This window comes from Dendrobates tinctorius, unplaced genomic scaffold (genome assembly GCF_039654945.1).
Source record: "Dendrobates tinctorius isolate UK_male_01 unplaced genomic scaffold, ASM3965494v1 ptg000140l, whole genome shotgun sequence".
NCBI lineage: Eukaryota > Metazoa > Chordata > Amphibia > Anura > Dendrobatidae > Dendrobates > Dendrobates tinctorius.
The window spans coordinates 14,094,870-14,239,048 of NW_027361808.1; the positions used below are offsets into that span (position 1 = coordinate 14,094,870).

At 45.9% G+C, this 144,179-nt stretch overlaps 2 protein-coding genes across 2 annotated transcripts; one reads left to right on the forward strand and one right to left on the reverse strand.

Moving 5' to 3' along the window:
- The first annotated feature begins 22,466 nt into the window (after nucleotides 1-22,466).
- HNRNPU (heterogeneous nuclear ribonucleoprotein U) lies at nucleotides 22,467-41,457 on the forward strand. The gene is made up of 14 exons (XM_073545151.1): nucleotides 22,467-23,160; nucleotides 27,192-27,291; nucleotides 27,377-27,450; nucleotides 34,213-34,352; nucleotides 34,443-34,542; nucleotides 35,575-35,687; nucleotides 35,794-36,057; nucleotides 36,148-36,267; nucleotides 36,435-36,557; nucleotides 37,236-37,404; nucleotides 37,533-37,799; nucleotides 38,074-38,270; nucleotides 39,421-39,495; nucleotides 39,766-41,457. The coding sequence occupies exons 1-14, from the start codon at nucleotides 22,629-22,631 to the stop codon at nucleotides 39,817-39,819; spliced, it is 2,328 nt and encodes a 775-aa protein (XP_073401252.1). The 5' UTR covers nucleotides 22,467-22,628; the 3' UTR covers nucleotides 39,820-41,457.
- Nucleotides 41,458-61,818: 20,361 nt separating this feature from the next.
- On the reverse strand, nucleotides 61,819-81,679 carry COX20 (cytochrome c oxidase assembly factor COX20). The gene is made up of 4 exons (XM_073545152.1): nucleotides 81,414-81,679; nucleotides 78,654-78,768; nucleotides 67,040-67,103; nucleotides 61,819-62,253 (listed from the first exon to the last, which is right to left on the reverse strand). Exons 1-4 carry the CDS (start codon nucleotides 81,447-81,449, stop codon nucleotides 62,118-62,120), a joined length of 351 nt encoding a protein of 116 aa, XP_073401253.1. The 5' UTR covers nucleotides 81,450-81,679; the 3' UTR covers nucleotides 61,819-62,117.
- Nucleotides 81,680-144,179: the final 62,500 nt, after the last annotated feature.

Below are 144,179 nucleotides of genomic sequence, written 5' to 3' on the forward strand. Positions count from 1 at the left end.
CCAGACCCCTCCATGTTCAGCCGGGCCCTGAGTCCTGGGTCCCCCAGACCCCCCCATGTTCAGCCGGGCCCTGAGTCCTGGGTCCCCCAGACCCCCCCATGTTCAGCCGGGCCCTGAGTCCTGGGTCGCCAGACTCCCCATGTTCAGCCTGGCCCCAGGCGCCCCTCAGCCCCTTGCTCCCCCCCAAGACTCCCCATGATCAGCCGGGCCCCAACAGAGACATAAAGACACTTATTACTTGCTCGCTCGCCGCAGCCGCTCCCAGTCCCACACTAACACCACGTGGCACGACATGCACTCCGCTCTCTTCTTCCTGCTCAGCCGCCCTGGAATGAGGAAGTGGAGAGCAGCAGAGGCCAGCGTGTGACGTCACGTGAGAGGGCGGCGCCGGACCATGGTGCACTGCAGCCCTGGGGAGGGGCCCGGCGGTGCTGCGGACCAGACCAGACCAGGCCAGTCTACCAGGGTCTGGATCACTGGATGTGTCAGGGCAGCAACCAGTAGGGCAGGGCTGAGGGGGGGCCCGACCGGGTCCCGCCGAGCAGGCCTGCCAGCGTGCTCGGGCGCCACCGGGCCCGGGCGGGCCCCCCTAATCACTGGGGCCCCATACACCTGTAAGGCCTGTCATGCCCTGATGGCGGCCCTGCTTAATGGTGTCGGCCACACAGGTTCCCAGATGCCTCTTATCCTCAGAGGTATCCCACAAATATTTCTCACTGACCCCGCTCAGTTTCACTCAAGGTTTTCAGTCCGTCCACTGCTAAACACACCTCCATTACATAACTTGTAACCACACCCACAGGTGAGGTATGGATCACATGGCCTGGTCACATGGACATGACCTCACTGCAGGTCCTGAAACTCACAACCACACACACAGGGAAAAAGGGGTACAGTGAGCACCCTCACCCAGAGGTGAGGTAATATAGGTAACCAGACCCTCCCATCTCTCATAGCTACCCGCAACCCAGACCCAGGTGCACGAAACGACATATTAGTGCTCATGTGCACTGATGACAAAATACTCCTGGTTGCATCGCAGGGAGCATCCATCTGTGTGACATATACCTCCCATTAATATATTGTACAGATAAATAAATATTTTTATGAAAAAAGTACACATATTTGGTATCACTGCTTCTGGAACGGCCCGACCTATGAAACTGTCCTACCAGTTAACCCCTTCAGCAAACACCGTAAAAAATAAATGATGATTTTTCATCATAGTGCTGAACAAAAAATGGAATAAAATGCAATCAAAAAGACAAATGTAAAAAACATGGTACTGCTGAAAACGTCATCTTGTCCTGCAAAAACCAAGCTGCCATATAGCTCTATCAGCGGGAAAAAAAAAAGTTATAGCTCTCACAATAAAGCAATGCAAAAATATTTATTTTTTCTATAAAATAGGTTTTTTGTGTAAAAGCACCAAAACGCAAAAAAAGATATAAATATGGAATCGCTGTAATTGTACTGCCCTGCAGAATAAAGCTGCCTTATCAATTTTACCACACACAGAACAACATAACAAAATTCAAAAAACAATTCCTGAGTTGCTGGTGTTTTTTCATTATGCCTCCCAAAAATTGGAATAGAAAGTGATAAAAAAAAGTCATGTGCCTGAAAATTGTAACAATAAACACATCAACTCGTCCCGCAAAAAAACAAGCCCTCATATGACTGTAAGCAGAAATATTAAAAAATAATAGCTCTCAAAATATGGCAATGCAAAAACTTGATTTTGCAAATAAAAACGCGTTTTTTAGTGATACTAGCAAAACAGTGTAAAATATAAATAAAAACAATTATTCATGAACTGTTGATTTGTTCATTCTGCCTCCCAATGATCATAATAATGTTCAGCGCACATTTATCCTACGCTCTGCGCTGAGCTCTTACACAAGGATTTAAATGTAAATCTCTGAAACACTTGATTCAGAAGACTTAAGGCCCCTTTACATTTAGCGATGCACCAGCGATCTCAACCACGATACAACCCGGTTAGGATTCCTGGTGCATCGCTAAATGGTCGCTAGTGAGCTGCCACCCAGGCAGATCTCACAGCGATGCAGCAGCGATACAGCGGTTATTACTTACCTTTCAGACACGCCGATCCTGACGTCCTCCCGTCCGCGTCCACGCGTCGCTCGTCGGCGCGAGCAGGAAGCGCCCGCCCGATGAGCAATGGAGCTGCGCGATCTCGCGCAATCAGCGACAGACAGCGGGGGAGCCGGTAGGAGGTAAGTATCACACATAGCAATATCGCTAGCAATATCGCTGCTGCGTCACCAAATCGGTGATGCTTTAGCGATATTGCTAGCGATATCGCTATGTGTAAAACTCCCTTAAGCCTAGAGTAACTAATTATAGTGAATGGATCCCTGGGGGGTTTCATCGAATCATGTCACTCAGAGATTTAGATGAAAACCCTGATGAAGTGGTCAGTGTAGAGCACCCGATAAATGTGATCCCAAACGTTATGTAAAATGTTTTTATCAAAAGCTTCAATTCAATCCACAAAATAAAGCAAATCCCCACACAGGTATGTCATCTGTCAATGGAAATATAGGGGGCTTCCAATGGTAGTACAAAAGGCTCTGGAAAAGAAAAAAGCAAAATGGCTCCTCACCCTCCAAAAGAAATCAGGCGGATTCTGCGTTCTCAAATCCAAATGCACCCCCTCCTTTCTGAGTCCCACAGTGTGGCTAAACCACATTTACTGTCCATACGATTGGCATTTCTGTAGCTGTGACAGCCTGCAGCACCTACAATTTAGCCTCTGCCCGCTGGTGCTGCAGTAGCGAGCAGAGGATTGTAATTCATGAGGTCACATGAGGGAAGGAGTCAGGGCCCCCTGATCATGTGACCCCTCCCCTCCTGTGACCTCATCACAGGTCCTGTGGCACAGCCCTCAGTGTGTGCAGGACTCTGCTGTGCTGGTTGCCATGGTGCTGGATGAGTAAGTTTATGTGTGTGTGTGTGTGTGTGTGTGTGGGGGGGGGTTACAGGGTGGATGTAGCAGGCCGCGCATGTGCGAGGTGTATGGAGCAGAGCATGTGTGTACGAGGTGTACAGAGCAGAGACACGTGTGTGCGAGGTGTACGGAGCAGAGACACATGTGTGCGAGGTGTACGGAGCAGAGAGGTGTGTACAAGGTGTACAGAGCGGAGCCGTGTGTGTACAGAGTGTACGGAGCGGAGCCGCGCGTGTAAGAGGTGTACGGAGCAGAGACACATGTGTGCGAGGTGTACGGAGCAGAGAGGTGTGTACAAGGTGTAAAGAGCGGAGCCATGTGTGTACAAGGTGAAAGGAGCGGAGCCGCGTGTGTACGAGGTGTACGGAGCAGAGCCATGTGTGTACGAGGTGTACAGAGCAGAGACACATGTGTGCGAGGTGTACGGAGCAGAGACGTGTGTACAAGGTGTACAGAGCGGAGCCGCGTGTGTACAGGGTGTACGGAGCGGAGCCGCGCGTGTAAGAGGTGTACGGAGCGGAGCCGCATGTGTGAGGTGTACGGAGCGGAGCCATGTGTGTACAAGGTGAAAGGAGCGGAGCCGCGCGTGTACGAGGTGTACGGAGCAGAGCCATGTGTGTACAAGGTGTACGGAGCAGAGCCGTGCGTATACAGGGTGTACGGAGCGGAGCCGCGCGTGTACGGAGCAGAGCCATGTGTGTACAAGGTGTACGGAGCAGAGCCGTGCATGTACAGGGTGTACGGAGCGGAGCCGCGCGTGTACAGGGTGTACGGAGCAGAGCCATGTGTGTACAAGGTGTACAGAGCGGAGCCGCTTGTGTGTGAGGTGTACGGAGCGGAGCCATGTGTGTACAAGGCGTAAGGAGCAGAGCCATGCGTGTCCAGGGTGTACGGAGCGGAGCCGCGTGTGTACGAGGTGTACGGAGCAGAGCCATGTGTGTACGGAGCAGAGCCGCGCGTGTACAGGGTGTACGGAGCGGAGCAGCGCGTGTGTGAGGTGTACGGAGCAGAGCAATGTGTGTACAAGGTGTACGGAACGGAGCCGTGTGTGTACAGAGTGTATGGAGCGGTGCTGCATGTGTGTGAGGTGTACGGAGCAGAGCCATGTGTGTACAAGGTGTACGGAGCCACGCATGTGCGAGGTGTACGGAGCAGAGATGTGTATGAGGTGTACGGAGCGGATATGTGTACGAGCCACGTGTACGAGGTGTACGGAACAGAGTCACGTGTGTACGAGGTGTACGGAGCGGAGCCACGGGTGTATGGGGCGTACAAAATGGAGCCCTGTGTGTACGAAGTGTACGGAGCTGAGCCGTGTGGACGGAGCGGAGCCGTGTGTATACAGAGCGGAGCCGCGTGTGTACGAGGTGTATTGAGCAAAGCCACCTGTGTACAAAGTTTACGGAGTGGAGTCATGTGTGTACAAGATATTCAGAGTGTGACCACGTGTGTAAAAGGTGTACGGAGCAGAGCCACATGTGTACGAGGTTTACGGAGTGGAGCCATGTGTGTACTGAGTGGAACCGTGTGTGTGCGAGGTGTACTGAGCGGAGCCATGTGTGTACGAGGCATAAAAAGCGGAACCGTGTGTGTATGAGGTGTGCAGAGCCATACGTGTACAAGGTGTATGGTGGGGAGCATTCATACCTCCCAGCGGGACATTCCCGATTTTGATAGAGAGTCTGCCCCACTGTCCCAGCCGGGAGCTTACTTTTCCGATGGACACAGGAGTACACGGCGGAGCCCCGAGGAGCACTTTAAAATTTGCACGTGGCGTTCCACCGGAAGTGACGTGCTAGAAGCTGACCGGAAATGAGGTAATTTCGGGAGGAGATTGTGACAGAAGCATGGAGGCACTTCAGGGAATGCTTCAGATCCATCACCGTGTCCTCCTCCAACAGCGCTGACAGTGGGATCGCCTTGGACTCGGGGATGCCAGCCATGTGAGCAGATCATGATATGTCCTGCATCGGGAGGCTCAGGTAGGCATTACAATGGGAGCTGGGCTACTATAGTATCTTTATAGAATCTTTCTCGCTGTTCAGCACAAGTGAAAAAGACTTGGGTATACTAATAGATCACAGACTGAATATGAGTCAACAGTGTGATGCAGCAGCAAAAAAGGCAAATGCAATTCTAGGATGTATTAACAGAAGCATACAGTCTAGATCACGTGAAGTCATTATTTCCCTCTACTCCTCTTTGGTCAGACCTCATCTGGAATATTGTGTCCAATTTTGGGCACCACATTTTAAAAAAGACATCAACAAACTGGAGCAAGTTCAGAAAAGAGCGACCAGAATGGTGACCGGTCTGCAAACCCTGTCTTATGAGGAAAGGTTGCAGGATTTGGGAATGTTTAGTTTGCAAAAGAGAAGACTGAGAGGAGACTTAATAGCTGTCTACAAATATCTAAAGGGCTGTCACATTGTAGAAGGATCAACTTTATTCTCATTTGCACAAGGAAAGACTAGAAGCAATGGGATGAAACTGAATGGGAGGAGACACAGATTAGATATTAGAAAAAACTTTTTGACAGTTAGAGTGATCAATGTGTGGAACAGGCTGCCACGAGAAGTGGTGAGTTCTCCTTCAATGGAAGTCTTCAAACAGAGGCTGGACAGACATCTGACTGGGATGATTTAGCGAATCCTGCTTTGAGCAGGGGGTTGGACCACATGGCCCAGGAGGTCCCTTCCAACTGTACGATTCTATGATTCTTTCTTTCCCTCTCTAATCTTTCTTTTTTCTTTCTCTCTCGCTGTGTTCTTTCTTTCCTCTTTCTCCCTGCTTTCTTTCTTTCGCTCTGTTCTTTCTTTCTTTCCCCTCTTTATTTCTCTCTAATCTTTCTTTCTTTCCCCTCTTTCTTTCTCTGTTTTCTTTTTTCTCTCTCTGTTCTCTTTCTTTTCCTCAGTACCAGTCAGTGTGCCCACAGTACCAGTAGAATAAGAGGGGTAGGAAACTAGGTGGCACTGGTCACATTGAGCCTCTCATACTTTTTACTGGTGTATAATCATATGCCCTGAGCACCCCGATAAAGTGGGTCAGCCTCAGACAACAGGGTACAAACAAATCACTATTACAATCAGTCCAAGTGGACAATTATATACGTAAAGTTAATGATGTCCCTGTGCCAAGCACTGCGGAGGATCACAATACACTGAGGAGGCCAGAGCAGCGGGGTATGCAGAGAATTATATGGGGCCCATTATGCTGTATGAAGTAATATATGGTGCCCATTATACTGTATGAAGTAATATATGGGGCCCATTATGCTGTATGAAGTAATATACGGGGTCCATTATGCTGTATGAAGGTAAAATATGGTGCCCATTATACTGTATGAAGTAATATATGGGGTCCATTATGCTGTATGAAGTAATATATGGTGCCCATTATACTGTATGAATATATGGGGCCCTTTATACTGTATGAAGTAATATATGGGGCCCATTATACTGTATGAAGTGATATATGGGGCCCATTATACTGTATGAAGTAATATATGGGGCCCATTATGCTGTATGAAGTAATATATGGGGCCCATTATGCTGTATGAAGTAATATATTGGGCTCATTATTCTGTATGAAGTAATATATGGGGCCCATTATACTGTATGGAGCATTATATGGGGCCCATAATACTGTATGCAGTAAGATATGGGGCCCATAATACAGTATGGAGCATTATGTGGGATAGGGGATGACTTTCTGTTTGTTGTGGATCTGACCGCTGGGACCCCCATGATCCTGGGAAACGTAGCTTTGAAGAGCACCATGTAAATGGAGCGGTGGTCAATCATGCACACTGTGGTGCCATTCACATGTGGCTCTTCAAATAACTTTAGAGAGTGATGAGGGGATGACAAAGTATAGCAAAAATTCACTGATCGGGGTGAGGAGTGTTATAGTTTGTGGGCTGGTGGGATTTGTGTCGCAGGGCTGCATTTTTGTCCCAGTCCGGCCCTGTGCCAGGCCTACCATTGCCATTAATGACCCTTGTTCTGGATACTTCTGTAATGTTCTTGTATGTGTGTGTGATGGCGCTGACATCCTTGTGTTTGGACTCCTTCTTTTTTTTCTGTTTATCTAAATCAAAGTGGCCACTATTGTACTCAGTTTTACAGGATAGATATAAAAATCTACTTTTTGTGCGGGGGGGCGTCATTTTGCTGTTCGCCTCAGGCAGCAGAGAGGCTAGGTTCACCCCTGGTAAAACCTCATGTTAAAATCGCATTGCATACGCATGTCATACGGAAAAATCGAGCAGAAATCGCATTACACTCTCATGACAATCGCACAGCACTCATCCGAATTTTTGATCCTGAAATCTGACCTTTTTTATTGCAAATGGGGATGAGCCCTCTGCAATGGATCCGACGGATTGTGCCTGCTGGCAAAAACCTGATGTGAGAAAGGGGCCTCAGGCTAAGTGCACACGTAGATTTTCCTCCTGCGGATTTTTCCGCGCAGATTTGAAGAAATCCGCAGGTCAAATGACCTGCATTTTTCCTGCGGATTTCTTCCTTTTTTATTGCGGTTTTTGTGCGGTTTTCCACTGCGGTTTTCCCCCTGCGGATTTGGAGAATGGAGCAGGTGGAAAACCGCACAAAAGAAGAGACATGCTGCATTTTTTTGTACCGCACAAAAACCGCGCGGAAAAAAACACAGCGTCTGCACAGCGTTTTTTTTGCATTGATTTACATTGTACTGTAAATCACTTTGCGGATCTGCGTTTCTGCGCGGTAAAATCCGCTGCAGATCCGCAGGAAAAATGCATCGTGTGCACATGGCCTCAGGCTATGTGCACACGCTGTGGATCCGCAGCAGTTCTGCAGTGTACAGTACAATGTAAGTCTATGTGATTTACATTCCGCTATGGACATGCTGCGATTTTTCAACTGCGGAAAAGCTGTGGTTTTGAATCCGCAGAAAGAATTGACATGTCAATTCTTTCTGCGGATTCTGCTGCGGCTTGCCACCTATTCCTTTGTCCAGGTGGCAAACCGCAAGGGAAAACCGCCCTTACCCCCCCACTTACGTCACTGGCTGGGGGCTAGTGATGTGTCGTTCGTGAACGATCCTATTCAAAGAGCCGGCTCCCTGCTGTCAATGAAATGAGCCGGCTCTGAAGGGTGAACGAGCCGTTTTTTTTTTTTTTTCTTCTGGCGCCTGGCAGCTGATAAGATTCAGCTGAAGCCTGACTGTGAGGCTAAGTGCACACGTAGCATAAAATGTCTGCTCAAAAACCTGACTCCCTTCCCAGAAACCGCTCCTTTTTTGTCTGCGCGTTTTCGTCGCGGTTTTTGCGGCGCGTTATCAAAACGCATAGAACTAGCCAGAAACGCGGAAGAATCCACGAAATTAATGAGCATGCTGCGCTTTTTACCGCGATGCGTTTTTTGTGTGGTAAAAAACGCATCAATATGCACAAAAAGTGCAAAATGCATAGAAATTAATGGGAAGCTTATTTTTAGCGGTTTTATTGGCAATACCGCTAAAAATACCGCTAAAAAAACGCTGTGTGTGAACACAGCCTCACTCATCTGGGGGGGAGGAGCAGTCAGGAGAGGAGATGTGGACTGTGAATAAATGCAGGGGAGTTAATCCTTCAGTCCCAAATATATATTGCCAGTTTATGGCATGTGACTATGTGTAGGAGGAGAGTCTCAGCAAATTATCATCATCATCATCTGCAATGACCTGTGTGTTACCTTTAAGGCCCCGTCTCACTAAGCAATCTCGGTAGCGAGATCGCTGCTGAGTCACAACTTTTGTGACGTAACAGCGATCTCACCAGCGAGATCGCTGTGTGTGACAGCGATCAGCGAGCGGCCCCCCTGCCGGTATCGCTGATCGCTGCAAGAAACCTCTGCACATTTCTTTGGTCGCTGGTCTCCCGCTGGCCAGCACGCATCGCTGCGTGTGACAGGCAGGAGACCAGCGATCAGGTGTAAAAAAATAATAAAAAAAAATAAAAAATATAGTTATTCTCACCTTCCGATGTCCCGTTCAGCCATCCTGCCTCTCTCCACGCTCCGGTCCCAGGGATCCTTTGCATGAATGACCGCGAGACTTTGTTATCCCGCGAAACCGTGACATCTCGCGGTCATTCGTGCAAAGGATCACTGGGACCGGAGCGTGGAGAGAGGCAGGATGGCTGAACGGGACGTCGGAAGGTGAGAATAACCATATTTTTTATTTTGATACTATTTTCTACAGCGATAGCCAGCGATGCCGGGCGCTCGGCATCGCTGTGCTGATCGCTGGTGAAGCTGTCTGTGTGACAGCTCACCAGCGATCACATAGCGACTTACCAGCGATCCTGACACCTTCATATCGGTGTCGGGATCGCTGGTGAGTCGCTTAGTGTGACGGGGCCTTTAGTCCCGAATAAAGATCTACTTTACTGGCCCCTCATCCATGGCGTATACATACAGTATATGGTATGTGTAGGAGGAGAGACTCAGCACTTTGGTATATCATCTCATAATATTAGGCCAGGTTCACATTGCATTAATGGCCCTGCGTTTAACGGGATCTGTTAGGCCGGGGTCACACTGGCGAGGAATACGGACGAGTGAGAGGCGCTAAAAGCATGCATTACACACGGACAAATTATTCTCTATGGGTTTGCTCCCAACAGCCGTATATTTCTCGTCTGTATTCTACGGTCCGTGCCAATCGCTGCATTCTGCGATTGTCAGCGTACTACGCCCGTAGTACGCCAATGCAAGTCTATGGGTGCGCTAAAAATACGCATTACACACGGACCACACATGTGACTTGCGAGAAATACGCACCCGGTGTCTTTTAGAAAAGCCGGCAATTCAGTGCGCTATACAGTAAAATCACACTGACAGGTTTAATAAAGAAACGAAAGAATAGATATATACACATAGAATACATAGAATGTATATATATATATATATATATATATATATACACACATACATGTCATTGTGACAAACATATATATATATTTATATTTCACAGAGTTCTTCATAGCAGAATAGCCGCTAATTAAATTGCCGGCTTCTATGAAATCATTCCCCAACCCGACATGAAATGACGCATGGTTTACATTCAGTAAAGCATTTAATTTCATGTTTTTTTATATGTCCCTGACTAATAATTAGATGAGGGTTTGTGTGCAAAATTTAGTTTTTATTTTAAGGGGTTAATTCGTTGATAAAAAATGCGTGGGCTTCCCATTGCCCTATAGTGGTGGCGAGTGGGTTAATCTAACAAAGGGTTAATGTCACCATTCGACTGTACGGTGACATTAACCCTTTGTTAGATTAACCCATTCGCCACCGCTACAGGGCAATGGGAAGCCCACGCATTTTTTATCAACGAATTAACCCCTTAAAATAACAACTACAACTCCCTAATTTTGCACACAAACCCTCATCTAATTATTAGTCAGGGACATATAAAAAAACATGAAATTAAATGCTGTGGAGTCGGTAAGCCAAACCTGCGGCTCCGACTCCTCAATTTCCCTTACACCGACTCCTACATATATTGCTTATATTTAAGTGAAAAATTTATTGTAGTACAATGTGAACATCAGACATTGAATCATTTCTATGATCCAATAATCAAGATATTTAGATAGAACATAAGATATATTTATTGGAATACAACTTTAGAACACAAAAAACTGTAATAAATTGTAAATATGTAATACACTGTATACATGTACATGTATACGGTACAGACCAAAGTTTGGACACACCTTCTCATTCAAAGAGTTTTCTTTATTTTCATGACTATGAAAATTGTAGATTCATTCTGAAGGCATCAAAACAATGAATTAACACATGTGGAATTAAATAATTAAAGTGTGAAACAACTGAAAATATGTCTTATGTTCTAGATTCTTCAAAGTAGCCACCTTTTGCTTTCATTACTGCTTTGCACACTCTTGACAGAGCAATGCCTGTCCTGGGCGTCCTTTTGGGCAGCTATGAGGTGTACCTGACTGGTGCTAAAAAAAAGGAGTGTTAGTGTGCTATCTGGCTTTCATTCTTTTTGGTACAGATATGATATGGATAGACAGATATGGATAAATGGATATATAGATAGATAGAGCAGATTTCTAACCTGCTTTTGCTATTGAAAACATTATCTATGAGCTCAAAAACCTTTCAGGTGATGCGGTTTTTTAAAAAGCTGATCTGGTTTTGCAACTGAAAAACGTATCCTCAAAAAACGCAGGAAAAACGCTGTGTGTGAATGTAGCCTTAGATCAGGAATAGAACAGTCATTTATAGGACATTTCATAACTTTCCCAAATTCCTATGAAAAAATATTCAGCACATTCTGCATTGAACTACTGTACCCAATTTATTATATATTTTAGGAGTCGGAGTCGGTCCATTTCATACCGACTCCAACTGAACCAAAATGAGCACCGACTCCACGACTCCGACACCACAGCCCTGTCAGGGACATATAAAATAACATGAAATGAACTGCTTTAGGGTAAGTGCACACGTACCGGAACTCTCGCGGAAATTACCGCGAGAATTCCGGAATTCCAGTCCGCGGGAAAATCGCATTTTAAATTCCCGCGATTTTCCCGCGGAAAAACTAGCATTTTGCAAGCGTATTTAGCTTGCAAAATGCTAGCGTTCTCCAAGCGATCTGTAGCATCGCTTGGAGAACTGATTGACAGGTTGGTCACACTCGTCAAACATAGTGTTTGACGAGTGTGACCAACTTTTTACTACTGAGGCCGCCTATGCGGCATCAATAGTAAAAGATAGAATGTAAAAAAAAAAAAAAAAATGGTGTTATTCTTACCCTCCGACATCCCGCGCATCCGTTCCCAGTAATCCTTTGCGAAAATGCCCGCGATGACGTCAGTTCTCGCGGGATTGCGACGTCTCGCGGTAATTCGCGATGACGTCGCGCGAATGACCGCGAGACTTCGCGATCCCGCGAGAACAGACGCCATCGCGGGCATTTTCGCAAAGGACTACTGGGAACGAGAGCGTGAAGAGAAGCAGGAAGGCTGCGCGGGACGTCGGAGGGTGAGAATAACAATATTTTTTATTTTTAAATTCTATTTTTTACAGGGATCTGGTACCCAAAGCCCGGAGGACAGTCTCCTCCTCCGGACCGTGGGTACCATCCGCAAATGTTCTGCTTACTTTCCGCATGGTGTGCACAGCCACATGCGGAAAGTAAGCGGAACAATGCATTCCTATGGGTGCGGGATCTCCGCGATTCCGCAAATTAATGAGCATGCTGCGGTTTTTACCGCGAAGCGATTCCGCCGCGGTAAAAACCGCAGCATTAGTACAGCATTGCGGAATCCCATAGGAATGCATGGGATGCTTATTTTTCGCGGTTAAAACCGCCGCGGAAATGCGAAAAAAACGCCACGCGTGAACTCAGCCTTACTGAATGTAAACCATGTGTCATTTCATGTCGGGTTGGGGAATGATTTCATAGAAGCCGGCAATTTAATTAGCGGCTATTCTGCTATGAAGAACTCTGTGAAATATAAATATATACACTCACTGGCCACTTTATTAGGTACACCTGTCCAACTGTGTGTTAAGACTTAATTTCTAATCAGCCAATCACATGGCGGCAACTCAGTGCATTTAGGCATGTAGACATGGTCAAGACAATCTCCTGCATTTCAAACCGAGCATCAGTATGGGGAAGAAAGGTGATTTGAGTGCCTTTGAACGTGGCATGATTGTTGGTGCCAGAAGGGCTGGTCTGAGAATTTCAGAAACTGCTGATCTACTGGGATTTTCACGCACAACCATCTCTAGGGTTTACAGAGAATGGTCCGAAAAAGAAAAAAAATCCAGTGAGCGGCAGTTCTGTGGCCGGAAATGCCATGTTGATGCCAGAGGTCAGAGGAGAATGGGCAGACTGGTTCGAGCTGATAGAAAGGCAACAGTGACTCAAATTGCCACCCGTTACAACCAAGGTAGGCAGAAGAGCATCTCTGAACGCACAGTGCGTCGAACTTTGAGGCAGATGGGCTACAGCAGCAGAAGACCACACTGGGTACCACTCCTCTCAGCTAAGAACAGGAAACTGAGGCTACAATTTGCACAAGCTCATCGAAATTGGACAGTAGAAGATTGGAAAAACGTTGCCTGGTCTGATGAGTCTCGATTTCTGCTGCGACATTCGGATGGTAGGGTCAGAATTTGGCGTAAACAACATGAAAGCATGGATCCATCCTGCCTTGTATCAACGGTTCAGGCTGGTGGTGGTGGTGTCATGGTGTGGGGAATTTTTTCTGGGCACTCTTTGGGCCCCTTGGTACCAATTGAGCATCGTTGCAACGCCACAGCCTACCTGAGTATTGTTGCTGACCATGTCCATCCCTTTATGACCACAATGTACCCAACATCTGATGGCTACTTTCAGCAGGATAATGCGCCATGTCATAAAGCTCGAATCATCTCAGATTGGTTTCTTGAACATGACAATGAGTTCACTGTACTCAAATGGCCTCCTCAGTCACCAGATCTCAATCCAATAGAGCATCTTTGGGATGAGGTGGAACGGGAGATTCGCATCAGGGATGTGCAGCCGACAAATCTGCGCCAACTGTGTGATGCCATCATGTCAATATGGTCCAAAATCTCTGAGGAATGCTTCCAGCACCTTGTTGAATCTCTGCCACGAAGAATTGAGGCAGTTCTGAAGGCAAAAGGGGGTCCAACCCCTTACTAGCATGGTGTACCTAATAAAGTGGCCAGTGAGTGTATATATGTTTGTCACAATGACATGTATGTATATATATATATACACACAGTATATATATATATATATATATATATATATATATATATATATTCTATGTGTCTATATCTATTATTTCGTTTCTGTTAGAAACCCTGTCATAGGGCTCCATTATATGTCCATTTTGCAAGGCGACGAGAAAATCTCGCCATATGGATGCCATACGGATTACATATGGATGCTGACATGCGCAAAATACGCGACCACACCTTGCTTACGGATGACATACAGAGCACTGTTTAGGGGTCATTCATCCGTATTACGCCTGTAAACTACGGACCGTATTTTGCGTCGGTTAGTATGACCCCAGCCTTACATAGCGGCACTATCGCTATGTAGCGGATGCGTTAACGCACCCTATGGCCGCAATGCTACTAACGCATGCCAAAATCGGCATGATGTGTTACTTCATGACGCACCCCCGAATGCTGCAGACCGCGTTCAAGGGTACGTCATGAAGTAACGCATCATGCCGATTTTGGATGCGTTAGTATCATTGTGGCCATAGGGTGCGCTAACGCATCCGCTACATAGCGTTAGTGCCGCTATGTAACAGATCCTGTTGAATGCAGGGCCAGGAGGATTCAGGACAACACTACAGGGAGGATAGACGACGTCAGTTGTTGCTGCTAAGGGCTCACTAGCGAGAGACTCGGACGATTCTCGTGCGAGTCTCGCATGAAAACCTGGCACTGTCGCCGGCACTCGGACCGGAGCATGCAGATACATGTATTTCTATGCAGTCGCATTCTCCAGTCCCAGTGCTGGCGGCAGAGCCAGGTTTCCATGCGAGAGACTCGCACGAGAATCACGCGAGTCTCTCGCAAGTGAGTATGAGCCCTAAGGGTAAGTAATATAAAGTGATTTTAGGCAAAACCTGTGGAGAGATCAGGTCCAGCTCCAATCATTATATAGGGTAAGCTGGTTTCACACTTGCATATTTTGCAATCCATGTGAAAATGGCTGCACACGGATCCATTTTCGTCTCCATTAACTTTCAGTGGTGACGGATGGGACTTGCGTGTGCATCCAGTTGTCACCGTTTTCCCACAGATCCGCATATTTTATCAGATGCACAAAAACGCAACTTGTTGCAGTTTTGTGTCATCTGAAAAACACACAGGCACAGGGAGACGCACGGATCCACAGCTATACGTCTGGAATTAACATGGAGCTCTATGGAGCACGGATCCAGGACAACACGGATCCATGTGCTTCCGTGTGCAGGGATCCATTTTGCGGCACTGAGCATGCTCGGAAGCAAGGGATGTGCTGTATGGGACCAGTATGCAGATATAATATAGACTATGTCCGCATGCTGCTCTGTCATACAGTGATCTTTCCCGCCTCACTAGAAGGGTTTGTGCCTTATGATACAGTGTGGTAATAATAAAATGTATTGGGAGCATGTATATAACATGGGGGCACCTGGCTAGGGGCTGCACGAGTGGGGCTGCGTTCACACTAGCGTTGTGGTACGGTGTGTTGTGATGTGTAGCAATCCTGATGCATCCTGATCAAGATTACATCCCTATACTTAACATAGGGACTCACGGACCTGCGTTTGCATCAGGATCAGGATGCATCATGTGCACCGACACATATCACAGCATTTACTAATTCACAAAGCACATGAACAAGAAATGCCACAATACATGGTAAGGCTACAACTGAGGAGCCGGGGCCTGATCACAAGAGCTGACAATCTGAGGAAACAGCAATGCTGAATAACAGTCTACACTGCGTCACTAGATCCTTATACAGGGGAATAATGAGGCCTCACTGTACAGGAGAGACCAGAGCGAGTAGCCGGGGCCTGATCACAAGAGCTGACAATCTGAGGAAACAGCAATGCTGAATAACAGTCTACACTGTGTCTCTAGATCCTTATACAGGGGTATAATGAGGCCTCCCTGTACAGGAGAGACCGGAGCGAGGAGCGGGGGCCTAATCACAAGAAACAGCAATGCTGAATAACAGTCTACACTGCATCACTAGATCCTTATACAGGGGAATAATGAGGCCTCACTGTACAGGAGAGACCGAAGCGAGGAGCCGGGGCCTGATCACAAGAGCTGATAATCTGAGGAGACAGCAATGCTGAATAACAGTCTACACTGTGTCACTAGATCCTTATACAGGGGAATAATGAGGCCTCACTGTACAGGAGAGACCAGAGCGAGGAGCCGGAGCCTGATCACAAGAGCTGACAATCTGAGGAAACAGCAATGCTGAATAACAGTCTACACTGTGTCACTAGATCCTTATACAGGGGTATAATGAGGCCTCACTGTACAGGAGAGACTGGAGCGAGGAGCCGGAGCCTGATTACAAGAGCTGACAATCTGAGGAAACAGCAATGCTGAGTAAGTCTACACTGTGTCACTAGATCCTTATACAGGGGTATAATGAGGCCTCACTGTACAGGAGAGACTGGAGCGAGGAGCAGGGGCCTGATCACAAGAGCTGACAATCTGAGGAAATAGCAATGCTGAATAATAGTCTACACTATGTCACTAGATCCTTATACAGGGGTATAATGAGGCCTCACTTTACAGGAGAGACTGGAGCGAGGAGCCGGAGCCTGATCACAAGAGCTGATAATCTGAGGACACAGCAATGCTGAATAACAGTCTACACTGCGTCACTACATCCTTATACAGGGGAATAATGAGGCCTCACTGTACAGGAGAGACCGGAGCGAGGAGCAGGGGCCTGATCACAAGAGCTCACAATCTGAGGACACAGCAATGCTGAATAACAGTCTACACTGCATCACTAGATCCTTATACAGGGGTATAATGAGGCCTCACTGTACAGGAGAGACTGGAGCGAGGAGCCGGAGCCTGATTACAAGAGCTGACAATCTGAGGAAACAGCAATGCTGAATAATAGTCTACACTATGTCACTAGATCCTTATACAGGGGTATAATGAGGCCTCACTGTACAGGAGAGACTGGAGCGAGGAGCAGGGGCCTGATCAAAGAGCTGACAATCTGAGGACACAGCAATGCTGAATAACAGTCTACAGTGCATCACTAGATCCTTATACAGGGGTATAATGAGGCCTCACTGTACAGGAGAGACTGGAGCGAGGAACCGGAGCCTGATTACAAGAGCTGACAATCTGAGGAAACAGCAATGCTGAATATTAGTCTACACTATGTCACTAGATCCTTATACAGGGGTATAATGAGGCCTCACTGTACAGGAGAGACTGGAGCGAGGAGTCGGGGCCTGATCACAAGAGCTGACAATCTGAGGAAACAGCAATGCTGAATAACAGTCTACACTGCGTCACTAGATCCTTATACAGGGGTATAATGAGGTCTCACTGTACAGGAGAGACTGGAGCGAGGAGCCGGGGCCTGATCACAAGAAACAGCAATGCTGAATAACAGTCTACACTGCATCACTAGATCCTTATACAGGGGAATAATGAGGCCTCAGTGTACAGGAGAGACTGGAGCGAGGAGCAGGGGCCTGATCACAAGAGCTGACAATCTGAGGAAACAGCAATGCTGAATAACAGTCTACACTGCGTCACTAGATCCTTATACAGGGGTATAATGAGGTCTCACTGTACAGGAGAGACAGGAGCGAGGAGCCGGGGCCTGATCACAAGAAACAGCAATGCTGAATAACAGTCTACACTGCCTCACTAGATCCTTATACAGGGGAATAACGAGGCCTCACTGTACAGGAGAGACCGGAGCGAGGAGCAGGGGCCTGATCACAAGAGTTGACAATCTGAGGACACAGCAATGCTGAATAATAGTCTACACTGCATCACTAGATCCTTATACAGGGGTATAATGAGGCCTCACTGTACAGGAGAGACCGGAGCGAGGAGCAGGGGCCTGATCACAAGAGTTGATAATCTGAGGAAACAGAAATGCTGAATAATAGTCTACACTGCGTCACTAGATCCTTATACAGGGGAATAATGAGGCCTCACTGTACAGGAGAGACCGGAGCGAGGAGCAGGGGCCTGATCACAAGAGCCGACAATCTGAGGAAACAGCAATGCTGAATAACAGTCTACACTGCCTCACTAGATCCTTATACAGGGGTATAATGAGGCCTCACTGTACAGGAGAGACCGGAGCGAGGAGCAGGGGCCTGATCACAAGAGCTGACAATCTGAGGACACAGCAATGCTGAATAACAGTCTACACTGCGTCACTAGATCCTTATACAGGGGTATAATGAGGCCTCACTGTACAGGAGAGACCGGAGCGAGGAGCAGGGGCCTGATCACAAGAGTTGATAATCTGAGGAAACAGCAATGCTGAATAATAGTCTACACTGCGTCACTAGATCCTTATACAGGGGTATAATGAGGCCTCACTGTACAGGAGAGACCGGAGCGAGGAGCAGGGGCCTGATCACAAGAGCTGACAATCTGAGGACACAGCAATGCTGAATAATAGTCTACACTGCGTCACTAGATCCTTATACAGGGATATAATGAGGCCTCACTGTACAGGAGAGACCGGAGCGAGGAGCAGGGGCCTGATCACAAGAGCTGACAATCTGAGGACACAGCAATGCTGAATAATAGTCTACACTGCATCACTAGATCCTTATACAGGGGTATAATGAGGCCTCACTGCACAGGAGAGACCGGAGCGAGGAGCCGGGGCCTGATCACAAGAGCCGACAATCTGAAGAAACAGCAATGCTGAATAACAGTCTACACTGCCTCACTAGATCCTTATACAGGGGTATAATGAGGCCTCACTGTACAGGAGAGACCGGAGCGAGGAGCAGGGGCCTGATCACAAGAGCTGACAATCTGAGGACACAGCAATGCTGAATAACAGTCTACACTGCGTCACTAGATCCTTATACAGGGGTATAATGAGGTCTCACTGTACAGGAGAGACTGGAGCGAGGAGTCGGGGCCTGATCACAAGAGCTGACAATCTGAGGAAACAGCAATGCTGAATAACAGTCTACACTGCGTCACTAGATCCTTATACAGGGGTATAATGAGGTCTCACTGTACAGGAGAGACTGGAGCGAGGAGCCGGGGCCTGATCACAAGAAACAGCAATGCTGAATAACAGTCTACACTGCATCACTAGATCCTTATACAGGGGAATAATGAGGCCTCAGTGTACAGGAGAGACTGGAGCGAGGAGCCGGGGCCTGATCACAAGAGCTGACAATCTGAGGAAACAGCAATGCTGAATAACAGTCTACACTGCGTCACTAGATCCTTATACAGGGGTATAATGAGGTCTCACTGTACAGGAGAGACAGGAGCGAGGAGCCGGGGCCTGATCACAAGAAACAGCAATGCTGAATAACAGTCTACACTGCCTCACTAGATCCTTATACAGGGGAATAACGAGGCCTCACTGTACAGGAGAGACCGGAGCGAGGAGCAGGGGCCTGATCACAAGAGTTGACAATCTGAGGACACAGCAATGCTGAATAATAGTCTACACTGCATCACTAGATCCTTATACAGGGGTATAATGAGGCCTCACTGTACAGGAGAGACCGGAGCGAGGAGCAGGGGCCTGATCACAAGAGTTGATAATCTGAGGAAACAGCAATGCTGAATAATAGTCTACACTGCGTCACTAGATCCTTATACAGGGGAATAATGAGGCCTCACTGTACAGGAGAGACCGGAGCGAGGAGCAGGGGCCTGATCACAAGAGCCGACAATCTGAGGAAACAGCAATGCTGAATAACAGTCTACACTGCCTCACTAGATCCTTATACAGGGGTATAATGAGGCCTCACTGTACAGGAGAGACTGGAGCGAGGAGCAGGGGCCTGATCACAAGAGCTGACAATCTGAGGACACAGCAATGCTGAATAACAGTCTACACTGCGTCACTAGATCCTTATACAGGGGTATAATGAGGTCTCACTGTACAGGAGAGACTGGAGCGAGGAGCCGGGGCCTGATCACAAGAAACAGCAATGCTGAATAACAGTCTACACTGCATCACTAGATCCTTATACAGGGGAATAATGAGGCCTCAGTGTACAGGAGAGACTGGAGCGAGGAGCAGGGGCCTGATCACAAGAGCTGACAATCTGAGGAAACAGCAATGCTGAATAACAGTCTACACTGCGTCACTAGATCCTTATACAGGGGTATAATGAGGTCTCACTGTACAGGAGAGACCGGAGCGAGGAGCAGGGGCCTGATCACAAGAGTTGATAATCTGAGGAAACAGCAATGCTGAATAATAGTCTACACTGCGTCACTAGATCCTTATACAGGGGAATAATGAGGCCTCACTGTACAGGAGAGACCGGAGCGAGGAGCAGGGGCCTGATCACAAGAGTTGACAATCTGAGGACACAGCAATGCTGAATAATAGTCTACACTGCGTCACTAGATCCTTATACAGGGGTATAATGAGGCCTCACTGTACAGGAGAGACCGGAGCGAGGAGCAGGGGCCTGATCACAAGAGTTGATAATCTGAGGAAACAGCAATGCTGAATAATAGTCTACACTGCGTCACTAGATCCTTATACAGGGGTATAATGAGGCCTCACTGTACAGGAGAGACCGGAGCGAGGAGCAGGGGCCTGATCACAAGAGCTGACAATCTGAGGACACAGCAATGCTGAATAATAGTCTACACTGCGTCACTAGATCCTTATACAGGGATATAATGAGGCCTCACTGTACAGGAGAGACCGGAGCGAGGAGCAGGGGCCTGATCACAAGAGCTGACAATCTGAGGACACAGCAATGCTGAATAATAGTCTACACTGCATCACTAGATCCTTATACAGGGGTATAATGAGGCCTCACTGCACAGGAGAGACCGGAGCGAGGAGCCGGGGCCTGATCACAAGAGCCGACAATCTGAAGAAACAGCAATGCTGAATAACAGTCTACACTGCCTCACTAGATCCTTATACAGGGGTATAATGAGGCCTCACTGTACAGGAGAGACCGGAGCGAGGAGCAGGGGCCTGATCACAAGAGCTGACAATCTGAGGACACAGCAATGCTGAATAACAGTCTACACTGCGTCACTAGATCCTTATACAGGGGTATAATGAGGCCTCACTGTACAGGAGAGACCGGAGCGAGGAGCAGGGGCCTGATCACAAGAGTTGATAATCTGAGGAAACAGCAATGCTGAATAATAGTCTACACTGCGTCACTAGATCCTTATACAGGGGTATAATGAGGTCTCACTGTACAGGAGAGACCGGAGCGAGGAGCAGGGGCCTGATCACAAGAGCTGACAATCTGAGGACACAGCAATGCTGAATAATAGTCTACACTGCGTCACTAGATCCTTATACAGGGATATAATGAGGCCTCACTGTACAGGAGAGACCGGAGCGAGGAGCAGGGGCCTGATCACAAGAGCTGACAATCTGAGGACACAGCAATGCTGAATAATAGTCTACACTGCATCACTAGATCCTTATACAGGGGTATAATGAGGCCTCACTGCACAGGAGAGACCGGAGCGAGGAGCCGGGGCCTGATCACAAGAGCTGACAATCTGAGGACACAGCAATGCTGAATAACAGTCTACACTGCGTCACTAGATCCTTATACAGGGGTATAATGAGGCCTCACTGTACAGGAGAGACAGGAGCGAGGAGCCGGGGCCTGATCACAAGAAACAGCAATGCTGAATAACAGTCTACACTGCCTCACTAGATCCTTATACAGGGGAATAACGAGGCCTCACTGTACAGGAGAGACCGGAGCGAGGAGCAGGGGCCTGATCACAAGAGTTGACAATCTGAGGACACAGCAATGCTGAATAATAGTCTACACTGCGTCACTAGATCCTTATACAGGTGTATAATGAGGCCTCACTGTACAGGATTGACCGGAGCGAGGAGTCGGGGCCTGATCACAAGAGCTGACAATCTGAGGACACAGCAATGCTGAATAACAGTCTACACTGCGTCACTAGATCCTTATACAGGGGAATAATGAGGCCTCACTGTACAGGAGAGACCGGAGCGAGGAGACGGGGCCTGATCACAAGAGTTGACAATCTGAGGACACAGCAATGCTGAATAATAGTCTACACTGCGTCACTAGATCCTTATACAGGTGTATAATGAGGCCTCACTGTACAGGATTGACCGGAGCGAGGAGTCGGGGCCTGATCACAAGAGCTGACAATCTGAGGAAACAGCAATGCTGAATAATAGTCTACACTGCGTCACTAGATCCTTATACAGGTGTATAATGAGGCCTCACAGTACAGGAGAGACAGGAGCGAGGAGTCGGGGCCTGATCACAAGAGCTGACAATCTGAGGACACAGCAATGCTGAATAACAGTCTACACTGCGTCACTAGATCCTTATACAGGGGTATAATGAGGCCCTAACTTTACAGGCAAAGACCTAGAATGAGGACTGTGGAAAACGGATTTCTATTTAAAAAAGAGCCGTTTAAAGAGCCAAAAGAGCCGGCTCTTTATGACGTGCAGAGCCGAATCACCAAAAAGAGCCGAACTTCCCTTCACTACTGGGGGCTGAATGTATGTGAGGCGCGCTGACAGACTGCTAATGGCGCGGTTGTAGACTGCGCATGCGCAGTCACTAATGCTGGTTTATTTCGCGCCACATCGCTTCTATTAGGAACTTTGGCTAGGTGGCGCTATAGAGCGGCTTACATTGAATGGAAGGCGGTGCTGGGAGAGCGCGCTGCACTATACCACGCCCTTTCCAGGGGCGGAGTCAGTAAACCCTCGGCGATTCCCTCACACAGACGCTCATTCTCTTCCACCCCCAGAGGGCAGCGCGCTCCGTCCTTGTTTTCTCCGCCATTTTGAAGGAGTCGCACGCAGAGAGAAAGAGCAGTCTAATCAGCCAGTGGCAGAGCAGGACTCCAATACCGCCGCGAATATGAGCTCCCCGGTCAACGTGAAGAAGCTGAAGGTGTCAGAGCTGAAGGAGGAGCTGAAGAAGAGGCGTCTGAGTGATAAGGGCCTGAAGGCCGACCTGATGGAGAGGCTGCAGGCCGCGCTGGACGACGAGAGCGCCTCTGGCGGCGGCGCCGTGGGCGGGGGAGTCTCCGGAGAAGGGATGGATGTCGGGGACGAAGCCGAGCCGGGAGTCGGAGAGGAGGAAGACGACGAGGATGAGGAAGGCATGGAGGTGGGCGGCGAGAATGGCGGAGAGGCGAGCCAGGATGAAGGCGCCGAGGAAAGCAGTGCCGTGTGCCCGGAAGACGAGAATGGGGACGACCAGGGCTTCCAGGAGGGAGAGGACGACGATGAGGAGGAGGAGGACGAGGGCATCCCGGTAGGCCTGGAGGAGGAAGAAGAGGCGGACGAGAATGGCGGCGACAAGAAGGAGGAGGAGGGGGCGCAGCCCAGCGGTCCGCGGCCCCTCATGGCCATCAAGTGCGAGGAGGCGGGAGCGTCCGCCCGGGGCGGTGAGTGCTCGGTGTGCGCGGTCGGGAGCGTGTGACGTCAGTTCCGGGGCCCCGTGTGCGATGTCTGCACGCCTGCTCCGGCGTCAGCCATTCTGCCCCATCTGTGCCCGGGGTGGGGGAGGGGCGCGGCGTACAGAGCATGGGGCTGGCTGGAGAGATGGCGGCCAGCCTCCCCCCAGTGTGCAGGGATCTGGCCGATCCATTGTCCGTCTCTCCCATTCATCTTCTCAGACATCCATGAAGGGGCTTCGGTACAGTGGTCTGCTGTGTATGGGGCCATCAGAGGGATTGGCCTGTAATACACTGGCTCCCTCCTGCTGGCTTTGATGGGTCACTGGGAAGGTTTGGGCCTACTCCCAATGGTTAATGAGCTGCTGTCTTGGGAATCTGTGTCCTCTGGCAGTGGTGAGGAGGGATGTGTCATTCTGTGTGGTGATTATCTCACATCCCAGATTATAATCCACATGTGGAGCTGTGACAATGTGGACGCATTACTGCAAGTTGTGGCTGCTTCTTACAAAAGCTGAGTCCCATAGTGGCACTGGGTGTCTGCCCTCGCCTGAAATGCTGGTCCCTTATCTGGATGTAACCGGGGTGGTCTCGAGTGTTAGGCTGGGTTCACACGTAGCGGAACTCTCGCGGAAATTACCACGAGAATTCCATTCCGCGGGAAAATCGCATTTTAAATTCCCACAATTTTCCCGTGGAAAAACTAGCGTTTTCCAAGCGATCTGGAGCATCGCTTGGAGAACTGATAAGTTGGTCACACTCGTCAAACATAGTGTTTGACGAGTGTGACCAACCTATTACTATTGAGGCTGCCTATGCAGCTTCAATAGTAAAAGATAGAATGTAAAAAAAAAAAAAATTGTTCTCACCTTCCGACGTCCCGCGCAGCCTTCCCGCCTCTCTCCACGCTCCCGATTCCAGTAATCCTTTGTGACAATTACCGTGATGACGTCTGTTCTCACAGGATCGTGACGTCTCGCGGTCATTCGCGATGACCGCGAGACTTCACGATCCCGCGAGAACGGACGTCATCGCTCGCAAAGGCTTACTGGGACCGGAGCGGGGAGAGAGGCGGGAAGGCTGCACGGGACGTCGGAAGGTGAGAATAACATTATTTTTTATTTTAAATTCTATTTTTTTACAGGGATATGGTACCCAAAGCCCGGCGGACAGTCTCCTCTCCTCCGGACAGTGGGTACCATCCGCAAATGTTCTGCTTGCTTTTCGCATGGTGTGCACAGCCACATGCGGGGGAAGTAAGCGGAACAATGCATTCCTATGGGTGTGGGATCGCCACAATTCGGCGAAATTATGGGATTCCGCAATGCTGTGCTAATGCTGCGGTTTTTACCGCGACGGGATTGCTTCGCGGTAAACGCAGCATGCTCATTAATTTCGCTGAATTGCGGCAATCCCGCACCCATAGGAATGCATTCTTCTGCTTACTTTCCGTGTGTGGCTGTGCACACCATGCGAAAAAGTAAGCAGAACTATGTTTGACGAGTGTGACCACCTGTCAATCAGTTCTCCAAGCGATGCTCCAGATCGCTTGGAAAACGCTAGCAATTCTGCAAGCTAATTACGCTTGCGAAATGCTAGTTTTTCCGCGGGAATTTAAAATGCGATTTTCCCGCGGAATGGAATTCCGTGAGTTCCGCTATGTGTGAACCCAGCCTTACTGGCTGATATACTTTGTCCATTTCAGCTGCTTGTCAGGAAATGTCTTATGTCAAGATCTGGGAATCCTGCCCTAATGTCACACACGGCTCATTACTGCAGTGCTGCTTTGCTGTATCTTTTGAAGGGTTTACCCACAGGTGACAACACCGGTCTGCATGGTAGGCGGTACTGTCCGCCCCCTGGGGGCCCACCATGAAGCACCACTGATCTGATGGGGTCCCACTCTCATACAATTTATTCAGCATTTCTCTTACAATCTTGTATATGCTGCTCATCTGTAGTAAATGTTGGAACTAAGTGTTGTGATAATTGTTTGGGTTTACCCACTACTTGAGAAATCTTCAAGGGGTTTTCCCATGAACAAAAGTTCATTGTAATCAAAAGATCTTGGAATAATTTCCACAACTGGATGTGTTTAAATAAAATGTACATGTAAAATGCCCATACTGTGTAATGGCTGTATATGACCGTACAGGGACATGGTCTGATCATACTAAAGCTCCTGAGCAGGGGAGGAAGGAAAAGAGGGTATACAGACAGGAGAGTATGGGATCACAGCTGATTCTTACTGTGAGGTAAAATATTGTTTAAAAACAGTGAAATGTTTTACCTCACAGAAAAAGAATCAGCTGTGATCCTGAGCTTTCCTGTCTGTATACTCTTTTGCTTCCTCCCCTGCCCAGGAGCTGTGATGTGATCAGACCATGTTCCTGTAGGGTCAGACACAGCCATTACACAGCAGGGGCACATTTATAGGATTCTCGGCATTGGAACATTTAATCCTGTCCAGTTGTGGAAGTGATTACTATTCCAAGATCTGTTGATTAAAATGAACTTGTTTGTGGGAAAACCCCTTTAAGATTTCTCACCCCATGTAAAGTAATTATTAGATAAACTTAGCTGCTCCCCTCATGCAGTGCATTTACTGGAGATGTAGGCCGTTGGTCTTTGCTTGCACAATGTTATGCCCCGTGAGTGCTGCAGCCAGTCAGCAGCTGCTGATAGTGCTTGTAAGTGTGGTATCTTGGGATCTGCCAGTAGGATCAACCCTCCTAAGCCATGTATATTGGCATATATGTCATTGGAAGTTGAATAAAATGATACATTCATATCTGCAGTATGGTGTTTTATTCCAGAGAAAGCCACCTTTTTCTTATATGCAAATGAAGTGTTTCTAGGTCTGTGGGCCTAAGGCCTCTTTCACACTTTAGTTTTTTGCATCAGTTCAAATCCGCCAAAAAGACAGACAAGCGGATCCGTTCTCAACTGATGTGAACGGATGGCACAGGATCCGTTTTCAGACGGATCCTGAAAATGAGGAAATTTAAAGGAAACGCTGGCCGGGAAAAGGGGAGAGAGAGAGAGAGAATTTTTTTTTTTTTTTTGTCCGGCACCCAGAAAGAATTTCGGGTTAAATTAGTGTCTGGAGGATCCGCCAGAAAAAAAAACGTTACAAGCTCCGTTTTCAAATCTTTGAGGATGGTGACGGACAGCAACTTTTGGCGGATCCGCAAAAAAAACGGATGCAACGGACGGCAATCCGTCACAATCCGCCAGTAATGGAAGTCAATGGGGAAAAAAAACTGATCCTCAAAAGAAAATTGAGGATCCGTTTTTTTCAAAACCTGGCGGATTGTGACTGATTGTAAAAAACTGAAGTGTGAAAGAGGCCTAACACTGATCTATATGAGAATCTGCAAGCAGAGATATAACTGAAAGCAGGCGTTACCAGTGTCTTGATATGTAGATCAGGAGAGCAGACATTACAAGTTTCACTCTGCAGCCCCCTTCATTTATAATAAGATCTGGAGGCCGATTCTCATGCAGATCAGTGTCCAGCCCATAGAGCTTAACAGCTCATTTACATATAAGAAAAACGTGGATTTCTCTTGAATAAGACGTCAGATCACAGATATCAAGATATCAGTCATTTTATTCAGCTTCCTATGACTTGTTCTCATAATGACTGAGTAGGGTTGATCCTACTGGCTACATTAACACTGGACATTTGTTGCATATCTTGAACAAACAATGTATTAAAAGTGTTTTCTGGGCAAAATAAAAAAAATACCTGTTGCTTGGTATACTTGACATACAAAGCCTTATAAAATTTTAATTTTTCCCAGACAATCCCATCAATAAACCAGACTTGTACTTTATGCTACATATGAACTTGCAGTTTAAGTATGACTGCTGAAGCTCATTTACACGAACTGGGAAATATGGGTACATCAATCACTGCAGCAACTTAAATAGTCAATTATACAATGTCTATCAGCGAACAATGGGAAAAATGGTGTAGATGCTGGGGAATAAAGCTTTTGTTTGTTTTCTCCCCTTAGAAGGCAAAGATCAAAAGGATAAGAAACGGGGAGTGAAAAGACCACGCGAGGATCATGGTCGGGGCTACTTTGAATATATAGAAGAAAACAAATATAGCAGGTTTGCAGAGTACCTTCATCTAATGTGATACTTTCTATCTCCATACATCCAGTGGTCTTGTAACTAATGATGCCAAATTCTGTAGGTCTAAGTCCCCACAACCTCCAGTAGAAGAGGAAGATGAAAAACTGGATGAAACAAAGGTCCTTCTTGACACCTGTAAGTAGCAACGTCCATTTCAAAATCAGTATGTGGGCAATTAGTTGGGTTAATGCTTGTTGGACCTTGTCTCACAGGGTTTTTTTTTTTTGTTTTTTTTTTTTTTTTTTAGTAGTGCAAACATACTGCAATTTTAGTTGATCCCAAAACCATAGCTGCCATCATCTCCCAAGGTTAGGTTTTTCTCGAGGCGAAGCTTCCTTGAGAATGCCTCCTGTCTTCTGCTTTGCCATGCTGCCCTTTAAGCATGGGAGAGGCGCAGGGGGACCAAGGATGGCCGAATTCATTAATTTCTCCACCTGTATAGCGGCTCTTGCAGGTTGTAAAGCGGGATTTCCCAAATCCAGTCCTAGCAGCTCTCGCAACAGATCTGGGTTTCAGGATTTTCTTGGTAGTTCTATGACCTGTACAATATTATCAAGGCATCAGAAATTGCCTCAGATACATGCACCTGTGCAATACTAAGGAAATCCTGAAAACCTGATTTGCTGGGGGCTGCAAGGGACTGGATTTGGAAATGCTGGCATAGAACCTGCTTGTGGTGTGCTCTCCTTGCCTAGGTAACTAGCCACTTCAACATAATGGCCCGTAATACAAACTTTGAGCTGTACACTATGCCCCTGTTATTGACAATGGAGACTATTTATATTAAGCTTTTAAATGTGCTTTTTATTTTGAAACAACCTCTTTTAAACCTGGTTTTTATGCATCTTATATGTCCAGGAATTTTGATTTTTCAAGATCTACAACTTGTAATCCACTCCGTTTTTCTGTGGGATTCCTCTGACAGTTTTCTGTCAGTACTATAGGGAATGGACCATTCTTTCACCCAACCTTGTGCCTTCCATTATCCAGTGGCTTGCTTACACTGAACTAGAAGCTTGCTTCATTGTCATGGGCATCAGGAGCAGAGACAGACAATCCACAATCACCTGAAATCCTTTAGTGTCTCTGTTGCTAAAGACTGATTACCTTTAAAAAGAACCTGTCAGGTGCCCCATGCCCTCCAATCCATCAGCATTCAGCTGTGTGTGATTAAACTACCTCTGTAACCAGCCCTGTATAACATAATTCAGTTAAATGCTTTTAAAAAAGCTTTCATAAACTCTACTTTTCCCTATGCTAATGAGGGCTTTGACTTGTCAATAAGGCGTTAGTGTCACCAGATTAGTCAGCCCTCTTTCCAGGATGTCCCTCCTGACAGCAGCAGGGAAGACGTCCTTCGCCTCCTTGCAGGGACAGAAAGAGCACACGAGGTTAAAAAGTCTCCACCCACATTCCCTCAGTGTTTCTTCCTGTCCCTGCACGGAGGGACGCACAAGAGGATTCATATTGGGCAGAACGGTGGCTCAGTGGATAGCACTGCAGCCTTGCAGCGCTGGAGTCCTGGGTTCGAATCCCACCAAGGACAACATCTGCAAGGAGTTTGTATGTTCTCCCTGTGTTTGCGTGGGTTTCCTCTGGGTACTCCGGTTTCCAAAGACATACTGATAGGGAATTTAGATCGGGGACAGTGATGAAAATGTGTGCAAACTGTAAAGCGCTGCGGAATATGTTAGCGTTATATAAAAATAAAGCTTATCTTACCGGAGGGGTCCAGGGGGATCAGGCGGCCCAGCCAAACCTTCCTCCTGTGAAGCGGCCCCGGTGCTGAAACCCTCCTGGGTGGAGGTCCCTCAGCTGCAGAGACCAGGGGAGGGACGAGCCCCCTGGGTAGAGCTGCTTCCTCCCGCCTGCAGCACGGGGACTGGAAGTCGCGTGGAGGGAGACAGTGACGTCAGAGAGCCGGAAACACGGGCGCTCTGAAGAAGCAGAGCATTCCTGACCTCGCAGAGGCTCACAGCATGGAATGGAGACCCGGACGGGGTAAGTGCGCTCAGCGCAAACCGACCGAGACCCGGACTGCCCAGACCAGAGCCTGACTGTCCATCTCTTGCACTATGCAGGAAAAGGCACATCCGACAGTGCCCACTCCCACGACCCAATAAGTGTCCCGTATGCAGGGTTAAGCTCCCCAGCATGCACAAGAAGTTGTTGTGCGACACCTTTACGGCCAAAGTAATGAAGGGCGAACAGCCGTCCCTCCTATCGGAGATGAGATTGCTGATTCGAGAGGAGGCCCCCTTTTCCCAGCCAGTCCAGGTCCCAGTGCCAAGCGGACCAGTCAGGAGATGGAGCTTAGGAAGCTCCTTGGATTCGGATCAGGAAGAAGGTGAGGTGTGCGCTAATGAACCGGAGTATGAGAAAAGATGCCTCTTTTCCTCGGACGATGCGGACAATCTGATACAGGCGGTCAGAGACAATGCAGATTGAGGAGGTCCAGAAACCTCAGTCCAGACAGGACATGATGTTCGGGGGCCTTAGGGTGCAGAGGAAATTAGTATTTCCAGTGACCGACCATGTGCGAGCTATGGTCCTGGAGGAATGAGAGGAATCGGAAAAGCGTCTCGTGATGTCTCCCATTCGACTTCGAGGACATTAAAGTGTGGGATGAAGTTCCCAAGATTGATGTCCCTGTGGCAAAAGTGGCCAAGAAAACAGCTATCCTCCTTCGAGGACGCCTCTAGCCTGAAGGACCCCTTGGATAGGAAGTGGATAACCTACTAAGGCGGGTGTTGTGAGCTCATTTTCTTGTTCACCTTTGATGTCCGATTAACTCCCTCTGCTGGTGAAAGGAGGTGGTGAAACTGATTTGGATGGGAGAAACCTGTCACCTGAACAGGTGGATTGCGATTGGACATCCGGAATCTCTGAGTGGATATAAGGCAGCCGACGCCCTGTAGGGTTGCTGGTGATTTCTCTGCTCTGAGCTCTGGCCTCCAGTTCAGTTCCTGTCTTCTAAAGCTAAGTTTTGCTCTGTTATTGTTCCATGAGATTTTGTCTGATTTGCTTAGTTTTGTGTTCTGCCAGCCCCGGCTGGGGCTCTGCTGAATTTCCATTTTTGTCCTTGATCGGTTAAATCTCTTTTGCTCTGTCTTCAGAATATATCGGAGTGCTGATGTAGGGATTTTGAAGTCTAGTGACTTCAGGGCCGGTTTTCATATCAGACGTGTTGGGACATTTTTGGTAGGGTTTTTGCGGATTGCAGCCAGCATCTTTTCTGTCCTTTCCTATCTAGTTAGTTGGGCCCCATCGTTTGCTCTGCCTGTCTTTCTGTCTGTTTGTGTTTTCATCTGTTTTCACCGACAATACATGTTGGGGGCTGTCTTTTGCTTTGGGGTCTGCTCTGGGGCAGCTTAGATTTCCCCTTTCTTTCTTTAGGCTTATTTAGTTCTCCGACTGTGAAGAGGCGTCTAGGACCACCATAGGAACGCGCCACGGCTACTGTTAGTTGTTGTGAATATGATCAGGGGTCTGCAATCTGCTAGCTACCAACCTCTCCGGTTTTCTGGACTTGGCTTGCATTTTTGTTTTTTCCTCCTCCGGCGACTCATTCATAACAGGCGGGCCTGGGAAACGTCAGCAGCCTTTATTAAAACAAACGTAGCAGCTACTTCGGTAGCAAGATCTATTTTTTTTATGGTTGGGGCAGTTAGAGAAACACTCGTCTAATAAAACCCCAAGGGTGGAAATTATAGATTCACTCCCAATTATGAAGTCAGTCACAGCTTTCCTAGCTGATGCATCGGCGGAATCCGTGAGATTTTCTGCCCGGAATGGCTTTGTCAAATTCTGCTCGCAGAGCCATCTGGTTAAAGACCTGGACAGGTGACTGAGCCTCTAAAAACAAGCTCTGTGTCCTTCCCTTCTCCGGGTTAAAAGTTTTTGGCCCAGTTTTAGACAACATATTAGAAAAAGCATCCGATATAAAAAAGGGGTTCCCAGAGGAAAAGAAACCTATGGACCAGCCCTTTCGTAGACCCGGTGGCTATAGAAGACATCAGTACTATAGATACCAGGGGAGTTCTCAGAGGGGTTCCTACGGTAGCACCCACTCCAGCTGGAAAACCAACACGTCAAGATTCTATCTGACAATGTGACGGCGGTGTCCTTCCTGCGGCATCAAGGGGGAACCAGGCATCGGAGACTCCAGGACCTAGCAAAGAAGATTTTTTTTTTTCCTGGGCAGAGAAGACAGTTCTATCAGTAACAGCCGTCCATCTCGAAGGATCCCAAAATACAGTGGCAGATTATTTAAGCAGGCAGAAGATCTGTCCCACGGAGTGGGAGCTGAACACAAAGATCTTCCAGAACCTATGCCAGCGCTGGGGAAGACTGCACATAGACCTCTTCGCAACTAGGAAAAATACTAAGACGTACAGGTTTTTTTCTCTGAATCCGTTGGACAACCCAGAAGGGGTTAGATGCTCTAAGCCAGAAGTGGGGGCAAGCTCTCTCCTACGCATTTCCCCCTATAGCTCTCATTCCAAACATCCTCAGAAAGATTCAGGAAAATCAGGCAAGAGTGCTACTGATAGCACCTTATTGGCCAAAAAGGAGCTGGTTTCCACTCCTGGGGATTATGGCAGATCGACCTGTCCTGCTTTCACAGAGGGAAGATCTCATTCACCAAGGGCCGGTCTTTTACCAAGACACGGGAAGACTTCACCTGTCAGCCGTAACTTCTGCGATATACCACAAAATATAGAAAAGATTGTCTAGATTGTGGCAGGCCCGAATCAGTGGAAGGAAAACCAGACATCCCAAAAATACTCATTTCCTTCAGGCAGGCTTTAATAAAGGACTTAGGCCTAGCACGCTGAAGGTCCAGATCTCAGCATTAAGCTCCTTTTTCAATTACCCCTTGGATTCCCATCCCTGGGTAATAAGATTTATCAGGGCAATTCACAAGTTACATCCCACATTCAGGAGGTCAGTCCCCCCATGGGATCTTAGTCTTGTCCTGCGGTCTCTTTGCTTAGATCCCTTTATCCAGAGCCAGGAGATGCCCACTTCACATCGAACCGTGAAGGTAGCATTCTTAGTGGCGATCACCACAGCAAAACGGATAAGCGAGATACAGGCGCTATCTATCCGAGATCCATATCTCCGAATCTGGGAGGATCGAATAATCATGAGACTAGACCCCATCTTTTCGCCCAAAACCTAAACCAGGAGATAATCTTGCCTTTCTTTTGCAAGAACCCCTCAAATGATAAAGAAAGGGCCCTGCACGAATTGGACGTACGCCAGGCAGTTATTGATCAAGGCCACGCAGGGTTGGAGATGGGACCATAACCTATTTTTACTCTTTGGAGGGAAAAATAAAGGGAGGAAGGCCTCAAAAGCCTCCATCGCGAGGATAACCTCACTAATTAGTTTGGCCTATGTCTCGGGGTCCCCCCCAAGAATGGTTGAAAGCCCACACACGAGCATTATCAGTTTCCTGAGCAGAAAGGGCAGGGGCTTTGGTAAACCAAATCTGTAAGGCCGCAACCTGGTCCAGGTTGGACACATTCTGTAAACTTTACAAACTAGACGTATTGTAAAGTAGACTGCTTTTGGGAGAATGGTCCTCCAAGCAGTCATCCCACCCTAAGGGGATACTTTGCTATTCTCCCTGGTGCTGTCAGGAGGGACGTCCTGGAAAATGGGCATTAGACCTACCGGTAATTATGTTTCCAGGAGTCCATCCTGACAGCACGGATAGTTCCTTTCCCGAATTGTCATATGTTGTAATATGATTCTGTAAACAAAGTGTTCAGTTGCATCATCCACGGTGTGGTACTTCGAAAAACACTGACGGAATGTGGGTGGAGACTGTTTTTAACCTTTTGTGTGCTCTTCCTGTCCCTGCAAGGAGGCGAAGGACATCCTCCCTGGTGCTGTCAGGATGGACTCCTGGGAACATAATTACCGGTAGGTCTAATGCCTATTTTCCATGTCATCACGCCCCTGTGGACGTGATAACATTTACATGAGCGGGCCTAATCGTCAGCTCATTCAAATCTGTGCATGCGTTCCACTCATTCCAGCTGGGTCTCTGAAGCCGGGTGTATGCTTCCCGGTTTCAGAGATGCCCACTGTGCATGTTCGGAAGTTTAGACGATGGCTTCCGGTCATATGCAGTGCCCGTCTCTGAAGCCGGGAAGTGTACACCTGGTTTCAGAGACGCAGTGTCACTGCTAGAATGAGCGGCACGCAGATTTGCAGGGACTGTCGATGTGAGCGGCTTGTGTAAATTTGTTATCATGCCCACAAAGGTGCCATAACATGGAAAGAGGACTGACTAATATGGGAACTAGCGCCCCGTTGACCAATCAAAGCCCTCATTCGCATAGGGAAAGCAGATGTCATACGTCCTTCTTTTTTTTTTTTTTTTTTTTTTTTTAAATCCTTCAATTACGTTATACAGGGCTGGTTAGGGAAGTTGTTTAATCACACATAGCTGAATGCTGAAGGATTGGAGGGCATGGGGCACCTGACAGGTTCTCTTTAACATGCAGTGAACAGTAAGTTAAGCAGCGGGGAGTAGACTAGTGGTTGGGGCGACATATCTAAGCTACATTTTGCAACTGAGCCAGCTGCAAACTGGTTATTGGGTGTCTAAATGAAGAATGTATGGTTACTTTGAAATAAAAATTAAGCTAACATGGCAGTAAGTAATTGTCCTTATGACAGGGCCTCTTAAGGCTTCTTCAGATTAACAGATGATGCAGTACATTTTCATCAACAATCTGCCTGTAATAGGGCAAGGGTGTCAGATCCGGGATGACTGACCAAGGACGTCCTCAATTTCTTTAGCAAATGTCGTTTTATATACACTTATAAATTAAATTACATAATTCTGAAGTAATATTTTTTTAATTTTTTTTTCAACAGATAACTGTGATCTCCACTTCAAGATCTCACGAGATCGTTTAAGTGCCACTTCACTTACAATGGAGAGTTTTGCTTTCCTGTGGGCTGGTGGCAGAGCCTCTTACGGTGTCTCAAGTGGCAAAGTCTGCTTTGAGATGAAAGTAAGTTATGTTATAGAGAGGTCATGTAAGTCAGTTTATTTTTTTGGCATCTATACTAAATGTCTTCCCCCCCCCCCCCCCCCCCCTCAGGTGACAGAAAAGGTTCCTGTGAAACATCTGTACTCCAAAGATATTGATGTACATGAGGTGCGCATTGGTTGGTCCTTGAGCTCCTGTGGATTTATGCTGGGTATGTAAAATCTGAACAGGTTTTCGGGGTTTTTTTATAAATGATGCCTAATTTCTGTATAATGCAACAAACTCTCTAATATACTTTTTTTTTTAATACTAATTTGTGAGTGAATGTAAACACTAGTTGGAGGCAGCAGTCCTGTGTACACCTAGTCCTGCTCTCTGCTGTGAAGTGTATATATTGGTTCCCAGGCTAAACTACCTGGCCTGCAGGACGTAACAAGAGGTACTGGTGATGGACTCAGGATGGTGTGCCTGCATTGCTCAGTTAACTGCAGGAGTAGGTGGATACTAGTTTGCTGCCTATGCATGTAAGGTGTTCTGTCACTATAAGCAAACCAAAGGGACGGAAACCCCTTTAAAGGGACTCTATCACCCCATGTGACGCTTTTAAGCTATTACTATGGGCATTCACGTAATACAATGGTTAAACCAGTATTACCTGTATGCCTTATAGCTGTGGTTTAGGTGTTGAGAAATGCACTTGCCTGTGCAGAAGCAGGATGGAGATGCTTCCATGAAAATGGCGGATAAGGCACCCATAACTGCATGGGCACATGCACGGGAATACGGCGCCACAACTGCACGTAACGGAAGTGTGATGTGCATAGGAGGGGGGTGATATTGTAATGAAGAGAGTAGGCAGGGATTTCTTCCAGGCATCGCACGCCCCTGGAAGAAATCATTAGCATAAAACTGCATTTCTCAACATGTTGACCGCAGCTATGAGGCATACAGGTAAGACTGGTTATAGTAACTATTGTTACCTGTATACTCATAGTAATAGCTTAAAAGTGGCTGGGGGCTGACAGATTCCCTTTAATTCTGCATGTTCATCTTCAAATCTGTATGACTTTATAATCAAGAGAGGAGTGTTTTGGTTTTTTTTTTTTTTTTAATCGAATGAAAAGTATAGGAATCTTGGTGACTGATTAACTGACCATATGTTACTCTGCGTCTAACAGTTTTATCTATTTCTGATTTGTCTGTCTTGTCATTTGTCCCAAATTGATTTATATAATTTCCATAGGTGAAGATGAAGACTCTTATGGCTATTCACTAAAAGGAACCAAGTCGTGCAATGCGGTGACTGAAGAGTACGGTGAGAAGTATGATGAGAATGATGTCATCGCCTGTATGGCGGTAAGTTTCTTTGCCCTTTTGTATGAAGATCAGATATGCATACTTTTAGCATTCAGGATGTATGTATTCTTATGCATTTTATATTCTACTTTTTTGTGTCTTGTAGAATTTTGAAGGTGAAGAAATAGAGCTTTCATTTGCGAAAAATGGGCAGGACCTAGGAGTCGCTTTTAAAGTGGATAAAGATATGCTATCTGAGAGACCACTTTTCCCACATGTCCTTTGTCACAATTGTGCTGTTGAGTTTAACTTCGGCCAACAAGCTGAACCATTCTTCCCCGTTCCTGAAGGTTTTACGTTTATTCAGAATGTCTCCCTTGATGATCGTTTAAGAGGTCCTGTAGGGCCTGAACAAAAGAAGGATTGTGAGGTGCGAACATTACCTGTATTTCTCATTCATTTGTGTGGTAATTGGCCCTCTACAATGCAGTTCTCATCTTACTGTTTTTCCTATTCTTAGGTTATCATGATGATTGGTTTGCCAGGAGCTGGGAAAACTACTTGGGCCAATAAACACGTTTCTGAGAATCCTGGAAAATACAATGTACTTGGAACAAACAATATTATGGAAAGAATGATGGTAAGATTAATGTGCTTCACTCCTAATTCATTAAATGGTGTATGACTTCATGAATTAGGAGCATCTGACTCCAACATGCCCTCAAGACTGGCGAGAAAATTGAGTCTATATGAATCTGGGCATTACCTGCAGTATAACATACTTTTTTTTTTTTTTTCCTCTCTCAGGTTGGTAACAAAAACATGACTGACACAGGAAAACTAAATGCTTTGCTGCAGAGGGCCCCTCAATGCCTTAGCAAATTCATTGAGATTGCTGCTCGGAAGAAGAGGAACTTTATTCTAGATCAAGTAATATTTCTTAAAATCGCACTATTATGATACAAAGATGACAGCATGGTGTCTATCTGCGGAGCTAGAGCAAAGAGCTTCCCAAGTATCTGATGGTCCCAGCCCATTCTTTTATTTCATGGACTGCTTCACATATGAATGGCTGCCTCTACAGCTATTACTTTCCACCCATTCCTGTGTGCATTTCTGAGGGTTAAGCAGTCATAATGGACCATTCTTACCTGTCATGGCCTTTATAGGGTAATTGTGGCTAGAGTCTATAAAATCTAATAATTAAATCAGACTTGGTGTATTTGATCGGCTTTAATAAGAGCCTAATCTCTAACAGACATCCAGCAGATGGTCACAGAAGACTGCTGGTTATAGTGGCACAAGTAGCACCTACAGCAGAGCTGCAGCATAATGGTGACCTTGACCTGGCTAATCGGGCATGCAATGTGATCAGTCCTATTACTGTCACACAAACATTTAATGTTTCTATTGACTATTTTGCATGCTACATAGCTTGAATTTTTAGGCCTTCTAATGGTGTTTTGACTGAAAGATTGTAACTGGTTTTGCTGCTTTTTCTTCTTCCTCCTTTCCCCCCCCCCCCCCTAAATGGGAGGACATGGAGGAATGTCCCCCATCCTTGCACAAAAAAAGTTGGCTAAATGTATTTTTTTTCTATTGTTATAGACAAATGTATCTGCTGCTGCCCAGAGGAGAAAAATGTGCCTGTTTGCTGGATTTCAGCGGAAAGCTGTTGTTGTGTGTCCAAGTGATGAGATTTATAAAGAGAGAACTCAAAAGAAAGCAGAAGTTGAAGGAAAGGACCTTCCTGAGCACGCTGTGCTGAAAATGAAAGGTGGGTATACAAATCCTTAGTCTCATCACGTCAAACATGACACACAACATATCTACTGATGTCAAACTCTGCCTGTAATGTTAGTCTCATGGTGAAAAATACATTCCATACTTTGGCCTTTTTTACAGGGAACTACTCACTACCAGAATCCAGTGAGTGCTTTGATGAAATTGTTTATGTGGAACTGCAAAAAGAAGAAGCGGACAAACTTATAGAGCAGTATAAAGAGGAGAGCAAAAAATCTCTTCCACCTGAAAAGAAGCAAAATGTGGGAGCTAAAAAAGTAAACAAGAACAAAAACAAGTCCAGAGGTGGAGTGGGGCATGGTCATGGTGGACATAGAGGCCGTGGAGGTGTAGGCTATAATATGCGTGGAGGAAACTACCGTGGTGGAGGTTTGTAAAAATTCTACTCTACTTGTTCCATAGAGTAAGTCGAGATAGCCACTTCATAATAATCTGTGGAAAATATAAAAACAAAATTAAATCAGAAGACAAGGCAAAACTCTTAACAAAAGATTATAAAAAAAATATGGGGCATCTTCTGAGTTACTAATGTATGTATTGAATTTTTGTTTCTAAAATTCTAATCCTCTTTAATGGAAATGACTTGTGTAAAATGAACTTTTTAAAAAAAAAAAAAAAAAAAATTACTTTTTTTAATGTATAGCTCCAGTGAATCGTGGCGGATATAACAGGAGGGGTAACATGCCACAGCGCGGAGGCGGTGGTGGAGGTGGAGGAGCAGTTGGCTATCCATATCCTCGTGCACCAGTCTATCATAACAGGGGTGGTTACAATAACCGTGGAAACTATGGCCGTGGAGGTGGTGGTGGTTCTATGCCCAGTCGTGGAAACTACAATCAGGTATATTTTTATTTGCTTGACGTGAGTTAAAATTTTCTATCAGGATTAGCCCCATTACAAATGTTTGTTTATATATCATAAAGCCATAGTTCATATTAATTAAATTAAACTACATTCAGATGACTTTAAAGCCTACCTTCTCTGTATTTGTGTAGCAGTTTTCTTATCCACTTGAAATCATTCTTTTCCATTAAATAAATTGCTTTCCTTTGACTTAACTGAACGTTTCATACAGGGCTATACAGTGCAACTACTCTAGAGTAATAAATCTTCTCACCTCATGTAGAATTGATAAAAGGTGGTATAAGCTAAAAATAATGTATTTTTCGGACTATAAGATGCACCCAAGATTTATACAGTTGAAAATGGGAAAAAATATTTCCTACAAACCAAAACTTCCCTGGCGGTTTAAGGTGTAGTAGAGGTCAATATTCATAATTTTATTTCCCTAGGATAGACTATGGAGGTAATTGTTTGTCTCTCTGCATTATTTTATTTTACTCATTTATATAGCACCATTAATTCCACAGCGCTTTACAGACATTATTGACTTTGTCCCCCTGATGGGGCTCATAATCTAAATTCCCCATCAGTATGTCTTTGGAATGTGGGAGGAAACTGGAGAATCCGGAGGAAACCCCAGCAAACACGGGAAGAACATAAACTCCTTGCAGATGTCCTTGGTGGGATTTGAACCCAGGACCCCAGCGCTGCAAGGCTGCAGTGCTAACCACTGTGCTGCCTTATGTGCATTATGCACAAATCTTTACAGCATGCATGTTATGTAAGCTCTGCAGCGCACACACATGCACAACTCTGCTGAACATGCAAGCTCTGCCATACCCACACATGCCCAGCTCTGCTTTATTTTGAAAATCCTTCCTGGTATGTGGTTGACTGTGCGGTCCTTCACTGATAATTGTCTTGTAGGAGAGAGCTGGTCCCACACTTTAGCAAGAGAAAAATGGATTTTTTTTATTTTTTTTTTTTAAGTTTCTTATAGTCCAAAAAAACTATGTAAATGAGTTATACTAAAACTGTTTCTATGCTGACTAGATGTCTGTTTTAACTCACTATTTTCCCTCTAGATATTACATTTCTTATTGTATCTAACTTTATTTTTAATGCCTGGCTTTTGTTACATCCGCAGAACTTTAGAGGACGTGGAAACAACCGTGGCTTCAAAAACCATTCTCAGGGTTACAACCAGTGGCAGCAGCAGGGCGTAAGTATTGTCTGTGCAAACCTAGGAGAGTCCTCAACAGTGACCTGCTACAGCCTCACCCAAAGACGCACCTGACTCTAGATTTAGATGATATTCCACTTACTGCAGGATACATTAAAGGATCTTTCGGTATCTAGTCACAATTAGGCTCCTAGTTAAATGAGTAAAGAGATGAAATTCAAATGTTACACATAACCAAGCAGTTCTTGTTGGCATCTAAGCTTACAAGCTTGTTAACATGTTAATATTTACCCCTTTTTCTAATTGCAGCAATACTGGGGTCAAAAGCCATGGAGCCAGCAGTACCACCAAGGATATTATTGAATACCCAAATAAAAATGAACTGATACACATTTCTCTTCAAAACCTTCACAAGAAGTCGACTGTTTTCTTTAGGCTAACTTTAAAACAAAACAAACATTCCACAAGAGGAAGTGCCTGCGGGTTCTTTACTGCTTTTGGTTCATTTTAGTTGCTTTTTGGGTTGAGTTTTGTTTTTGTACATTTTTATTGCAGTTTTAAAGTGATTGGATTGCTAAGAACCTCAGCATTGTGCACGATAAGAGAATGTGACAGTATTTCAGGGTTTTACATTTTATCTGTACATTTATTTTTTTTTTTTCCTTTTTTTTACCATATAAAAAGTAAAGAGATTGCTTTGTAACTGGCGTTTTTTTTATTAAGCAAAAATGACTCCATTCAGCACTAGGAAAGGAAGTCAGCAGTCAGGTGTAGCTGTCAAACATTAACATGAAGACATAAAGGTTTTAGGCTTGTTTAGTGGTCCCTTGATGACCCTCATTTACTATACATCGTGTTAGTTCTGGGAGTGAACATCCTGATCTGTGAGGGCATGAAGGCTGTTTGACAAGTAAACAGTATAGTCTTAGAAAATTAGAAATTAAATAAAAAAAAAAAAAAAAAAAAAATTGCAATCAAGTTGATGAGGTTGGAGTGTATGTCAATAGCTTTTACATTTTCTGCTTTACCTGTGGAAACCGTAGAGACTTTAACTTGTGAAGGTTTAAAACTGTCTTTGCCATTTGTTAAATTTTGATTCTTCAAAGAAAAGGCGAATGCCTGTTTCTTATTAAACTAAACTTGTAAATCTAGTTGTCTGGGATCTGTATGAAGTTAGCTGTGTTTGTATCTCCACCTCCCCTTCCCTTGCAGTTCTTTGCCTAGTATGCTTGTAGTTGCACCATCCTTGTAAACTAATGATATTGTGAGTTATATTACTATAGCATTTTTTTGGAAAAATGTCAGTTCTTTCCATTTTGCCTGCTAACCTCTAACGAGGGTGAGCTGGAATCCATCCATAGAACACTTGCAATAAATAAAAAGTGAATTACACTCTTGTGTTTGGGATTGTCACCAACTTCTGAGAAACCTAATCCCTGCCCCATACAACTGCCATGTCTGTGATATGCTTAGACTTGACTGCAATTAAAGAGATGGAAGGAATGTGCTGATCTCCACACTCTCTCCACTATAACCTAGTGGATTGGGATGCCGTCCATTTTACAGCAGTTGGCCTTGATCCATATGCACATCTCAAAGGCCATGGCATGGCAGTCGCCTCAGATATACACCAGCTGCTTTATGCTCCCCAAGACCCGTGCAAAGCAGTTCTGCGGTGTCCCAACCCTGCGATGAGAAGCATGGTATAAAGTATACCGTTACATGGAGGGATTTTCACCTATGTCCCAGCTGAATGGTGCAAAATACTATGGAGCAACTGACGTTCTGTGGCTTAATGCCCGTAAGGTAAAGTTTGTCAAGCCTGACTCCCGTCTTTTAACTTTGGATGGGAGCCTCTCCAATGAACTGACTTTGTAAATACATGCTTGATTTACTATTCTAATTAACAAGTTTTTGGTAAGTTGTATAACTCCGTTAATCCCTTTTACACAAAGGGATTGTCCCCACTTTTAGTCTGAAATAAAGTACTCCTATCATTTCTCTGGTGCCTTATTAATTTCCTGTGTGGTCATTTTAAGAAAATGGCAACGTTTACAAATACGTTGTCATGGTTCCAAATGTAAACTTTGTATAACCATATCAGGGTCTGGTGTAAAGATTCAGAAGTGTTGGCTTACATAACTAGGTTTGTAATTTGCCTTTGTTTGCAATAAGACTGAAGAATAAAAGCAGTAAGCAACCACTATAGGCAGGACAAAATCAGAAAATACAAATAGTGGCAGCCTCTTCCAGAATGGTGGGCTTTGCCTGAAGAACTGCTCGAGAGGTATAACCTAACTTTAGAGAGTTTGCTGGCGTGTCATGCTGTACACAGTGCTAGGAAGAAAATCTGCAAAGGCTGTGTCTAGGGGCTGCATTGTTATATTGAGCTCCAATGGATTCAATGGTTTTCCGTCTGAAGTATTTATTACTTCCAGTCCCATTGGCAGTACTGCATTTATGCTTGAGAAAGCTCTATACTTGTGGAAGTCTACACAGTTTGAATTATTTTAGTTTTGCAAACCATCTTCCCCATCCCCTTGCTATAAATGAGAAAACGGGACATTGTAGCTTCTGATTCTTTCATTGAAGTCACACTTGAATTTATATGCTGCAGTGCAAACATTTGGATATTTGGTATTAGCATGGCACAGGTCATACCAACAGCTAGTCAATCTGCATGTTTTTGTACTTACAGGTACTCAAGCTGTTCGTTTTTTGTTTGTTTATAGGTGTGTGAATATCTTGTTTTTGTGTTTTTCAGAAATCCTTTACATGAATTCACTGTCAAATGTGAGTAACTTCCCACCAGACTTTTACATGCACAGTATATTTACTTTTTTCTTAAAAGAAGCAATCCTATTAATCTTACTTGCCAATCCTGTGTAAACGTGTACTGTAAATGCAATCACTTACTTATTGCCGTGTTCCCCGGTTTCCAGCACAGCTGTGGTCCTTTTTCATGCTAGTTACTGCAATTTCAACCAGGCAGCTCACACTGGGTTCTGCATGAGCCAGGAGTCACCTTTAAAGTGTAATTCTATGGCGCCTTGTTATGACACTCCATAGACTTGCCTTGTATTGGTGACTTCTAGCTCACACACAACCCAGTGTGAGCACTGGCGACCGGGCAAGACTGTGATCGTTGAGTACTTGATTGCACTTAATGTAAATGGTGCGCATGTTTACACTGATTTAGCTAATAAAGAAGCGCTCCAGATTTTTATTTATTTTTAAGTCCTGGAGTGGTGCTACTAATGTAAGTTCCCTAGTCTTATAAGTACCAGCCGCTGTCTTCAGCTTTCTGGTCATGCGCTGTCATCTTGTGACAGCAACTTTTGACTGACCAGTAGTCAAAAGGTTTAACCGTCACAATCTCAATGAAACTCTGAGCATTGTTCTGACTCTCATAGACTTTCATTGATTTGTGACCTCCCGCTCGCCCAGCGAACAATCGAGCTATCAGGCAGGTTACAAACTGCTGGAGACTGGAGTGATGTAGTTAAAAGATGAAGACAACAGCTGGAAAGTATAAGACAGTGCTGCAATGAAGAGGGGGGAAAAAAACCCCTCAAGTTGTGCTTTTAATAGTGGCATCCCGTGACTAGATTTGCCCAGAAGATGAAGCACCAAGATCATGACTTCTCTTGTATATCAAATTTATAGCCGGATGGGAGCCTCCAAAAAAAAAAAAAAAAAAAAAAAAATATGGTGTCTTTCCATTTAACTTTTAAGTTTATATACTGGATAGAATCCAGCCTCTTCCCATTTAAAAAAAAAATAATAACTTAAGGCCCCGTCACACACAGTGATCTCGCTAGCGAGATCGCTGATTTTGTGACACATCAGCGATCTCTCCAGCGAGATCGCTGTTTGTGACAGGGATCAGCGACCGCCCCCCCCCCCCCCCTGCCGGGTATCGCTGATCGTCCTCGAGCGTCCCGGGCTGTTTTTTTGATCGCTGGTCTCCCGCTGCCCAGCGTGCATCGCTGCGTGTGGCAGTGGGAGACCAGCTATCAGCGACTCTGGTTTCTAATGTAAACGTCGGGTATCTAGGAGCCGCACGGCTCTTGGAAACTAGCGTGCACGCTGGTTTCCAGGGTAAACGTCGGGTATCTAGGAGCCGCAGGCTCTTAGATACCCGACGTTTACCCTGGAAACCAGCGTGTACGCTGGTTTCCATGGTAAACAGCGGGTATCCAAGAGCTGCGCGGCTCCTAGATACCCGACGTTTACATTAGAAACCAGCGTCGCTGATCGCTGGTTCCTGTTCGCTGGAGGGGCTGTCTAACGATGTCCCAGCGATCCAATCATGTCGGATCGTTGGTGGGATCGCTGGGACATCGTTATGTGTAACGGGCCCTTTATATTCCATTCAAAGGAGGAGAAAAAGAAATGGACCAGTGAGTGCATAGCAAAAGACTTGTATTTGCACAGTGCTTTGAACGAAATCTCTGGTGTACATTTTAGTGATATTCACAATGGTCTTTCTTTGTATTGCATCATACAGTTCTTGGCCTGTGTAACGCTGTCATTCTATTTCTTTCTTTCAGTAGTTGGTTTGTATCGTTAAACATACTAGGTGAGTACTAAATACATTGGTAAGTATATACTTCTCTACAAACTGCTTCCTGATGTAATTTGTTCTAGTGAAACTAGAGAAATTATTTGGCCTGTCTCACCCATCTAAACCTTATGATATCTCTTAGGAGTTAGGGCCTAGCATGTTACAAACCATGATTAATTATACCTTTGGTACTGCACTGTTAATGTTCTAAAGTTGCCATTTGGTTATTATACCAAAGTATTATATGCAGCAGATCCTTTGATTAGTACCTTCAATTTCCTGTATATTTTTCTGCCATAATTGACAATTAGTGGAAAAAAAAATGTATTTGGACACCTACCCTCTACATGTATATGAACATTTGACTTCCCATTCTAAAAAGATTTACATTTAATATGAAGTTGCTTAATCCATCTCATTCCCGTACATATCTAACCCTATGTAACAAACCGTTTTGACTAGAGTTAAGCGACTTTGGTCGGATCGGGTTTCATGAAACAAAATTTGTGTCTGATGAAAGTGGTCCGACTAGGGCAAAAAAAGTCGGAGTTTCATCCGAAACCCGACCCCAATGCAAGTCAATGGGAAATAAAAGTCGGCATTGAGCGGATGACATTCATCCACTCAACGCCGACTTTTATTCCCCATTGACTTGCATTGGGGTCGGGTTTCGGACGAAACTCCGACTTTTTTTGCCCTAGTCGGACCAGTTTCATCCGACTCAAATTTTGTTTCGTGAAACCCGATCCGACCAAAGTCGTTCAACTCTAGTTTTGACCCTTTTAGGGAAGGCTTTCTGTAATATTTTGGAGTGTTTGGGAATTGATGCCCATTAATTCAGAAAAGCTTTTGCGAGGTCATACACTGATGTGAGATGAGTGCCTTGCAATCTCCCATCTAGTTAATCTCAAAGGTAATCAATGGGGTTGAGGACAGGGCTGTGTGGGCCAGTCAAGTGTTTTTGTTTTTTTTTTTTGTTTGTTTTTTACCCCAAACTCTCCCAACCATGCCTTGTATAGATCTTGCCTTGTGCACTGGGTAAGTCATGCTAGAACAGAAAAGGGCCTACCCCATATTGTCACACATAGTTGAAAGCAAACAATTGTCCAAAATGTCATGGTATATAACAGCATTAGGACTTGAACTATGTGGTCTAGACCAACTCCATAGCATTATTCCCTCTTCCACCAACCTTTAAAGATGGTACGGTGCAGTCAGGCAGATGATAATCTGGCATTCAGCAAACCCCAACTTGACCATCAGAGAAACATGGTTGGTCACAATACAGAACATGTTTCTACTGCTCCAGTGTTGGCGTGTTTTACCACACTATCCAACACTTTGTGTTGTGCTCAGTGATGTAAGGCTTGCATGCTGCTGCTTGGCCATGGAAACCCATGTCATTAAGGTCCTGAGGACCAGTTTTTGTACTGATGTTAATGCCAGAGGAATCTTGATACTCTGCAGTTATTGAGTCAGCAGAGTGTTGGCATCTGCTGTGCACCATACACCCTCAACAGCTTGCGAACCTGATCTGTAACTTTGAGGTCACAGTTTGTGGCTGAGTAGTGCTTGGGTTCCAAAAAGCTTACACTTTTTAGTTGATAGAATATTTTTAGGAGAGAAGAGATGTCACAATCTGACTTCTTATAATCGTGACTCCAAAGAACAAAACTAGCATTTTGTGACCTCTTTAGAACGACCCAGTCACTCACAAATATTTGTAAAGGCAGACTGCATGGCTAGGAGGCTTCATTTTATACATCTGTTGCAATTGGACTGAATGTAGAACCTGAATTCACTGATTAAGACGTATCCAAATACATCTGTCCATATGCTGTGAAATTCTGAACGTTGTCAGCACAGAACTGCTCATAGAAAGTACGGGCGCTCAGTGCACCATGATGTTGCCAAACCTTTAACTACACCTTCCCACATGATAGGTCAGCTATGCACAACTCCAGTCCTCAAGGACCACCAACAAGGCATGTTTTCAGGATTAACTTGGCATTGCTTACTGTGTTGTAATTATCACCTGTGCAATGCTAGAGAAATCCTGAAAATGTGCGCTGTTGGTGGCCCTTGAGGACTGAAGTTGTGCACCTGTGTGATAGATGGAGGACAAATTCTGCTCTGTATATCAAAGAAAGGGGGTTGGAAATGGAGGAAAAACCAGCAGGTGGGAAGGTGAACTTAAGGGAGTTGCCCATAACTACAACATCCCTTTCTTGATCAAAATGTTTGGCCCCAATAACATAAAGCCTATACTCTCCTGCGGGGTTGTCAGTCGCTCTCCCCAGGGCTCTCGTGCGGTGTTATGACACTTGATGCCGGCACCCAATCAGCACTGGGTCACTCTCTGCCTTCAAATGTTTTGAACATGAAGAGTAAGTTCGGGCTACAGCTGATCTCTGCACGGAAGGCAAGTATAGGTGTATGTTATCAAGGCCAAGAGAAGAGTATAAGAGTTGTCCAAGTAGTGGACAACTTCTTTAAATGTTTGGCCCTGCAATCATGCACTTATCACCTATGTTTGGTTTGAACAGTCATTCTGTGCTGACAGTCCATTTAACTCCCTTTAAAGACCAACTCTAGATATGTCACAAACATTCCTCCCCATGTATACCGCTCATCTTCAGAATAAATGCCAAATTATATCGGACCGGTTTCAGACTGTTTCGCATACTGAGTGTTCAGGATGGGTTCTATCAAACAGCTTAAACTGACTTAGATTTCAATTATTTCCTTAAACATCAGGAAATATAGCTGCTGCACATGTTTTAAAGGGAACCTGTCAGCAGGATTGTGCACTACCTACAGACACTGTCAGGTTGGCACCAGTATGCTGATTAAAATGGTGCCTTGGTTGATAAATCTGTCTTGTTAAATCTTTATTTTCAGTTTTGAGTTAATGATATGCATTTGCTTCGGGGGGGTCTTCATGTGGTGCTCTGAATAGGTATTCACCAGAATGGCTCCTGACAGGTCACTGATCCCTCAGTGACCTGCCCTCTAGTTTACATTCTGTATATACTCGAGAAAAAGCCGACCCAAGTATGAGCCGACCCCCCCCCTCCTCTAATTTTGCCACAAAAAACTGGGAAAACTTACTCGAGTATAAGCTTAGGGTGGAAAATGCAGCAGCTACTGGTGAATTTAAAAAAAATAAAAATAGATACCAATAAAAGTAAAATTAATTGAGACATCAGTAGGTTAAATGTTTTTGCATATCCATATTGAATCAGGAGCCCCACATAATGTTCCATACAGTTCATGATAGCCCCATAAGATGCTCCATACAATATACACCCCATATAATGCTGCATAAAGGTTAATAATGGCCCCATAAGATGCTCCATAGAATAATATGCCCCATATGCTGCTCCATAAAGGTTATGGCCCCATAAGATGCTTCATAGATTATGCCCCCATATGCTGCCCCCATAAGATGCTCCATAGATTATAGCCCCATGTGCTGCCGCTGCTGCATTTAAAAATAAAGACATACTCACCTCTGTCGCTGGGGCCAGGTGCCGGTGTCACTGCTGGCACCTGAGATATTCACCTGTCCCCCGGTCCATCGCTGCTTGCTGCTGTCTGACACGTCATCTGTCGGTGACGTTCAGACTGCAGGGGTTGCGGCGCGCACTAACCACGTCACCACACCCTCTGCTGTCTGAACGTCACTGACAGATGACGTGCCAGACAACAGCAAGCAGCCATGGACGCAGGACAGGTGAGTATCGCTATACTTACCCGTCCTGGCGCTGTCTCTTCAGCCCCCAGCTTCTCCGCGATCTCCATTCCTCCCTTCAGCGGTCACATGGTACCACTCATTAAAACTCATGAATATGCGCATATTCATGAGGTTAATAAGCGGTACCATGTGGCCGCTGAAGGAAGGGAGATCGCGGAGAAGCTGGGGGCTGAAGAGACAGTGCCAGGACGAGTAAGTATGACCAGACACCCCCGCCCCCCCTCCCCTCTGACCCCCTGGAGTATATGACGCGAATATAAGCAGAGAGGGGGACTTTCAGCCCCAAAAAATGGGCTGAAAATCTCGGCTTATATTCGAGTATATACGGTAATATACAGGTGTTGGACAAAATAATGGAAACACCTGGAAACCAACAAAAGTTAAATATGGTGTAGGTCCACCTTTTGCGGTGATTACAGCCTCAATTCTCCGAGGTATGGATTCGTACAAGGTGTGAATTGTTTCCAAAGGAATTTTAGCCCATTCTTCAGTTAAAACACCCTCCAGGTCTTTGAGCGACGATGGCGGTGGAAATTGACGTCTAAACTTGAATCTCTAAAATCGACCTTAAGTGCTCAATAATGTTGAGGTCTGGGGATTGTGGCGGCCAGATGAGATGCTCAACTTCTTTAGAATGTTCCTCGTGCCATGCTGCTTTAACGATTCTAGCTGTATGAATTGGTGCTTTATCATCCTGAAAGATGGCGTTCCCCTCCGGGAACAGTGCATGAACCATAGGATGCACTTGGTCGCCCAAAATGCCTAATCTCTGCTGTTAATTCTTCCATGAAGGGATATTATTGGCCCGGGGAATCTCCACAAAATAGCACCCCAGATCATCACAGAACCTCCGCCATGTTTTATGGTTGGGAGAAGGCAGTCTGGATGGAATGCTTCTTTCGGCTGTCTCCAAACGTACACTCGGCCGGAGGTTGGAAATAGGGTAAACGGTGATTCGTCTGAGAATATCACATGTTTCCACTGCTCGAGGGACCAATTCTGGAGGTTTATACACCACTCTAAACGCTTGGAAACCTTTGTCATTGAGAGCAGCGGTTTTCTAATTGCAGTTCTTCCGTGGAATCCAGATTTGTGCAGCTCCCGACGAACAGTTTTCGTGGAAACTGGGTTCTGTAGGTGTTCATTGAGCTCAGCAGTGATTTTTGGAGCCGTGGTCTTGCGATCCTCTCTCACAACTCTCTTTAGAGTCCGACGGTCTCTCAGTCAACTTTGACTTTCGGCCGGACCTGTGCTTTGCTGCGGATGTTTTTCCTTCTCTTTCAAACGCAGTCATTACTTTGGAGACAGTACCTCTTGACACGCCAAGCATTTGGGCACTTTCTGTTACACTAGCGCCTGCCATACGAGCAACAACAATTTGGCCTCTTTGAAAATCCGAGAGGTCGCCATTGGTATCAGGTTCTCATCAGTGTTCTTACAATTCTGCAAAACAAACAGTTAATTTACGTACACATATCACGTAACACAAATAATCAACTACAAAACATTACCATATGTCACAGTTTGCATGTTTATAACACGTTCGAAGATTATGATGCCAAAAGTTAAGTGTTTCCATTATTTTGTCCAACCCCTGTATATACATACTAGGAAAAAAAACCCCTTCTGCAGGTAACCATCGCTCTACAGCACTTATATATTTTTAACACTGTACTTGTGTCCCTTTTTTATCTAGCATGAGTACTAGTAGTCTAGTATTGCAACTAGTGACATTGCTTCCCTTATGAGTCTGGTCATACCAATTTTGTTGAGATAAAGGTAATGGTAATGCAAGTGCTATCTATTCCTCATCTTTGACCATGTATTCACTTTATACTTTGCCAGAACTAGATATACTTGCCTTCATCAATTATAAATCACAAGGGATTTCTGGGGTTCACCTACAGTTCTCATACTCTCAACTCCCAAGAGATCGAGCATTAACCATCTGGCTGCATCTGCACATGTATAAGCTCTCAGGTGTGAGCAATATCTTGCTTTTGACCTATTTTATACTGATTTTTAGGAAGGCCAACTGGAAATGAGGGAGGCAGGTGCCTTTATCTTTAAGACTGTACATAAAATGTAAATGTTTTTTCCATACTGCAGAATTCTGTTCAGTAATTTGGTAGTGATACACTGCACTTTGATGCACATTTAACGTGTGATTTATCATACTTTATCAGTTGGATTCTGTGTGTTTCCATTTGCGCACACAGGTTGAACATATACCAGAAAGATACCAGTGCAAACCAGTAATATCGTAGACATTAATTTTGCATGTAGTATGCCATGCACAATAGTTGCCAGTGTACATATGCGCTACTATTGGATTTTGTGCATTAATGTGAACAGAAGCCCTGTGTCCAACATGCAATGTATTACTATGGTCTGGAACTTGATGGTATAAAACTTGTGCCTCTTTAGAAATATTTCACGATTTCTTTGCTAAATAGGAAAAGTTTAAAGGTATGGGTAATAAAGCTAAATCTACATTTTCAAAGATTTGTATACAATGCAGTTAGTATTTATGGCCACCAAGCTTCCAGTGTATTGCCATCCCGAACTGGAAGAAATGCAAGTCTGGAACAGTATTAATATGAATATTGGCAATTGGATCTTGGGTTAGGTCATTTTCATTGACCTACTATTTTCACTGTTATGCATCCTGGAGTGTACCATTATATCTTTGTAGTCCCAAGAGGCTCAAGGACCATCTGTGGAGAGATCAGAGCCATTTACTAGACAAAGATGCAGCAGAATATTTTATACCTAGTTTGCTTTGTGCCCTTATCTATCTTTTGTATTGAATAAAAATCTGTTTTGTAAAAAAAAAAAAAAATTGTTGCCTCATTTATTGAAAGTTGCCTTTTAATATGAATGTGGATGGGTATATACTACTGCTGGAAACAAAGGGGAAAAAAAACAAGTTAAAGTAGATTTCTCAGTATATCTAGAAAGGAAACAAAAACAATAAAACCCAGGAGAGTGCTCATAGCGACCCCCTTCCCAGGTTCCTAGGTTGATATACAGGTGCTTCTCACAAAATTAGAGCATCATCAAAAAGTTAACTTTATTTCAGTTGAACACAAAAAGTGAATCTCATCTATTATATATAGTCAATACAAATAGAGTGATTATTTCAAGTGGTTTTTCTGTTAATGTTGATGATTATGGCTTACAGCCAATGAAAACCCAAAAGTCATTATCTCAGTAAATTAGAAAACTTTATAACACCAGCTTGAAAAATGATTTTAAAATCCGAAACGTTGGCCTACTGAAATGTATGTTCAGTAAATGCACTCAATACTTGGTTGGGGATCCTTTTGCATCAATTACTACATCAATGCAGTGTGGCATGGAGGCGGGTCAGCCTGTGGTGCTGCTGAGGTGTTATGGAAGCCCAGGTTTCTTTGATTGTAGCCTTCAGCTCGTCTGCATTGTTGAGTCTGGTGTCTCCCCTTCCTCTTGACAAAACTCTATAGATTCTCTATGGTCAGGTGAGTTTGCTGGCCAATCAAGCACAGTGATACTGTTGTTTTTAAACCAGGTTACTAGTACTTTTGGCAGTGTGGACAGATGCCAAGTCCTGCTGGAGAATGAAGTTTCCATCTCCAAAAAGCTTGTCAGCAGAGGGAAGTATGAAGTGCTCTTAAATTTCCTGGTAGACAATGCTCTTGATAAAACACAATGAACTTACACCAGCAGATGACATGGCTCCCCAAACCATCACTGATTGAGGTCTAGTGTGAAGTTTCCACAAGCAGCTTGGATTGTGGCCTCCACTCCCTCCAGAATCTGGGACCTGAAAACAACACTGTGGTCCACTGAGCAATAGTTCATTTTTTTTTTTCTTTCTCCTTGGCCCAGGTAAGGCTTCTGCCTACTAGTCTAGTTACTAGATTTCTATACATAGATATATTACATTTTGTGAGGAAAAAAACACTTTGATAAATAAAATATTTAAACATTTTCATTGGTTGTTTGGTCCCTATGAATTATTAAAAAAAAAAAACTTCGGCCCTTTTTTTTCTTTTTTTTTTTTTTACCCAGCGTTCCCTACGGTATTACTGCTTTATATTTCATGTGCTTTTTTTATCTTGGGTGTTTTTATTATTTCTTAAAATTTATACATTCTAACCCCTTAACAACCGCCGATACGCCTTTTAACGGCAGTAGTTAAGCGTACTTAAACCACAGCGCCGTGAACTCAGCGCTGTGGAAAAAGTGTATAGCGCCAACCAGTCGGTAGCAGAGACCCCAGAGAACATGACTCGGGTTGGTTTTCACCTGCCCCGCTTTTGCGATCGCCGTTATCAAACGTATAACTGCGACCGCAAAAAAAAACAAAACACAATTTTGCATTAATAGTGCGCCTGCCAAATCAGCTGGCAGATTTCATTCGTTCATTGAACGTACATTTTGATCACTGTGAAACTATCACAGATGAGGTTTAAGGTTATAGCACCACACCACAACCCCCCCCCCCCTTCCCGTCGGAATTTCTGTCTCTGCTACCCCCAGAGAACATGATTCGGGTCAGTTTATACTGACCCGGTGTTGCGATCACCGTTAACTGTATAACAGCGACCGCAAAAAGTCTGATTTTTTTTCCATTTAATTTCTCTCTCCTCTGATGTGACTGCGCATCAGAGAAGAGAGAAATGGGCTCCCCCAATCACCCCACCCGTACCTCTGGTGTCCGTGCATGCCCGTCCCCCGGGCGTCCGGCATCTTTCAGGAGAAAATGGAGGGCACAGTGCGCCTACTGAGATCTGCCAGCCGGCAACAATAGATTTTTCCTATTGGTTCATTTTAATCACTGTGATAGACCCTAAAAAAAAATAACTCAAACCCCCCCTTTATCATACCCTTAGTAAGGTAAAAATAATAAAGTGAAAAAAATATTTCCATTTTCCCATTGGGGTTAGTTAGGCTAAAGTTAGGGTTGTGGTTGGGATTAGGGTTAGGGGTGTGTTGAGGTTGGAGTTAGGATTGGGGGGTTTCCACTGTTTAGGCACATCAGGGGGTCTCCAATTGCAACATGGCATCTGATCTCCATTACAGCCAATTCTGCATTGAAAAAGTAAAACGGCGCTCCTTCCCTTCTGCCGTGCATCCAAACAGTGGTTTACCCCCACATATGGGGAATCTGCATAGTCAGGAGAAATTGCACAGCAAGTTTTGTGGTTCATTTTCTCTTTTTACACTTGTGAAAATAAAAAAAAAAAGGTTCTGAAGTAAAATGTTCATGAAAAAAGTTAAATGTTCATTTTTTTCCTTAGACATTGCTTCAGTTCTTGTGAAGCACCTAAAGGGTTAATAAATTTCTTGAATGTGGTTTTGAACACCTTGAGGGGTGCTGTTTTTAGAATGGTGTCAATTTTGGGTAGTGACTTCAAATGTGAGGTGGTCCCTAGCAAAATGGTTTTGTAAATTTTGTTGTAGAAATTGCTGGTCAAATGTTAACCCTTATAATATCCTAACCAAAAAAAAATTGTTTCCAAAATTGTGCTGATGTAAAGTAGGCATGTGGGAAATATTCAGGGCATAAAAATTAAGTTTCCATAAATAATCGCAAATCATATCGAAGAAATTCTACCACTAACATGAAGTACAATATGTTGTGAAAAAAACACTCAATCATCGGGATCCATTTGTGTTCCAGAGTTATTACCTCAAAGTGACAGTGGTCAGAATTGTAATTGGCCTGGTCATTAAGTATCAAATTGGCTCTAACTAAGGGGTTACAGTGCTTAGTGCATTGTTTACATCAAAAGATGTGATGTGCATTTGGTGTTGCCCAAAATACACAGTAGGGTACGTCATATAACAGTTCAGCATGAGCAGCAGAACCATAATGAGTTATCTGTGATATCACATTAGAAAAACACCTTTACACTCAATAGAACAGAAATACATGCAGCCGCATGCTCCGCTCCCGAGTGCTGGCGGCAGTCCCGGGTATTGAGACGCGAGAAGCTTGTGAGTTTCTCGTGTGAACCTGGCCATAGAGGTTCATCTGGAGTGAGATGATAGTGTAAATACTGAAAACTTACCTGATATTAGATGATGTAGAGATGAATGGCATAAAGTCCATACGATACAGGATGCCTAAGGTCAGTCTCCTCTGATAGCGTGCCTCTGTGAAACACCACTCTGCCTCAGGCTATACCATTTGCACAGTGCACGGAAATGTGAATATCATGCTGTCGCCATGTTCAGCAGCTGCAGCATCACTGTTCTGTGCAGGTGGCAGGGACATCACACACCAGCCTTGCTATCTGTGCACTCATGGCTCCTGGTGCCAGAAGGGGAAGCCAGACTGAGTGGGGTGACTGGTGGAGCCATGACGGAGGTTATTGCTCTGTGGACTGTTCTGCATCATGCACACTACTAACTTGGTGCAGGAATAGAGCTCCAAGGTCCATGAGGAGTCTAAACATGGAAGAAAGGGGCCCAGGACCTTGTGACTGATGTCCTGCAGTAGAGGGGGGGTGTTCTTGGATGTCGCCTTATAGTGAATGTATTTTTTTTTTTTGTGTGTGTGTGTATAAACATTGTCTTTATATAAATTGTGTATATTTGGATGTGTGTGTTTCGGGGCCATAGTGTTTTTTTCTGTAAATATATACATTTGGTGTACGGGTGGTACAATTAATATACTTATGACAATGTGTACAAGTTCCCATATAAACCAAATGTATGATATTACAATTAATGTATGATTTGATTGAATATGTATTGTCATTGCTTGGAATTGTAGTAGTCTTGTGTATAAACTGCATAATATATCTTGGCTTAATATGGGCAAATATTCAATAGTTTAATGATGTTATGATCCACATGATATGGATTGGGAAAAGTAACAATCCATTTTATAGGATTGTTTGCACTTAAAAGGTTAGTCCAAAGTAATTTTCCTCCTAAATCCTTCTCTTAGTGCATAATCTAAACTATTTTCTAATATACTTGAATGAAAAATTCCATATCCTTCCCCAACTATACTTTTTTTTTTTATTTTTCTCTCCCTCCCTCTCCCCCATAGAGAGGATCTGGAAATCCACAGAATTAGAAGGCACAGCCTCTCTACCCGCTTCAGTGGTTTCCTGTCCTTGGAGGGAGACCTACAGTCCCTGGTGCTGCCAAGGGATAGTTGGTGCTTACTTGGCTCCCGGTCCAAGCAAGTGGATACCAGAGGTAGGCTTGTAGCAGTCATGAATGGTCTTGTCGGGAATCCCAGCTGAGACACGGCTCGGAACAGAAATACCGGCATGAGCGATCCCTTACTCTCCCAACAGTCACGGTGGTGAGCTTCCGGAGCAGTGTGTGCACAGGAAGGGAAAATATAGTGACCCAGAGCATCTGATGTCACTTCCAGGTGACATGGTTGTGCCAAAAGCTGGATCACTACTCAGTGGTATACTGGATGCAGCCGTAATGTGTTTTTTTTTTTTTTTTTTAAATGAGTTTTTATATAGTACTTTTGTTTTAGCCACAATTATTGAATCCATTTAGTTTTTCCATCTCAACGGGGAGTACCCTTTTATCTGGTTTGTTTCACTTCTATCAGCTCTGTTGGAACTCCAAATTAAGGAAATTTCCACAGTATACCAGGTTGGCGGCACCCTCTGGAATCCATTATCTTGCAAACAAGTTGTATAGCACAACTTTTGCCAGGTGAGAATATCTTTCAATATTAGTTTTATACACTGCTCAAAAAAATAAAGGGAACACTTAAACAACAGATTATAACTCCAAGTATATCAAACTTCTGTGAAATCAAACTGTCCACTTAGGAAGCAACACTGATTGACAATCAATTTCACATGCTGTTGTGCAAATGGAATAGACAACAGATGGAAATTATTGCCAATTATCAAGACACCCTCAATAAAGGAGTGGTTCTGCAGGTGGGTACCACAGACCACATCTCGGTACCAATGCTTTCTGGCTGATGTTTTGGTCACTTTTGAATGTTGGTTGTGCTTTCACACTCTTGGTAGCATGAGAGGGACTCTACAACCACACAAGTAGCTCAGGTAGTGCAGCTCATCCAGGATGGCACATCAATGCGAGGTGTGGCAAGGTTTGCTGTGTGCGTCAGCGTAGTGTCCAGAGGCTGGAGGCGCTACCAGGAGACAGGCCAGTACACCAGGAGACATGGAGGGGGCTGTAGGAGGGCAACAACCCAGCAGCAGGACCGCTACCTTCGCCTTTGTGCAAGGAGGAACAGGAGGTGCACTGCCAGAAATGACCTCCAGCAGGCCACAAATGTGCATGTCTGCACAAACGGATAGAAACCGACGCCATGAGGATGGTCTGAGTGCCTGACGTCCACAGATGGGGGTTGTGCTCACAGCCCAACACCGTGCGGCCCTCCAAAGAAATGCCACCCCACACCATTACTTAACCACTGCCAAACCGGTCATGCTGAAGGATGTTGCAGGCAGATCTCTCCATGGCATCTCCAGACTGTCACATCTTGACACGTGCTCAGTGTGAACCTGCTTTCATCTGTGAAGCACAGGGTGCCAGTGGCGAATTTGCCAATCCTGATGTTCTGTGGCAAATGCCAAGCGGTCTGCACGGTGTTAGGCTGTGAGCACAACCCCCATCTGTGTACTCAGACCATCCTCATTGAGTCACTTTCTAACCGTTTGTGCAGACACATGCACATTTGTGGCCTGCTGGAGGTCTTTTTGCATGGCTCTGGCAGTGCACCTCCTGTTCCTTCTTGCAAAGGCGGAGGTAGCGGTCCTGCTGCTGGGTTGCCCTCCTACGGCCCCCTCCACATCTTCTGGTGTACTGGTCTGTCTCCTGGTAGCGCCTCCAGCCTCTGGACACTACGCTGACGCACACAGCAAACCTTGCCACAGCTCACATTGATGTGCCATCCTGGATGAGCTGCACTACCTGAGCCACTTGTGTGAGTTGTAGAATCCGTCTCATGCTACCACGAGTGTGAAAGCACAACCAACATTCAAAAGTGACCAAAACATTAGCCAGAAAGCATTGCTAATGAGATGTGGTCTGTGGTCCTCACCTGCAGGACCAGTCCTTTGATGGTGTCTTGATAATTGCCAATAATTTCCATCTGTTGTCTATTCCATTTGCACAACAGCATGTGAAATTGATTGTCAATCAGTGTTGCTTCCTAAGTGGACAGTTTGATTTACTTGGCGTTATGTTCTGTTGTTTAAGTGTTCCCATTATTTTTTTGAGCAGTGTATTTTTAACTTGCCACTCTCAGAAAGCGCTCCTCTCTCTCCCTTTTCCGTCAATTAAAATCCACAATTGGTGTCTCTTCTGATCAGTAGGGTAGGTCCAGTGTGTCGTGCCATATCGGCAGATCGGGGGGGGGGGGGGGGATGCAGAGCTCCATGGCCTATTAATGTGTCTGCCGGACCAGGGGCCTTCAAATCTATTTGCTTAACTCTACTTGAGAAAATACTCTCTAATCTCCATAAAGCTAGAGTAGAGCACTTGCCTTGACACCTATGCAGATGCAGTGGCATGTTAAAGTTTGGGCACCCTGGTCAAAATTACAGTTACTGTGAACAGTTAGGCAAGTTAAAGATGAAATGATCTCTAAAAGGCATAAAGTTAAAGATGACACATTTCCTTTGTATTTTAGGTAAATATATATTTTCATCTTTTACATATGAAAAAATGGGCTGATGCAAACGTTTGGGCACCCTGCATGGTTAGTACCCCCTTTTTGAAAGTATCGCATCATGAAAACACTTTTTGTAGCCAGCCAAGAGTCTGTCCATTCTTGTTTGAGGGATTTTCATCCATTGTTCCTTGGAAAATTCTTCCAGGTCTGTGAGATTCTTCGGTTAACTAGCATGCACTGCTGTTTTGAGGTCTAGCCACAGATTTTCAATGATGATCAGATCAGGGGACTGTGAGGGCCATTGTAAAACCTTCTTCAGCTTGCAGCTTTTGAGGTAGTCTGTTGTGGATTTTGAAGTGTGTTTAGGATCATTATCCATTTTTAGAAGCCATCCTCTTTTCAACTTTTTTACAGATGGTGTTATGTTTGCATCATCAATTTTTTGAAATTTAATTGAATTCATTCTTCCCTCTACCTGTGAAAGGTTTCCCATGCCATTTGGCTGCAACACAACCCCAAAGCATGAATGATTCACACCCATGCTTATTGGTTGGTGAGATGTTCTTTCCCTAAAACTTTGCCAGTTTTTCTCCACAAATACCTTTGATCATTGGGCCAAAGAGTTCTATTTTAACCTAATCGGTCCATAGGACTTGTTTCCAAAATGCAACAGGATTGTTTAGATGTTCTTTTGCTTCTGATGCTGAATTTTATAGTGACAATGCAGGAGAGGTTTTCTTATGATGACTCTTCCATGAAGGCTATATTTGTGCAGGTGTCTCTGAACAGTATAACAATGTACCACATCTCCAGAGCCTAATAAATCTTTCTGAAGGTTTTTTGTTGTCAAGCAGGTGTTCTGATTTGCCACTCTAGCAATCCTAGGAGCAGCTCTCACTGAAATTTTGCTTGGTTTTCCAGACCTTATCTTGACCTCCACTGTTCCTATTAACTGCCATTTCTTAATTACATTTCTAACTGAGGAAAGGACAGCTTGAAAACACTTTTCTATCTTATAGCCTTCTCCTGCAAATCCCATAGCTGCTGTTTTTTTGGCATAAGGTTAGAGGAGACTGGGTTTTTATAAAGGTTGGAAATCTGCATCACTTGCCCCTTCATAATGATAGTGAACAAGCCACAACCCTAACAGACTAATTAAGGTCTGACACCCTGATCACAGTTATCTGAGCACAGAAATCTCCAAAGGTGCCCAAACTTGCATTGGACAATTTTCCTTTTTGTAATTTTTAAAAATGTAAAAAAGCATTTATTTTTTCCTAAAATACAAAAGGACATGAGACATCTTTAACTAGGCCTTTTAGAGATCAATTCATCTTAAACTTGCTTAACAATTCACAATAACAGTAATTTTGACCAGGGATGCCCACATTTTTACATACCCTTGTAAGACCTTTTTGACCGTATCTACTGAATTTTTAAGAAAGCAACAATACAGAACATTAACCTGAAAGACATGAGGAAATGAATCACTGTCTATTCTGCTCTGTTGGAACAGATCCAGCGAGTGGTCTCTTATGAATATTTTAGTGTTCTAATCTTCACTCAACAAGTCTTTCCTTTTAATTTTTAGCCTGGAACTGTATCATGGACACATGCAACCTAAACTAATTCTTCCATTGCGAGTCAAGCCTATCAAATAACAGAAATGAACATTAAGAACTGGTTATTGCAAGTTGCTTTTTTGTAGTTGGTTCTCAGTTTCAAAAAAACTATATGTCATCATTTTAGCACACAATAGCAAGATCATTTTGATTCGATTGGACTTCCTCAGCCAGTGTCAGACGGTTGTTCAACTTTGATGGGGATTTCAATGCTCTGGCCAATGGCTTTCACACAGAGTGTGACCGCTGCTTAGAAACACATGATGTCACACTTCGGTCAGGAGAGTCGCTGGCCAGGCCCAAGCACTGTGGTGCACTCCTCGTCACCCCAACTACAGACTTCTGAATCGTTAAACCGTGAACGCTGGACAATGTCAGAAATCTCCAGCATTACCAATGTGAGCAGGCGGTCATGTGAAGGCAAGTATGCGATTTTCATACTTATGGCCACATTCCAACTAGATGTGTTTGGCCTCACTCCGTACAAGTGAGCTGAGCAAGACCAAGCACGTCTAGTCGGAATGTGTATGAAAGTCAGCAACTTGTGTACTCGTGGTTACTTGACTGCTGTCAGTACCGGAGAATCCTGACAGCATGCGGTACGCACACAGTAAGGATTTCGAAGACTTGCCAAAATCCACACAACCCCTTTAATGAGAACCTATGGCCAGATCAAAAATTCTCAGTTTTATCTCCTATTTTATTCCACCTACTTTCCTATTTTTTTTTTTCTTACATCCACCACACGGTTCCAAAGATATGGCCTTTTTATGTAACGCTAATTTTTTTAATTGTCATAAAAGGGGGTGTTGCTCAGTAGATAATTATGCAGAGAATCCAGAAGGCACTGTCCCCTTAATACAGCGGCATCACGCTCTCTCCCGCACCTGAAATCCGCTGCCTCGAAGTAACTCTCGACTCTGCCTTGTCCTTCAAACCACACGTCCAAAGTCTTGCCACCCTCCTGTCACCTCCAACTCAAAAATATTTCCAGAATCCGTCCCTTCCTCAGCCCTCAATCTACTAAAACGATTGTGCATGCCCTCATCTCCCATCTTGATTACTGCAACACCCTCCTCTGTGGCCTCCCTGCTAACTCTCTTGCACCACTCCATTCTGTCCTCAACTCTGCTGCTCAACTAATCCACCTCTTTCCTTCTGTTTCTCCCCTCTGCAAATCCCTCCACTGGCTCCCAATTCCCCAATGAATCCAGTTCAAACTACTAAGACTGACCTACAAAGTCATCCACAACCTGTCCCCTCCCTATAGCTCTGAACTAATCTCCCAATATCTTCCCTCGCGTAATCTTAGATCCTCCCAAGACCTCCTACTCTCCTCCACACTTATTCATTCCTCACACAACCGCCTCCAAGATTTCTCTCAAATATCCCCCATCCTCTGGAATTCTACGCCTCAACACGTCTGATTATCCACCACCCTCAGATCCTTCAGACGGAACGTGAAAACCCATCTCTTCAGGAAAGCTTACAGCCTGCAATAACCATTCTGCCGCCGCCTCATCACCACCCGAGCTGCTGCACCCCTGACCTTCTGTCTCTTCCCCATTATCCCGTAGAATGTAAGTCCTCAAGGACAGGGTCCTCTCCCCTCTGTACCAGTCTGTCATTGTAAATTTGTTTACTGTAAACGATATCTAACTTTGTATGTAACCCCCCTTCTCATGTACAGCACCATGGAATTAATGGCGCAATATAAAAATACAGACTACAAAAATTACAATAAAAATACATCATTGTAAATACACACCTGTACTTTGTATCTCCCCCACCTCATGGTAGATTGTAAGCTCTCACGAACAGGGTCGTCTTATTTTACTTTAGTTACTGTATTGTTAACGTTGTTACTTATGACTTGTGTTTTGAAACTGTTAACTGTAAAGCGCAGCGGAATATGTTGGCGCTATATAAATACTATTAATAAATAAGAAGGCCCATATCTAAAACCATATAGCAGAATTAAAAAAAAGCGGGAGCAACAGCAATAAAATAAGAGCTAATTAACCACTTTTTACATGGTGACAGGTCTTCTAACTTCCATAGATAGTATTACTGGATAGAATCCCAACAATGTAATCCACTGGTCTTTTTAGTACAGCCTGATTGGTCCCGGCCTGGGTAACATTTCATCGTCTCATAGCTCCCTTTTTTTTTTTTTTTCGCCCCTTCATTCTTCACCTCGTCTATCTCATGCTTCCTTCCTCTCCTACACCCTCTGTACTTTCTTCCTCAGTACTAGTTTGCCCTTCTCACCCATTCACAGCTTCTGTTTGAGTAAATAGTTGTATCCCATAATGCTGTACTTTTTTTTTTTCTTATAACCCTGTGCTGTAATGTCATTTCTCCTTGAATTTTACAAATTGATTTTTGTACCAGTTTGGGAGTATCTACCTAAACATTCACACTGTCCATTCAGTGCTACACAATGACAACAAACATTTCTAGTAGATAGCATTCTAAAAAATGTAATTCAGAATTATTTGATGGGGTATAGAAGTATCAACAAAAACATGTCAGGAATAGTGACAGATCCTCTAATTCCCAAATGTGTTCTTTCCAAAAAGAAACCCAGAGGGCTGATCTGGACATGGAGCTCTATGGCAATCTCTATTTGGATCCCGTACTTACAGTTTGTCACTTATTAGCCTTGTAATTCCCTTTCACTTGTCTGTCCCATCTGTTACATTATACGGCTTTCTAATATCTTGATACCTCTGATTATATTTTGTGCAGGCAAGTTGCTCATTTTCTGAGTAAAATAATCAAAAACACACAAATGTAACTGGCTGTAACATACAAAGAAAACACAAGGCATTTATTATTTCCGTATGACAAAATATAACAATGTTAAAATATCCAGAAAAGATGGCAACAAGTTCCCAATGTACACTAGTATACATACTAGCTGGATGCCAAATCCAACAAAGCGGATATTGCATTAATGTTGCCAAAAGCATTATTAGACTGCTCCTCTTTATTCCCAGCACTTTGTAAGGTTATCTCTACAAGCAGATGAAGCCGTCGTTGCCATTTGTAAAACAACCTTTAGCGCCTTCAGGCCATGGTTAGGATTCTGGATTATGAGCCATTGTTGCGGCTGTCTTTAACTGTTGGATCAATATTGCTGCCTTCATATATCACCTTATTTTTAATACCATCTTGTACTATTCTTTGCTGAATCCTCAGTTTTGCATAATTATATCTACAGTATAACCTAAAATAAAACACAAGGACAAATAAGGTCAAATTGGTATTTCCATTAACATAGTTCTAGTGTGAACTTGCTAGGATTTTAACAAACTGCATTAAACAGCTATTCATATAGTAATTTACAAGGTGGTGACATAATAATCTTTATTTTTTTTTTAATAATCTTTATTTTTATATAGCGCTAACATATTCCGCAGCGCTTTACAATTTGCACATATTATCATCACTGTCCCCGATGGGGCTCACAATCTAAATTCCCTATCAGTATGTCTTTAGAATGTGGGAGGAAACCGGAGTGCCCGGAGGAAACCCACGCAAACACGGGGAGAACATTATTAGAGTTGGGCAGGTTTCTCACGAAAGTCTGCAATAAAGTCACTCTATAGCAGCGATGGCGAACCTTTCTGAGACCGAGTGCCCAAACTGCAACCTAAAACCCAATTATTTATGGCGAAGTGCCAAATGCCCCCATCATGATCCCCTTCTTGTAGTAATATGCCCCATCATAATCCCCTTCATGCAGAAATATGCCCCATCATGATTCCCTTCATGCAGAAATATGCCCCATCATGATCCCCCTTCATGTAGAATTATGCCCCATCATAATCCCCTTCATGCAGAAATATGCCCCATCATGATTCCCTTCATGCAGAAATATGCCCCATCATGATCCCCCTCATGTAGAAATGTGCCCCATCATGATCCCCTTCATGCAGAAATATGCCCCATCATGATCCCCCTTCATGTAGAAATGCCCCATCATGATCCCCTTCATGCAGAAATATGCCCCATCATGATCCCCTTCATGCAGAAATATGCCCCATCATGATCCCTTCATGTAGAAATATGCCCCATCATGATCCCCTTCATGCAGAAATATGCCCCATCATGATCCCTTCATGCAGAAATATGCCCCATCATGATCCCCTTCATGCAGAAATATGCCCCATCATGATCCCCTTCATGCAGAAATATGCCCCATCATGATCCCCTTCATGCAGAAATATGCCCCATCAAGATCCCCTTCATGCAGAAATATGCCCCATCATGATCCCCTTCATGTAGACATGCCCCATCATACTCCCCTTCATGCAGAAATATGCCCCATCATGATCCCCTTCATGCAGAAGTATGCCCCATCATGATCCCCTTCTTGTAGAAATTGCCCATTCCACCACCTCCATCATTTCCTCCTCCCCATCATTCCTATCATTGTCCCTCTCCCCATCACAGCCATCATTGTCCCTCTCCCCATCACTCCCATCATTGTCCCTCTCCCCACACACCAGCGGACACACACACACACACATACATACATACACACACCAGCGGCCACACTCACCCCTCCGCGTGCCGACAGCGTCCTTCCTGTCACTTCCTCAAACACAGTGAGAGGCGCGGCCGGATGACATCATTCAGCTCCGCGGCCGCGCCGCTCAGTGTGTGTGAGGAAGCTGCAGCTCTGAACAGTGAGGTGAGGCCTTGGCCGCATGCCCTGTCTGGCCATCACTGCTCTATAGTATACACAAACTCCATAAAATAAATGGAGAAAAAGGATGATACGATGCAAAATAGTGCAAAAGATAATCTTTATTAGATATAAAATAAAAAGTGGATTGAAAAAAAAAAAAAAAAAAAACCACATCAAGAATACTGGAACCACAATCAAACGACACGAATCAGGGGACATGATGTAAGTACCTGAAATTTATGCACAAGGTATTTCACAAAAAATACATTTTTATGGGGGCGTCGAGGAAGCAATGGTGAAACGGCACTGTCGGGGTGAGGACTCGTTTCTGTGGGACCGGTACTTTACAGCACTTCAGGTCTTCATGCGCACCATTTTCTCCTTGTGGTTGCCTTGCTTTCATGTCCTCAGCTTTTTGAATATTGCAGTGATCAGTACACTGTTTTCCTTAGTATTTGTGTGTAGCATGCTTCAGGGTTTACTTCATGCACTATTGCACTTTACTTTTGATACGTTATGATCACTTTTGTAGTGATTTTTACCCTGTACAGTCTGAGTTTAGCTGCAGCACTATATTGTCATACTAATTGGACATCTAATAGGCTCCTTTTGCTTTTTTGGTAGTTTTACTTTTTTTAACCCCCATCTGTGAAATTTGCACTTTATACTAATATCAGTAACAACACTAATATCCTTGTGGGTTATATAATGTATTTTTTGTGAAACACCTTGTGCATAAATTTCAGGTACTTAGGCTAGTTTAAGACTAGCGTTTTTGCCAGCAGCGCACGGCTCCTCTAAGCCCCGCCCCCTCCGGTTATCTCCACCTAGTATCGCACATTGCTGCATGCGATCTGCACACCCTATCTTTAGCATAGGGTGCGCAGACCGTGCGCTAGTAGGATTTTGTGTGCGCTGCGCCCTTTTGACAGTGCTCCAAGCAAACCAAAATGCTACATGGTGCGTTCGGCGCACCATCAAAAGGGCGCAGCGCACGCAAAATCCTACTAGCGCACGGCCAGTGCATGGTCTGCGCACGCTATGCTAAAGATAGGGTGTGCAGATCGCATGCAGCGATGTGCGATACTAGGCGGAGATGACCGAAGGGGGCGGGGCTTAGCGGCGCCATGCGCTGCTGGCAAAAGCGCTAGTCTGAAACTAGCCTTACTTCATGTCCCCTGATTCATGTCCTTTGATTGTGGTTCCAGTATTCTTGATGTGATTTTTTATCCACTTATTATTTTAGATCTAATAGATTATCTTTTGCACTATTTTGCATCGCATCATCCTTTTTCTCCTTTTATTTTATGGAGTTTGTGTATACTATATGTATTTCGGATGTTTTGTTGCCATCATCATTAGACTGTGTTAACGTAAGAAAGTCACTCTGCAATTAGACTTATGAATCCTTACAATGGGCACATTGCACGCTGCAAGGATTCTCTGGTGCCAACAGCAAGACCAAACAATCATATGACTGCAAGCATGCAATATGCATACTTCTGGTCACATCCTGACGACCTACGCAGTCACGCTCATTGCAGGTGAGTTAAGTAAGGCCACACACATTTAGTAGGAATGTGGCCAGTAGTATGCACAGCTCTGGCAAAAATTAAGAGACCACTGCACAGTTTTATAAAAATCAGCTTCTCTACATGTCTGACTTTCCAGTGTCAGTTGAATTCCAACCAGAGTACACCTCATTCTACTTAATGTGCTTATGATTAGGTGATCACCTGAACCAAACTTATTTAACGAAGGCAAGTATAAAAAACCCTGCTGTGGTGTTCACAATCCTCTTGCAATAGGATAACATCCCAAAAGTAATAGGAATGAAAATAACCATGTCAAAGGAGTTGAAAAGAAAAGTCTTGAGTGAGGAAAAGAAGGGCTCAATTCTGGCTTTACTAGCGGAGGGATACAGTGAGCGTCATGTTGCCTCCATCCTTAAAATTTCTAAGACGGCAGTCCATTACAAAAAGGTCAAGCAGCAGACATTGGGGACAACAAAGCTACAGATCTGCAGAGGGTGAAAATGACTCTCCACTGACCGGAATGACCATCATTTTATTTGAATGGCACTCAGCAATCACAGGATGACATCAAGTGACCTACAAAGGAAATGGCAAATGGCAGCTGGGTTGAAGTGCACGGCAAGAACAGTTCGTAACAGGCTCCTAGAGGCAAGGCTCAGGTCATGTAAAGCTAGAAAAAAGCCTTTCATCAATGAGAAGCAAAGGAGAGCTAGGCTGAAGTTTGCCAAAGACCATAAGGATTGGACCATAGAGGACTGGAGTAAGGCAATCTCTCATGAGTCTAATTTTCACCTTTGCCCAACACCTGGTCATCTAAAAGTTAGACGGAGACCAGGAGAGGCGTACAAGGCAGTGTCCTGCACCCACTGTGAAGTTTGGTGGAGAATTGGTGATCATCTGGGAATGCTTCAGCAAGGCTGGAATTGGGCAGATTAATCTTTGCGAAGGACGTATGAATCAAACCGCATATAAGGTTATCCTTTGAAAAACAGTTGATTCCTTCTGCTCAGGCATCATTCCCCAACTCTGAGGACTGTTTTTTCCAGCAGGACAAGGCACCATGCCACACAGCTAGGTCAATCAATGTGTGGATGAAGGACCACCACATCAAATCTCTGTCATGGCCAGCCCAATCTCCAGACCTGAACCCCATTGGAAACCTGGAATGTAATCAAGAGGAAGATGGATAGTCACAAGCCATCTAACAAAGAACTGCTTAAATTTGTGTACCAGGAGTGGCATAAGGTCACGCAAAAGCAGTGTGAAAGACTGGTGGAAAGCATGCCAAGACGCATGAAAGCTGTGATTAAAAATCATGGTTCTTCCACAAAATATTGATTTCTGAACTCTTCCTGAGTTAAAACATTAGTATTGTTGTTTCTAAATGATTATAAACTTGTTTTCTTAGCATTATTTGAGGTCTGCATTTTCTGAAAATAAATACAAAATTTATTGCTTGGAAATTCGAAGACATGTTGTCAGTAGTTTACAGAATAGCAATTTACATTTTACTCAAAAATATACCTATAAAGCGAAAAACCAGACAAACTGAAAATTTTGCAGTGGTCTCTTAATTTTTTGCCAGAGCTGTATATCAAGTGAGGATTCACAAGTCTGCAGTCACCGAGACTGCAGCATTTTTTTGATGAACCTGGAAAACCCCTTATATCTAAGCTGCACCTCCGAGAGCTCTGCAATGTCCCTACCCACCTATTATGCCAATAGTACATACATTCCTGCTAACATTTTAGCCACTACAAATTGTGAAGAAAGTAAAAACTTACCAAGAGCCTAAGGTACTAAGAATGAACCCACCAGCAGCTAAGTCACAAGAACGTTTAACTCTGCCTGCAAGTAGAAAGGAAAAACGTGAAAAGGGCAGTCCAATACAGAAATTTTTTAAGGCATTAGAAATGCTTTTAAAAAAAAATATATGGAGAAATACAGTACAGACCAAAAGTTTGGACAGACCTCATTCAAAGAGTTTTCTTTATTTTCATGACTATGAAAATTGTAGATTCACTCTGAAGGCATCAAAACTATGAATTAACACATGTAGAATTATATAATTAACAAAAGTGTGAAATAACTGAAAATACAGTCATATGTTAAAGTTTGGGCACCCCTATTAATGTTAACCTTTTTTCTTTATAACAATTTTGGTTTTTGCAACAGCTATTTCAGTTTTATATATCTAATAAGGCCTCTTTCACACATCAGGTTTTCGCCGTCAGGCGCGATCCGGCGCTTTTGACAGAAACCGGATCCGGCGAAATGCAATGCCGGATCCGGTTTCCCCCCAATTGACTTGCATTTGCGCCGGATCGCGCCGGATGGCCATGCGTTTCATCCGGTTTTCGCCGGATCCGGCAATGTGTCACGATCCGGCGTCTGGAAAAAACGGCTACTGTAACGTTTTTTGTCTCCGGCGAAAAAGCCGGACACGCCGGATCCGGCGCGTCCGGCTTTTTCACACAATGAAAGCCTATGAGCGCCGCAATGCGCCGGATCCGGCGGTTTTTTGGTCTGAGCATGCTCAGTAGCTCTGCCCACAGGAGATATATAAAAGCAAGACAATGGGACCCTCAGCCACACCCAACATGCCACCCAAGCCAAGAACCAGGAGCAGGAGAAGGCAGCAGACATCTGCAGCAGCAGCACCATCAGCACCACCACAAATGGAGCAGCAAATGGAACATGCTGAGGAGGGGAGTCCAGCAGCAGATGAGAGACGGTAATTATCAAATCCCCCATTCCTCCAAACTAGGGCCATGGAATATCAAGATATTCATTGGCCCTTTGTTTCTCTTTATTCAACAGCCGCCAAAGAGATGCAGCAGCAGCAGAAATGGCATCACTGGCAGCAGCAACAGCAATACCCACAGCCATGGAGTCTGGCCATCAACAGCACAGCACATCTTCTTCTGGGAGCCCTCCCTCGCATCGTCAGCGTTTGACGGTAAGTTTTTATTTCCAAAATCCATCATCTCTGTAACATATGTCTATTCATTGCCTTTTATTTCAAAACAGGAATCACAAGATGAAGAGGAGCTCCCAGAAGAAGAAGGAAGGGGTGGACAGACACCTGGAGTGGGCTCACAATTGGTAAGTTTTTTGCATCAAACACAGAAACACAACATCACACTACACACAACACATAGAAAACAACGTTCTGCAGACCACACACAGCAAACAAATGCCTACATCCAAAGACATAACATTTTTTGTTTTTTTCTCTAGTCTTCCCAATCTGGTGCTCGGCCAAGAGGTCCTCGCAGTGCCTCCCAGGGTCGTCGGCGACAGCAACGCGGCGGTCACCAGCGTGTAAGTATAAATATTTTTGCACTTTTTATTTCATTTCTTTTGTGGAGGCTAATTATGTTATTTTTGTCTTTTTCTTTAACAGCCTTCACAGCGTGCTCCCGACTCTGACGGTGAGGATGGAGGGATTGATGTGGACCGCCTCATCGATCTCGTCAGAGAAAGGGAGCCGCTCTGGAATATGGCTGACCGCCGCCACGCTGACCTGATCGTTACCCGACGACTCTGGGAGGAAATCTGTTCGCTCCTTGTGGGCCGCTGGGAGGACCTCGATGTTCGGGCCCAGATTAAAGAGCGTAAGTATATACAGTACCGGTTGCTTGATGTAAACCAGTGTTTCCCGAACTCCAGTCCTCGTGGTCCCCACGGATCGTGTTCAGGATTTCTATTTACTATGGAAATCCTGAAAACATGACCCCTGGGGACCATGAGGACTGGAGTTTGTGAAACACTGATGTTGTATACTAACCACTCCTTTCTCGTTTCAGGGAACAGAATTGTGAATCGGTGGCGGTCTGTGAGGGATCGTTTCAAGAAGGAGTTCAATAAAGAGATGCGGGCCCCGAGTGGATCTGGAGGACGCAGGAGCAAGTACAAGTACGCACAAGCCCTGTCGTTCCTCCGGGAAACAATGCTCACCAGAAGGTAAATATTACACACCACATGTGAAAAAAAATGTTAGATGTAACTTTTTTTTTTCAGCCAAGGCCATACCATGTCAGTATTTTAATTGTTTTTTTTTCTCTTTATTCCACAGCACGGTGAGCAGCACTCGGGAGCCTGCACGATTGGACCCTTCTGAGGCGATCCCTGAGGAGACCGGCACCGAGGGACACTTCGACCGCCCCGGTACATCTGCACCTTCCCAGCCTTCCCACACATTCGACCCATCTGTCCCATCCACCAGCACAGGAGCATCGTGGCCGCCTACATTACATGAAGCTGCTGGTGAGGAGATCGCTTTCCCTTTACCCCACCCTTCTGCCCCTGCCACCTCTAGTACACCTGCGGGTACTGGGCGGCAGCGGCAGAGGGGTCAGGAAAAGAGTTATGCGCAAGAGTTCTTGCATCTGAATGCATCTTTCCAGAACTGTCTAAAAGTCTTGTCAGAGCAAATCTCCGCAGGCTTTCAGCAGATCAACTCCAGCATTCTGGAGGTGAAGACACTTCTGCAAACCATGCATTCAGAAGCAAGATCTTCGCCAAACCACACCTTTTTCAGGTCTGTTGTGGAGCGCATGGCAACACTATCTCCTACCCAGCAGATGCATGTAATGCATTCGTGCCACGGTGCTCTACAGCAGGTTACCTCCCAACCTCCACCTCCCACCACTGTAGTTCCTCCACCTGCACCCCCTCCAGCCACTTTCCATCCTCCCCCTCCTATTACATCTGCACCCCCTCCAGCCACTTTCCATCCTCCCCCTCCTATTACATACCAGCAACCTCACCAGTACCAGCAACCTCCCCAGCACCAGACATCTCCCCACTTCCAGCAACCTGCCCCGTACCAAACTCCTTCCCCGTACCAAACTCCTTCCCCATACAACTTTCCATCAACATCATCTGCTCCTACAGTCCCTGCCCAACCCTCCACTCCACCGCCCACCACCTCTTCTGCCTCCAACATGTCCACCCATTCTGTAGCTTTTTCCACACCTTCACCTCTAACTGTTCCTTCCCCACCACGATCCTAGTCCTCTCTCCACACACCCAGTGTCGAAGTGTCCCGCAGCCCCTCCAGCAGTATTTCCACCCCACACTACACAGATTTGTAATTTTTTTTAATAAAAATGCCCATTGGGTTTAAAACCTTTATTAAAAAAGTTTTTTGCACTTTAAAAACATTTTACAAAAAAAAAAAAATTTTAAATAAAAGTTAAATTATCGTTTCACAATGGTTGTCTGTCTTTTCTTTCTGCGGCGAACTATGTTTAAAAAAAAGGTTAAATACAGGGTATTTCAAAGGTAAAAAGGTATTCAAAACCAGGTATATAACTGTGGGTAAATTTTAGCTTTTTGCCACAGTTGTGTTCCTGGTTGTGTTTGAAGCAAAGTATTTCACCTAAAAAGTTGTGTTTATTGTTGGTGATTTCCTAACAATGTACACAACTTTTGTTAAAAGGTGAAATACTTTGCATAAAACACAACCAGGTACACACCTGTGGCCTAAAGCTAAAAATAGTAGACCATGACAAGATAGCCAACTTTGGTTGGCAAAGGTATATACTGTTGGTCCAGAAGGTACACAAGTTTGGTTAGGGCACAAATCTTTCACACTCTGTCATCCTGCCAGTGTACTCTGCCTTGAGGGTCAATTTTAAAAACCGGATCCGACGTAATCCGTCGAAAAACGGATAGAAAAACGGATGAGACGGATCCGGTTTTGTCTGTCAAGAACAAGACGGATCCGGCAGAAAACCGGATCCGGCACATCAGGTTTTACAAAACATTTGCCGGATCCGGCATTCCGGATCGCGCCTGACGCCGAAAACCTGATGTGTGAAAGTAGCCTAACTGATGGACTCCGTTATATTTCTGGATTCAAATGAGGTTTATTGTACTAACAGAAAATGTGCAATCTGCATTTAAACAAAATTTAACCGGTGCAAAAGTATGGGCACCCTTATCATTTTCTTGATTTGAACACTCCTAACTACTTTTTACTGACTTCCTGAAGCACTAAATTGGCTTTGTAACCTCACTGAGCTTTGAACTTCATAGCCAGGTGTATCAAATCATGAGAAAAGGTATTTAAGGTGGCCACTTGCAAGTAGTTCTCCTATTTGATTCTCCTATGAAGAGTGGCATCATGGGCTCCTCAAAACAACTCTCAAATGATCTGAAAACAAAGATTCTTCAACATAGCTTTTCAGGGGAAGGATACAAAAAGTTGTCTCAGAGATTTAACCTGTCAGTTTCCACTGTGAGGAACATAGTAAGGAAATGGAAGAACACAGGTACAGTTCTTGTTAAGCCCAGAAGTGGCAGGCCAAGAAAAATATCAGAAAGGCAGAGAAGAAGAATGGCATCGGTCAACAATACAGCACACTTTGCACAAGGAGAGGCTGTATGGGAGAGTGATGCGAAAGAAGCTGTTTCTGCAAGCACGCCACAGTCGCCTGAGGTATGCAAAAGCACATTTGGACAAGCCAGTTACATTTTGGAAGAAGGTCCTGTGGACTGATGAAACAAAGATTGAGTTGTTTGGTCATGCAAAAAGGCGTTATGCATGGAGGCTAAAAAACACAGCATTCCAAGAAAAACACTTGCTACCCACAGTAAAATTTGGTGGAGGTTCCATCATGCTTTGGGGCTGTGTGGCCAATGCCGGCACCAGGAATCTTGTTAAAGTTGAGGGTCGCATGGATTCAACTCAGTATCAGCAGATTCTTGACAATAATGTGCAAGAATCAGTGACAAAGTTGAAGTTACGCAGGGAATGGATATTTCAGCAAGACAATGATCCAAAACACCGCTCCAAATCTACTCAGGCATTCATGCAGAGGAACAATTACAATGTTCTGGAATGGCCATCCCAGTCCCCAGACCTGAATATCATTGAACATCTGTGGGATGATTTGAAGCGGGCTGTCCATGCTCGGCGACCATCAAACTTAACTGAACTGGAATTGTTTTGTAAACAGGAATGGTCACAAATACCTTCATCCAGGAACTCATTAATAGCTACAGGAAGCGACTAGAGGCTGTTATTTTTGCAAAAGGAGGATCTACGAAATATTAATGTCACTTTTATGTTGAGGTGCCCATACTTTTGCATCGGTCAAAATTTGTTTAAATGCAGATTGCACATTTTCTGTTAGTAAAATAAACCTCATTTGAATCCATAAATATAACTGAGTCCATCAGTTATTAGATATACGAAACTGAAATAGCTGTTGCAAAAAACAAAATTGTTATAAAGAAAAAAGGTTAACATTAATAGGGGTGCCCAAACTTTAACATATGACTGTATGTCTTATATTCTAGGTTCTTCATAGTAACCACCTTTTGCTTTGATTACTGCTTTGCACACTCTTGGCATTCTTTTGATGATCTTCAAGAGGTAGTCAACGGAAATGGTCTTCCAACAGTCTTGAAGGAGTCCCAGAGATGCTTAACTCTTGTTGTCCCTTTTGCCTTCACTCTTCGGTCCAGCTCACCCCAAACCATCTCGACTGGGTTCAGGTCTGGTGACTGTGAAGGTCAGGTCATCTGGCGTAGCACCCCATCACTCTCCTTCTTGGTCAAATAGCCCTTACACAGCCTGGACGTGTGTTTGGGGTCATTGTCCTGTTGAAAAATAAATGATGGTCCAATTAAACGCAAACAGGATGGAATAGCATGCCGCTGCAAGATGCTGTGGTAGCCATGCTGGTTCAGTATGCCTTCAATTTTGAATAAATACCCAACAGTGTCACCAGCAAAGCACACCCACACCATCACACCTCCTCCTCCATGCTTCACGGTGGGAAATAGGCATGTAAAGTCCATCCATTTACCTTTTCTGCGTCGCACAAAGACACGGTGGTTGGAACCAAAGATCTCAAATTTGGATTTGTCAGACCAAAGCACAGATTTCCACTGGTCTAATGTCCATTCCTTGTGTTCTCTAGCCCAATCAAGTCTCTTCTGCTTGTGGCCTGTCCTTAGCAGTTGTTTCCTAGCAGCTATTTTACCATGAAGGCATGCTGCACAAAGTCTACTCTTAACAGTTGTTGTAGAGATGTGTCTGCTGCTAGAACTCTGTGTGGCATTGACCTGGTCTCTAATCTGAGCTGCTGTTAACCTTCGATTTCTGAGGCTGGTGACTCGGATTAACTTATCCTCCGCAGCAGAGGTGACTCTTGGTCTTCCTTTCCTGGGATGGTCCTCATGTGAGCCAGTTTCTTTGTAGCGCTTGATGGTTTTTTCCACTGCACTTGGGGACACTTTCAAAGTTTTCCCAATTTTTCGGACTGACTGACCTTCATTTCTTAAAGTAATTATGACCACTCGTTTTTCTTTACTTTGCTGCTTTTTTCTTGCCATAATACAAATTCTAACAGTCTATTCAGTAGGACTATCAGCTGTGTATCCACCAGACCTCTGCACAATACAATTGATGGTCCCAACCCCATTTATAAAGCAAGAAATCCCACTTATTAAACCTGACAGGGCACACCTGTGAAGTGAAAACCATTTCCGGTGACTACTTCTTGAAGCTCATCAAGAGAATGCCAAGAGGGTGCAAAGCAGTAATCAAAGCAAAAGGTGGCTACTTTGAAGAACCTAGAATATAAGACATACAGTATTTTCAGTTGTTTCCCACTTTTTTGTTAATTATATAATTCCACATGTGTTAATTCATAGTTTGATGCCTTCAGAGTGAATCTTCAATTTTCATAGTCATGAAAATAAAGAAACCTCTTTGAATGAGAAGGTGTGTCCAAACTTTTGGTCTGTACTGTACTTCCCTACTAGCAGCTCTGTGGATCTACCACAAGCTGCTCTGGCTCAGGAAGCAGTGTCTGTTCACTAGATATACAGGACCGCAGAAGCCTGTGATTGGCTGCAGTGGTCTGGTAACTAGAGGGGCGTGTCATTTAAATGCTTCTCTGATGACACGCTTCTCATCACGTGACCGCTGCAGAAAATGACATGCTTCATTGGTCTTGTGGCTTTCCGTCAGGAAAATGACTTATTATTCGTGATTTTGATTACACATACCGTGCTTTCTGCTGCATCTCCTTGGTTTGTAAAAGGACATGCTGCCCTTTCGTTTCTCCAGGCACATAGCTGCACTGTGTATTTCTACCCCACTCTTTCCCCCTCCCTCTGGAATGTGGCTTCTGACCAACAAAATCCAATCTGCCTGTAGCACATGTTCTTTTGCCTAAGCAAACTAGAACATAACGCAGGAGGCAGGAAACTTATTTCTGGAATCTACATCATTAAAGCTATTCACCACAACATTTGGCGACTTCTGCGACCACCAGAATCCAAGAAACAGATTTCTACCCGACCGTGCCAGACAGGCATGGCCTGTTTGGACTTAAATGAAAGATAATTTGGTAGGAAAACATATGATACTTCTGTCAACATGCTGTGAGCCCTGCAGCCAGAGTTATGGCTCTCATAAGTTTTTAGTATCTTTCAAAAGGGGAGTGCATTATATAGCTCTGCCCACCCAGTGAGGTCACCCAGGGAAAAGTATAAGGCTAGAATGCCTGATTAGGAATTTGTCTTTTGCCCAGCAAACCAGCTATGGAAAGCGCTGCATTTTGACCTGTTGCTCTGGGAAGGTCACCCCCTCCACATGGCGTGCCATTGACTGAAAAGTTTCTTATTTACGCTACCGTGTGGGTTGGCTCCTGACCCAATATTGATTTTATGTAGAAAGAGGAGCTGTTGGCAGCACAGTGTTCTGGTGATTTGGGAGACTCTGTCAGTGACGGAATGGAGGTTTTATGTGTGTATTACCCACCCAGGGTCTGGGGACATACATACCGCCTTCAATGCAGATTGCCCAATAGCCAGTACACGGCAAGGCAGCCTTTCAGGCAAGTACTTATCCTAGCTGTAGTTCCCTGACTGACCTGAGCGTAAGGGGGGTGCCACAGAGCTGCAAGTTCCAAAACTGGATCTGAAGGTGGAAACAAAAGTTGTGGGTGGTTATAGGACCCACAACCACTAATAAATAGTAAATTTGTGACCATTGGTGGGATATAATAAATCCCTGACAACTGGGGAGGGGGTGGCAACCTCATACCCCCCAGTTCATGACGCTTGCAAATTGAGCTAAGCTCCAGAGCAGTCTGTGCTGTATCCAGTGAACTGCTGGCAAGTGAATATGCCTATGGGCTGGGGTGTTTGTTTTTATTTTAAAACCATTCAAACCTTAAAAAACAAATTCTGTGTCAAATAAGCTCCAAGAGTGAACTCGCCCAATGCCTATTTGGTGCAGATTTTAGTATGTTTTCAGTGTATTTTCTCTTTTTGCTGCTCAACCTTTTGGTTTCAATAAACAAAGATACAAGGCAAATGAGATTTTAGTAACCTTTTGCCACTACTGTAAAATGCAAGAAATTTACCTACCCGAAAAAATGCTGGTGTGTGTGTAAAGAAATGATTATTTGCCCATTTATCTGTCACTTCTCTCTTTTACTGATAATCTATTCTCAACTTTTCAAATCTGCTGTTGCAGTTTTAGTAAATGACAGAACAACTATAAAGGGAATCTGTGACCAGGTTTGTGATACTGAGAGCAACATAATGTGGAGACCCTGATTCCAGCGCTGTGTCACTTGCTGGGCTGCTTACTGCAGTTTTGATAAAATCTCTTTTCTCTGCTGCAGATCTGAAGTTCTCTGCATGCTGTATAACCCCGCCCACACCACCGATTGTATGCTCTCTGTGTACACTGTACATAGGCAGAAAGACTCCAATCAGTGGTGAAGGCGGGCGAACTATACGGCACGAGACAAGTAGGCCTCTAGTGATGATAATCTGCCGATAAACTGGTGATTTTATCAAAACTACAGTAAGCAGCTCAAGAAGTGACATCACAGGAATTGGGGTCTCTGCCCCGATATTATGCTGCTCTATAAGGAAGCATAAACATGGTGACAGATTCACTTTAAGGCTTAAACAAGTAGCATGGCCAAAATATTTTGGGCAACAAAAAGACATGTAAGTTTTAGTCGATAGGATAGAAGTGAGGTACAGGAGCCTAACATTATGTCTATGATGTCAAAGGCGCCTACAGATGGCACCCCACACTCCAGCAGGTCAGACTTTTGGTGATAGTCATGGCTAGTGCTTTTCTAGTGATCATGTAGCCCTAACATAAAGGCGTTATTCCCCAAAGACATCCTCTTACCATACGCCCTAGTCAGGGCTGTGGAGTCGGTAAGCCAAACCTGCGACTGACTCCTCAATTTCCCTTACACGGACTAAACGACGCCCACATATATTGCTTATATTTAAGTGAAAAATTTATTGTAGTACAATGTGAACATCGGACATTTAATCATTTTTATGATACAATAATCAAGATATTTAGATAGAACATAAGATATATTTATTGGAATACAACTTTAGAACACAAAAAAACTAATAAATTGTAAATATGTAATACACTATGTAATATCGATTACATATATATATATATATATATATATAAAACTATGTAATAAACTATGTAAGTGGCAAAAAACAGTTTTCAACAAAAACATACTAAATAACATTTGTTCAGTCTATTATTTTGTTCTAAGAAATAGAATTGCCTCCATCAGATCCTCCTTCATAGATGACCTCAAATTTGACCTAAAAATTTTAAGGCCAGAGAACAACCTCTCTACACTAACTTGGGTTGGAGGCAAAGCCGTAACCACACGGGCAACATCTCCAACAATTTCCAGGTATAAAGGAATTGCCTCATGCACAGTCAGTTTTGATGAGCGGTTGAATTTTTCTTTTTCTTTGAGAGCAAGTGAAACATTTTTCTGAAATATGGTCAATCTGCTTGTTATAGGAGACGGAGTGAAATCTTTTTCCTTGCGGCAACGCTTTGCCTGCTCCATGTCATCCTAATACTTGTCAAAGTCAAACGCCTCATCTGATGAGGATGAAGATATGGCAGCAGTAGCACTGTCAGGACCCAAGTCCTCTTGCGCCTGGCAGTTCTCTTGTAGGCCACTCATCCTAACTGCTACCTCAGTCAGAGATTCTTTTCTTTTAGTGAGCTGTTGATCATCAAGCAGTATACGATGACTTGGGTCCACATAAACTGCTGCCAGAAAAATTTTATTTTCCAATAGCTGTGTCTCTCCGTTTCATTGAAGGAGAAATGCCATGTGCGATTAAACCTCCTCTTTGGGACAGCCAAAATAGCAAGTTCTTCCACTCCCTTATGAAAATGCCAGGAGTTAAATCCTCAGCTTGCAATTTTTAAGTCACGGTAAATGGGTGATTAAGCAATTCCTTCAATTCAGCCACCTGTGTCCATTGACCTTCATTTAGGGTTACCTGAGGGTTAGCCATATCTATAAGAAACTGTTTTAGTTCAAGCAATCACTCAATCATTAAATAAGTGCTGCCCCACCGAGTGGCTTGATCGACAATTGCCCCTTTCCCAGCACGTCTCTTCAAGATGGAATCAATTTTAGGGGTTCTGGCGGCAATAACCAATTTCCTCACTTTTCCAATCAGATTCCCAGCATGTCCCTCTTGCAGACTATCTCTTATTGCCAGCTGCAGCCTGTGCACAACTTTCTTACTTTCTCCAGCTCGGGGCCCAGGAATCGGATCCTGTGCAGGGAAGGCACCCCTCCACTCTCTGGTGAAAACGGCAGAAGACAGGACAGAGGAGGGGAGATTGCCCCCTGTAGTCTGGAGCCTGTGCAGGACAGGAGCACTGCAGCACACAAGTGAGTTTTGATAGGTGCATGCCCTTGCTTCCGGGGGGGGGGGGGGGGGGGGGGCAGCTGCCCCCCCTGCCCCTCACTGGCTACGGCCATGATTCACACACACAGCGCTTTTGCAGATCCGTTTTTTTTTTTGCAGTGACTCTGGGCATCCCAGCAAAGTCAATGGGTTTCAAGATATGACATTTAGACACATTGTTTTGTGAGGATCCGTTTTTGGGCTGAATGAGCATGGCAATTTGTGTGGCGTTTTTCTAATCTGTTTTTGCTATTGAAAACATCTATGAGCTCAAAAACCTTTCAGGTGATGCGGTTTTTTAAAAAGCTGATCTGCTTTTGCAGCTGAAAAATGTATCCTCAAAACGCAGCAAAAACGCTGTGTGTGAATGTAGCCTTAGGTCAGGAATAGAACAGTCATTTATAGGACATTTCATAACTTTCCCAAATTCCTATGAAAAAATATTCAGCATATTCTGTATTGAACTACTGTACCCAATTTATTATATATTTTAGGAGTCAGTCCATTTTATACCGACTCCAACTCAGACTCCACCAAAATGAGCTCCGACTCCACAGCCTTGGCCCTAGTAGAGCATATTAATGGCATAGAGGAGACCCTGCTCTGGACATCCCCTATCTGGTAAAGATTTTGCTTCCTAATGTCACTTACTTGTTGCTAGAAAATTTCCAACACCAATTAGCAACGAGCCAACAGATCCGAAGAGCACAGATTCCCGGGCACAAGGCGTCTTTTGCACATCAATGATCCATAGCAACTTGAAGGACTAATAGGGGGAAAAGAAAACATCTTATATAATGAAAAGGGCAGCCGGGTAGAGCAATAATGCTGGCACCTCTGCATCCAGAGGCCAAGATTAGGATCTGTTACAATATAACTCCTAACAATAGAAGCCATGGTGACAATATGAACAGAGCCAAGGACGGTGCGCACATTTGTGTTCTCTTTAGCGCCCCGCCTCATTGTAATAAATGTTCAGATTTTGCATGTATGTATGCACCCCCTAAGGCACAGCTTACTGCACTAAGAAAAATACAGATACTACAGGTCACTGCACCAGACGGCTACAGGTCACTGCACCAGACGGCTACAGGTCACTGCAACAGAAGGCTACAGGTCACTGCAACAGAAGGCTACAGGTCACTGCAACAGAAGGCTACAGGTCACTGCAACAGAAGGCTACAGGTCACTGCAACAGAAGGCTACAGGTCACTGCAACAGAAGGCTACAGGTCACTGCAACAGAAGGCTACAGGTCACTGCAACAGACGGCTAAATATCACTGCACCGACATCTACTGGTCACTGCATCAGACAGCTAGAAATCACTGCACCAACATCTACAGGTCACTGCACCGACAACTACAGTGCACAGGAAGGGCCAAAGTGCCCACTGCAAGTGTAGACATAATGGTGCATGACGGTTGTATGTGTCCGTGTTCCAGCTGCAGCTTATACCTGTAATACCACCAGGATATGCCCAAGCGTAGATATACTGGTCCGTGCTGACTGTATATGTCCGTCCTGCTGTGCATTGGCTATACATGTCATCAAACCTAGTGTGTGCACTGATCTGATGTGTCTGCACTGGTGCATGCAAGTGCGGTGTCTTCTGTCCTGGTGCATGCATCGTCTAAACAAGTAATCAACATTAGTGTGCATGAGGCTGCGGTATGTGTCGTATGCCCTGGTGAGTCGGCCTACTGTATCGTCCCCCTGGTATTGATTGTGCATGTCATCAACCCTAGTGGGGGCGCCAGCTGTACGTGCCATTCTCCCTGGTGCGCGCGCCGGCTGTACGTGCCATTCTCCCTCGTGCGCGCGCCGGCTGTACGTGCCATTCTCCCTCGTGCGCGCGCCGGCTGTACGTGCCATTCTCCCTCGTGCGCGCGCCGGCTGTACGTGCCATTCTCCCTCGTGCGCGCGCCGGCTGTACGTGCCATTCTCCCTCGTGCGCGCGCCGGCTGTACGTGCCATTCTCCCTCGTGCGCGCGCCGGCTGTACGTGCCACTCTCCCTCGTGCGCGCTCCGGCTGTACGTGCCATTCTCCCTTGTGCGCGCGCCGGCTGTACGTGCCATTCTCCCTCGTGCGTGTACGTGCCATTCTCCCTCGTGCGCGTACGTGCCATTCTCCATTCTCCCTCGTGCGCGCGCCGGCTGTACGTGCCATTCTCCCTCGTGCGCGCGCCGGCTGTACGTGCCATTCTCCCTCGTGCGCGCGCCGGCTGTACGTGCCATTCTCCCTCGTGCGCGCTCCGGCTGTACGTGCCATTCTCCCTCGTGCGCGCTCCGGCTGTACGTGCCATTCTCCCTTGTGCGCGCGCCGGCTGTACGTGCCATTCTCCCTCGTGCGTGTACGTGCCATTCTCCCTCGTGCGCGTACGTGCCATTCTCCATTCTCCCTCGTGCGCGCGCCGGCTGTACGTGCCATTCTCCCTCGTGCGCGCGCCGGCTGTACGTGCCATTCTCCCTCGTGCGCGCGCCGGCTGTACGTGCCATTCTCCCTCGTGCGCGCGCCGGCTGTACGTGCCATTCTCCCTCGTGCGCGCGCCGGCTGTACGTGCCATTCTCCCTCGTGCGCGCGCCGGCTGTACGTGCCATTCTCCCTCGTGCACGCGCCGGCTGTACGTGCCATTCTCCCTCGTGCGCGCGCCGGCTGTACGTGCCATTCTCCCTCGTGCGCGCGCCGGCTGTACGTGCCATTCTCCCTCGTGCGCGCGCCGGCTGTACGTGCCATTCTCCCTCGTGCGCGCGCCGGCTGTACGTGCCATTCTCCCTCGTGCGCGCGCCGGCTGTACGTGCCATTCTCCCTCGTGCGCGCGCCGGCTGTACGTGCCATTCTCCCTCGTGCGCGCGCCGGCTGTACGTGCCATTCTCCCTCGTGCGCGCGCCGGCTGTACGTGCCATTCTCCCTCGTGCGCGCGCCGGCTGTACGTGCCATTCTCCCTCGTGCGCGCGCCGGCTGTACGTGCCATTCTCCCTCGTGCGCGCGCCGGCTGTACGTGCCATTCTCCCTCGTGCGCGCGCCGGCTGTACGTGCCATTCTCCCTCGTGCGCGCGCCGGCTGTACGTGCCATTCTCCCTCGTGCGCGCGCCGGCTGTACGTGCCATTCTCCCTCGTGCGCGCGCCGGCTGTACGTGCCATTCTCCCTCGTGCGCGCGCCGGCTGTACGTGCCATTCTCCCTCGTGCGTGCGCCGGCTGTACGTGCCATTCTCCCTGCCGTTTGGTGCAGTGACCCGTAGATGTCGGTGCAGTGATCAGTGTCGGATACATGTGCAGGTATGGGCACCTGGTACATCACACAAATACCGATGGTCACGTATTATTGTACCCCGTTCTCGGAACATACAGTAAAGGTATCCACAGTTCTCACATAACGACACTTTACCACACGACAATGAATGACTTCACCTTATCTTTGGCTACTTCACCTTCCTCGTCCGCCATATTGGTTCGCACGCTAGAGCCGACCTTCACCCTCCCAACCCGCCAAACAGTAGAGCTGAAGTGAAGAAGTACAGAGCGTCTCAGCGTCCAGTCCGCTCCAGGCTTCGCGCTCGCTGGTTATGGAGTTCCGCCATGTTACGCCGGTTATTGCGGATTAGGGGATCTAAAATGGGAGAAAAGAGAATTGGTGGAAAGTGAAGCAGCAGATGATACTATCGGGACTGACTACGAGAGGCGGCGGCACAGCTAGAGGCCGCGCTGTGTAGTCAGTGTCCGACAGACAGACACAGCAGTAGAGCAGCTCACTGATAGGGGCGGTATCTCAGGGACGCTATCGGCCTGGACCAAACACGGGGACACCGGACAGACGGCTTGCATGGTCTTTGGTGTGGCTGTGACCCCAGCGCTGCAAGGCTGCCGTGCACAGGGTAGTCTGATTAATGACCGATATGCTGTTTTTCTATATACAGAATGAATCATCTGAATTATGCCAAATACTGCCCATACTGTGGCCCTGGGGGCCCAGATCTGCTCAGGGGCCGGGGGATGTTACCCTATGGGCCAGTCCGAGCCTGCACACATCAATGTAGCACATGAATGTTGAATGCACACACGTATAAGGCCTCTTTCACACTTCAGTATCAGTCACAATCCGCCAGGTTTTGAAAAAAACGGATCCTCAATTTTCTTTTGAGGATCCGTTTTTTCCCCCATTGACTTTCATTACTGGCGGATTGTGACGGATTGCCGTCCGTTGCATCCTTTTTTGTGAGGATCCGCCAAAAGTTGCTGTCCGTCACCATCCTCAAAGATTTCAAAATGGAGCTTGCAACGTTTTTTTCTGTGGCGGATCCTCCAGACACTTATTTAACCCGAAATTCTTCCTGGGTGCCGGACAAAATCTCTCTCTCTCTCTCTCTCGCAGTTCCATTATATTTCCTCATTTTCAGGATCCGTCTGAAAACGGATCCTGTGCCATCCGTTCGCATCAGTTGAGAACGGATACGCTTGTCTGACTTTTTGGCGGATTTGAACTGATGCTAAAAAACTGAAGTGTGAAAGAGGCCTAACACAAACACATCAGTAGATAACACATTTTATGGTGCCGGATATGTACACACAATACATGTATTAGGCCTCTTTCACAATTCAGTTTTTTGCATCAGTTCAAATCCGCCCAAAAGGCAGACAAGCGGATCCGTTCTCAACTGATGTGAACGGATGGCACAGGATCCGTTTTTAGACGGATCCTGAAAATGAGGAAATTTAAAGGAAACGCTGGGGGAGAGAGAGCGAGAGATCTGGAGGATCCGCCAGAGAAAAAAACGTTACAAGCTCCGTTTTGAAATCTTTGAGGATGGTGACGGACAGCAACTTTTGGCGGATCCTCAAAAAAAACGGATGCAACGGACAGCAATCTGTCACAATCCGCCATTAATGCAAGTCAATGGGGAAAAAAAACGGATCCTCAAAAAAAAATTGAGGATCCGTTTTTTCCAAAACCTGGCGGATTGTGACTGATTGTAAAAAACTGAAGTGTGAAAGAGGCCTTACTGTATTACAAGGTGAGACCGGTAACCAGTGACAGGATGAGTGAGGGTCCTGCTGCTCGCGAGCCTACAATCTACAAGGAAATAGGGGCCACAACAGGTAGAACATGCTGTCATGTATGGTCCAGCCATCGAGCCGTACTATCCTGTCCATGTGCCTGGGCCCCTATAACCATGGACTGGACAGTACGTCTCGGCGATCGGCCATGCACACGAGGGTGCACAGCCGGGTGTCAGCTGATTCTCTCAGCTGACACTTTAACCCTCGGAATACTGCGATCGAACAAGAACGCATCAATCCAAGATTAGGCAGAGGACTGACAGCCCCTCTGCCTTTGGATCAGAGACCCCGCGGCATGACACAGGGTCCTAGTCGCTGACCTTCCGGGTTACCAGAGCTGAGAAAATTCCTGTCATGCGCAGTGCATGTCAGGAAGTCTCTCAGGTCAGTGTGCACGGATTGCAGAGCCGACAGCTTCTATAGCATGCAGATGTGTGGCGCCCCTGAGGCTCAGTCGCCACAGAGGTACTGCACCTTCTAAGGTGTAGTGCCCCACCGTCCAGGTAAGGTGGGAACTCCTTTCCACACTCCAACACTCGCACCCCACACAACAGGGTAGTTCTGCACAACCACATTGCGGCTCTGCTTAGGGAGTAGCAGAGCACCTTTGGTGGTTCCCTGTTTGAAACACTGGATGTGCTGGGAGGTGGGTGGAGTTAGGATATAGAAAAGAGTGGGAAAGTGTAGGATTACATGTCAGTCAGTGAGTCAGGTCCGTCTGACAGGAGGTCAGCGAGGAAGGAAGCCACTCGGGAGGAGTGGGGATCCCTGGAAGAAGGGATGGAGGAAGGAGTGCTGCAGCTGCCTCAGTGATCTGAGCCAGCTGGCACGGGAAAGGAACAGAAGGAGAAAGACGTAGAACTGCAACCTAAGCTTCCATAAGAGAGAGAAGGATCAGTACAGAACGAAGGAGTAGGAGAAAAGAGAGGAGTTGTGGGTTCGAAGAGGAACCCTGCCTATAGGTTCTCAGCGCAAGGCCGGGGCCCGGTCCCCGAGGTTGTATGGACACTTATGGTTCTGCAGCAGACACCGGTGGAGTAGTTGGCTGTAAATGCATTACTCCCATCTAAGACTTGGGGCACAACAGCAACCGATTAGAGAGCCGGGACTCAGGAGAAGGGAGTCCCCGAACAGGCTACAGCTGTCTGCCATACAAGTAGAGTTCTTGGGAACATCTGTAAAGAGGAACTCCAGGGTACCACGGTACTGGAGATCTTCACACCTTAAGGTGCAATAGAGGAGTCGTTCAGGAAAGGCACATGTTGGGGGAGTGTTGGAGAGGAGCTTTCCATCTGGCCTGGAGGTTGGCTGGGTCTCTGACCCGGAGGACACGGCCCGAAGGCAGGCACCCTTGTGTACCGCAGACTGTGAGTAAAGCCTTGGAACTACAAGCCTCGGTGTCCTCCATTCATTCTTTCCCCAACCCGCTCGGCACTGCTACATCTGGGTATCATCCCTTACACTGCCTGCGCCTCCCCACAACCATTACAACTACACTGCCCTGGGACATCAACCCTGCCTGTGGAGGGCTATACCATCTCTGCTGCACCACACTATCTGTCCCAGCGGAGCTGTCTGCAGCGTCGGCTTAACACCTCCCTTGCAGAACACCACAGGTGGCGTCACGAACCATTACATTACAAACTTCCACTGATTGCTTGGGCGCCGAGGGCCACGGACCGAGTCACCGCCACTGTGACACATCCCCCTGACGCCGGCCCGGTGCCGAGTACCCCACAGTCCTGGGAGGGCGACCCAGATGATGCATGCTGTAGAAGCGACCAGCCTGAAAAAAATGAGTGTCCCATAGTGGGACTAAGTGGAAAAATTAGAAATAAGTATAAAATTTTTTTTAAATAATTGTAAAAATATTTAAAAAAAATAATGAAAAAATCAATATTTATTCAATTAAGTAAATATTTGAATTAAAAAAATGTAAACAATAAAAGTACACATATTTGGTATCAACACATCTGTAACTACCTGACCTATAAAACTGCCCACTAGTTAACCCCTTTAGTGAACACCATAAAAAAGGCAAAAAACAATGCTTTATCATCATACCGCCGAACAAAAAGTGGAATAACACGCAATCAAAAAGACAGATATAAATAACCATGGTCCCGCTGAAAACGTCATCTTGTCCCGCAAAAACAAGCCACCATACAGCTCCGTCACGGAAAAAAAAAAAGTTATAGCTGTCAGAATAAAGCTATGCAAAAACAATTATTTTTTTCAATAAAATAGTTTTTATTATATAAAAGCGCCAAAACATAAAAAAAATGATATAAATGAGGTATCGCGGTCATCATACTGACCTGAAAAATAAAACTGCCTTATCAATTTTACCACACACGGAACGGTATAAACGCCCCCCCAAAAAAGAAATTCTTGAATTGCTGGTTTTTGCTCATTTTGTCTTCCAAAAATCATAATAAAAGGCGATCAAAAAATGTCATGTGCCCGAAAATGGTACTAATAAAAACAACAACTCGTCCCGCAAAAAACAAGACCCCACATGACTCTGGGGGTCAAAATATGGAAAAATTATAACTCTCAAAATGTGGTGATGCAAAAACTATTTTTTTGCAATAAAAAGCATCTTTTAGTGTGTGACAGCAACCAGACATAAAAACCCGCTATAATGCCAGTTTCACACATCCTGATATTTCCAGTACCGGAGATGTCAGTGTCTGCGTGTAATACCTGCAGCACACGTGTGGCATGTGTGTGCCGCATCAGTACCACAAGGATGGGCGCCAGGGAAGAAGCGTTAGCGCTGTTCCCCGGCGCCGGGTGCTGAACACGGCTGTCATCATTTTCCCCTGTTCTGCCGGCAGTTACATTTAACCCCTTAACGACCGCCGATACGCCTTTTAACGGCGGCAGTTAAGGGTACTTAAACCACAACGACGCTTTAAAGGGAATCTGTCACCCCTTTTTTGAGATATCATATAATGATATCATTCAATTGTGTGTCACATAAGGATTCTCTTAGTACTTTTGCTACCCCCTGATCCCGCACCTTTCATGCATAAATACCTTTTTTATATCGGTTCAGATGTATGTAAATTGCTGCTGTCCGATTGGCGGGGCTTATTCAACTGCTCCCCCCCCCTGTCTTGCTCTATGCATTTCTTCTTGCGTAGAGCAAGACAGGGAAAGGGGGAGCAGGTGAATAAGCCCCGCCCATCAGACCTGACCGCGGCAGTTTACATACATCTGAACCGATATAAAAAAGGTATTTATGCATGAAAGGTGCGGGGTCCGGGGGAAGCAAAAGTACTAAGAGAATCCTTATGTGACACACAATTGAATTATATCATATGAAACCTCAAAAAAGGGGTGACAGATTCCCTTTAACGGCGCTGAGGTTTAAGGTTATAGCGCCCTCCAGCGTCGGATCTTCTCCGGGGTCTCAGCTGCCGAGGGTAGTTGAGACCCCAGAGAATATGATTCCGTTATATAACAGTGCAAAAAAAAGTCAGATTTTCCATTTAATTTCTCTCTCCTCTGATGATCGCACATCAGAGGAGAGAGAAATAAGGTCCCCCAGTCACCCCCCCGTACCTCCATTGACCCTGCAGGACCCCTCAAGTCCCCCGGGCCCCCGGCTACTTGTTCCAGGAGAAAATGGCAGGCGTATGCGCAGTGCTCCCGCCGAGATCTGCCGGCTGGCAACAATAGATTTTTAAACCCCCCTTTATCATCCCCTTAGGGAAAAATACAAATTTTTATTTATTTCCATTTTCCCATTAGGGTTAGAGTTGGGCTAAAGTGAGTTGGGTTAAAGTTAGGGTTGGGGCAGACAGTGGTTTACCCCCACATATTGGGTATCAGCATGCTCAGGGCAAATTGCACAACAACTTTTGGGGTCCAGTTTCTCCTGTTACCCTTGGAAAAATAAAAAATTGGATCTGAATTAATTTTTTTGTGAAAAAAGTTAAATGTTCATTTGTTTTTAAATTCCAAAAATTCCTGTGAAGCACCTGAAGGGTTAATAAACTTATTGAATGTGGTTTTGAGCACCTTGAGGGGTGCAGTTTTTAGAATAGTGTCACTTTTGGGTATTTTCTATCATATAGACCCCTCAACGTGACTTCAAATGTGATGTGGTCCCTAAAAAAATGGTGTTGTAAAAATGAGAAGTCGCTGCTTACATTTTTAACCCTTATAACTTTCTAATAAAAAAAATTTTGGTTCCAAAATTGTACTGATGTAAAGTAGGCATGTGGGAAATATTATTAAGTATTTTATGTGACATATCTCTGTGATTTAAGGGCATGAAAATTCAAAGTTTGAAAGTTGCTACATTTTCAAAATTTTTGCCAAATTTCCACAAGTCCGATCAAAGAAATTTTACCACTATCATGAAGTGCAATATGTCACGAGAAAACAATGTCAGAATTACCAGGATCCATGGAAGCTACTGCTACTATGCAGGTGCGGCTGGCGCCATTTTCAAACTGATTTTTATTTTTTTAGAATCTATGGATAACATGAAGGAAAAGGATTACATACACATTATATATGCGATCATTCTGCAGCGCAGGTACCACTGCCGGCACCTGCCTGCAGAAGGGGATTTTTTTTCAAGTTATTTATATAATATTCGTTATGTAAACTAGGAGCAGGTCAGTGAGGGATCAGTGACCTGTCAGCAGGCTTCATTATGAATACATAATCAGAGCACCACATGAAGACCCCCCCACAGGCCGTCCCGAAGCACGAGGGTATCGTTAAATCAAAACTGAAAATAAAGATTAAACAACAACCACAAGACAGATTTCATCAACCAAGGTATCATTTTAATCAGTGAAACGGCACCAACCTGACACTGTCTGTAGGTTACTGTGCACAATCCTGCTGACAGGTTCCCTTTAAATATATGTGTTATTAAAGGACGCTTAAAAACATGGGGGCTAGGTAACAGTCGGATCGTCTGGGGTAGTGCATTCCAGAATACTGGTGCAGCACTGGAGAAGTCTTGGAGATGCGAGGTTCGAATTATGGAGGATGTTAGTCTTAAGTCAGTTTCAGAACGTCAGGAACGTGTAGGGCGATAGACATAGATGAGGGAGGAGAAATATGGTGGTGCAGAATTGTGGATGTGTCACGTGCCCCGTCCTGAGTGACACGGCCAGCAGGCCGGTAACTGATACAACAGGACGCGGCACGTGTAATTGTCCTATGTGACGCGGCCCGCAGGCCGGTAACTTATGCAATAAGACAAAGGGAAAACCTGGGTAACAATAACAATGGTGGCCCTGCGATAGGGAATCAGGGAAGTGGAGACCTCCTGCACTCCCCTGAGTCAGTGTCTCTACACTCCTAACGTTCCCTAGGCTGGTTCCGCACCGGGCGCCGATCAGGAACCTCAAACCCCCCGACTCGAGCTGCACCTAAACCCTCACTAGGGAATTGGTCGGTGCGGAAACTAATCCCACCACTGCACTAAACACACATAAGGAAAAGTGACAAAACGGGAACACCACTTAGCTTTGCTCTGTTGCTTACGCTCCCAGCAACAGAGCCCACCACTTGCGTGCATCTTTTCCTCCACCGTGTCCGACATCTGGGTGCACTGTCCAGAAACGGATCTTCTCAGCACCATAGTGCAGCCTTGGAGCAAACAGAGTCCACACCTGCGTGCAGCTGTCCAAAAACAGAGTCCCGCAAATGAGTCCAGCTTTGCTGCCAAAAAGTCCAGCATGCTTGAGTCCAGCTCTCAGCAACAACGTCCAGCATTTTGAGTGCAGCTCTACACCATAGCTGCCACTCCACCAATCCATGCACGAACTCCTTGCTGACACCATAGCTGCGACTCCACCACGCCATGCCAGCCCTCCTTGAAGACCCCATAGCTGACACTCCAGGAATCTCACTGAGCTGCCCGTGACTCTCCTTTAGCTCCCTCCTTCACCCAGGCTTGCTTGCAAATGAATACTTTATCACCAAAAGGGAATAACACACCTGATACTCTCTTATAGAGCACACACACCTGTTACTTAATTACGTGCACAAACTAAGGTAACCAAAGTGCAATGACCCTAATGGCCACCGGGGGGAAAACTACAGCTGAAATCACCACAGTGCAATGACCCTAATGGCCACCGGGGGCAAAACCACCTTTGGCACACAGCCAAGGGAAAAAAAAAGTTTACTTTGTGCATTTACTCTGTCAGATCCAACCTGGATCATGACATGATGGCTTTGTGGGTGAGAGACATAATGTCAAAGGAGGTATCCGGGACTGCATAAAAAACCAATAATATGCCTGAGCATTAACAGGCAGGTAATTGCAACTTACCTTCCTCTTGTGCATGCACTGTTCTTCCCCGACACACAGCGGTCACAGACCACTTCTGCTTAGGGATTCAGCTGCCTCTGATGATGTCACACCTACAAAGAGGATGTATTTCTGCTCCGCTCTGTACACTGGGCAAGACTTCCAATGTTATTCTGATTGACATCCGGATGCCCACTACCTATCTGGGGGAGCCTTCTATCAATCAGAATATCCCACCCTTTCACGTCAGCAGAGGGAGCTGAATCTCTGGAAGGAGTGGTCTCTGACTTCTCTGTGTTGGGGAAGAACGGCGCCGTGCACAACAGGCACGTAAGTTGCAATTTCCTGCTTAGAAACATTTTTTTTATAAAGTTCCCAATATACCCTTTATGTGCAATGACTGGCGCTTAACTAGATAAGACACACAGAAGTATATAACACACACATGTCAGTATATCATACATACACAAGTATATAACACACATCAGGGACGGACTGGCACTGAAATTCAGGCCTGGCATTTAAGTCGCACAGGCCCATTCTGTCCCTTCCCCTGAGCACCAGATGGGGATATATTAATAATATTACCCTGCCAAGATTTACTATAAGACCGATATTTCTAATAATACCAATAATATTCCTATACATTCGACTATCTGTGCTCGGCTTTGCTAATTTGTATTGCGCGAGGCCGTGCACGGCTAATTAGCATGTGACTGCATGTATGCAAATCACATACGTCCGCTCACATGATCAGGGGCGTAACTGCAGTAGGTGCGCGGGTTGCAATTGCACCCTGGCCCTGGAGACTAGGGGTTCCAAAAGTACCTTTCGCCTATATATAAAAAGACCAACGCTATTAATATTTTGCAATAATTGGAGTCCCCATTAAAGCTTTTGCTTTGAGGCTCAGGTTGTTCAAGTTACACCACTACACATGATCACCAATTCCCAATACCAGCACCGGAGAATCCTCGCAGCAAGATCTGTGAGAATTTAGAAGTCCATAGTCACTGCATACTTTAGCTTCAAGCTTGGACAACTTCTTTAACCAAAAACACTGTACTACGACTGATATTACCGCCATACCGTGACCATACAATGTGCCACCAGTGCTCTGCAGACCATACATGTGTATATTGTGCAGGCTCTCACCAGTGACGTAACACACAGACATCTTCACTTTCCTGATTTTCCAAGACCCTCCTCACATTCTATCATCTCTATACAAACCACAACTTGTGATACCTTACAATAATTCCACTGTGCCTCCATTAACCCCTTCACCCCCAAGGGTGGTTTGCACGTTCATGACCGGGCCAATTTTTACAATTCTGACCACTGTACCTTTATGAGGTCATAACTCTGGAACGCTTCCATGGATCCCGGTGATTCTGACATTGTTTTCTCGTGACATATTGTACTTCATGTTAGTGGTAAAATTTCATTCAAATAACTTGCGTTTATTTGTGAAAAAAATGGAAATTTGGCGAAAATTTTGAAAATTTCGCAATTTTCCAACTTTGAATTTTTATGCCCTTAAATCACAGAGATACGGCACACAAAAAACTTGATAAGTAACATTTCCCACATGTTTACTTTACATCAGCACAATTTTGGAACCAAAATTTTTTTTTGTTAGGAAGTTATAAGGGTTAAAAGTTGACCAGCGATTTCTCATTTTTACAACACCATTTTATTTTTAGGACCACATCACATTTGAAGCCACTTTGAGGGGTCTATATGATAGAAAATACCCAAAAGTGACACCATTCTAAAAACTGAACCCCTTAAGGTGCTCAAAACCACATTCAAGAAGTTTATTAACCCATTAGGTGCGTCACAGGAATTTTTTTGAATATTTAAAAAGTAATGAACATCTAACTTTTTTTCACAAAAAAAATACTTCAGGTTCAATTTTTTTTATTTTACCAAGGGTAACAGGAGAAATTGGACTGCAAAAGTTATTGTGCAATTTGTCCTGAGTAGGCTGATACCTGATTTGGGGGGGGGAACGACTGTTTCGGTGCATGGCAGAGCTCAGAATGGAAGGAGCGCCGTTTGACTTTTTCAATGCAAAATTGGCTGGAATTCAGATCGGACGCCATGTCACGTTTGGAGAGTCCCTGATGTACCTAAACAGTGGAAACCCCCTACAAGTGACCCCATTTTGGAAACTAGACCCCTCAAGGAACTTATCTAGATATGTGGTGAGAACTTTGAACCCACAAGGGCTTTACAGAAGTTTATAACGTACAGCGGTACAATTAAAAAATCATATTTTTTCCACAAAAATGATCTTTTCACCCCAATTTTTATTTTCCCAAGGGTAACAGGACCCTAAAAGTTATTGTGCAATTTGTCCTGAGTACGCTGATACCCCACATGTGGGGGTAAACCACTATTTGGGCGCATGGCTGAGCTCGGAAGGGAAGCAATGCCATTTGACGTTTTTGGCTGGAATTGAGATCGGACACCATGTCGCGTTTGGAAAACCCCTGATGTACCAAAACAGTGGAAACCCCCCACAAATGACACCATTTTGGAAACTAGACCCCCTAAGGAACTTATCTAGATGTGTGGTGAGAACTTTGATCCCCCATGGGCTTCACAGAAGTTTATAACATACAGCCATACAATTAAAAAATCATATTTTTTCCACAAAAATGATCTTTTCATCCTCAATTCTTATTTTTCCAAGGGTAACAGGACCCTAAAAGTTATTGTGCAATTTGTCCTGAGTACGCTGATACCCCACATGTGGGGGTAAACCACTATTTGGGCGCATGGCAGAGCTCGGAAGGGAAGCAGCGCCATTTGACGTTTTTGGCTGGAATTGAGATCGGACACCATGTCGCGTTTGGAAAACCCCTGATGTACCAAAACAGTGGAAATCCCCCACAAATGACACCATTTTGGAAACTAGACCCCCTAAGGAACTTATCTAGATGTGTGGTGAGAACTTTGAACCCCCATGGGCTTCACAGAAGTTTATAACATAAAGCCATACAATTAAAAAATCATATTTTTTCCACAAAAATGATCTTTTCACCCTCAATTCTTATTTTTCCAAGGGTAACAGGACCGTAAAAGTTATTGTGCAATTTGTTCTGAGTACGCTGATACCCCACATGTGGGGGTAAACCACTATTTGGGCGCATGGCAGAGCTCGGAACGGAAGCAGCGCCATTTGACGTTTTTGGCTGGAATTGAGATCGGACACCATGTCGCGTTTGGAAAACTCCTGATGTACCAAAACAGTGGAAACCCCCCCACAAATGACACCATTTTGGAAACTAGACCCCCTAAGGAACTTATCTAGATGTGTGGTGAGCACTTTGACCCCCCCAGTGCTTCACAGAAGTTTATAATGCCCGGGCGTGAAAATAAATAATTCGTATTTTTTCCACAAACATGATTTTTAGTCACCATTTTTTTATTTTCCCAAGGGTACCAGGAGAAATTGGACCCCAAAAGTTGTTGTCCAATTTGTCCTGAGTATGCTGATACCCCATATGTGGGAGAAAACTACTGTATGGGCACACGTCGGGGCTCGGAAGGGAAGTAGTGACGTTTTGGAATGCAGACTTTGATGGAATGGTCTGCGGGTGTCATGTTGCCATTGGAGAGCCCCTAATGTACCTAAACAGTGGAAACCCCCACAAACGACACCATTTTGTAAACTAGACCCCCCAAGGAACTTATCTAGATGTGTGGTGAGCACTTTGAACCCCCCAGTGCTTTACAGAAGTTTATAACGCCCGGGCGTGAAAATAAAAAATTCGTATTTTTTCCACAAACATGATCTTTTAGTCACCATTTTTTTATTTTCCCAAGGGTACCAGGAGAAATTGAACCCCAAAAGTTGTTGTCCAATTTGTCCTGAGTATGCTGATACCCCATATGTGGGTGAAAACTACTGTATGGGCACACGTCAGGGCTCGGAAGGGAAGTAGTGACGTTTTGGTATGCAGACTTTGATGGAATGGTCTGCGAGTGTCATGTTGCCTTTGGAGAGCCCCTAATGTACCTAAACAGTGGAAACCCCCCACAAATGACCCCATTTTGAAAACTAGACCCACTAAGGAACTTATCTAGATTTGAGGTGAGCACTTTGAACCTCCAAGGGCTTCACAGAAGTTTATAATGCCAGGGCATGAAAATAAAAAAATCGTATTTTTTCCAGAAACATGATCAATTAGTCCCCAATTTTTTCATTTTCTCAAGGGTAACAGGAGAAATTGGACCCCAAAAGTTGTTGTCCAATTTGGCCTGAGTACGCTGACACCCCATATGTGGGAGAAAACTACTGTATGGACACACGTCGGGGCTCGGAAGGGAAGCAGTGACGTTTTGGAATGCAGACTTTGATGGAATGGTCTGCGGTTGTCATGTGCGTTTGGAGAGCCCCTGATGTACCTAAACTATTGAAACTCCCCACAAGTGACCCCATTTTGGACACTAGACCCCCCTCGGAACTTATCTAGATGTGTGGTGAGCACTTTGAACCCCCAAGTGCTTCACAGAAGTTTATAACACTCGGACGTGAAAATAAAAAAATCATTTTTTTCCACAAAAATGATATTTTTGCCCCCAATTTTTTTATTTTCCTAAGGGTAACAGGAGAAATTGGACCCCAAAAATTGTTTTGCAATTTGTCCTGAGTAGGCTGATACCCTTCATGTGGGGGTAAAACACTGTTTGGGCGCATGGCAGAGCTTGGAAGGGAAGGAGCACCATTTGACTTTTTCAACTCAGAATTGGCTGGAATTGAGATCAGACGCCATGTTGCATTTGGAGAGCCCCTGATGTGCCCAAACAGTGGAAACCCCCAATTATAACTCCAACCCTAACCCCAACACACCCCTAACCCTAATCTGAGCCCTAACCCTAGCCCTAACCCTAGCCCTAACCCTAGCCCTAACCCTAAGGCTGTGTGCACACGCTGCGGATTTTGCTGCGGTTCCGCAGCGGTTTTGGCTGCTGCGGACCCCAGTACCATGATTCCCTATGGGAATCAAAAACCGCAGTGCAGACGGTGCGGAATTTTCCACGCGGATTATTTGCGGTTTTCAATCCGCAGAAAGAATTGACATGTCAATTCTTTCTGCGGATTCTCCTGCGGTTTGCCATCTCCTCTAATGAGGAGATGAAAAACCGCAGGACAAAACCGCAGAGCAATCTGCAGGTAAAACCGCAGGTCTTTTGACCTGCGGTTTCACCTGCGGATTTTACAAAATCCGCGCGGATGAATCCGCACCTAATCCGCAGCGTGTGCACACAGCCTTACCCTAACGGGAAAATGGAGATAAATACTTTTTTTTTAGTTTTATTATTTTTCCCTAACTAAGGGGGTGATAACGGGGGGTTTGACTTACTATTTATGGCGGTTTTTATGTTTGGCGGCTGTCACACGCTAAAAGACGCTTTTTATTGTAAAATAGTTTTTGCATCACCACATATTGAGAGCTATAATTTTTCCGTATTTTGACCCACTGAGTCATGTGAGGTCTTATTTTTTGCGGGACGAGTTGACGTTTTTATTGGTACCATTTTCGGGCACGTGACATTTTTTGATCGCTTTTTATTCCTATTTTTGGGACGCAGAATGAACAAAAACCAGCGTTTCAAGAATTTCTTTTGGGGGGGTGCGTTTACACCGTTCCGCGTGCGGTAAAATCGATAAAGCAGTTTTATTCTTCGGGTCAGTACGGTTACAGCGATACCTCATTTAGGTCGTTTTTTTATGTTTTCGTCGGTTTTATGCAATGAAAACTATTTTATATAAAAAATAATTATTTTTGCATCGCTTTATTCTGCGAGCTATAACTTTTTTATTTTTTTGCTGATGATGCTGTGTGGTGGCTCGTTTTTTGCGGGACAAGATGACGTTTTCAGCGGTACCATGGATATTTATATGCGTCTTTTTGATCGCGCGTTATTACACTTTTTGTTTGGCGGTATGATAATAAATCATTATTTTTTGCTTCGTTTTTTATTTTTATTTTTTAAGGGGTTCGCTAAAAGGGTTAACTAATGGGACAGTTTTATAGGGCGGGTCATTACGGACGCGGCGATACCTAATATGTGTACTTTTATTGTTTTTTTTTTTATTATTTTCAAAAAATGAATTTATTGGGGAATTTTTTTTTTTTTTTTTACTAATTTATTTGGCGATTTTTTTAAATTTATTTTTACATTTTTTTTTAATTTTTTTTTTACTTTATTACATAGTCCCAGGTGGGACATCACTGTCCTGTGACAGATCGCTGATCTGTCACATCACAGATCACTGTGACAGATCAGCAATCTGTCACAGGCATTGAAGCAGACTTCCTCTTGCCTGCGCTTTGCAGGCACTGAGGAAGCCAGCTTCCTCAGGTCCCCGAAGGCCCCCGTCGCCATCTTGGATTCAGGGGCCTGGAGGATAGGAGCCCCCCGCAGCAGCGCTGCACATTGCGCTGCCGTGGGGGGCTCAGGGAAGCACGGAGGGAGCCCCCTCCCTGCCGATGCTTCCCTTTAACTCCCGGTACACCGCGATCATGTTTGATCGTGGTGTGCAAGGGGTTAACGTGTCGGGGGCGGTCCGTGACCGCCCCTGACACATAGTGCCGGGTGTCAGCTGTGATAATCAGCTGACACCCGGCCGCGATCAGCGGCGCTCACCACGTGGGCGCCGCTGATCGCGGTAGAAGTACTATCCCGTCCATGGGCATAGGGGCCCGGGCCCCATGGACGGGATAGTACGTCTGATGTCAGGAAGGGGTTAATAATGCTTCCAAGAGGTAAATCAAAAAAGAAAAAAATAGAATGGCACTAAGAAACAGTCTACTTACTGGTGGAGTGGGTGGACTCTGAGTCAGCAACACTTTGCAGGGTGAAAGCAAGGTAACATAACATAGTAACATAGTTATTAAGGTTGAAGGGAGACTTTAAGTCCATCTAGTTCAACCCATATCCTATCCTAACTTGACCTAACATGTTGATCCAGAGGAAGGCAAAAAAACCCCATGTGGCAACAGTAAGCTTCACATTGGGGAAAAAAATTCCTTCCCGACTCCACATACGGCAATCATAGAATCATAGAATCGTAGAGTTGGAAGGGACCTCCTGGGCCATCTGGTCCAACCCCCTGCTCAAAGCAGGATTCGCTAAATCATCCCAGTCAGATGTCTGTCCAGCCTCTGTTTGAAGACTTCCATTGAAGGAGAGCTCACCACTTCTCGTGGCAGCCTGTTCCACTCATTGATCACTCTAACTGTCAAAAAAAATTTTCTAATATCTAATCTGTGTCTCCTCCCATTCAGTTTCATCCCATTGCTTCTAGTCTTTCCTTGTGCAAATGAGAATAAAGTTGATCCTTCTACAATGTGACAGCCCTTTAGATATTTGTAGACAGCTATTAAGTCTCCTCTCAGTCTTCTCTTTTGCAAACTAAACATTCCCAAATCCTGCAACCTTTCCTCATAAGACAGGGTATCCAGACCGGTCACCAGACTAGCTCCCTGGATCAACGCAATATTAAGGAGACTAGTGTATATACCCTGTAATATTATACTTTTCAAGAAAGGCATCCAGTCCCTTCTTAAATTTTAGTAGTGAATCACTCATTACAACATCATATGGCAGAGTTCCATAGTCTCACTGCTCTTACAGTAAAGAATCCGCGTCTGTGAGTATGCTTAAACCTTCTTTCCTCCAGACGTAGAGGATGCCCCCTTGTCCCCGTCACAGGTCTAAGAGTAAAAAGATCATTAGAAAGGTCTTTGTATTGTCCCCACATATATTTATACATTGTAATAAGATCACCCCTAAGCCTTCGATTCTCCAAACTAAATAACCCCAAGTGTAATAACCTGTCTTGGTATTGCAGACCCCCTAGTTCCCTAATAACCTTGGTCGCTCTTCTCTGCACCCGCTCCAGTTCAGCTATGTCTTTCTTATACACCAGAGACCAGAACTGTACACAGTATTCTAAGTGTGGTCGCACTAGTGACTTATATAGAGGTAAAATTATGTTCTCCTCATGAGCATCTATGCCTCTTTTAATGCATCCCATTATTTTATTTGCCTTTGCAGCAGCTGCTTGACTCTGGCCACTAAATGTGAGTTTGTCGTCCACCCATACACCCAGGTCTTTTTCAGTGACTGTTTTGCCCAGTGTTTTACAATTAAGCACATAATTATACAACTTGTTCGTTCTACCCAAGTGCATGACCTTACATTTATCCCCATTAAAGCTCATTTGCCATTTATCAGCCCAAGCTTCTAGTATACATAAATCCTCCTGTAATATAAAATTGTCCTCCTCTGTATTAATTACCCTGCAGAGTTTAGTGTCATTTGCAAATATTGAAATTCTACTCTCTATGCCCCCTACAAGGTCATTAATAAATATGTTAAAAAGAAGTGGGCCCAAAACTGACCCCTGTGGTACCCCACTGCTAACCGTGACCCAGTCTGAGTGTGCTCCATTAATAATCACCCTTTGTTTCCTATCCCTGAGCCAGCTCTTAACCCACCTACACATATTTTCCCCTATCCCCATTGTTCTCATTTTATGTATCAACCTTTTGTGTGGCACCGTATCAAAAGCTTTTGAAAAGTCCATGTACACCACGTCCACTGCATTCCCTTGGTCCAGTCCGGAACTTACCTCTTCATAAAAGCTTATCAGATTAGTCTGACAGGAACGGTCTCTTGTAAACCCATGTTGATATTGGGTCATAAGGTTATTCTTCTCCAGATACTCCAGTATAGTATCTCTTAGAAAACCCTCCAGGATTTTACCCACAGTTGAGGTTAAACTTACTGGCCTATAATTTCCAAGTTCAGTTTTTGTCCCCTTTTTGAATATTGGCACCACATTTGCTATACGCCAGTCCTGTGGTACAGACCCTGTTATTATGGAATCTTTAAAGATTAAAAATAGTGGTCTATCTATGACTGTGCTTAATTCCTGCAGTACTTGGGGGTGTATCCCATCCGGGCCCGGGGATTTGTCAATTTTAGTGATTTGTAGACGCCGCCGTACTTCCTGCTGGGTTAAGCAGGTGACATTTAATGGAGAATTTTTATCCCTGATCATGTTATCCGTCATGGGATTTTCTTGTGTAAATACTGTTGAAAAAAAATTATTTAGCATATTGGCTTTTTCCTCATCCTCATCCACCATTTCACCCAGGTAGTGAAGGTGCTTGCTTGAAGAAGCACACATGAGGCAATCCAAAAATAAATAAGGAAAAATGCAGTACACTCCGTTTACCGTATCATAAAAAACCTACGTCCTTTATTTCAGAAAAGCATACATGGACAAGGTTTATGAGGGCAGATCTGGACCCGTGGAAGCATGTTTAACGCGAAACGGCCATAGTCCTGTTTCTTGCCTGCATGCCTGCACTCATCCTGCCCTCACAAACCTTGTCCATGTATGCTTTTCTGAAATAAAGGTGTGATGTACAATGTCTGCAAGATATGTTTTCTGTTGCAATGTGCTAAAAATCCTTCACACACACAGAGCAGTGTCACCCCCCTCCTTTACAGCCTGTGTTCACACTAGGAATAGGAGGCCCCCCTGCTGTTACACCATTTGGCTTCTCTCAGCCTCAACTGAAAGAAACAAAGTGCGGGAAAAAACTCTTTGTTTGAAATCAGGAGTTAGAAGTAAACCTTTAAGAGCCTGCCCTGCGAAAGCCCTATAACATAGAGATATAATAACCATATCTCTGTGATCCGAGCAGTCCCAGCTCCGCTACAGTGTCACTTCCGAAGTCCTAACATGTCCAGAACCTGAGATATGATTTGCGCCCAAATGGACGGTCATATCGCATAGATGTTTGATGTTTTCTTGATGGGCTCATTACGCTGGGAAACATGATACCACTGATGAGTCCATACCAGCTTCTCCCATAAAGTTATAGCTAATGTAAGTTTTGTAGCCAAAATATAACTTGGATGAGAGAGGTGGGATCAACCCAGAAAGCATCTCTCCGTGATGTCACAAAGCAAAGCCTATAAGGCATTCCCTTGGCAAAACCAGCTCAGAAGAGCTCCAATCCTCGTGCTGACAAGACCTCCAGATGAGTGGAGATGTCTCCAGATGAGTGGAGATGTGTGGCTCCGCCTTCTTTCTCAGCCGCATGGGTTTGCCTAAAGAGTCATGAACAACCGTGAGTGTACCTCTGTTTTAATCCCTTTATTTTATATCCGTACTGTACATAATTAATGTCTCCATTTTATAGCAACTTTTATCTGTAATCACTGTCCTCTTTCGGAAAATAAATGAATAATATTTAGCCTGTCTCCATGCTCTAAGAATCGAACTATACGCCTTTGATAGATAATCGCTACTAATTCAAGGGGTTTGCCACGGACCCTCTTAATTTAACACTGTGAATTAAGTAACAGTGACTGGTGGCAGCGCGTTGTGTACGGCTATTGCGGCTTGCTGGCAGTCTAGAAGGGTCTTATATTGCTGAATGAGTGGCTGCGGCCACAGCATTGATAATTCCCTTACTGCAGAAGCCTAATTGCCGGTTCACAACAGGCAGCCCATCCGGCGACCAATTATCCTAGGTGCAGTTCCCTGACTGACCTGAGGGTAAGGGAGGCGCCAGAGAGCTGCGAGTTCCAAAGTGGAACTGAGAAAGTGGGATATACATAAATCCCCGCAGTACTTGGAAGATTGATAGCAGTGGTGGGGCATCCAAATTAAACTCCCCCTGCGGCAAATTGTAGAGCGAGATTAGCTTGCTGGATATTTTTGTCACATGGTGCCAGTGGTGGGATAACTAAGATAAGCCCCAACTGTGCCTGTGATAGCCGTGTGCCGGCATTGTGTCTCGTCCCTCCGTCCGCTGATACACCCGTGTCAGTGGTGGGACTGTGACATAGTGGTGACACGGTCCGCTGTCCGTCGCGTTTTGGTGGCAGCGGGACCCCCGTCCGTTTTTCTTTCCTATCTTTTATTTGGCAACCATGGCTACGCGGGGAGAATCTTATTATAAGCAGCTTAATAAGGACACCCTGAGGTCCCTGTGCACGTCAAGGCAGATTGATGTCACCGACAAGACCAAAGCCCAATTGGTCACGGCTCTAGTGCAATGGGAAGAGAGCCAGGGCGCAGAAGGCAGCAACAGTGCCGATGGTGCAGCCACAGTGCAGTCCGGAAGCCAGGAAGTCCTGGACCCCTATCTGCAATTGGCCCTGCAGCAACTCCCTGCCGAAGACCATGTGGGACGTCTGCAGATGATCCAGCTATACCGGCAGGAGGCCCAAGCCGAGCGCCAAGCTCAGAGAGCCCATGAGCTGGAGATGCTCCAGCGGGGGTGGAATGCCCCCACAGCCCGAAGCAGGGAGCCCAGCAGCGTCCAGACTCCTAAACCCCGGCCAGAGCATTTTCCCGTGATGGAAAAGGACGGGGACTTGGACACGTTTCTGCGAGCCTTTGAGAAAGCCTGCAGACAGTACCAGCTGCCTAGAGACCAATGGGCAAGGTGCTTGACCCCAGGGCTAAAAGGCAAAGCCCTGGAGGCATTTGCTTCTCTTCCGCCAGAAGCCGATGATGACTATGACGCTATAAAGCAGGCGCTGATCGCCAAATACCGGCTGACACCTGAGGTATACCGAAAGAAGTTTCGGCACCTCCAACGTGGCCCACACGATAGCTACAGTGATGTGGTGCAAGGACTCAGGACCCACTTTGACCAGTGGATCCATGGACTGTCCGTTGAATCCTTTGAGCATCTACGGGACCTGATGATCAAAGACCAGTTCCTGCATCTCTGCCCAGCTGAGGTCCGACAGTTCATCCTGGACCGCGAACCAACGAACGCGGACAAAGCGGCGCAGATCGCCGACAACTACGAGGCCAACCGGAAGCCCGAGACGCGGAGGCCAGTCGCCACCAGCTGGAAAGGGGGTAAGCCTGCAACCAACCCCAGTGCCCCAGCTAGCCGTCCCTCCGGAGGCCCTGTCCCTGTTGCCAACAACAGGCCGGCTACTGACAGTCGTCTGTGTCACCACTGCCAGCGGCCTGGTCACTTCTTTTACGCCTGTCCGAATAGGCCGAAGAACCCCCCAGCCAAGGCCCCCGGGCCCAACGCCTCTGTTCTTTTGGTGGGAGGTGTGGTTGGGAGGGCTGACGACAACGTTCAACCTGTTCAGGTGGGGGCCCGTCTTGCTACAGGCCTCAAGGACACCGGGGCTGAACGAACCCTCATCCGTCCTGGACTGGCGGCCCCTGAAGAGTTTGTTGAGGGGAAAACCCTGACTGTCACCGGGATTGGAGGCACCCGTTGTCCCTTGCCAGTGGCCCGGGTATTTCTTGATTAGGGTGCTGGGAGCGGGTTGAGGGAGGTGGGAGTGTCTGAAAACCTGCCCACTGATGTTTTATTGGGGACTGACTTGGGGCGGATGGTTGCATACTATGTCCCTGACACCCTTCCCCAATCTGATAATAAGGGTAACGTTAACCCTGATGATGTTGATGATGGGAAACTGAATGTGTTACCTGCTAATGCCTTGATGAGTAATGATGCAACTAACAACCATTCTTTCCCCAGGTATGATGCTGATGCTGATGTGAATGTACCAAAGCAAACTGATAACCCTTCTTCTCCTAGGAAGGATGATGATGATGTTGATGTACCTGTGCCGACTGAACCCGTTAACCCTTTCTTTGAAGCGGTAGATGTGTCCACAGGTACCGAAGTGCTCAGCCCCGTCACTCTGCGGAGTGAGACGGCTGAGGAACCCCTGGCAGGAGCAAGCAATGGGGAGGTGCATGGGGACCATGAGGAAGGTAATGCCATGCAGGTGACCAGTGCCACCGAGGAAGGTAACTGGCCCATAAGTAGCACTGCTCCTGAAGTGTTGGGGGTGGATGGGGAGGTAGAGCCCAGGGCAGCACCGGCTGGTGGGTCTGTAGAAATCCCCAGGGAGGCAGCATTCATAGCAGCTGTCACACGCAGTCAGAGTGCCCAGATCGCAGGTAACGCACTGTCTTCTGGACCCTCTGCTGCTACAGGAGAGACTGAACCAGAGGTGAACCTAGAGCCGGTTCCAGAGGGTCACAGTAAAGAGGGGACCCTGACGTCACTTCTGGCAGCCTCCAGCAAGGAGTTCCAGGCTGCTCTGCACTCAGATGCGAGACTGGAGAAATTGAGAGGTCTCGCCAAGACGCCCACCTCCAAGTCTAAGGAGAGGGTGTTCTGGGAACGAGGAAGGTTGTACCGGGAGACAGTACCCGGAGATCCTAAAAAGGAGTGGTTGAGGGAAAGACAGCTGGTCGTCCCCTATCAGTTCAGAACTGAGTTGTTGCGGATTGCCCATGAGATTCCTCTCGCTGGACACTTGGGGATCAGCAAAACAAAGGCACGGCTGTCTCAACACTTCTATTGGCCCAAGATGGGGACAGATGTAACACACTACTGCCGCTCCTGTGCCACCTGTCAAAAAGTGGGTAAGGCGGGGCCTGCTCTTAAGGCTCCCCTTATTCCTTTGCCGGTGATAGAGGAGCCTTTCCAGAGAATCGCGGTGGACATTGTAGGACCGCTGTCCGTCCCCAGCAGCTCCGGAAAGCGATACATCCTCACTGTGGTAGACTACGCTACCCGGTACCCAGAGGCAGTAGCTCTGTCTTCAACCAGGGCAGATAAGGTGGCTGACGCACTGGTGACCATCTTTTCAAGAGTAGGATTTCCCACGGAGATGCTTACCGATCAAGGGCCCCAATTCATGTCTCGCCTAATGGAGGCTCTCTGTGAGAAAATGCAGGTGACGCACCTGGTATCGAGTGCGTATCACCCACAGACTAATGGTTTGTGTGAACGCTTCAACGGTACCCTCAAACAGATGCTCCGCATACTGGTTGAGACCCAAGGGCGCGACTGGGAGCGGTACCTCCCACACCTGCTGTTCACTTACAGAGAAGTTCCGCAGGCCTCGACCGGGTTCTCCCCCTTCGAGCTCCTGTATGGCAGGCGAGTTCGGGGACCCCTTGGGTTGATAAGAGAATCCTGGGAAGATGAGCCAAACCCCACAGAAGTGTCCATCGTGGATTATGTCATGCGCTTCCGTGACAAGATGCAGACCTTGACGCAGTTGGTGCATGACAACATGGCGCAGGCTCAGGCTGACCAGAAGCGCTGGTACGACCAGAACGCCCGGGAGCGGACCTACCAGGTGGGTCAAGAGGTGTGGGTGCTGGTCCCCGTACCAACGGATAAGCTTCAGGCAGCCTGGGAAGGCCCGTACGTCGTCCACCAACAGCTCAACCCGGTCACCTACGTGGTCACGCTTGACCATGCTCGGGGTAGGCGCAAGGCCTTTCACGTCAACATGCTGAAGGCGCACTACGAACGTGAAGCTTGCATCCTACCGGTCTGCAATCTGCCAGAGGATGGGGAGGAAGATCCCCTCCTGGACATGCTGGCCCAGGCCAAGGCCAATGGGTCCATTGAGGACATGGAGATAAGTGGTTCGCTCACCGTGTCCCAGCGGTTGCAGTTGATGGCCACCCTGGAACTCTTCCGGCCCGTGTTCACCAACCAACCGGGGAGGACGGAGTTAGCGGTTCATGAGGTGGACACCGGGAATCACGCCCCATTACGGCGAACACCTTATCGGATCTCTGAAACAGTGCAACAAGTCATGCGCCAAGAGATCGATGAGATGTTAAGGCTGGGGGTGATTCGTTGGTCAAAAAGTGCGTGGGCTTCACCTGTAGTCCTCGTGCCTAAAAAGGATCGAACCACCCGGTTCTGCGTGGACTACAGGGGGCTCAATGCCATCACAACCTCTGATGCTCACCCGATGCCGCGCATCGAGGATCTGCTCGAGCGGTTGGCAGACGCCAACTACATATCCATCATGGATTTGAGTCGGGGATACTGGCAGATTCCCCTGAGCCCTGAGGCGCAGGAGAAATCCGCCTTTATCACCCCCTTTGGACTGTACGAGTCCACGGTCATGCCCTTCGGCATGAAGAGTGCCCCTGCCACTTTCCAGCAGATGGTCAACCACCTGCTTCGGGGACTGGAGGAGTACGCGGTGGCGTACTTAGATGATATTGCCGTCTTCAGTTCCACCTGGGAGGAACACCTTCAGCACCTCCAGGAGGTGCTCAAGCGTCTTCACCAGGCAGGCCTGACCATCAAGCCGGGGAAGTGCCAGATGGGCATGAGCGAGGTCCACTACCTGGGGCACCGGGTAGGCGGGGGTTCCATGAGTCCGGAGCCAGAAAAAGTGGACGCAATCGTGTCCTGGCCCACCCCCAGAACCAAGAAACAGGTGAAGTCCTTCTTGGGCACTGCAGGGTACTATAGGCGGTTCGTACAGGACTATAGCGCCCTTGCAAAACCCTTGACTGACCTCACCAAGCAGAGGCTACCCCAAACAGTCAACTGGACAGATGACTGTGAGGCAGCTTTCCAAGCTTTGAAAGCAGCCCTGTGCAACTCTCCAGTGTTGAGAGCAGTCGACAGCAGTCACCCGTTTCTGGTACAGACCGACGCCAGCGAGTTTGGCCTCGGTGCTGTGCTTAGCCAGGTCGACTCGGGGGACCAAGAGCACCCTGTGTTGTACCTGAGCCGGAAACTTTTGCCGAGGGAAGTGGCATACTCGACCATCGAGAAGGAGTGTCTGGCCATGGTGTGGGTACTGCAACGTTTGCAGCCCTACCTGTACGGGCGCGCCTTCACGGTGGTAACCGACCACAACCCTCTGAGCTGGTTGCACACAGTGTCGGGAACCAATGGAAGATTGCTCCGCTGGAGCCTTGCCCTTCAGCAGTACGACTTTACTGTAAAACACAGGAAGGGCAGTGAAAACGGCAATGCCGATGGGTTGTCCCGCCGGGGCGAACCCGCTGAGGTGCGCATGGCCGATTACCGAGAGGTAATGCCTCCTTAGCGCCCTCGGGGGAGCGCACCTCGGGGGAGGTGTGATGTACAATGTCTGCAAGATATGTTTTCTGTTGCAATGTGCTAAAAATCCTCCCTTCACACACACAGAGCAGTGTCACCCCCCTCCTTTACAGCCTGTGTTCACACTAGGAATAGGAGGCCCCCTGCTGTTACACCATTTGGCTTCTCTCAGCCTCAACTGAAAGAAAAAAAGTGCGGAAAAAAACTCTTTGTTTGACATCAGGAGTTAGAAGTAAACCTTTAAGAGCCTGCCCTGTGAAAGCCCTATAACATAGAGATATAATAACCATATCTCTGTGATCCGAGCGGTCCCAGCTCCGCTACAGTGTCACTTCCGAAGTCCTAACATGTCCAGAACCTGAGATATGATTTGCGCCCAAATGGACGGTCATATCGCATAGATGTTTGATGTTTTCTTGATGGGCTCATTACGCTGGGAAACATGATACCACTGATGAGTCCATACCAGCTTCTCCCATAAAGTTATAGCTAATGTAAGTTTTGTAGCCAAAATATAACTTGGATGAGAGAGGTGGGATCAACCCAGAATGCATCTCTCCGTGATGTCACAAAGCAAAGCCTATAAGGCATTCCCTTGGCAAAACCAGCTCAGAAGAGCTCCAATCCTCGTGCTGACAAGACCTCCAGATGAGTGGAGATGTGTGGCTCCGCCTTCTTTCTCAGCCGCATGGGTTTGCCTAAAGAGTCATGAACAACCGTGAGTGTACCTCTGTTTTAATCCCTTTATTTTATATCCGTACTGTACATAATTAATGTCTCCATTTTATAGCAACTTTTATCTGTAATCACTGTCCTCTTTCGGAAAATAAATGAATAATATTTAGCCTGTCTCCATGCTCTAAGAATCGAACTATACGCCTTTGATAGATAATCGCTACTAATTCAAGGGGTTTGCCACGGACCCTCTTAATTTAACACTGTGAACTAAGTAACCGTGACTGGTGGCAGCGCTTTGTGTACGGCTATTGCGGCTTGCTGGCAGTCTAGAAGGGTCTTATATTGCTGAATGAGTGGCTGCGGCCACAGCATTGATAATTCCTTTACTGCAGAAGCCTAATTGCCGGTTCACAACAGGCAGCCCGTCCGGCGACTAATTATCCTAGGTGCAGTTCCCTGACCTGAGGGTAAGGGGGGCGCCGGAGAGCTGCGAGTTCCAAAGTGGAACTGAGAAAGTGGGATATACATAAATCCCCGCAGTACTTGGAAGATTGATAGCAGTGGTGGGGCATCCAAATTAAACTCCCCCTGCGGCAAATTGTAGAGCGAGATTAGCTTGCATATAGCTTGATTATTTTTGTCACAAGGTGCCAGTGGTGGGATAACTAAGATAAGCCCCAACTGTGCCTGTGATAGCCGTGTGCCGGCATTGTGTCTCGTCCCTCCGTCCGCTGATACACCCGTGTCAGTGGTGGGACTATGACATAGTGGTGACACAGGGTCCGCTGTCCATCGCGTTTTGGTGGCAGCGGGACCCCCGTCCTTCGCCCGTATTTGGACGAACGGCGGTGGGCCGTTCGTCACAAAAGGACTTAGCTCTTTTATGATACGGTAAACGGAATGTGCTGCTTTTTTCCTTTTTTTTAATAATGCTTCCCCTTGACCCCTTATAATAATGATCCTGTGCCTGTGTTATAATGATAAAAATATCCTCTGTGCTTCCTTATATTAACCCCTTCACCCCCAAGGGTGGTTTGCACGTTCATGACCGGGCCAATTTTTACAATTCTGACCACTGTACCTTTATGAGGTCATAACTCTGGAACGCTTCCATGGATCCCGGTGATTCTGACATTGTTTTCTCGTGACATATTGTACTTCATGTTAGTGGTAAAATTTCATTCAAATAACTTGCGTTTATTTGTGAGAAAAATGGAAATTTGGCGAAAATTTTGAAAATTTCGCAATTTTCCAACTTTGAATTTTTATGCCCTTAAATCACAGAGATACTGCACACAAAAAACTTGATAACTAACATTTCCCACATGTTTACTTTACATCAGCACAATTTTGGAACCAAAATTTTTTTTTGTTAGGAAGTTATAAGGGTTAAAAGTTGACCAGCGATTTCTCATTTTTACAACACCATTTTATTTTTAGGACCACATCACATTTGAAGCCACTTTGAGGGGTCTATATGATAGAAAATACCCAAAAGTGACACCATTCTAAAAACTGCACCCCTTAAGGTGCTCACAACCACATTCAAGAAGTTTATTAACCCTTTAGGTGCGTCACAGGAATTTTTTTGAATATTTAAAAAAAAATGAACATCTAACTTTTTTTCATAAAAAAAATAATTCAGGTTCAATTTTTTTTATTTTACCAAGGGTAACAGGAGAAATTGGACTGCAAAAGTTATAGTGCAATTTGTCCTGAGTACGCAGATACCTGATATGTGGGGGGAACGACTGTTTCGGCGCATGGCAGAGCTCAGAATGGAAGGAGCGCCGTTTGACTTTTTCAATGCAAAATTGGCTGGAATTCAGATTGGACGCCATGTCACGTTTGGAGAGTCCCTGATGTACCTAAACAGTGGAAACCCCCTACAAGTGTCCCCATTTTGGAAACTAGACCCCCCAAGGAACTTATCTAGATATGTGGTGAGAACGTTGAACCCACAAGGGCTTTACAAAAGTTTATAACGTACAGCGGTACAATTAAAAAATCATATTTTTTCCACAAAAATGATCTTTTCACCCCAATTTTTATTTTCCCAAGGGTAACAGGACCCTAAAAGTTATTGTGCAATTTGTCCTGAGTACGCTGATACCCCACATGTGGGGGTAAACCACTATTTGGGCGCATGGCAGAGCTCGGAAGGGAAGCAGCGCCATTTGACGTTTTTGGCTGGAATTGAGATCGGACAACATGTCGCGTTTGGAAAACCCCTGATGTACCTAAACAGTGGAAACCCCCTACAAATGACACCATTTTGGAAACTAGACCCCCTAAGGAACTTATCTAGATGTGTGGTGAGAACTTTGAACCCCCATGGGCTTCACAGAAGTTTATAACATAAAGCCATACAATTAAAAAATCATATTTTTTCCACAAAAATGATCTTTTCACCCTCAATTCTTATTTTTCCAAGGGTAACAGGACCCTAAAAGTTATTGTGCAATTTGTCCTGAGTACGCTGATACCCCACATGTGGGGGTAAACCACTATTTGGGCGCATGGCAGAGCTCGGAAGGGAAGCAGCGCCATTTGACGTTTTTGGCTGGAATTGAGATCGGACACCATGTCGCGTTTGGAAAACTCCTGATGTACCAAAACAGTGGAAACCCCCCACAAATGACACCATTTTGGAAACTAGACCCCCTAAGGAACTTATCTAGATGTGTGGTGAGCACTTTGGCCCCCCAGTGCTTCACAAAAGTTTATAACGCCCGGGCGTGAAAATAAAAAATTTGTATTTTTTCCACAAACATGATCTTTTAGTCACCATTTTTTTATTTTCCCAAGGGTACCAGGAGAAATTGGACCCCAAAAGTTGTTGTCCAATTTGTCCTGAGTAGAGTTGAGCGATACCATCCGATACTTCAAAGTATCGTATCGGATGGTATCGGCCGATCTTTAAAAAAAGTATCGGTATCGCCGATTCCGATACCGGAAGTCCCATTCAAGTCTATGGGACTTCCGGTATCGGAATAAGAAAAACCCTTTCCTGCCCTTGTACAGCCTCTCTGGGGTCTGTACGGGCCTTTCGGGGGGCTGTGCCGGCCTGCCAGGGGGTCTGTGCAGGCTCCGGTGGTCTGTGCCGGCCTGCCGGTGGTCTGTGCAGGCTCCGGGGGGCTGTGCCGGCCTGCCGGGGGGCTGTGCCGGCCTGCCAGGGGGTCTGTGCAGGCTCCGGTGGTCTGTGCCGGCCTGCCGGGGGGCTGTGCCGGCCTGCCGGGGGGCTGTGCCGGCCTGCCGGTGGTCTGTGCAGGCTCCGGGGGTCTGTGCAGGCATCGTCCGATGGGACTACAAGTCCCATCTGGCGATGCCTGCTACCATGACAGTGATTGACACATTAGCCAATGATGGGACAGTAGTAGTCCCATCATCCGGCTAATGTGTTAAATGTAAAAAAAAAAAAAAAAAAAAAATTACATGCTACATTCATACTACATACTACATACATGCTACATTCATACTACATACTACATACATGCTACATTCATACTACATGCAACATACATACTACATATATACTACATGCATGCTACATACATACTACATGCATGCTACATACATACTACATGATACATACTACATATATACTACATGCATGCTACATACATACTACATATATACTACATGCATGCTACATACATACTACATGCTACATGCATGCTACATATATACTACATACATGCTACATATATACTACATACATACTACATATATACTACATGCATGCTACATACATACTACATATATACTACATGCATGCTACATATATACTACATGCATGCTACATACATACTACATATATACTACATGCATACTACATACATACTACATGCTACATGCATGCTACATATATACTACATACATGCTACATATATACTACATACATACTACATATATACTACATGCATGCTACATACATACTACATATATACTACATGCATGCTACATATATACTACATGCATGCTACATACATACTACATATATACTACATGCATACTACATGCTACATGCATGCTACATACATACTACATGCTACATACATACCACATATATACTACATACATACAATACATTCATACAATACATACATAGACATACAGTACATATAACATAGAGTAACATACTTACCAATACTTGTCACATTGTTCCCCGAAGCCATTGTCGTCTACGGAATAAATATTAACATAACAAACCACAAAAATACTCACCCACGATCCGAAGCAGTCCACGAGTGTGTCCCACGACGATCTTGGGTAGAGAACTGCAGCATCAGCTGATGCTGCCGTTCTCTACGGGCTGCAGGAATCCAATGACGGAAGGTAGGTATCCTTCCGCACTGTATTCCTCCGCCACTTAAAAAAAAAAAAAGTCCCTAGTCTCACTTTATGCCATTGCTGTGTGGGAATTTCCCACACAGCAATGGCATAAAGTGAGACTAGGGACTTTTTTTTTTTTAAGTGGCGGAGGAATACAGTGCGGAAGGATACCTACCTTCCGTCATTGGATTCCTGCAGCCCGTAGAGAACGGCAGCATCATCTGATGCTGCCGTTCTCTACCCAAGATCGTCGTGGGACACACTCGTGGACTGCTTCGGATCGTGGGTGAGTATTTTTGTGGTTTGTTATGTTACTATTTATTCCGTACACGACAATGGCTTCGGGGAACAATGTGACAAGTATTGGTAAGTATGTTACTCTATGTTATATGTACTGTATGTCTATGTATGTATTGTATGAATGTATTGTATGTATGTAGTATATATGTGGTATGTATGTAGCATGTAGTATGTATGTAGTATGTATGTAGCATGCATGTAGCATGTAGTATGTATGTAGCATGCATGTAGTATATATGTAGTATGTATGTAGCATGCATGTAGTATATATGTAGCATGTATGTAGTATGTATGTGGTATGTATGTAGCATGTAGTATATATGTAGCATGCATGTAGTATATATGTAGTATGTATGTAGTATGTATGTAGCATGTATGTAGTATATATGTAGTATGTATGTAGTATATATGTAGCATGTATGTAGTATATATGTAGTATGTATGTAGTATATATGTAGCATGCATGTAGTATATATGTAGTATGTATGTAGTATATATGTAGTATGTATGTAGTATATATGTAGCATGCATGTAGTATATATGTAGTATGTATGTAGTATATATGTAGCATGTATGTAGTATGTATGTAGCATGCATGTAGCATGTAGTATGTATGTAGCATGCATGTAGTATATATGTAGTATGTATGTAGCATGCATGTAGTATATATGTAGCATGCATGTAGTATGTATGTGGTATGTATGTAGCATGTAGTATATATGTAGCATGCATGTAGTATGTATGTAGTATGTATGTAGTATGTATGTAGCATGCAGTATGTATGTAGTATGTATGTAGTATATATGTAGTATGTATGTAGCATGCATGTAGTATGTATGTAGCATGCATGTAGTATGTATGTAGCATGCATGTAGTATGTATGTAGTATGTATGTAGTATGTATGTAGTATATATGTAGTATGTATGTAGCATGTAGTATGTATGTAGTATTTTTTTTTTTTTTTTTTTTTTTTTTTTTTTAACATTTAACACATTAGCCGGATGATGGGACTACTACTGTCCCATCATTGGCTAATGTGTCAATCACTGTCATGGTAGCAGGCATCGCCCGATGGGACTTGTAGTCCCATCGGACGATGCTTGCACAGACCCCCGGACATCAGCACAGCCCCCCGGCAGGCCGGCACAGCCCCCCGGCAGGCCGGTACAGACCCCCACAGGGTGCACAGCCCCCCGGCAGGCCGGCACAGCCCCCCGGCAGGCCGGCAGAGACCCCGGGCAGTCCACACAGCCCCCCGGCAGGCCGGCACAGCCCCCCGGCAGGCCGGCAGAGACCCCCGGAAGGCCCGAAATGACGGCGCATCATGATGCGCACACACCGCGCATCATGATGACGTCAGGCCGTCAATCAACTGAACTTCCGATTCCGATGCCGAATTCCGATATTGAAAAAATATCGGAAGTCGGTATCGGAATTCCGATACAGCAAGTATCGGCCGATACCCGATACTTGCGGTATCGGAATGCTCAACACTAGTCCTGAGTATGCTGATACCCCATATGTGGGAGAAAACTACTGTATGGGCACACGTCGGGGCTCGGAAGGGAAGTAGTGACGTTTTGGAATGCAGACTTTGATGGAATGGTTTGCGGGTGTCATGTTGCATTTGGAGAGCCCCTAATGTACCTAAACAGTGGAAACCCCCCACAAATGACACCATTTTGTAAACTAGACCCCCCAAGGAACTTATCTAGATGTGTGGTGAGCACTTTGAACCCCCCAGTGCTTCACAGAAGTTTATAACGCCCGGGCATGAAAATAAAAAATTCGTATTTTTTCCACAAACATGATCTTTTAGTCACCATTTTTTTATTTTCCCAAGGGTACCAGGAGAAATTGGACCTTAAAAGTTGTTGTCCAATTTGTCCTGAGTATGCTGATACCCCATATGTGGGAGAAAACTACTGTATGGGCACACGTCGGGGCTCGGAAGGGAAGTAGTGACGTTTTGGAATGCAGACTTTGATGGAATGGTCTGCGGGTGTCATGTTGCCTTTGGAGAGCCCCTAATGTACCTAAACAGTGGAAACCCCCCACAAATGACACCATTTTGTAAACTAAACCCCCCAAGGAACTTATCTAGATGTGTGGTGAGCACTTTGAACCCCCCAGTGCTTCACAGAAGTTTATAACGCCCGGGCGTGAAAATAAAAAATTCATATTTTTTCCACAAACATGATCTTTTAGTCACCATTTTTTTATTTTCCCAAGGGTACCAGAAGAAATTGGACCTTAAAAGTTGTTGTCCAATTTGTCCTGAGTATGCTGATACCCCATATGTGGGAGAAAACTACTGTATGGGCACACGTCGGGGATCGGAAGGGAAGTAGTGACGTTTTGGAATGCAGACTTTGATGGAATGGTCTGCGGGTGTCATGTGCGTTTGGAGAGCCCCTTATGTACCTAAACTATTGAAACTCCCCACAAGTGACCCCATTTTGGACACTAGACCCCCCACGGAACTTATCTAGATGTGTGGTGAGCACTTTGAACCCCCAAGTGCTTCACAGAAGTTTATAACACTCGGATGTGAAAATAAAAAAATCATTTTTTTCCACAAAAATGATATTTTTGCCCCCAATTTTTATTTTCCTAAGGGTAACAGGAGAAATTGGACCCCAAAAATTGTTTTGCAATTTGTCCTGAGTAGGCTGATACCCTACATGTGGGGGTAAAACACTGTTTGGGCGCATGGCAGAGCTTGGAAGGGAAGGAGCACCATTTGACTTTTTCAACTCAGAATTGGCTGGAATTGAGATCAGACGCCATGTTGCATTTGGAGAGCCCCTGATGTGCCCAAACAGTGGAAACCCCCAATTCTAACTCCAACCCGAACCCCAACATGCCCCTAGCCCTAACCCTAACCCTAGCCCTAACCCTAATCCTAACCCTACCCTAGCCCTAACCCTACCCCAACACACCCCTAGCCCTAACCCTAGCCCTAACCCTAATGGAAATAAATACATTTTTTTTATTTTATTATTTTTCCCTAACTAAGGGGGTGATAACGGGGGGTTTGATTTACTATTTATGGCGGTTTTTATTTTTGGCAGCTGTCGCACGCTAAAAGACGCTTTTTATTGTAAAAATAGTTTTTGCATCACCACATATTGAGAGCTATAATTTTTCCGTATTTGACCCACCGGGTCATGTGAGGTCTTATTTTTTGCGGGACGAGTTGACGTTTTTATTGGTACCATTTTCGGGCACGTGAAATTTTTTGATCGCTTTTTATTCCGATTTTTGAGACGCAGAATGAAGAAAAAAAAGCGTTTCATGAATTTCTTTTGGGGGGGGTGCGTTTACACCGTTCCGCGTGCGGTAAAATTGATAAAGCGGTTTTATTCTTCGGGTCAGTATGGTTACAGCGATACCTCATTTAGGTCGTTTTTTTATGTTTTTGTCGGTTTTATGCAATGAAAACTATTTTATATAAAAAATAATTATTTTTGCATCGCTTTATTCTGCGAGCTATAACTTTTTTATTTTTTCGCTGATGATGCTGTGTGGTGGCTCGTTTTTTGCGGGACAAGATGACGTTTTCAGCGGTACCATGGATATTTATATGCGTCTTTTTGATCGCGCGTTATTACACTTTTTGTTTGGCAGTATGATAATAAATCATTATTTTTTGCTTCGTTTTTTATTTTTATTTTTTAAGGGGTTCGCTAAAGGGGTTAACTAATGGGACAGTTTTATAGGGCGGGTCGTTACGGACGCGGCGATACCTAATATGTGTACTTTTATTGTTTTTTTTTTTATTATTTCCAAAAAATGGATTTATTGGGGGAATATTTTTTTTTTTTTTTCTAATTTATTTGGCGATTTTTTTTTAATTATTTTTACACTTTTTTTTCATTTTTTTTTAACTTTATTAAATAGTCCCAGGTGGGACATCACTGTCCTGTGACAGATCGCTGATCTGTCACATCACAGATCACTGTGACAGATCAGCGATCTGACACAGGCACTGCAGAAGGCTTCCTCATGCCTGCGCTTTGGAGGAAAGGAGTCCCCCGCAGCAGCGCTGCACATTGCGCTGCCGTGGGGGGCTCAGGGAAGCACGGAGGGAGCCCCCTCCCTGCCGATGCTTCCCTTTAACTCCCGGTATGCAAGGGGTTAACGTGTCGGGGGCGGTCCGTGACCGCCCCTGACACATTGTGCCGGGTGTCAGCTGTGATAATCAGCTGACACCAGGCCGCGATCAGCGGCGCTCACCACGTGGGCGCCGCTGATCGCGCCCGACGTACTATCCCGTCCATGGGCATAGGGGCCCAGGTCCCATGGACGGGATACACCGTCGGATGTCAGGAAGGGGTTAATAATGACTCATTGCTTCCCTTAAAATGATAACGATTGCCCCATTGTGCCTACTTTTAATAATGACCCTCAGTGTCTCTTTATTGTGATAATGTTCCTGAGCAGAGGCATACATAGAAATATCAGGTGCCCCATACAAAAAGTCTTATCACGTCACAGTCAAAGAAAAGCATATCACCCAACAGTTTAAGAAATAGATAAGGAAGAGAGAGAGAGACTTTTCTGTGCTGGAACGGATTTTGGGGTTACATTTATGGAAGGGAAATTCGTCCGGACATGCTCAGTTTGGAAAAACAGAATCCGTCAGCGGATTCCGTCCTGTGACGGATCTGCCGCCCATAGGCGTCCATTATACCAGATGACGGGCGGCGACGGATCCGTCACCAGCTGTCTTTTTGACGCAGACAAAAAATGTTCCTAGAGACGTTTTTTCTGACTGATAGACGCCAATTTTATGACGGATCCGTCGCATGACGGACCCAACGGAAGGCCATTCATCACAACCTGCCGCCAATACAAGTCTATGGGGAAAAAGACGGATCCACCAGGCAAATCCGTCAGATCCGTTTTTTTCCCCAAACGGCGGATTTTGACTGATGCCAAAAAACGGAAGTGTGAAACAGGCCTAAGTGTAACGAATGGAAGTGGAGGCACAGATGTTGCAGTTCACATTTGTTTATTGCTATTTTTGTGGAACCACAGGACCACGGACTTGGGGGCTCCGAAGGGGGCGTGACTATGCGAGCCCCAGACACCTGTAGTAAGATCCCTCAAACAGGATCAGACTGGAGTGTTCAGGGGACGCAGGTGCTACCTCAAGTTAGACCCCGGACACGAGGAAGCTGGCCCAGCAGAACAGGTGAACAGGCAGGGATAACAGGTAGCGTTGAACTTGACAGGTGGAAAGCGACAGCACGGGACGGAGCTGGCACAGACAGTACTGACATCGTCCAGGGAAATGGAGTGATGGACGGATGAGCGGACTAGAACTTGCACAGGCAGCACTCCCGGGTACGGAGTAGAGAGCCGCTGGTAGTGTGAGAAGACAAACAGTATTAGCTGGGTACTGGCAGGACACTGGTGGTGCACAACAGAACACAGGTACTACAGAACACTAAACTGGAAACTAGCAACAGGAAACATTTGTTGCTCCGGCACCCCCTCTGTGGCATAGGGACCAGAAATAGCACTCGTTATCACACCATTGGTTAGGGGCATATTTGAAAAATGCGCGCTGTCTCTTTTAAGAGACCGGAAGCGCGCGCGACCGCAACCTCAGCGTCATACCTGGAGACCTGCTGGCCATGCACCAGGAAGCAGGTGCAGGAGAGGAGCCAGAGACCTAAGCTGGGCAGCGAGGAGCAGACTGAGAAAGGGGACCCCGACGGGGACTTCGTGGAGATTTGGATGTTACAAGAAGGTAATGTATTGCAGCACGCAGACAGTTATTTTGCCCTTAACAGAAGCCTCTAAGTGGTCTCACTCATTATGATACCCCTTTCATGACCCAAGTAGAGAATTATGCCCCACATAGTATGATGATCCCCAAACCTTACACAAAGTATGATGCCCCACAGCACCCCACACAGTAAAATTGCCACCACAACCTCCCATACAGTATGATATCCACTACAGCCCCCTTACAGTATGATGTCCTCCATAACCATCCCATAGAGTATGATCGTCACCACAGCCCCAAGTATAATGTACCCCATAGACCTCCAGACAGTATAATGTCCATCACAGCCACCCCACAAAGTATGATGTCCACCACAACCACCATACATAGTAAGATGGTTCCCCACAGCCACTCCACACAGTATGCTAGATCCCCATACACTATGAAGATCCCCATAGCTCCAATTATGTATGACAGTCACCTCACAGCCCCCTAAATAGTAGGATGGTCTACATCACAGCCCCCTATATAGTATTATGGTCCATCTCACAGCCCACCATATAGTATGATGGTCCCTCCAACAGCCCCCTATATAGTGTGGTACATCCCACATCTCCTTATATATTATTATGGTACATCTCACAGCTTCTATGTAGTATGATGGTACTCCAACAGCTCCCCATAGAGTATGATGGTTCACCTCATAGCTCCCTATATAGTATGCCGGTCCATCCTCACAGTCCCCAATATAGTATGATGGTCCTCCAAACAGCCCCCTATGTAGTATGATGGTACCGCCAACATGTGAAGACACAGCATTATATCTTAATTAACCAGATGACTATTTTTAGCAAGCCAGGAATAGACTGCTATCTATATGTTTTCGTTTGAATTTAAGTGTTGATTTCTGGTTTGTCAAGCCTGTAATATTGAATTCTACGCTGACATGTGATATAACATATTATGTTCTTATCCTTGATGACTATTGATGGTTACTGATATGCTAACTATGCATTGTGTAGGCCATATAGATTGTTGACTTCAAAAACAGAGGAGGAAAAACTATGCAAATAGATCAAATAATCAAATAATGCTACTTGATCTCATCTCCTTTCTTACCCTTTATGTCAATACTGAATGAAAGACACTTATTAAGTATAAAAATAGGTTATATGCCTTTGTATAGAGAGACAGAGAGAAAGAGACAGCCAGTGATTCTGCCAAGACATCCCAATATTCAGGGGACCCTACAGGACTGCTGCCAATACACCATGGCTCCATCATGAGGGACACAAATCTATCATTCTTCAGGAAACAATCTAGGGGACCTCGGCCCCAGTTGGAAGAATACAGATCTTATCTATTGACTATCGCTGAACCATGGATAAGTTTGGAGAAAGCCAGGAGTGGGACCCGCCAGTCGCCTGGCTCCATGGAGATGTTCAGAGAAGACAGGTTGTAACCCTCAGGTCAGTGGGCCTTGTACCTCAATGGATTGTCAGCTTCCTAAGCTTGTCATTTCCTCTTCACTGTGTGTATGTCACAGGAGGAGGGGTAGTCGACTCTGAGAGCTCTGAAGTAACAACTGCCATTATCCCGGCGAGTCAGTGGAAGGGTGAGACTCTGTAATGTACACCATCTTGGGGTATTTTGCTGGGACTGTTCTACATGTTATCTGCTTATTTTGTGGCTCAATAAAGCATTGCCACACTGTTTTACCCTCACCCTGTGTTGTCTGAGAAGCGTTATGCCCACATTAAAAGGAGAGCGGGCATTCAGTGGGACAATCCGTGGTCCATGCGGTTTTGGCTAGTGGACCAGGGCGCCTGCCGACCCCCTTGTCTTCACACAACAGTACACTATATAGTATGGTGGGCCCCCCACAGGCCCTTATATACTTTGATGGTCCAACTCACAGCACCCTATATATTCCCTCACAACCCCCAAAAATAAAAAAAATCTATACTCTCCTAATTCAGACACCTCATCCTCTGTAGCGTCTGACTCCTCTTCTATCCATTCTCACAGTTGATGGTGGTGGCGCAATGCTGTGACGTCATTGTGTAAAAAAGGACAACCGGGGGGGGGTAGTTGTGGCAAGTTATTTAAAGGCACAGTATATAAACAGAGTCCATTGTGCAAATGGTCAGTGAGCACCCCCCGGGCTCTGGTACATAGATAGACAGGAAAAATACAGATTTTCCCCTCAGGTTACCTTCTCTTCCTCTGGTCACAGTAGTCCCGGCAATTAAGGATCCGGAATGCAGCTGTATTCCAACAGGGTAAAGTAACTTTTATTGAACAACGATGAAGGATGGACAAAAAGGCAATTTCAACACTGGCTTCCTGCTCTCTCTCTGCCACTTGCTGTGGCCGTACCCACAACGTCTGCAGTGGCCGAGTTTCGCAGCAGTCCTATTGCTGGCATCTGGGAGCCTGAGACCCCCTTCAGCGAAGGCCCTTCCCAAGTCCTGGGGGCCTGTGTTGTAATCATTCAGTCCGTATAAATCCTTGATCCGGAGCAGCAGATCTCTCCCATCCGGGAGTCTGGCAATTCCCCTTCTGTAGCACACATCTGCCCTGGCTAATGTATCTGGGCTTTCTGATTGGGAAGCAGTAGCTTCCTCTTCCCTCCAGGCTGCAAGTCCAGCCCCTAATATTAACTAGTTCTGTCCCTGCCTTTAGTACACTACAATTATTCATGACAGACAGCACATCTAACAGTACAAAACACAGGAAGATAACATCAAGGCATAAAACACATGACCATACATAGACATTCTACATTAATACACATTACAAAATACATCAGGTCAGACATAGAGCAGTGTTATAACTTATTTACATAAAGGCACAGGGGTCACACGGAAGGAGGAGAGGGCGCAACTGAGGGGACCTGCCACCCCCTTACACTTGCACCATCGACGTCCCCTGTTGGTGCTGGCCTCCGGCAGGTCCCAGTCAAAAGTGACGCCCGCGGTAAGTGACGGAGCCAGCAACTTTGTGCTCTGTCACAACGGTTAAAAGTATGGACGTCTTGAGAATGCAGATTTTGATAACTATGTAGCCAACAAAGCAGCCCACTACCAGACCGGCCCTTCTGGCATTTGCCAAATGGCCAGTTCGGCCCTATGTGCATCTGAACACCGACATCTCAGCACGTCAGGTACAAAGACATCATAATATCATGCCTGCTGCCTGGAGCTTCAGAATTGCAGAGGTGTGGAGCTTTGTGGGCCATCAAATGTATGTGGCAGGACTGTGTGGGTCATCAAACTACGAGTAGGGCCTTGGATGAAATCATATTGTGAAGATGGCATAGGTGCTGTGGTGATCATACTGTGTGGGGGCCATTATACTGTGTGTGGGTCATTATATTATGGAGAGCGCTGTGTCTAGGCCACATACTGTTTGGGGGCCATTGTGGAGGATGTTGTGAGGTCTATTATAATAAATCATGTTGACAGACTATGGGAACAATCATATTGTGTTGGGGGACTGTGAGGAGCCATCACTGCCAGCTCCTGGTTTTTGTGGACCCCGTGCAAAATAGTCTCAATGAGCCCTTTTAACACATACCACGATTCATGATGCACACATGCGGTAGAGAAATATAGGTATACTACATAGGGCCCAGCCTGCCCCCTCATCCTTCACATATGCAGACCTGCACACACACAGTACGTACACCTGCACACATACAGCACACATACAGTACGCAGACATGCACGCACATACAGTACGCAGACATGCACACACATACAGTACGCAGACATGCATAGACATACAGTATACAGACGTGTACACATACATTACGCTGACATACACAATACGCAGACATGCACACGCACAGTACACAGATATGCACACACAATGCGCAGACATGTACACATACATTACGCTGACATTCACACACAATACGCAGACATGCACACACAGTACGCAGACATGCACACACAATACGCAGACATGTACACACATACATTACGCTGACTTGCACACACAATATGCGACATACACGCAGACATGTGCACATACGCAGACAAGTACATATTTGAAGACAAATTCACAAAAATACATAAATATATACAGTCGTACACAGACATACAAACACATTAGAAATATTTTTAATATGAGGAAGCCAGCAACAAGCCTAACTCACCTTCCCTGGCTTGTCTCCCGTCCAGCTCCTCTGGCATGTGGCTATAGAGAGCGCACTGCTTCTTGATGGCCGTCACTTAAACAGACATGACCGCGCACAGTACACTGTGCAGCTGCATCTGCTAATAATGATGTGGCCAGGTCGGAAGTATCATACTTCCGAAGGGAGTATCATACTGTGTTTGTTGGGCATTTTTCTTGGTGTCATACTTTATCGGGGCTACAAAAGGGGTATTGTGAGTGAGAACACTTAGGGTGTGTGCACACGCTGCGAATTCTGCTGTGGATCCACAGCGGTTTGGCCCTGCGGATCCGCAGCAATTTCTGCTGCGGTGTACAGTACCATAATATCCTATGGGAAATGGAAACCGCAGTGCAGACGGTGCGGATTTTTCCACGTGGATTTGCTGCGGTTTCTAATCCGCAGAAAGAATTGACATGTCAATTCTTTCTGCGGATTCCGCTGCGGTTTACCATCTCCTCCATTGTAGAGGTGATAAACCACAGAGCAAAACCGCAGGCTAATCCACAGATAAACCGCAGGTCTTTCTACCTGCGGATTTCGCAAAATCCACGCGGATCAATCCTTAGCAGAATCTGCAGCGTGTGCACACCCCCTGGGGCAAAATTACTCTCTAAAGCACCACAACACATGTCACGCTCTCTCTATCCTTAAAAGCTGAGAGAGATGACCCTCTGTGACTACGCCTATTTTTTTTTTTGGGGGGGGGTGGGGGAAGTGAGGGACAACTAGGACTTCTGCTATTGGGCCCCAAGATTTTTTAAGTACACTCTTATCCCTACTGGTACTGGTGTGTCAGGCTAAAGCCTGATTCAGGTCTTTTGCAGCTGTGAAAAACCAAAACCACTTTTCATATGTTTGCTGGATCTTAGTATAATCTATTTCATCTATTTCTGGTATGTATGTCAGTTTTTGCCATTGGGGTGGTATTTTTTTTTTTCGGAAGGATGAAATAAAATAATCTTCAGGCATCTCATCCATTTAATAGTAAAAAATGTTCTGCATTAGGATGATACATGGATGACATTTGTATATATCTGTATTTGCATAGACCCATTAATTTGAATAGATGAGTTTGATCATGGACTCATCAAAAACGCACAACTCCATTTTTATGCTATTTTTCTCCCCATAGACTATATAAAAAATTAATAGGGTACATGTTCTATCCATGAAAAACATAGAACACATGTGAGAAAATGAGATCGGAATGAGGCCTAAAGTTGTCCATACAAGTAAGATTGCCCTATAGACATGCACACTCAGAGAATCAAATACAGAATGCAAAGCTATGAGCAGACAAAGATCTGTAGTTAGCCATACCTCTTTAGGCCATGTTCACACTATCAGTATTTGGTGAGTTTTTTACCTCAGTATTTATAAGCCAAAACCAGGAGTGGGTGATAAACACAGAAGTGGTGACGTGTTTCTATTCTACTTTTCCTCTGATTGTTCATCTCCTGAATTTGACTTACAGATACTGAGGTAAAATACTGACCAAATACTGAACGTGTAAACGTGGCCTAAGGTATTCAAGGTTCATTTATACAGGTAGGTTTCTGCCTATAAAGGAGCACCAATCATTTCTATACAGTACATGTCAATTGGTGATTGCTTTAATGACCCTTTAGAGTGTGGTCACACAACATTTTTTCAGGTGGACGAATACCTCAGGGCTTTCACGAGCAAACTGCTTCAGGATATGACAGCTTTTTTTTTATCCTGAAGCTTTTTTTTGTATTTTTTTTTAACATTTCCTGACGTACTGGTATTTTATTAGCATTTTCTGTTAATTTTTTTAAAAACTTTTTTAGCTTTTTTTTTGCATTTTTTGGCGGTTTTCAGTTGTTTTTTTGAAAAATAAATAATGAAACACACACAATTTGCATTGTTAACGCATTACAAAATATGCAGAAAGAAACCACTGGAGCAATAGGCGGAGGAGGGCATTGTACATTTTAAGCAAGAGTGATGTTGCTTTAAGACTAAAGGATATGTTTGTGCCTGGTGAGTCACTATGAGGAGGGTGGGGCTTATTTAGGTGAGGTAAGGTCCCTTTCATACATCAGTTTTTTGCCGTCAGTCACAATCCGTTGCCTCGACGGATCAACGGATCCGTAACAGATTGTGAAAAACTGATACAACGGATTTGTTTTTTCGACAGATCCGACTAGCGGATCAGTTTTTTCATCCGTTTCTTCAGTTTTTTAAAAACGCCCAATGGGAGGCTCCCAAACGTTATTGGCTACTGAAAGCAGTGTCAGAGGGGTGGGCTAAAGGAAAAGCGACCTCGTCACCAGTAGCTTCATGTAACGAAGTCTGACAAGATTCTCCAGCGCTGGTGGATGGGACCGAGGGACCAGATGTAAGGGAAGGCAGGGAAGGTGCAGATGGGTCAGGTCTGTCGTAGTGGTCCCCGGTGGTGGACTCCTGTGGCATCACTCCAGAAGGGTTCAACTCTGCAGGCTCCCAAGTGCTTCAGACGGTGCTGTGGTACAACGAAAAAAAATGTAATTAATATATTGCTATTGCTTGGCCCTGGTTGAAACCCAAAAAAAAGGTTACATGTGTAAATATTTTTACTTAGTAAATGGGGAGGGGAATATTTACCTTCTGCTCACCATAGTCGACCGGATGAACGACAGGGCTCTAGCATACCTATACTTCGATCTACTGCATCTTCCCGATCCAGCCGGGGCCTGCATCTCTTTGTTGAACTCCCTCTTGAAGCGTTCCCTGAGTGACTGCCACTGCTTGATAACTCTGTCCCCTGTAAAGTGTGTAACATCCCTTTAGGGCTACCACAGTACACTGGGTGTTATGGGGGGTCTCACCTCTCTAGGGTGCTGTGCCTCCACCCGAATCTTGATTGGAGCTCTCTCTCTGGGACTGCAGAAGGACAGTTATCTTCTGCCAGGGGCTGATTCGGGAAACCCCTGCCACAGCTCAGTACACACACTCAGGGAACAGGAGTAAAACCGTTTAACAGGTTTATTGCTATGCAGCAGAATTGAGGTGGGTTTAAAGGAATAACATACAGTACAAGTAACGGTGCTCTATAAAAGTCATATACACATCACAGTCTACTTCTACTCCGACCCTGCAAATATAACGTAGCAGGTTCCCCCTCTTTTGTATTAACTCAGTCCAAACGTTGAGGCCCAGTTGCTGTGGATGTTGGAGCGCAAATTAGAACCGTTGGTGCACTTAGATGAATATTACTGTCAATAGTCTGGGTTGTAGTGTACTCACTGTAAATAGCGCTGGTAGAACTACAAGTCTCAGAAGGATACTCACTGTGTGTCTCAAACAGCCGGAGGGTTCTCTGGACACCAGCTGGGGGCGGCAGGATTTAGGCCTTTATGCGGTGGGAGTGTCGGCAGAACTCTCCGGGTCTTTGATGTTAATTGCCTCAAAGGGTGACAGGACCGCGCTCTCTCCAGCAGTGCGGGTATCTCAGCGGGGGCTGCCACTCTGCAATGTAGAGGAATGCAGATCCACACAGCTCCATCTCTCACAGCAAGCTGCCACGCGCCTTCTCCACTGAACATTTACTTTCACTTCCTGCCCAGCTCCCTCCCCCAAGTCCCTCCTCCTCCAATCTACTCTCTCTCCTATCCTTCCAGGCCGTGTCATCTGACTGAAACAAGGGTCCCTGGGAATTGTAATCCACTGCAGCTCAGGGGAAAAACGGTTAATGTCTGTAGGCCCCTGTTTAACAGCCGCTGCAAAACTCTTCTTAGTGTCTGTAAGCTACAGTATACCGGTAGCTGCTCTGACAGTTCCCTGTGCAGGTGTTACATTCTCCCCCTGGTGAGTCATTGAAAGTGTCCCATCATGATATGAGGACTCACGACCTGAAACATGAAGGGGGTTAAGGCATCCTGACTAACACCAAATTTACATGCACACAAACCACGCCCTGGACACATGGGAAATACCAGGAAATAAGGCCAAACAGAATTTGAAATAGGGTGTATCATCCTGGGGACCTCAGTGGTATGTCCCATTCTATCATAGGTCAGCATCATGGGTGGCCTAGTGTCCTGTTTGGGACGAGTGTGTACCGAGGGGGCCCCCTCCTCAGCCCCCGACTCTTGTCTCTCCAAAACGGGCTCCTCCGGATGGATCTCTTCATTCAATAAATGTCCCTCTTCTGAACTCTCCCCCAATTGTGGGCAGAGCGCACTACCCTCCTGACAAATGTCCCTTTTTTGTGTTTCCACTTCAGGAGTCTGGTTTACAGGGCCCGCGCCTGCTAATACTATGGGCGTCATTAATAGGCTGTTCAGACACTTTGCACCACACTTATCTGTGTGACTGATGTCTTATGCAAGCCCTATTTGTGTGCATTTTTTTCCACTAGGCAGCCAGACCATATTGGGTTACTGGCTGTTCTCATCAGTGGTTTGCACCTGTGCTAACCCAGCCTTTATCAATGGAGGTCAGCTGCATCCTGCTAGTGCATTAGTCAGGGTTTTGGTGAGTTAACCTTTCAAATGTGTTTTTTTTTAATTTTTAGGAATTTTTTCCTTATGTGCGCTGTTCAGATTTAGTGTTAGGGACTCACAAAATCTGGGGACTAGAGTTGAGCGAAACAGGTCGAAAAATTTCAAAAGTCGCCGACTTTTGGCAAAGTCGGGTTTCATGAAACGAAACCCGACCCTAGGATGAGGTCGGCCACGAGGTCGGCGACTTACGCGCCAAAGTCGCGTTTCAAAAGTTTGTTTTGCGCTCTTTTTCAGCCAATCAGGATCCACGGACACTGTGGGCAACGTGATGACATAGGCACGGGTCACCACCATCTTTCAGAAGGGCATGCAAGTGATTGGCTTGCTTTGGTGGGCGTCACAGGGGGTATAAAAGGGCGTGCACGCCGACCGCCATCTTACTTCTGCCGATCTCAGTATAGGGAGAGGTTGCTGCTGATTCTGTAGGGAGAGCGTTAGGCAGGGAAGAAGACAAAAAAACTGCTTCTGCTGCGAGCGATTTGGCCTGCACAACACACCAGTCACTGTGTGCAGTGCAAGGGGAGGCTATATTGTGGTGTATCAGTGGTGTTGGTTGCTGGGCTGCCTTCTAAGGCTTCCTGACAGGCTGGCATTGCTGTTTACCCACTGCTCTGCAAACTGCTTTTTTAAAAGCAATCCCAATTTGTTTTTTTTTGTCCTGCTGAGGTACTGAGCGTGCATTTTTTCACACCATACAGCGGTGCACACTCCTCACACAGTACCGTGTAACGGCTGTTATCACAGCCACAGTGAAGCTATCTGTGTGTCACTCTGTGAGAAAACAAGTGTCTGCAGAAATTCAAAATCTCACTTATCCTCTAGTCACTTTGGTCACAGCTGTGCCATCGAGCCTGTCACATAGCACTCAGATATTCATTGGGCCTCACACAATCCAAAAGTGTCCAGTGTCCACAAGTGTCTGCAGAAATTCAAAATCTCACTTATCCTCTAGTCACTTTGGTCACAGCTGTGCCATCGAGCCTGTCACATAGCGCTCAGATATTCATTGGGCCTCACACAATCCAAAAGTGTCCAGTGTCCACAAGTGTCTGCTGAAATTCAAAATCTCACTTATCCTCTAGTCACTTTGGTCACAGCTGTGCCATCGAGCCTGTCACATAGCGCTCAGGTATTCATTGGGCCTCACACAATCCAAAAGTGTCCAGTGTCCACTAGTGTGAGAAGAAATTCAAAATCTCACTTATCCTCTAGTCACTTTGGTCACAGCAGTGCCATCGAGCCTGTCACATAGCGCTCAGATATTCATTGGGCCTCACACAATCCAAAAGTGTCCAGTGTCCACTAGTGTGAGAAGAAATTCAAAATCTCACTTATCCTCTAGTCACTTTGGTCACAGCAGTGCCATCGAGCCTGTCACATAGCGCTCAGATATTCATTGGGCCTCACACAATCCAAAAGTGTCCAGTGTCCACAAGTGTCTGCAGAAATTCAAAATCTCACTTATCCTCTAGTCACTTTGGTCACAGCTGTGCCATCGAGCCTGTCACATAGCGCTCAGATATTCATTGGGCCTCACACAATCCAAAAGTGTCCAGTGTCCACTAGTGTGAGAAGAAATTCAAAATCTCACTTATCCTCTAGTCACTTTGGTCACAGCTGTGCCATCGAGCCTGTCACATAGCGCTCAGATATTCATTGGGCCTCACACAATCCAAAAGTGTCCAGTGTCCACAAGTGTCTGCTGAAATTCAAAATCTCACTTATCCTCTAGTCACTTTGGTCACAGCTGTGCCATCGAGCCTGTCACATGGCGCTCAGATATTCATTGGGCCTCACACAATCCAAAAGTGTCCAGTGTCCACTAGTGAGAAGAAATTCAAAATCTCACTTATCTTCTAGTCACTTTGGTCACAGCTGTGCCATCGAGCCTGTCACATAGCGCTCAGATATTCATTGGGCCTCACACAATCCAAAAGTGTCCAGTGTCCACAAGTGACTGCTGAAATTCAAAATCTCACTTATCCTCTAGTCACTTTGGTCACAGCTGTGCCATCGAGCCTGTCACATAGCGCTCAGATATTCATTGGGCCTCACACAATCCAAAAGTGTCCAGTGTCCACTAGTGTGAGAAGAAATTCAAAATCTCCCCTGTCCTATAGACAGCTTGTACCTTGTTTTACATTACTATATAGTTTGTTGGATTTTGTCTACATTTTTACCAAAAATGAGGAAGGCTGGTGGAAGAGGCCGTGGAATTGGGTGGGGGTTGGCAGCTGGTTATGATGGTGTTGGTGATGGATCTGATGGTAGTGGCAAGAGCAAAATAGGACCGAATGCAGGAGGTGTTGAGCCTGCGTCATCGTCTGGCTCCATAAGGCTTCGAAGGCTTAGTTTTCTAGGAGTTGGCAAACCGCTTTTAAAGCCAGAGCATCAGGAAAAAGTTTTGTCTTACATTGCTCACTCAGCCTCCAGCTCTATCGCCTCCTCTTCTTCAGTTGTAAAAAGTAAAAGCACTGAGTCGTCATTGGAGGCTCATGTTCATGAACCACACCTTTCCTTGTGTCCTTCACCCCAACCAAGATTGAAGGATGACGCAGGCCATACTACAGATTACTCCATGGAGCTGTTTTCACATACCATGCCTGGATTATCAAGTGAAATGGTGAATTACCCAGGCCAAGATGAATCTGACATGGAGTGCACTGATGCACAGCCGCTGATGGATGATTCTGCTGGTACATTCACTCAGAGCACTACATTGTCCTCGCAGTGTACAGAGCCAGATTCTGACCCTGATGAGACTCAGGTGCCCCTTCCCGCACACTATACCACCATACACGGTGACACAGAGGAAGGTGCACATGACATTGAAGAGGAGGTGATGGATGACCCAGTTGTTGACCCAGATTGGCATCCATTGGGGGAAGAGGGTGCTGCTTCCAATAGCTCAGATGAGGAGCATCCACAGCAGACATCGACATCGCAACAGCTGTTATCTGGCAGGCCCGGAGCACTCAAAAGACAGGTTCCAAAAATCAAAAGAGTTGCTGGACAGCTTGTCCAGAGGGTCAAAAGATCACAGCGTGCTAGGCCGCAAAATGTCTGCCAAAGTAGGAAGAGTGCAGTGTGGCACTTTTTTGAACAAAATCCTCATGATCAGGCCAAGGTTTTCTGTAAGAAGTGCGCAAAGACCTTTAGCCGAGGGAAAAATCTGAAAAATTTGAATACCAGTTGCATGCTTAGACATTTAACCAGCATGCACTTGCAAGCGTGGACACAACACCAAACCTCAAGTGCCACATGTGCAACTGATCACAACGAAGGTAGTCAGCAACGCTACATTGTTTCCCCCACTGTAAGCCCACCGGTTAGCACAGCAGCAAATGTTGAGGTGTCGTTGCAAGGCCACAGCAGTCAGGGAATCCCACTGTTATATCAACGAAAGACTGATTCTAGGCCATCAGAAAGAACACCAACTCCATCACCATCATCAACCCTCTCTCAGTCCGCCCTGTCCACCGCTACTTCCACCATATGCAGCTCTCAAGTCCAGCTCACCCTCCCAGACACTATGAGTAGGTCAAGAAAGTACTCAGTCTCTCATCCGCGTACACTGGGTTTGAACGCCCACATTGCCAAACTAATCTCGTTTGAGATGATGCCCTTTCGGTTGGTGGAAAGCGCAGCAGTACCACGCTATGACCTACCCAGTCGCCACTTCTCTCGCAAAGCCATCCCAGCCCTCCACCATCATGTGAAAGATCGCATTGTCCATGCACTCAAGCAGTCAGTGAGTGGAAAGGTGCACCTCACAACTGATGCATGGTCCGGTCGGCATGGCCAGGGCCGTTACGTGTCCATCACTGCGCACTGGGTTAATGTGGTGGATGCAGGGTCCACAGGGGACAGCGGTGGTGGGACAGTGCTGCCTAGCCCACGGTATAGGAAACAGTTGGCTGTAGGCGTTCGACCCTCCTCCTCCTCCTCCTCCTCCTCCAGAAGCGAAAGCTCGTCCACAGAGCGCAGTCGTACGAGCACTCCATCTGCAGCTGCCACTGTTGCACACAAGGTGTCCCCCTATCGAGCAGCTAGTGGAAAGCGTCAGCAGGCTGTGTTGCAGATGATGTGTTTGGGCGACAGACACACCGCCGAGGTGCTGGCCGAGTACTTGAAGCGACAAACTGAGTCATGGCTGGGCAGTGTACATCTTGAGGCAGGCAAGGTAGTTAGTGATAACGGCCGTAATTTTGTGGCAGCCATAGCCCTTTCAAAACTCAGCCACATACCTTGCTTGGCTCACACCTTGAACCTGGTGGTGCAGTGCTTCCTCAAAAATTATCCGGAGTTAACAGCCCTGCTCCAGAAGGTGCGAAGACTGTGCGCGCACATCCGCCGGTCGCCTGTACACTCCGTTCGTATGCAGAAGCTGCAGCGATTGCTTCACCTTACCAACCACTGCCTCATTATCGACATTGCAACAAGGTGGAACTCCACCCTGCACATGGTGGAGCGGCTGTGCGAGCAGAGGCAGGCCATAATGCATTTGTGGGAGGATACACGGCCAGGCACTTTGAGAGCAGACATGGAGTTGACCGGTGTGCAGTGGTCGAAGCTGAAAGACCTCTGTAAAGTCCTTCAGTGTTTTGAGGAATGCACACGGCTGGTAAGTGCAGACGACGCCATCCTAAGCATGAGCATCCCACTTATGCGTCTGCTCATGCAAACTTTGACGCACCTTAAGGAGCAGGCTTCTGCAGCCAATGTTGAGGAGGAGGGAATCCTTGATGACATTCAGCCATTGTCTGCTCAGGTAACTCTCCTGGACGAGGTGGAGGAGGAGGAGGAGGAGGAGGATGATGGGGATGATTACTTAGGGAAGGAGGATGCATCTCGTGGGGCAAGTGAAAATGTTGGCGTGGCAAGGTCTGGTACAGGGTTTGTGCGTGACTGGAGGGATGTGGATTTGCCAGAAAGTGCTCCTCCAACCAGCACTCGCAGTGCATCATTGACACCGGGAACATTGGCCCACATGTCAGATTATGCCTTGCAGATCCTAAAAAGGGACCCCCGCATTGCCAAAATGATGAACGATGACGACTACTGGTTGGCCAGCATCCTGGATCCACGCTATAAAGGCAAATTACAAAACATCATGCCACAGGAGAACCTTGACCTAATATTGGCTAATAAACAAGCAACTCTGGTAAATCGGTTGCTTGAGGCATTCCCAGCACACAGCAGTGGTGATGGTTCTCACACGAGTCGTACGGGCCGGGGTCAGCTTGGCAGAGGTGTTCGGGGTGCACACAGCAGAAGTGGCGTTGGAGACAGGGGTTTCATGACAATGTTGTGGACTGATTTTTCAAGTACCGCTAACACAACTGGTAATACTGCATAGATGGAAAGTGACAGGAGACAGTAGTTGTCAACTATGGTTACAAACTACTTTTCCTCCCATATCGATGTTCTCCCACACAGGTCATTCCCCTTTGACTATTGGGCCGCTAAACTGGACACCAGGCCTGAATTGGCACAATATGCCTTACAGGAGCTCGCTTGCCCAGCTGCAAGTGTGCTATCGGAAAGAGTCTTCAGTGCAGCTGGATCAATCCTGACAGAAAAAAGGACCCGTCTGTCAACCCAAAATGTGGATGATCTAACCTTCATTAAAATGAACCACGCATGGGTTTCCAAGGATTTTGTCCCACCTTCCCCTGATGACACATAGGGTGACAGAAAAATGGCTTGCTTTGGTCCACCTCTTCCTGGGACTTGACCTATTTCACCTTTTGCATCAGCTGAATGTCCAACATCAACATATGCCACTTTCTAAAACTCCCTAACTGTGCTGCCCCCCCCCCCATGGCCGGGGTCACCACCTAGCGCACGACACCGTGCGAGTGCCGTTGCCCTGGACAGGTGGGTAGGTCGACTCTTGGGCGCGGGCACTGGCACAGGGTCCCTCATAGTGCAATCAAGTGTCTCTGATGGTGGTGGCGCACACCCGCCGTCAGACACACCGCCGTACTATGAGGGGCCCAGTGCCAGTACCGACGCCCACGAGTGGGCCCCCCTTGCTTGGGCAGGGCCCCAGCATTTGCAATCTTTACCTCTCCCTGCTCCTCCGCTGTGTAGTCTGGGCTGTCAAATCCATACTGTGCCTGACACCGTTTGAGCCTGCCTCCTGATGTATAGACATATATTTTGAATGTGTACGCTATCCATACATGTTATCTGGGGATACGGTACCCTTTCTCACCTTTGTGCAATCACCTGCAATCTTTACTGGGCCTAACACCGTCTGAGCCTGCCTCCTGATGTATAGACATATATTTTGAATGTGTACGCTATCCATACATGTTATCTGGGGATACGGAACCATTTCTCACCTTTGTGCAATCACGTGCAATCCATACTGGGCCTGACACCGTCTGAGCCTGCCTCCTGATGTATAGACATATATTTTGAATGTGTACGCTATCCATACATGTTATCTGGGGATACAGAACCCTTTCTCACCTTTGTGCAATCACGTGCAATCCATACTGGGCCTGACACCATCTGAGCCTGCCTCCTGATGTATAGACATATATTTTGAATGTGTACGCTATCCATACATGTTATCTGGGGATACGGTACCCTTTCTCACCTTTGTGCAATCACGTGCAATCCATACTGGGCCTAACACCGTCTGAGCCTGCCTCCTGATGTATAGACATATATTTTGAATGTGTACGCTATCCATACATGTTATCTGGGGATATGGAACCATTTCTCACCTTTGTGCAATCACGTGCAATCCATACTGGGCCTGACACCGTCTGAGCCTGCCTCCTGATGTATACACATATATTTTGAATGTGTACGCTATCCATACATGTTATCTGGGGATACGGAACCCTTTCTCACCTTTGTGCAATCACATGCAATCCATACTGGGCCTGACACCGTCTGAGCCTGCCTCCTGATGTATAGACATATATTTTGAATGTTTACGCTATCCATACATGTTATCTGGGGATACGGTACCCTTTCTCACCTTTGTGCAATCACGTGCAATCCATACTGGGCCTAACACCGTCTGAGCCTGCCTCCTGATGTATAGACATATATTTTGAATGTGTACGCTATCCATACATGTTATCTGGGGATACGGAACCATTTCTCACCTTTGTGCAATCACGTGCAATCCATACTGGGTCTGACACCGTCTGAGCCTGCCTCCTGATGTATAGACATATATTTTGAATGTGTACGCTATCCATACATGTTATCTGGGGATACGGAACCCTTTCTCACCTTTGTGCAATCACGTGCAATCCATACTGGGCCTGACACCGTTTGAGCCTGCCTCCTGATGTATAGACATATATTTTGAATGTGTACGCTATCCATACATGTTATCTGGGGATACGGAACCCTTTCTCACCTTTGTGCAATCACGTGCAATCCATACTGGGCCTGACACCGTCTGAGCCTGCCTCCTGATGTATAGACATATATTTTGAATGTGTACGCTATCCATACATGTTATCTGGGGATACGGTACCCTTTCTCACCTTTGTGCAATCACGTGCAATCCATACTGGGCCTAACACCGTCTGAGCCTGCCTCCTGATGTATAGACATATATTTTGAATGTGTACACTATGCTATCCATACATGTTATCCGGGGATACGGTACCCTTTCTCACCTTTGTGCAATCACGTGTAATCCATACTGGGCCTGAGAACGGCTGGCTAGCTGTTAAGCAAGCTACAGCACCTGTGGTTTGCACACGTAAGTTTTTCATTTTTTCAGGAATGACGGTTAGGCCTAATTCCGGAACTGCGGTTGACCTGCACTTACTGGGAAATCATCGTTCGCGGGTAATAATTGTAATCACAGATCCCCATCACTAACGTTGTTCAGCGGGTTATCTGCACCTGTAAGCGACAAACGCTGGCCTTTTCAGTGTAGCGCACATGCAGCCACGGACATGTAAGGGCATGACACACCAGTTATTGGCCAATCTCATGTGCCAGAGCCTCACGTGTCCCTCTAGTAAGCCGGACTCGGACCGTGGGGCATGACGGAGTCTCGTTCGTTAACGGAATTAAGCTTGCAATGTGTGCATCTGTTCTGTAGCTGGCATGGTTGAGGTTTCCCAGGTGGAGTCGAATTAAACCGTAGGCTCCACTCCCGGTGGTGCCCTTCTGGACATTCCTTTAAGGTTCAGCTTTGCAACCATACTGCCCACGTAAAACAAACACTTTGCTTTCATGAACGCTGTTTGGAGGGTCATGACTCATGGGAATAACGCCGCCCAATCAGTTAACCTGCTAGAGAGATCCTTCGTTGCTCCCAAGCATGACATCACACTCCCTAGGAGGAAGGTAATGCCACTGTGGCGACCGTACTCCTGGGGGCGACACAAGTGCACTGATGCCCAGCCACTGCTCGATGAATCTGCTGGTACATTGACCCAGACCACTACATTCCCCTCGCACGCTACCCGGCCTGAATCTGACCCTGATGAAACTCAGGTTACCCTTCCCATATACAGTTCCATCTTACACGGTGACAAAGAGGAAGCTGCAGATGAAAGTGCAGGTTCGGCCCACCCGCCATCAGACACACCACCGTACTATCAGGGGCCCTGTGCCAGTGCCGTCGCCAACGAGTGGGCCCCCCCTGCTTGCTCAGGATCACAGCACTTGCAGGTTGAAATACTGTGCAGTGAGATGGAAGATGGGAACGACGAGGAGTTCAGACTAGTACAGGGATTCCCTAGCGAGGAGACTTATTTCATTGTTTTCAATGTTGGGACAGCAATTTTTTGGGGAGCACTATACTCTGGAGAATGATAGATGGGGCCCACCATACACTGGAACATTCCAAAGGTGAACATCAGACACTGGAGCAGCATTTACAGGGCCCATTATACACTAGAGCATTAGAAATGGGGCCCATTATGTTTGGAGCATTATTTGGGCCCATAAGACAGTGGAGCTTCATCCATGGGGACCAACATATACTGTAGCATTATGTGGAGCTCATCATATACTGTTTCAAACATTATATGGGACCAATGATTCTGTATGGAGAAATAGATGGGCCTTGTCATGAGCTGTAAAAAGTGAAGTATTTTTCATTGTACTATACCGCTATTTCTCTGCCGTATCGGAGCATGATGAGTTGTGGTATGTGTTAAAGGGGCGCTCATTCGCCCAGGGCACATGAAAACCTGGAGCCAGCCCTCCCCCCCACAACTGTAGCCAAATAACCCCCATTTTTCAGTGCGTAACTTGTATTATGAAGTTAATTAAGGTTGACAAGCTTAAGTAAGAACAATTGATGCTTTTGGCATTCAAATGGGCACTGTTGGTGTGTTTCCTGTCCTCCTCTCACTGCCGACTTTTATTCCCCATTGACTTACATTGGGTTTCGTGTTTCGGGACGACCCCGACTTTTCCCTATAATCGGACGATCTTGCTCGACCCGACTTTTGGAAAAGTCGGGTTTCACGAAACGAAACGCGACCCTAAAAAACCAAAAGTCGCTCAACTCTACTGGGGACCCTTGACATTGGGTTGTGGGCTAATCTACTTTGGCCAAAATAGTAACTAATACCCCATATCTTTTTATCTTTTTGAACTTTTTATCATTTTTGCAGGATGCAGCTAGACCTCATCATATTGGTTTGGTTTTTTCTGTGTGATGCATATATACAGTGTTGAGTAGCCCGCCTGCTAATACTATGGGCGTCATTAATAGGCTGTTCAGACACTTTGCACCACACTTATCTGTGTGACTGATGTCCTATGCAAGCCCTATTTGTGTGCATTTTTTTCCACTAGGCAGCCAGACCATATTGGGTTACTGGCTCTTCTCATCAGTGGTTTGCACCTGTGCTGCCCCAGCCTTTATCAATGGAGATCTGCTGCATCCTGCTAGTGCATTAGTCAGAGTTTTGGTGAGTTAACCTTTCAAATGTGTTTTTTTTTTTTTTAATTTTTAGGAATTTTTTCCTTATGTGCGCTGTCCCGCGCCTATTGGGCATGGGTCCTCGGTCCATCTGTAGCTCCATTGACCATCGGTTTCCCATTCATCCCCAGACTCGCTGTCAATTCCTCCTGAGGCAACACCAAGCTGGGGTGATTCTTCGCACCTACGACTTCTCCTATTGCACGGAAGGGTGGTATGACCTCCTTGGTTTGGCAATGGTGGTAAAGGGATGTTTTTTCCCACAGGCAACAGATGGTGTCAATGATAGGTCTTGACAGCTCCGCCCCTTTCTCGGGCTTTACTCTGTTGGCCGGGACAACGGGCAGCTTCTCCATCACCACATAAGGGTCAGGACACCACCAATCAGCAAGCTTGTGCTTCCGAGGAGGGCCAAGAAGTTGGATAAGGACTCTATCTCCAGGCAGTAAAACTTGTTCTCGAACTCTACAGTCATAGCGAGTCTTATTGCGCCTCTCTGACCAACCTGAGGCCTGCTCTGCCAATCTGTAAGCTTTTTTCAAATCTTCTTGTAGCTGGGACACATATTTTAAGTAGGTCTTTCCATTAGAACTGTCAAAGGATGTCCCACAACTAATATCCACTGGTAGCCGGGCTTTTCTTCCAAACATGAGGAAATAAGGCGAGTATCCAGTTGACTCATTTGTAGTGCAATTGTAGGCATGAACCAACTGACTCACATGCCTGCTCTAGTGTCCCTTCTTCCTGGGATCCAAAGTGCCTAACATGTTCAGAAGGGTACGGTTGAACCTCTCAGGTTGAGGGTCCCCTTGGGGGTGATATGAGGTGGTTCTGGATTTCTTGATCCCACAGATGGCGTATAGCTCCTTGATTAGTCTACTTTCAAAATCTCTTCCTTAATCGGTATGGATGAGGGCTGGCAGCCCGTAATGTATGAAGAACTTCTCCCATAGAAGAGGAGAAAAGTCGCCTTAAGCTGATTGATCGCTGGGACTTGCCAGGTCTCGCTGTTTGAGGACATCGCAAAACCAGGGATTGGAGAAGCAGGAAGCTCATCTGCATATTTCCGGTGCATTCTGGGAAGAGGAGAAGAGTCGCCTTAAGCTGATCGATTGCTGGGACTTGCCAGGTCTCGCTTAGAGTTGAGCGACTTTTGGTTTTTTAGGGTCGAGTTTCGTTTCGTGAAACCCGACTTTTCCAAAAGTCGGGTCGAGCAAGATCGGCCGATTATAGGGAAAAGTCGGGGTCGTCCCGAAACACGAAACCCAATGTAAATCAAAGGGGAATAAAAGTCGGCAGTGAGAGGAGGACAGGAAACACACCTACAGTGCCCATTTGAATGCCAAAAGCATCAATTCTTCTTACTTAAGCTTGTCAACCTTAATTAACTTCATAATATAAGTTACGCACTGAAAAATGGGGGTTATTTGGCTAAAGTTGTGGGGGGGTAGGGCTGGCTCCAGGTTTTCATGTGCCCTGGGCAAAAGAGCGCCCCTTTAACACATACCACAACTCATCATGCTCCGATACGGCAGAGAAATAGCGGTATAGTACAATGAAAAATACTTCAATTTTTACATCTCATGACGAGGCCCATCTATTTCTCCATACAGAATCATTGGTCCCATATAATGTTTGAAACAGTATATGATGAGCTCCACATAATGCTACAGTATATGTTGGTCCCCATGGATGAAGCTCCACTGTCTTATGGGCCCAAATAATGCTCCAAACATAATGGGCCCCATTTCTAATGCTCTAGTGTATAATGGGCCCTGTAAATGCTGCTCCAGTGTCTGATGTCCACCTTTGGAATGTTCCAGTGTATGGTGGGCCCCATCTATCATTCTCCAGAGTATAGTGCTCCCCAAAACTTGCTGTCCCAACATTGAAAACAATGAAATAAGTCTCCTCGCTAGGGAATCCCTGTACTAGTCTGGACTCTTCGTCGTCCCCATCTTCCATCTCACTGCACAGTATTTCAACCTTGCAAGTGCTGTGATCCTGATCAAGCAGGGGGGGCCCACTCGTTGGCGACGGCACTGGCACAGGGCCCCTGATAGTACGGTTGTGTGTCTGATGGCGGGTGGGCCAAACCTGCACTTTCATCTGCAGCTTCCTCTTTGTCACCGTGTAAGATGGAACTGTATATGGGAAGGGTAACCTGAGTTTCATCAGGGTCAGATTCAGGCCGGGTAGCGTGCGAGGGGAATGTAGTGGTCTGGGTCAATGTACCAGCAGATTCATCGAGCAGTGGCTGGGCATCAGTGCACTTGTGTCGCCCCCAGGAGTACGGTCGCCACAGTGGCATTACCTTCCTCCTAGGGAGTGTGATGTCATGCTTGGGAGCAACGAAGGATCTCTCTAGCAGGTTAACTGATTGGGCGGCGTTATTCCCACGAGTCATGACCCTCCAAACAGCGTTCATGAAGGCAAAGTGTTTGTTTTACGTGGGCAGTATGGTTGCAAAGCTGAACCTTAAAGGAATGTCCAGAAGGGCACCACCAGGAGTGGAGCCTACGGTTAAATTCGACTCCACCTGGGAAACCTCAACCATGCCAGCTACAGAAAAGATGCACACATTGCAAGCTTAATTCCGTTAACGAACGAGACTCCGTCATGCCCCGCGGTCCGAGTCCGGCTTACTAGAGGGACACGTGAGGCTCTGGCACATAAGATTGGCCAATAACTGGTGTGTCATGCCCTTACATGTCCGTGGCTGCATGTGCGCTACACTGAAAAGGCCAGCGTTTGTCGCTTACAGGTGCAGATAACCCGCTGAACAACGTTAGTGATGGGGATCACTGATTACAATTATTACCCGCGAACGATGATTTCCCAGTAAGTGCAGGTCAACCGCAGTTCCGGAATTAGGCCTAACCGTCATTCCTGAAAAAATGAAAAACTTACGTGTGCAAACCACAGGTGCTGTAGCTTGCTTAACAGCTCGCCAGCCGTTCTCACGCCCAGTATGGATTACACGTGATTGCACAAAGGCCAGAAAGGGTACCGTATCCTCGGATAACATGTATGGATAGCGTACACATTCAAAATATATGTCAATACATCAGGAGGCAGGCTCAGACGGTGTTAGGCCCAGTATGGCTTGCACGTGATTGCACAAAGGTGAGAAAGGGTACCGTATTCCCGGATAACATGTATGGATAGCGTACACATTCAAAATATATGTCTATACATCAGGAGGCAGGCTCAGACGGTGTTTGGCCCAGTATGGATTGCACGTGATTGCACAAAGGTGAGAAAGGGTACCGTATCCCCGGATAACATGTATGGATAGCGTACACATTCAAAATATATGTCTATACATCAGGAGGCAGGCTCAGACGGTGTCAGGCACAGTATGGATTTGACGGCCCAGACTACACAGCAGAGGAGCAGGGAGAGGTAAAGATTGCAAATGCTGGGGCCCTGCCCAAGCAAGGGGGGCCCACTCGTGGGCGTCGGCACTGGCACTGGGCCCCTCATAGTACGGCGGTGTGTCTGACGGCGGGTGTGCACCACCACCGTCAGAGACACTTGATTGCACTATGAGGGACCCTGTGCCAGTGCCCGCGCCCAAGAGTCGGCCTATCCACCTGTCCAGGGCAACGGCACTCGCACGGTGTCGTGCGCTAGGTGGTGACCCCGGCCATGGGGGGGAGGCAGCACAGTTAGGGAGTTTTAGAAAGTGGCATATGTTGATGTTGGACATTCAGCTGATGCAAAAGGCGAAAGAGGTCAAGTCCCAGGAAGAGGTGGACCAAAGCAAGCCATTTTTCTGCCACCCTATGTGTCATCAGGGGAAGGTGGGACAAAATCCTTGGAAACCCATGCATGGTTCATTTTAATGAAGGTTAGATCATCCACATTTTGGGTTGACAGACGGGTCCTTTTTTCTGTCAGGATTGATCCAGCTGCACTGAAGACACTTTCCGATAGCACACTTGCAGCTGGGCAAGCGAGCTCCTGTAAGTCATATTGTGCCAATTCAGGCCAGGTGTCCAGTTTAGCGGCCCAATAGTCAAAGGGGAATGACCTGTGTGGGAGAACATCGATATGGGAGGAAAAGTAGTTTGTAACCATAGTTGACAACTGCTGTCTCCTGTCACTTTCCATCGATGCAGTATTACCAGTTGTGTGAGCGGTACTTGAAAAATCAGTCCACAACATTGTCATGAAACCCCTGTCTCCAACGCCACTTCTGCTGTGTGCACCATGAACACCTCTGCCAAGCTGCCCCCGGCCCGTATGGCTCGTGTGAGAACCATCACCGCTGCTGTGTGCTGGGAATGCCTCAAGCAACCGATTTACCAGAGTTGCTTGTTTATTAGCCAATATTAGGTCAAGGTTCTCCTGTGGCATGATGTTTTGTAATTTGCCTTTATAGCGTGGATCCAGGATGCTGGCCAACCAGTAGTCGTCATCGTTCATCATTTTGGCAGTGCGGGGGTCCCTTTTTAGGATCTGCAAGGCATAATCTGACATGTGGGCCAATGTTCCCGGTGTCAATGATGCACTGCGAGTGCCGGTTGGAGGAGCACTTTCTGGCAAATCCACATCCCTCCAGTCACGCACAAACCCTGTACCAGACCTTGCCACGCCAACATTTTCACTTGCCCCACGAGATGCATCCTCCTCCCCTAAGTAATCATCCCCATCATCCTCCTCCTCCTCCTCTTCTTCCTCCACCTCGTCCAGGAGAGGTTCCTGAGCAGACAATGGCTGAATGTCATCAAGGATTCCCTCCACCTCTTCCTCCTCATCAACATTGGCTGCAGATGCCTGCTCCTTAAGGTGCGTCAAAGTTTGCATGAGCAGACGCATAAGTGGGATGCTCATGCTTAGGATGGCGTAGTCTGCGCTTACCAGCCGTGTGCATTCCTCAAAACACTGAAGGACTTTACAGAGGTCTTTCAGCTTCGACCACTGCACACCTGTCAACTCCATGTCTGCTCTCAAAGTGCCTGGCCGTGTATCCTCCCACAAATGCATTATGGCCTGCCTCTGCTCGCACAGCCGCTCCACCATGTGCAGGGTGGAGTTCCACCTTGTTGCAATGTCGATAATGAGGCGGTGGTTGGGAAGGTGGAGCAATCGCTGCAGCTTCTGCATACGAACGGAGTGTACAGGCGACCGGCGGATGTGCGCGCACAGTCTTCGCACCTTCTGGAGCAGGGCTGTTAACTCCGGATAATTTTTGAGGAAGCACTGCACCACCAGGTTCAAGGTGTGAGCCAAGCAAGGTATGTGGCTGAGTTTTGAAAGGGCTATGGCTGCCACAAAATTACAGCCGTTATCACTAACTACCTTGCCTGCCTCAAGATGTACACTGCCCAGCCATGACTCAGTTTGTCGCTTCAAGTACTCGGCCAGCACCTCGGCGGTGTGTCTGTCGCCCAAACACATCATCTGCAACACAGCCTGCTGACGCTTTCCACTAGCTGCTCGATAGGGGGACACCTCGTGTGCAACAGTGGCAGCTGCAGATGGAGTGCTCGTACGACTGCGCTCTGTGGACGAGCTTTCGCTTCTGGAGGAGGAGGAGGAGGAGGGTCGAACGCCTACAGCCAACTGTTTCCTATACCGTGGGCTAGGCAGCACTGTCCCACCACCGCTGTCCCCTGTGGACCCTGCATCCACCACATTAACCCAGTGCGCAGTGATGGACACGTAACGGCCCTGGCCATGCCGACCGGACCATGCATCAGTTGTGAGGTGCACCTTTCCACTCACTGACTGCTTGAGTGCATGGACAATGCGGTCTTTTACATGATGGTGGAGGGCTGGGATGGCTTTGCGAGAGAAGTGGCGACTGGGTAGGTCATAGCGTGGTACTGCATAGGCCATGAGTTCGCGGAAAGCTGCGCTTTCCACCAAACGATAGGGCATCATCTCAAACGAGATTAGTTTGGCAATGTGGGCGTTCAAACCCAGTGTACGCGGATGAGAGACTGAGTACTTTCTTGACCTACTCATAGTGTCTGGGAGGGTGAGCTGGACTTGAGAGCTGCATATGGTGGAAGTAGCGGTGGACAGGGCGGACTGAGAGAGGGTTGATGATGGTGATGGAGTTGGTGTTCTTTCTGATGGCCTAGATTCAGTATTTCGTTGATATAACAGTGGGATTCCCTGACTGCTGTGGCCTTGCAACGACACCTCAACATTTGCTGCTGTGCTAACCGGTGGGCTTACAGTGGGGGAAACAATGTAGCGTTGCTGACTACCTTCTTTGTGATCAGTTGCACATGTGGCACTTGAGGTTTGGTGTTGTGTCCACGCTTGCAAGTGCATGCTGGTTAAATGTCTAAGCATGCAACTGGTATTCAAATTTTTCAGATTTTTCCCTCGGCTAAAGGTCTTTGCGCACTTCTTACAGATAACCTTGGCCTGATCATGAGGATTTTGTTCAAAAAAGTGCCACACTGCACTCTTCCTACTTTGGCAGACATTTTGCGGCCTAGCACGCTGTGATCTTTTGACCCTCTGGACAAGCTGTCTAGCAACTCTTTTGATTTTTGGAACCTGTCTTTGGAGTGCTCCGGGCCTGCCAGATAACAGCTGTTGCGATGTCGATGTCTGCTGTGGATGCTCCTCATCTGAGCTATTGGAAGCAGCACCCTCTTCCCCCAATGGATGCCAATCTGGGTCAACAACTGGGTCATCCATCACCTCCTCTTCTATGTCATGTGCACCTTCCTCTGTGTCACCGTGTATGGTGGTATAGTGTGCGGGAAGGGGCACCTGAGTCTCATCAGGGTCAGAATCTGGCTCTGTACACTGCGAGGACAATGTAGTGCTCTGAGTGAATGTACCAGCAGAATCATCTATCAGCGGCTGTGCATCAGTGCACTCCATGTCAGATTCATCTTGGCCTGCGTAATTCACCATTTCACTTGATAATCCAGGCATGGTATGTGAAAACAGCTCCATGGAGTAATCTGTAGTATGGCCTGCGTCATCCTTCAATCTTGGTTGGGGTGAAGGACACAAGGAAAGGTGTGGTTCATGAACATGAGCCTCCAATGACGACTCAGTGCTTTTACTTTTTACAACTGAAGAAGAGGAGGCGATAGAGCTGGAGGCTGAGTGAGTAATGTAAGACAAAACTTTTTCCTGATGCTCTGGCTTTAAAAGCGGTTTGCCAACTCCTAGAAAACTAAGCCTTCGAAGCCTTATGGAGCCAGACGATGACGCAGGCTCAACACCTCCTGCATTCAGTCCTATTTTGCTCTTGCCACTACCATCAGATCCACCACCAACACCATCATTACCAGCTGCCAACCCCCGCCCAATTCCACGGCCTCTTCCACCAGCCTTCCTCATTTTTTGTAGAAGTGTAGACAAAATCCAACAAACTATATAGTAATGTAAAACAAGGTACAATGTGTCTATAGGACAGGGGAGATTTTGAATTTCTGCACACACTTGTGGACACTGGACACTTTTGGATTGTGTGAGGCCCACTGAATATCAGAGCGCTATGTCACAGGCTCGATGGCACAGGTGTGAAAAAAGTGACTACAGGATAAGGGAGATTTTGAATTTCTGCACACACTAGTGGACACTGGACACTTTTGGATTGTGTGAGGCCCACTGAATATCAGAGCGCTATGTCACAGGCTCGATGGCACAGGTGTGAAAAAAGTGACTACAGGATAACAGAGATTTTGAATTTCTGCACACACTAGTGGACACTGGACACTTTTGGATTGTGTGAGGCCCACTGAATATCAGAGCGCTATGTCACAGGCTCGATGGCACAGGTGTGAAAAAAATGACTACAGGATAAGGTACAGGAAAGATGTATATCTTTGTACCGTGTTAGCCAGTGGATAGAAAAATATTCAGGATTGAGAGTCCTCAGTAGTTGATACCTTTTAATGGCTAACTGAAAAGATGGTAACACATTGCAAGCTTTCGAGACTACTCAGGTCTCTTCATCAGGCTAGACTAATACAAAATCTGAAGTCACATATTTATGCACAATACAGCCTAGAAAAACCCAATTCTTCATACCTACAATACCCATTATGCACAAAACCTTTGTCACAGGACTTCTGAGAGACTAAGGAACCACCTTTTACATGTCTGCTACAGCATAAGGAGTAAAGTCCAGGGGCAATTTGAAACTCTGAGGAAAACACTTACAGAAAGCACAGAGCAAAAATTACAACAATACTACAACAAACTACGGACCTTTCTGGTTCATAACAAGGAAAAGAAACTACACAGACTGCGTCTCAATTCAGGACTCTATACAAACAGATACAAAACAAATCCAAAACCTGACAACTTGGACAACCACTCCATTCCAGACACAAAAGCATCTAACTGTGTCATCAATCTCTCAGATTATAAACCCAACAAAGTGGAACTGGCCGTGCTTTCTAGAGGACTCTCATTTTGTCCCACTAAGGCCCTAGATAAAACTGAACTCTGCAGTGATATGGAACAGTATTTCAGGAGACTGCGCCTGAGGGAATATTTCAATGATACAGAAGATTCAGAAAACACTCAGACCGAAGGAAAAGGGATCGTAACAACTAGGAAAAGGTCAGACTGGACACCTCCACCTGGACGCAACCCTCATTTGGATAAATATATAGACTCCTTCAGACATTTGATAAAATCCACAATCATAGACACTAACAGGAGACAAGCATCCAACATCAGTGCCCAGGAGAGAAAGGCCATACAGTCTTTAAAAACCAACAAAGAAATCATCATTAAACCTGCTGACAAGGGAGGTGCAATAGTCATGATGAATACGTCAGACTACATGAAGGAAGCAAACAGGCAACTTATGGACACATGCTACTATAGAAAATTGGAGTCGGATCCTACACAGGACTATTACAAGGAACTAAACAAGTTGGTTTCTTGTCTGCCTGACCAGTCCATAAGAGCTGGCGATGACCTGATACCAGAGACTCCAAGAATAGGGACATTCTACATGCTTCCCAAAATCCACAAATCTGGAAATCCAGGAAGACCAATTATTTCATGTGTGGGCACCCTCACTGAGCAGGTATCTGGATGGGTAGAGGGTATTCTTAAACCACTGGTGAAGGATACATCCAGCTACATTCAGGACACAACTGACCTATTGAATAAACTAGCAGCAATAGGTCCTCTACCAGAAGGAACCATCCTGGCCACCATGGATGTGGAATCTTTGTACTCTAATATCCCACACCAAGATGGTTTACATGCCTGCAAATTCTTCAT

What these genes read in the sequence shown, in the direction of transcription:
- HNRNPU (XM_073545151.1), top strand. Translation starts at nt 22,629, where the DNA reads ATGAGCTCCCCGGTCAACGTGAAGAAGCTGAAGGTGTCAGAGCTGAAG. An exon ending in AAAGGTCCTTCTTGACACCT is followed by an intron (nt 27,451 to 34,212) that starts GTAAGTAGCAAC and finishes TTTTTTCAACAG; the next exon opens with ATAACTGTGATCTCCACTTC. An exon ending in ATGTCATCGCCTGTATGGCG is followed by an intron (nt 35,688 to 35,793) that starts GTAAGTTTCTTT and finishes TGTGTCTTGTAG; the next exon opens with AATTTTGAAGGTGAAGAAAT.
- COX20 (XM_073545152.1), bottom strand. Translation starts at nt 81,449, where the DNA reads ATGGCGGACGAGGAAGGTGAAGTAGCCAAAGATAAG. An exon ending in TGGAAATTTTCTAGCAACAA is followed by an intron (nt 67,104 to 78,653) that starts GTAAGTGACATT and finishes TTCTACTTGCAG; the next exon opens with GCAGAGTTAAACGTTCTTGT. An exon ending in CTTAGTACCTTAGGCTCTTG is followed by an intron (nt 62,254 to 67,039) that starts GTAAGTTTTTAC and finishes GTTTTATTTTAG; the next exon opens with GTTATACTGTAGATATAATT.